Source organism: Rhinatrema bivittatum, chromosome 5 (genome assembly GCF_901001135.1).
Source record: "Rhinatrema bivittatum chromosome 5, aRhiBiv1.1, whole genome shotgun sequence".
NCBI classification, from domain to species: domain Eukaryota; kingdom Metazoa; phylum Chordata; class Amphibia; order Gymnophiona; family Rhinatrematidae; genus Rhinatrema; species Rhinatrema bivittatum.
This window is the reverse complement of record NC_042619.1, coordinates 360149275-360293453: the sequence shown is the minus strand read 5'-3', so window position 1 is coordinate 360293453 and position 144179 is coordinate 360149275. Positions and strand designations below refer to the sequence as shown.

General features: G+C 46.5%; 2 protein-coding genes across 4 annotated transcripts in view; both read right to left on the bottom strand.

The window, feature by feature from the left end:
- Nucleotides 1–31027, bottom strand: part of UGGT2 (UDP-glucose glycoprotein glucosyltransferase 2) — a 1031439-nt gene extending 1000412 nt beyond the window's left edge. For all 3 annotated transcript variants that reach the window (XM_029604715.1, XM_029604718.1, XM_029604716.1), the window contains exons 1-2: nt 30808–31027; nt 19493–19575 (exon numbers count right to left, since the gene is read on the bottom strand). In XM_029604715.1, coding sequence (XP_029460575.1) covers nt 19493–19575; nt 30808–30950 — 226 coding nt within the window. In that variant the 5' untranslated portion in view covers nt 30951–31027. The remainder of the gene's footprint in view (nt 1–19492; nt 19576–30807) is intronic.
- Nucleotides 31028–79935: 48908 nt separating this feature from the next.
- LOC115092469 (heparan-sulfate 6-O-sulfotransferase 3-like) lies at nt 79936–106822 on the bottom strand. Its single transcript, XM_029603308.1, has 2 exons — nt 106734–106822; nt 79936–80644 (listed from the first exon to the last, which is right to left on the bottom strand). The coding sequence occupies exons 1-2, from the start codon at nt 106820–106822 to the stop codon at nt 79936–79938; spliced, it is 798 nt and encodes a 265-aa protein (XP_029459168.1).
- Between the last annotated feature and the right edge of the window lie 37357 nt (nt 106823–144179).

The window sequence follows — 144179 nt, the reverse complement described above, 5'->3', positions numbered from 1 at the left end:
ACTGGAAGCAAGTTGCCAGAGAGAATGCTATGCTAGTGAATGAGCTGAGAAAAACTCCTAGCCTGCTGGAAGCAAGGCCAGAGATTGATGCTACAGGTGGTCCTGGTGAAGACCCTGTAGGGTGCCCAAACACTACTGGAAGTCCAGAAAAACCTCCTGCGATAAGCGCAGAGAACAGGGTAATGAAGAACCCTGAGAGAGAGGTCACAGAGAGCCCTAAGGAGAGCGAGACAGACTGCTCAGGAAGAAGCAATGTTGAGAAGTGGGAAGTTGGCGCTACAGGCAGCCCAGATAAAGACCCTGTAGGGTGCCCAAACACTACTGGGAGCCTCAAAACCACTATGAGAAGCCCAGAGAGAGAAGGCACAGTTAGGCAAGCAAGAGACACCATGGACAGCCCAGAGAGTGGCACTGGAGAGACTCCAGCATGAGGCAATGGAGGAGCTAGTGACCGGTGTGAGTGAGTGGCCAGAATGTACAGAAGAGGCAACCACTGACAGCCGAAAGGGAGGTGCTACGGAGAACCTGGAGGAAGAGTCCACTGAGAGCCCAGAGGGAGGCACTGTGGAGACTTCAGCAACTGAGGATATAGAGTAATAAGCACTAGTAGTTCCCTAGTTTGTCCATGAAGATCCATTGGGATGGAATTTGAACCCGGAGCCAACAAAGGACTTAAAAGGGCTGGAGATGTGCACACTGGGTGGTGATCGTGACGCAGTCAAGGGTAACCCTAAGAGAAGGAGACTGGGAGGTCTTGGACTCTCCTGGATGGGATCCAGGAGGGAGTAGGTTCACTTGGCCCAATGGGTCCAAGCTGAGGGGTATGTGAGGCAGTGCCCCCCTATTTATGCCTGGTCCACCTTAAATTCCATAAGGAGAGTATGCTCTATGGGCGGGATCCTGCGGGGCAGGTGGGGCTCAGAAGGCGCAACCAGAGACTGGGGAATAAGAGTTGAGATCTAGTTGGAGATAATCAGACCACACCAGGTCTCCAGGAGGAAGGCAGCTCCTGATACAACACTGTCCAAACACTGAGCTGAGACGAAGCAACACACTGTAAGTAAAGAGTGTACACTATCTGAGGAGAAGACAGTCTATGGATGTGCATGTGTAATGTTATAATAAAGAGCTACTATTTTAAGAAGGCTGGAGTCAATCTGTCTCTAAGCCTGTGGGAATCACCGCTCATTCCCACACACCAATAACGCTTTGCCCTCAACATGGAGTGGATTCACTGCTTAGCTTCACACAGTGATTCTACTCATTGGCTCCTTCCTTGGGGCCTCCATTTTCCAGGCGCAGTACAGCTGCATACTTGGTGACATGCAACCACGGCTACAGCAGTTTGAAGAGTCGTGATCAGGAGTCAAATGAATATCCGATGCAGACCCTGAACTCGCTCACTGAAGGCTTTTTTGCCTTTGACATCACAGTGCTTCCTGGCATCTTAACTTTTCTTCTTTTTTATTTTAAGAACTGAAAATTTATTTTTTACAGTAGGTTTTCCCAACCTTCTCAAGTACATCTACTTTAACAAACATGTGGTGTGGCACTCCAGCCTCCACAGTGCAGGCAATGCGGGCATAGAGAGGACTCGTATGGTCAACAGAAGAACTAGGGAAGCACTAAAAGCCCCACCACACTGCCAAATTTTAAAACACAGGGAGAGAGGGGACAGAAATACACATGAAACCATCATAATGGACCAGTTCCCTCTAAACCCACAAGTGCAGAATGGAGAAGTCAGCATGAAGTGGGCACCTAGCTCAGTTAGTTACTTTGGCTGCCACATGTGGTTGTCAGGCCTCCTCCACTGCTGCTGCTGCTCCCAGTATTCAGAATGAATCCCAACCAGTGCTCAGTGATTGCTTTCCCTGTCTCAGTCACTATGGGGAAAAAATGGAGGCTGGAAGGACTCAGAGGAAGACAAGGAAGTATTGTTCACACTGTGTGTCCCGCAAAAAAGTGGGACTTGGCTATCCATGCCCTGCATGCTGCCTATTAATTACCACACTATAAATGCCATAAACTATGCTATAAATTGGAAAATGAGGCATGCATGATTCTCAAAACGGAGATCTTACATGTTTTAAGAACCACTGCTGGTGTCTTTTGTTGCTGTGAAGTGCTGAGAGCAGAGTCTGGATGCTGGTCTACATCTGAGCATCAGGCAGTAGTGACTTTTCTGTGGCACACTGGTTGGGAAACACTGTCCTATAGAAACTGAACTGTTTCTTTTTCTTTTTTTTTTTTAAACACCTTTACTCCAAACAAACACTCATGGAATATTTAAAGGAAAAAAAAAAAAAATTGGGAGATCACATGATGTGGTGAGCTGGGAGGACGTGTCCCTCGCTAGCTCCGGGGCCCACTCCACACCATCCGCGGCATCCTACCGTAACATACCCTCGTAAACGGAACAAAATAGGGTGCAGGAGCAGAGCCTATGTCCATCATCACATACATGAATAAAATTTCACCATCGATGGCCTCTAAAAGGAGAAACCGAAGGCTGTATCCAAAATGGCGGCGGCAGGGGAGGAAAGGCCTGACCAAGCTACATCAGGGCTGACTATAATGGATATTAAGGAGGCGATACGGGAGGCCCTTGAGGATAAACTAGATCACATCACTCACCAAATCGGAGAGGTAAAAGAAGCTCTAAACGAGATCCTCCCCCGAATCGAACAGGTGGAAACCCGAATCTCCAGCGTGGAAGACGACGTGCTGCAAATAGAAAGGAAAATGGCAGCCACGGACAAACAGCTGAAACTCCTCCAAAACAAAATCGATGATCTGGAAAATAGAGCAACCTGCGTTTTCTGGGGTTTCCAGAAAGCATAGAGGAGAAATCTCTGTGTGGGGTCTTAGAAGATTGGATCCCGGAAGCGATGGACCTGCCGCATCTAAAAGGTAAACTTGTGGTCGAACGGGCCCACCGTCTGGGGGTACGGAGAGAGTCAAACCCCCGTTCGAGACTCGTCATCACGAAAATATTAAATTCCGCACATAAAACGGAAATATGGCGAACCTCTCGCATTAAACGGGACCTAAAATTCCAAAATCAGCCAATTCGACTATTCCAGGATTTCTCCGCGACGGTATCAGAGGCGCGGCGTGGTTTTTCAACTATTTGCACCACACTGCACAGCCAAGGAATTAAATTCTCGCTCCTCTTCCCGGCGCGCCTTCGAGTTTGGCAGGGGGAAACATCCCGCATTTCTGAGACACCAACAGTGGCGCAGGTATTCCTAGAGGGCTTAAATAAGAGCCCAAGTTAAAGAAAACAGCAAAAGACTGCCAAAAGAGACGGATTAGAAAAAAAAAAAAGAATCTAAATTAGCCCTCATGCATTTACCCCATACCGCCATGGAAAGCTCGGCCCTTGAGGCTCTATGGGGGATGGAACTGTACTAGGCAAACTACTCCGTTACAGCGGTTACCCTGTTGCTAGAAGCTGCGGGAACGGTCGAGGCCTAGTGAGCTCGGGTTGCGAGCTTTGGTCTTCCTGGCCCAAAAAAAAAAAAACCATATATAAATATATCTCTATACAAAAGACGCCGAGCCCCTGCTGAGACTAGAGGACCCGGCAACGTTTGGTCTGAGAACCCTGGGGAGACGGGACACCCGCACCGAGTTGGGAGACGCAGGGGCAGTGAGCTCCTCGATCCGGTAACCCTGTTCGGGAAAAAAAAAAAAAAAAAAAGAGCGATTTTGCCTTCGATGAAGATTTAAAGAACTGAGAGAGCAGACCCCCACGGAAGAGGGGAACCAAGTTCACACCTTCAATATGTAGACAGACCGCTGGACCGTATTACTCCCCGATGCGATTAGAGGGCCAGGGCCACACTGTATATGACGCCTAGGAAACAGAGACACTGCGATAGCGAGCTTCCGGACTGGCCGACAGAGAGCCCAAAAGTTACACGTGGCCCACACGGCCGGGGGGGGGGGGGGGGGGGGAACTCGTGTCTCCACGGGCGGTGTGGGGGCCCGATTTCTCCTACCTATGGGATCCTTGGACAAGGACAACAGGAACTTGGTTTTCCTTCAAATACCACCAAGGACATCCAGGTGCCCAAAAGGCGGGTTTACTAAAGTTGTTACCAACGCCAAGATTTATTTCTATAGGCGGTATACAGTAGGCTAGCCCAGTTTTGTATATAGTTGAAATGATGTACAAGAAATATGGTATGTTACATATGTGGAGTGGTTGTACCCGGACACATCATAAAGATCTCTAAACCTCTAGAGGTTGGTGGGGAAGGAGGTTTGGTTAAATTTTTGGGGTTGGGGTTAGGTCGGGGAGGGAGGGGGGGACATCAGAGGGAGGGAGGGGGGGACCGGATCACTGGATTTGTATGGATAATATCTAAAAAGGGGCACAGTCAGATCTTAGGAATGAAAGACCTATGGAGTACGGCATCCGGTGGCGGATTACGACTATTGGATAGGAGAACAATGTTTGAAGGGCTGGAACTGGGGAGGAGGCAAGGCTGGGTGTCTCCTCGAAACCGGGAGATAAGAGACATGGAAATGTTTTATGTTGCCTTGAAATTGATATGTGATGCCTAATTTAATATCCTGGAATGTCAATGGTCTGGGTACCCCAATGAAACGGAAAAAGGTCCTGTCCCATCTGAAACGATTACACACAGATGTAGCATGTATCCAAGAGACACATCTCACCGCTCTGGAAAGCCAAAAGCTACGGAGAGATTGGGTGGGGAACTGCATTTACGCGGCAGCGGCAAGCAGAGAAGGAGGGGTAGCTATTTTGATAAGCAAAAATGTAAACTTGCAAGTTAGCAAGACCTTCATCGACCCTGGAGGCCGCTATGTAATAGTGGTGGGAACCTGGGACACTAGACCGGTTACAATTTGTAATATCTATGCCCCGAATGTATATGCCCATACCTTCTTTGTAAATCTCTGTAATCTCCTGCAGGTTAATGGTCTGGGTACATTGTTTGTGTCCGGAGACTTTAACTGTGTCCATGAGGCCGCTTTGGACAAGAATACCCTACCAAAGCAGCCCACAGGCAGGCAACTACAGGGAGTGGCCTATCTCTGCCATCACTTATCATTAATTGATGTTTGGAGAACTCTCCATCCTAGTGAACGCGACTATACACACATCTTGAGATCCCACCATACAATGTCACGTATTGATTTATATACTTATTTCCCAACAGGACTTCTTTACTATAGCTCAGGCGCAGACAGAGGCACTAGCAGTTTCGGACCATACCCCAGTCTCCATACGTATACAAATCCCGGGGCAGGATCAACAGTCACGTTTGTGGAGATTTCCATCCTTCCTGAAAGACGAGGCTGCATTTCAAGTCTTTCTAAAGGAAAAATGGAAGAACTACATTCAAGACAACAAACAACATATGGATACGCCGCTTCTTTTCTGGGAAACGGCAAAAGTTATCCTCAGAGGAGAGATAATATCATATGTCCATACCCGAAATAAACGAATAAATCAAGCTATCTTAGAGTTAGAAGCAAAGCTGAAGTGTGCAAAACGTATCTTATCCTCCCAAAATACCAACCAAAGTAGAGAGGAGTTTTATACTATCTTAGGACGCTTGAACACACTTTTGGATATGAGAGCCCGATCTTACCTCTGGAAGGGCCAGCAATCCCTTTTTAAATTTGGCAACAAGCCTAGCCGGTTGCTTGCAAGCCTAACAAAAATTCAAAAGCCCGAACATTCATTGCGCAACTGCAAACACAGTCTGGACGACTGGCGACAAAAGAAAGGGAAATCTGTGCCGCTTTCCAAGACTATTACAGTAATCTTTATCGGTCTGAGATTTCGGAGGGCCAAGAGGAGGAGGAGGATTTTTTCCACACTTTAACTATACCCACTTTAATAGCCGCACAACGGGATTTTTTGAACCGGCCACTTCAGACGTACGAAATCACACAGATAATAGCAGCTGCCCAGCCAGCTAAATCCCCCGGGCCCGATGGGTTTACATATGACTTTTATAAAATTTTATCGCCTTATATCAGCGAGCCTCTGACAAACTACTACAAAACGGGCCTCGCCCATGAGAACTTCCCTACCTCTTTTAATGAAGCCCATATAATTGTGATCCCAAAACCAGGGAAGGACCACACTTCTCCAACTTCATACCGACCTATTACGTTGTTAAATTGTGACTTTAAAATCCTGGCCCGAGTCCTAGCGGAACGTCTAAAGATCTTCCTTCCCTCCCTGATTTCACCCTATCAACGAGCTCCGGCTCGGACCCATCGGGGTCCGAGCCGGAGCCCGAGGCCCAGCGATTCCTCAGGCGGCCCTCCTACCTCTCTGCCTGCACCCGACCCGAATCGCCGCGGAAGGACCGCCCACTCCTGGTGCCTCACATCCGGCACAGAAAGAGGCTTAAAAGAAGCAGGCAAGCCGAGATCTCTCCCTTCTGCGACTGATCGCCGACCGCGCCGACCTGCCGCCCGTGCGTCGCCAGCGGCCGCCCCTCGACCCGACGCACCCTCGCCCCCCGAGCTCGCTGCACCCGGTAGGGGAGACCCATCGGGGTCCGAGCCGGAGCCCGAGGCCCAGCGATTCCTCAGGCGGCCCTCCTACCTCTCTGCCTGCACCCGACCCGAATCGCCGCGGAAGGACCGCCCACTCCTGGTGCCTCACATCCGGCACAGAAAGACACTTAAAAGAAGCAGGCAAGCCCCTGGCGTCTCGCGCCGGGTGTCTCGCGCCGAAGGAGCGCGACTAAGGGGCCTGCATCTTACCCCTTAGTCGTGCTCCTTTGTGTGACAACTTTGTGACTCTATCCTCCCTGTCGCTCCCCCCTACCCTCTCCCTGCCCCCCACACCCCTGCACTAGATACCTCCCATTCACTAGACCTGCCCTCCCCCCTTTAACCTAACCGCTCTGCAACCAACGCATCATCTACTAAAATACTGCTGTATGATCCAAAAACTGTACATGCTTGATCCAGATATGTAGGTTTATAACAAATGCTATTTCTTTATTTCGTTCCTTCCTATCATTTGTATATTGAAAGCCTTGTGAGTGCATACTCCACCTATTTAATCCTTCAACTGTATAATCCCCCCTTAATGTTTCACTCTTGCAGTTTCCTATTTGTACAAGAAAGGGTCTACTGCAAGCACATACTCCAGTTAAACGCTATGTCACATGTAACTGCATAACTCCTCCACCCTGCCTCTAACTCCTACCTTCATCCCCTGTGTGGATTCACAGCAGCCCACCGCACTGTTTCTTCTCTCCCTGCCCCCTCTTACCTACAACCCGACATGTGTCACTCCACAATTCCCATTATTCACCACCCCACCCTACGCAAAACCACCCTTTCCCAAACCCACCCTCTCAACCACCAGAAATCCTTAATCCCCATCTTGATCTCACCCCTCACACAACTCCTAGGCCTAGCAACGCTAGCCATTTCATTATTCGACTCCCAATCGATCCTTAAAAAAGCGCCTATCCTCTACGACATCCTCTCTGACAACAGCCTGGACCTTTGTGCCATCACGGAAACCTGGTTAAGAGACACAGACCAGGTTTTCCTAAACCAACTCCCACAACAAACCTATGATATCTTCTCCATCCCAAGGCCCAAAAAAAGAGGCGGTGGTTTACTCCTAGCAGCTAAAAAATACCTTAACCTAAAACTCCAACCGTCCCAACCCCCCCCACAAACTAGAGATAGGACTCTTCAAATCTACCACCCTACAGGTATGTCTCATCTATGCCCCCCCCCCCCCCCCGGCATACTTGACCACGACCCATCCCCCCTCATAGAATTTATCGTCGACAACCTTAAGCCTGACCGCCCAGCCATCATACTTGGCGACTTCAATCTCCACGTAGACGCCAGCCCGATCACCTCGGCATGTGAAACCCTATTGATCACCCTTAAAGCCCTAGGTTATAGACAGCTCATCACTACACCCACACACAGAGCTGGTCATACCCTTGACCTTCTCTTCGTTAACTCCCACATCTCAGCATCCAACACCCCCTCCACCACCCCCATCCCTTGGTCAGACCACTTCATTGTCAATGCCTCCCCCTCTCTACCAACATCACTACCAACACATCACAATCACAGAACAAAACCATATCCTTTCGTAAAACATGCCCCTCAGAGGAACTTGCCCTTGCACTTGAAAACGCAACCAAGAACCTTGACCTCTCCAATCCAGATACAGCCTTACAATCATGGAATAACATCACAACCACTATAGCTGACGAACTCTGCCCAACTGTACACAAAGAAATCCCCCTTTCACCAAGAGAAAAACAACCCTGGTATACCAACCAGTTAAAGAAGGCAAAGCAGGACCTCAGATCCAAGGAACGCATCTGGCGCAGACAACCCTCTCCTACTCATAAAGCTATATACAAACAGACCCTGCACAACTACCGCCAAGCCACCCTCCAAGCCAAACGTGACTTCTATTCCTCCAAAATTCATTGCTACCAATTCAACCCCAAAGCCCTTTTCTCCTATGTTGCTGATCTCACTAAATCCCCCACCCCCATCACCCACGAAGGAAATACCGACACAAAATGTGAAGAAATCGCAAGGTATTTCCCAAAATCAATAGCATCCTCCAGCGCCTCCCCTCCAAACCCTCCCCCACACTTCCCCCCACCAGCAATACCAGGCACCTCCTCGAGTCCCTTGAACACACCTCCACCCTAGAGATAGAATCTATCCTAAAAAGATGAGACCGGCCTCTCACATAGCAGACTCAATCCCCTCCAAATTCCTCCTCTCCATACCCTCTACTATTGCCAAACCCATAGCAAACATAATTAACTGCTCATTAACCTCCAGCAAAGTCCCAGACCCCCTTAAACTAGCTGTAGTCAAACCCCTCCTAAAAAAAACCCACCCTTGATCCCACGACCCCAGCAAACTACAGACCTATTTCCAACCTCCCTCTCATCTCCAAGATCCTCGAGAAGGTAGTCAACATCCAACTCACTGACTTCCTTGAGGACCACAATATCCTACACCCCTCACAATTTGGCTTCCGTAAAGGTCGCAATACTGAAAATCTCCTTCTAGCTATCTCTGACACTCTCCTCATAGGCATGGACCAAGGGAAATCATACCTCCTGGCCATCCTAGACATCTCTGCCGCCTTTGACACTGTCAACCACCAAATCCTACTTTCCAGGCTGGCAGAAATAGGCGTCACTGGCACTGCTCTATCTTGGTTTTCCTCCTATCTTAACCACAGAGAATACGTTGTACAAATCGATAAAAGTACCTCTTCACATATCCCACTTACACAAGGCGTCCCCCAAGGATCCTTCCTCTCTTCCACACTCTTCAATATCTATCTTCTCCCCCTCTGCCAACTTCTCTCCGACCTAGGGCTGACTTTCTTCCTATATCCTGATGATGTCCAAATCATCATCCCCATTCAAACTACACTCAAGGCATCCCTACAATACTGGGAATCCTGCCTCTCCACCATCAACTCCCTATTGGCCAATCTCCACCTGGCACTCAATGCAGATAAAACTGAAATCCTCGTCATTTCCAACCAACCAGAGCATACCTCACGCCCCACTGCTCCCGCCCCCACTATAACCCACTCACCCACATCTAATGTAAGAGACCTAGGAATCCTACTTGATCAACACCTCAATTTCAAGCCACACATCAAGTCCCTAATAAAAGGAGGCTTCTAAAAATTTCACATACTTAAAAAACTGAAACCACTCCTCCATGCACATGATTTCCGTTTAGTCCTGCAGTCCACTATCCTTTCCAAACTAGATTACTGCAATTCCCTTCTGTTAGGCCTCCCTGCATCTACTATCAAACCCCTACAAATCCTTCAAAATGCGATGGCAAGAATTACCACCAATACCCGTAAGACTGAACAAATAACCCCCATACTAAAGGACCTGCACTGCCTTCCCATACCATACCGTATCAAATATAAAACCCTCACCATTCTGCACAACGCCCTCCACAAAAACAATCCCGCCTGGCTTAAAGACATGCCACACTTCCGTACCTCCAATCGACCCACCAGAAATGCCCTCGCAGGCACCCTGCACACCCCACCTCTCAAAACCGCACACCTCTCCAACACCAGAGAAAGAGCGTTTACCATAGCCGGCCCCACCCTTTGGAATTCACTTCCCCATTACCTTCGACTTGAGCCCTCCTTACAGTCTTTCAAAAAAGGCATCAAGACTTGGCTACTCAGGCAAGCCTACCCAGATACCAATCAAACCTAGCCCACTCCCCATCTTCTCCATCACCGCCCTCCTTCCTTTTTACCCCCCCCCCCCCAGCCACCCCTCTCCCCCCCAGCCCACATTCCCTGCCCCCTGAATTTCCCCCTCCCACTTCTACCCCTTGCACCCGCCTCCCTCCCGCCCCCCCCTTTTGAACTCATCTTTGCCAAAGCCTTAACCCTAACAAGTATTTACGCTATTGATTTAATGTAAATAAGTACCTCGCCTTAACTTATAGTTTTAGAACCCAGTTACAATTATGTTCCTTTTATTATATTGCTCAATTTGATTGTTCCTCTCTCTCCTTCTGCCCTTTCCTTTCTTGCTGCTCTTCCCCTGCCCCCCTCTCACCCTTTTCTTGCCTGCTCCCCCTCTCCCCCACCCCTGTTCATTGTATTTTCCACCTGCTTCAGTTTTTTGTAAACCGGCATGATATGCCCTATGAATGTCGGTATATTAAAAGTTTCATAAATAAAATAAATAAATAAATCAAATGGGGTTTGTCAAGGGTCGACACCCAAACGCGACGATTACAAAATTGCTTACGGCAATGACCATTTGCCAAACGCAGCGTATTCCAGCGATGGTCATAGGCTTTGACTCTGAGAAAGCCTTTGACCGAGTGGCATGGCCATACCTTTTTAGGGTATTGCAGAGGTTCGGCATCCAGGGAGAATTTCTCCACTACATTTCACTACTTTACAAGGACCCGATCTCACGCATTATAGCAAGTAGTTGCAGGTCTGAAGAGATCCTCATAAAACGGGGGGTGAGACAGGGATGCCCCATGTCCCCGTTATTGTACATCCTGGCTCTCGACCCCCTTTTGCGTAAGATTGCTGAGAGCAGGGAGGTGAAGGGATTTGGGGGGCCCAATCATATCTTTAAAATAGCTGCTTTTGCAGGCGATCTTTTAATTTATCTCACTCAGCCCTTGTACTCTCTCCCTGTGGTGCTTGAACTTTTGTCACAATATAGCCTTTTTACTGGTTTAAAAATAAACTATGAAAAATCCGAAGCCCTAGATGTCACAGGAACATTACGGAGAACATGGCCTGACACATTCCCTTTGAGATGGGCAACGGACTCTTTAAAATATCTAGGCATACGTATACCCCAAAAATTGAGAAATTTCTATAAAGCAAATATCCATCCTTTGCTTACATACACGCAAACTACCCTGAAACGGTGGACCTCATTGCCACTATCACTTTTTGGCCGTACCCACCTTTTCAAGATGATAGTACTACCAAAATGGTTGTATACTCTCCAACTAGCTCCTCTATGGATACTAAAGAAAGATCACTACCGCCTTCAAGGTGCCCTGCGCTCCTTTTTATGGAAGGGTAGATGAGCTAGAATACCATTGGCAGTGCTTATGAGACCGAGAGAGCAAGGGGGCCTGGGGTGCCCCAATCTGGAAGTCTACAATTTAGCCTGTGGAGTGAGACATATACGAGACTGGTTCTTTGGGCTTTCCACTCTGACCCCCCTGGCTCACATGTTGGAATGGTATGGTGTCCAAACCTTAAATCCGTTAATTCAACTACCCTCCCACATTACTTGAAAGACCAAATCCTACTACGGATGTGCCGGAAAGCCTGGCACATGCTTTGTAAAAGAGAGAAAAGTCCTAGTCTACAAACACCCTTTCTAACTATCATCGGCCATGAACTCTTTCCACCGGGCACCAGGGGGGGCATCTTTCAGAGATGGAAAACATTGGGCCTCCAGTATATATCTGACTTCTTTGATGGGGGGACGGGAACTCTCCTTTCCTTTCAGGCCCTTCAGAAATGCTTCTCACTTCCGGCGAGTGACCTATTCGCCTATATCCAGGTTACGCATTTCATAAGATCCAGGGGTACGGCCCTGGTGGGGAATCCAGCCATCCACAAATTAAGAGACCTTCTACAAGTGGGGGCCTGTAGTAAGACAAAAATTTCCAGAATCTACAGAGAGTTAAACGCTCAACCAGATACAGACACCCTCACCTCTCTATATTCTAAATGGCAGGAATGGTCCTTGTTTTCTTTAACTTATGGAGAATTTGTGAATTGTTTTAAAGATGTTCCTTTGTTGTCGGAGAATATGCTTTTGCAGGAGACACAGTACAGATTTCTTTGGCAAAGCTATATTACGCCAAAGCGAGCCTTTCAAATGAAGATAACACCTGTGTCTCAATGTCTTAAATGTGGAGACACAAATAGTGACTTTTTCCACTGTTTCTGGGACTGTAAAGCAGTCGCCCACTTCGGGAACCAAATATGCTGAATGTGCTCCCTTTTTATGGGAAAAGTGCTTCCACCGGACCCAAACCTTTGGTTATTCGGCTTAGTGGAATCTGTACATGAACAACTATCAGATCCAGAAAGATTATTTATAGGTCGAGTGGGACTGGTGGGAAAGCGGACAATACTCGCACACTGGTTAACTGCAGACAGGCCTAGTTATGATATATGGTTCCGGAAGATAATCCGATTATGTTCCATGGAGCACGCTATTATTTCCTCAGCGACGCCAAAGAAGTCTGTACGCACTAAGCAAATCTGGGCAGCGGTTACAAGACACGTGACTCCAAAAATTGCTACCCATCCAGACCCATGGAATACAGACCCGATGACACAATAGACAGAGAAAGAGCAACCTTCTACCTACTGGCAAGCAGTACTCCGGACTGTTGCGTGAACTACATACATTCCCGAGTTGGTCTGTTGAACTGAATATAATGCCTCTACCTACACTCTACAATGCTCCATGGAGGGGGGGGGAGGGAAAACATGGGGGGGGAGGGTAGGCTCGGGGGTGGGTTGCAGGGGAAGTTGTTGTATATTGCTCCAAGCAGTTCGGGTTGGTCGGACCCTTGTTGGACACTTTTTTGTTATTTGGTGAATGTTGTATTATTCTGAAACAAAAAACTGAATAAAGACAATTTAAAAAAAAAAAAAAAGGAAAAAAAATTACAAGTCACTAAGCACAACACAATAAATGTTTTAAAAATAAAAGACTGGCTAAGCTGGTACAAGGTGATCAAAGATATTTTGGAACTTTGTCTCATATTTTTTATTTATTTATTTATTTTTTAGCATAGGCACAAAGAAATTAAAGACATATATAATTGATTTTGATACAAGCTAAAAACATTAAGTAATATTATAACAGACTTACAATTCGCACAATGCACTTCTCCATGGAATATAGGTTTTACAATTGACCCTAACTGCTGGGTCAGCTGAGGTTCGGTGTAGCACGGGGAAAACATTCCAATGCTTCACACAATGTAAGGAATTACAAGATGTACACTTGGTGCCGACAGTGAGTCAGTACATTGGAGAAATTACTTACCTAATAATTTCGTTTTCCTTAGTGTAGACAGATGGACTCAGGATCAATGGGTATAGTGTACTCCTGAAGCAGTTGGAGACTGATCAGATTTCAATCTGACATCAGCCCTAGTATATATACTCCTGCAGTAAGTGCAGCTCTTCAATATTCTCCTCGAAAAGCATTGTGGATATATGTATGGCTGAATAATTTGAACAACTTGATTAACTTTATTAATTTGAACTGGTTGAATTGGCAATAGCTGGAGACTGCCAGTGCCCTCAACCGAGAAACATCGACACCCGGTAGGATGGGTGTCCTAGATGAAGGAAAGCATGGCTTACCCGTGAATCACTCGCTCCCGGGAATGTCCCCGGAGAATTCCATAGGTAATGGAAGCCGTGAGTGGGATGCTGAGTCCATCTGTCTACACTAAGGAAAACGAAATTATCAGGTAAGTAATTTCTCCATTTTCTAGCATATAGCAGATGGACTCAGGACCAATGGGATGTATAAAAGCTAGTCCTGAACCGGGTGGGAGGCTGCCCGTGACCCACTTAGTACTGCCCTTGTAAATGCTATGACCTCCCGAGTCTGAACATCCAGGCGGTAAAACCTGGAGGTGGTGTGGATGGAGGACCATGTCGCCGCCCTGCAGATCTCGGCGGGTGACAGCATCTTGGTTTCCGCCCAGGACACTGCCTGGGCTCTAGTAGAATGGGCCTTGACTTGTAAAGGCGGTGGCTTGCCTGCTTCTACGTAGGCCACCTTGATGACTTCTTTGATCCAGCGGGCTATGGTTGCTCGTGAGGGCGCTTCCCCTTGCTTCTTCCTGCTGTGAAGGACGAATATATGGTTTCGTACGGATCCCGACCTTTCCAGGTATCGGACCAGGAGTCTGCCGACGTTGAGATGGCGTAGACTTCGAGTCTCTTCCGAATTCTTATGCTCATTTGGCGATGGAAGCGAGATGAAAGTGAGACACCACTTTGGGGAGGAACGACGGAACTGTGCGTAACTGGATGGTTCCCGGGGTGAGTCTGAGGAACGGCTCTCGGTAGGACAGTGCTTGTAGCTCGGATATACTACAGGCCGAACAGACTGCCAGCAGGAAGGCTGTCTTCAATGTTAATAGTCGGAGAGACAGGCCGCGGAGCGGTCTGAAGGCGGTTCCTGCTAGGAAATCTAGGACCAGCTTGAGATTCCAAAGAGGCACTGGCCACTTCAGGGGTGGTCGAATCTGCTTGACTCCTTTCAGAAAGCGGAAGACATCCGGGTGAGAGGCTATGCTGCCACTCTCGCTCTAGGTTCCGTAGCATGACAATGCGGCCACCTGTACCTTCATGGAGTTGAGAGACAATCCCTTCTTTAGGCCATTCTGCAGGAATTACAAAATCGCAGGGATTTTGACCGAGCGTGGAACGATGTCGCAGTCCTCGCACCAGGCTTCGATAACTCTCCAAATCCTTATGTATGTTAGGGATGTTGAGAACTTGCGTGCTCGGAGTAGGGTGTCAATTACTGCCCCCAAGTATCCGCTCTTCCTTAGGCGAGTCCTCTCAATGGCCAGACCGTAAGAGAGAATCGAGTTGGATTCTCGTGGAGGATCGGTCCTTGTTGGAGTCTCTGTGAGGAAGTAGTGGCAGGGGGCTCCCTGTCAGCAGTCTTCGCATGTCTACGTACCACGGTCTTCTTGACCAGTCCGGGGCCACTAGAAGTACTCGTCCCCTGTAGTGTTCTATCTTGTGGATGATTGCGCCCAATAGGGGCCACAGCGGGAAGGCGTATGACAGAGTCTCCTGTGGCCAGTTCTGTACCAGGGTATCGATTCCCTGGGACTGAGGTTCCCGCCCGCGTCTAAAGAAACTGGGTACTTGGGCATTGGACCGGATTGCCAAGAGGTCCATGGTTGGTGTTCCCCAAAGGTTTGCTATCAATTGGAATGCTGTGGTCGACAGCCTCCATACTCCTGGATACAGACTTTCTCTGCTGAGGTAGTCCGCAGTGACATTATCTTTCCCGGCAACGTGGACGGCCGAGATTTCTTGAAGATTTACTTCCGCCCATGACATTAGGAGGTCTATTTCCAGAGGCATCTGTTGGCTTCTGGTTCCTCCCTGACAGTTGATGTAGGCCACTTTTGTGGCATTGTCCGACATTACTCTGACCGCTTTGTCTCTGAGTCTGTGAACGAACCTTGGGCAGGCTAGTCTGACTGCCCGGGCTTCTAGGCGATTGATGTTCTATCCCAACTCTTCTTCATTCCATTGCCCTTGGGCGGTTAGCTCCTGGCAGTGTGCTCCCCATCCTCATAGGCTGGCATCCGTGGTGAGCAGGATCCAGGTTGGTGAGGATAGTCTCGTTCCCTGGCTCAGATGGGTTTCTTGTAGCCACCATCGTAGTTGGGCTCGAACTCTGTCCGGGAGCTGAAGCCGTACAGTGTAGTTCTGGGACAGTGGATTCCATCGTGATAGTAGTGAGCATTGTAGGGGTCTCATGTGAGCTCGTGCCCATGGCACTACTTCCAGTGTGGATGCCATGAGACTCCCAAGTATTCTAGAGATTGGGAGGGCTGCAGGCAGCTCTTGTTTGTGTTGACCACCCAACTGAGGTTCTCCAGTAGAGTTTTGACTCTGATGGCTTTCCTCTGGGGATTTCGCTCTGCTCAGCCAATCACCTAGATAAGGGTGCACACGGATTCCTTCCTTCCTCAGTGTTGCTGCCACCACCACTATGATCTTGGTGAACGTCCGGGGTGCAGTGGCTAACCCCAAAGGTAATGCCCGGAACTGGTAGTGATGGTCCAGGATCAAGAAGTGTAGAAAATGCTGATGGTCTTGATGGATCGGAATGTGTAGGTAGGCTTCCGACAGATCCAGGGATGTAAAGAACTCTCCCGGTTGTATCGCCCTTATTACCGAATGTAGGGTTTCCATGCGGAAGCAAGGAATCTTCAGGTGACGGTTGACGGCCTTGAGGTCCAGGATGGGCCTGAACGTTCCTTCTCTCTTGGGAACGATAAAATAGATGGAATAATGTACAGTATTTATTTGTTGTGGAGGCACTGGTGTTATAGCCTCTAAGGCTAGCAATCTGGTCAGTGTAGCTTCCACTGCCATCCTCTTGGAAGGGTCGTGGCAGGGAGATTCCACAAGCTTGTCCAGAGGGAGGTGGTGAAAATCCAGGTAATATCCCTCCCGAATGATGGATAGGACCCACTTGTCCAAGGTTATCTCGACCCATCTTTGGTAGAATAGGGCAAGTCTGCCCCCTATGGCTTCTTCCTTTGGATGGGTCGGCTGATTTTCATTGTGGGGTGCGGATGGGGCCGGAGCCCAAGCTGGCTCCCCTTTTGTTGTGCTTGTTCCAAAAGGACTGGCTCCGGCCCACAGGAAGGGCTGCTTGATATGTGCTTCTATATGGGTTGAAGCGCTGTGATCCTCTGCCCCTGTAGGTTCGGGGGAAGGATCGCTGGTTTCTCTTATTCCTGTCCTCCAGTAGCTGCGGCAGTGGGGACTCGCCCCATTTGTTGGCTAGTTTCTCTAGTTCGCTTCCGAACAGGAGTGTTCCCTTGAAAGGAATCCTTGTGAGTCTCGTTTTGGAGGATATGTCGGCCGACCAGTTTCTGAGCCAGATTTGTCTTCTGGCTGCCACGACGGATGACACTCCTCTAGCTGTTGTGCGTACCAGATCAGAAGCGGCGTCCACGAGGAATGATACAGCTGGTTCCAGGGCCTCCCCGGGAGTGTTGTTCCTGGTCTGTGCTAAGCAGGCGCGTGTCACAACGGCACAGCAGGCCGTGATCTGTAAAGACATAGCAGAGACATCAAAGAACTGTTTGAGGATAGATTCCACCGGGATAGTAGTGTGCTTTGAGACCACACAGACCATGGCATCCACTTTCGGACATGCCAGGAGATCTTTGGCGGCTGGGTCCAGAGGGTACATGGCTGCCAGAGCCCGGCCCCCTTTGAATGTAATTTCTGGGGCATCCCATTCCAGGTTAATTAGTTGCTGGACGTCTTGTAATAGTGGGAAATGGCGGGAGGTCTGACGGAGTCCCTCTAATAATGGGTTCGTCTTAGGTTCCCCCGAGGCACTTGTGCCCGGGATAGCAAACTCTTTTAAGCTGTGAGTGACCAGGTCTGGAAGCTCGTCCTTGGTGAAGAAGCGTCTCATGGTTCGGTGGGGCTCTGTCTCCAGAGGGAGTTCCCCTTCCTCCAGGGGTTCTGAATCCTCATCTGAGTTGTCCGTGTCCCCGAAGGTGGGACTTCTGGGCGGTGGGATCACTTCCCTGGGCATAGAGGGTCCTGGCATGTTGAGGTCCTCTGGTGGAGCCTGTGGCCGTATTATAGGAGGCCCTGCTTGCATGTGGACGAAGGTATGCAGACCTTTGAAGAACTCCACCCAAGAGATAGATGCTGGGTCTAGACTAAGGGGCGCCGGGTCCCTGGGGAGCCCTGTTTGAAGGGGGGTCCCGCTGTGCAATGCTAGGTCCGGCGAACTGCTCAAGAGGCTGGAGCCCGGTACCGGCTGGGGCGGGGCCATGAGTAGGATCCCCTAGGGCCTCTTTGCACTGTATACTCATGCTGTGCAGCTCTAATGTGGCATGCTGGGCAAAGGCCCTGAGCTTTGAGTTTATTTTCCAGTGGTGCTAAGACTTGTGTGCGTAAAATACAGTTGTGCGCTCCGGTGTGTGCGTAGGTTTGGTGTGTGCTGTCATGCGCACAGGTCGAAGTTATGTGCCCAGCACAGTAAGCGCATGGCTATGCGTGTCGCTTGTGCGCCCGGTACTTGGGCGCGCGACGTTGTGCGCCCAAGGTATTTGTGAGCACGGCTCGCCTCTGTGTGCACGGATCGAAACGGCGGACAGGGAGGCAAACAGAGCAAAATGCTGACGGCGACCACGCGGACAATATGGCAACCACCTCGGAGGGTCTCCACTTGGGAGAACCCTCGGATCTGACCGGGGTCTAGCCCTGCTAGGGCAGATCAACCCAGTGGCACTGGTCCCGGCTGGTGACCTGTGCGGCTCCTTGAGCTTCGAAGACCAAAGGCTTTTAAATAGATTTCTACCTTACCTTGACTCGGCGCTTCCCGGTCTTGTTCTGGGCAGTCTCCGGCTGCAGGGGAAGAGGGAGAATACCTTCACCGCCGCGCTCGAGGTTGCACCCACTGCCTCTCAGCCTCACCCGATGTCGGGGGCTAGGTCCCCGCCGAGGGTCGGCCGTCTAACAGAGGCTTACCTCCGAGGGATCGCTGAAATCACCTCAGGAAATCTCAACTGGGGGAGGGACCCAAATGGGTGTCACCGCAGGAGAGCAGGGCTCGTCTGTAGAAGTAAGATTTCTTCTTATTTTGGTTTTCTTTGGTAAAATTACTCTAGCGCTGTGCGAGCGTGCATAGAGTCCCTAACTGCTATGGAGACGGAAAATACTGAAGAGCTGCACTTCCTGCAAGGGTATATGTACTAAGACTGACTTCAGATTGAAATCTGATCCGTCTCCAACTGCTATCAGGAGTACACTATACCCATTGGTCCTGAGTCCATCTGCTACATGCTAGGAAATGTACATCAGACCAATACTACTGCTTCCATAAGTCTTTAACACTTTCATTTCCAGAATGCCACCACAATACTTCTACAATTCTGGGAAAAAAAATATCTATGAAGGAACTCAAAGGTCTTCATTTCTAGTGTGTGATACAAGGCACGGATGGATGAAATGGAAGAATGCTATCAGATTGTGGATGCCTGAAATTAGGAAGCTAATGGACATTCTCAAAAGAAATGTCACAAATAGGCTTTTAACAGCAAACTCACCAATTACGCTTTAGCACAGCATACTATATCTTGCTTAATTGATCTATCCCAATATTCATGCACACTAACTTGTACTTACCACCTTCTTTATATATGGTTAATTCTCGGACAGTATCCAAGAACTGCCAAAACTTCTCATTGCCTTCTTCTGCAATAAATTCACTGTTAAAATAAAAATGCAATCACATTTTCAATTATTTTGTCACAAATTAAAAAAAAAAAAAAAAACTTTAAATCCTATAGCAGGCAGGTAGAATTAGTGCTTCAGTAAGGCGATTTAGGGGGGCTCAAGATCTTCAGGACATTTTGGGGCACTAACTAAGGTTGCATTTGCAATCCCAAAGATGAAGGCAAGCAGATTCTACTACTGAACACCAAACTCTGTTGACTAATTAGGTGACACAGAAACATGATGAAAGAAAGACCAAACAGCCAATCTTGTTTGCATATCCATAAAAACTGCTCAGTTCTACAATTCCTACCCCTCTCTCAGAGCTCCTCTGCGCTTGTCCCATGTGATCTTGAAATCAGATACTCTCCTTGTTTCCACCACATGCACCAGAAGGCTCTTCCATGCATACACCACTCTTCTCTGTAAAGAAATATTTCCTTAGATTACACCTCAGTCTACCCCTTTTAACCCTTATCCATGACCCCTTGTTCCAGAGCCTCCTTTCCTTTGAGAGGTCCAACAGATTGGCCAATTCATAGCCCAAGGCCTGGCTTTGGAAGATCCTCTGATCCCCACTATTGAGTTAGGTGGAGGAGCACCTGACTCAGTAGGGGAAGAGATTTCTCTCAGTCCTCTGGTTCAATGACCCCCACTGCAAAGGAGAAATATGTCGGGCCTCACAGCTGAAGAGGCACTAACCGATGATGTCAATGTCGCCACCGCAGGAGAGGAACCCATGACTCAGTGCTCCTTAGTTTCGATGGCGGAAGTGGCAGTGGCAGAGAGCCAAGTATTAGAACATCTGACTGATAGAGGAGTCAGGAGGGGAAGAGCAGAACGTCGGCAAGCCAGGAAGATCAGGGTTACTTGTCTCACAAACAGTTGGGAGTGGGTGAGACCCTTGCACTGTCTGTTAAGTCTACAGTTGTCACTTTAGACTCCCTTTGATCTGGCTCTTGTTAAGCTGGGCATGATCATAGTGAAATGTTCTTCTGATACAAACACTTTGGTCACAAAAGCGGAAGGAGTAGTTGGGAAGGACTGAAGTCTTAGAAAAGGAAGTTAAAGAGACTGAAAATGTGAATGCTACAATGATACAGAACAAGGGTAATAAACAGCAGAGATTGGAGAATTTTGAAAACAGGCTAGATATTAGCAAAGTGTTTCTAGGAATGCATAAGTGGGTTAGTGCCCTTGGCACTTCTTTTATTTTACATTATTCTTGTAAATGATTGGGTAACTATAATGCTATTAACAAAACATTTTTTTTTTTAATGGGAAGAAGTTTAGCTCTATTCTAGTAGTGGACAAAGAGGATGTTATTTTATCCATTGAATTCGGGGTTTCTCAACACAGATTCTCATTTCTTTGTTTTACCTCTGGCTCTCATTTTTACTCTGTACCCTAAATATTGAGAACTAACGATTAATGAGGTCTTGCAGTTTCTATCAACAACTTGTGGACAATGTATTTAATGTTTCCTACTCATATGTTTCTGCAACAAAGTTGCTTGCTTTGTGATTAATAATAAAGAGTAAATTAGAAAATTAAAAAAAAATGTCCATCATATCTCCTCTCCTGCCTTTCTTCAAGGGTATGTTTAGATCTAAGTCTGTCCCCATATGCTTTATAATACAGCCCACTGACCGTTTTAATAGGAAAACTCTGCATCAATTTCATCCAGTTTATATCGTTTTGAAGGTGCTTTCTCCAAAAGAGGTACACATATTCCAAATGAGGTCTCAACAGGGACTTATACAGGGGCAAAACAGGAAATTTGATTCTTACCTGCTAATTTGTGTTCCTGCAATACCACAGATCAGTCCAGACCAGTGGGTTATGCACTCCCACCAGCAGATGGAGTCAGAGAACAAAGCTTCGAGGCACTGGTATCCCAAGTGTGCCACCTGCAGCTCATCAGTATTTATCGATACCCAAGCAAAAAATAATTGACAAAAAAAACAATCTAATTCCCAAAACAAGGGCAAACAAGGACAAACTTCCTCAAGGGTCTGAAACAAACAACCCCAATTCCTGAAAATCAGGTTTAAACCACGGTTCATAACAAAAACCAAAAAATTATAGAATCATTCTGATAGATTCCCTATGTACAGTAGGTAACCATTAGGTAAATCAGTTGTTCGCCAGTAGCACCCGGCAGGTCCTGGACTGATCTGTGGTATTACAGGAACGAATATTAGCAGGTAAAAACCAATTTTCCTTTCCTGTACATCCCCAGATCAGTCCAGACCAGTGGGATGTACCAAAGACACATTACACCTGGCGGGAACCCGAAAGACCCGCTCGCAAGATGCTCTCCCCAAAAAGTGCTTGGTCCAGTTCCCTGACATCCAGACGATAATGCCTTGTGAAGGTATCCAGGGAAGACCACACTGCGGCTCTGCAAATCTCCTCAGGCGACAACAATTGACACTTCGCCCAAGAAGCCGCTTGCGCTCTCGTCGAGTGAGCTTTCAAACCAGTCGGGACGGGGCGACCCTTCCCGATGTAGGCCAAGCAAATTGTTTCCTTCAGCCAGTGAGCCAAGGATGCTTTAGATGCCTTTTCCCCCTTCGGACCCCCAAAGTGTTGCGTTCGTGCCTGTTCTTGCCCTCGCTTCACCCTCTCTACCTTAGTGGCGACTCCCTTCAGGTCTGACGGACAGATGCTGCCGCGGGGCTTCTCCTCACCACTTCTTCCCGGAATTCCCGGGCTGGCCTGACGCTGCGGATCCGCCATGTTCCTGATGACGTAAGGGCACGCACACGCGCTTCAGAGTTTGTACCGGCAAGGGCGCAAACCTCGGGGGCGTCCCCCCATAGTGATGTCATCCGCTTCCATCTTAAAAGGTCTTTGCTTGCAACTATGAATCGAGTTAGCAAGGGGAATTCTTTCTCCGCTGCTCTGCCTCCACAAACTTACCTAGGGGTACCCACTCCTCGGGGGCCCCGCTCTCTCTTCTTGATTTCAGATTGCTAAGACGGGATCCGGTACTCGCTCCTCGAGGGCCTACGTCCCTGAATGCTCAGAAGACTCCTTACTGCCTGGAAGCGATCGCAGACGTGAACACCGTGAGTTATTATTGCAGATTGCAGATGGGAACCAGTACTCGCTCCACAAGGGCCCATGTTCCTAAAACCCTTCACAGACTCAGAAGCTATCGCATACCTATATCTGGTACATTACAATTGCACATTACAGATAGGAACCGGTACTCGCTCCACGAGGGTCTATGTTCCTAATCCCTGAAGACTCCCTTCGGTCTAAGACGTTATCGCAGGTATGGAGATCGTGAGTTATTATTGCAGATTGCAGATAGGAACCGGTACCCGCTCCACGAGGGCCCATGTTTCTAAAACCCTTCACAGACTCTCTTCTCTTCCAGAAGCCATCTCATACACAGATACTGTGAGTTCTTATTCCAGACTGCATATAGGAATCAATACTAGCCTTCGGATCCTGAAAATCTGGCTCCTCTCCCTCCTGCAGCCCCAATTCCGAAGTTACACTGATTCCCAAAATATCCACCGTTCCTGCGGTTTGCCGAGCAGGGAATGGCCTGGCCATGCAGCAAGAAGTCCACCCCCAGGTCGCTGGCTTAAATGCTGCGTGGAGGGGCCCTCCCCACCTGGCAGGCACCCGGAGCAAAGCCCATCGCGGGAGAGCCGCGTAGCAAGCTAAACATAGATTTGAATGCGGCATGATCAAAAAGAGGAGTCGCCGCGAAGGTGAGAAACAGCTGAGCTGTGCTGCCCCGGTGAGCGAGTGCAGGCATTGAACCCTGCTCGCTACTGTCTGACTCAAACAGGGGTAAGAATAAGGCTGCCTTGTCCAAATATTCAAACTACTTATTCTGTGTGTTTCTATTTTTTTTTTTTTTTTTAAAGAGATTGCAGGGGAATGAAATTCCCTGTCAGAACACCCGAGGAATTAGACGTCCCGGGGCCAAGGCAGCCAGTTAAGGGAGTGAAAGAACCACCAGTATTGCCCCCAAAACACACAGGTCACCGGGTAAGGGAGCCTAGGCTGAGTAATCAAGGGGCAAGCCCCCCTAGGCCCCCCCCGAAGAGCAAGGAGACAGAGCTGTCTACTGAAAAACAGATTTCTGAAACTTTTTTTTTTTTTAATTTGCAAAGATACATAATACTTGCTTGATCTTGCCAAAAGAAAGAGAGAAAAACCCCACAGGGCAATGGCAAACTAAGAAGGAAAGGGAACCGCAGGGTGAGCTGCCTGCATCTGCAGGAGAGCCAAATACTGAAGGGATGCAGGGTAGGCTCTATCATGATATAGGATACCCTTTCAGTTTTGATCTGTCTCCATCTGCTGGACAGGAGAATCAACCTACGATCTGGACTGATCCAGGTAAGTACAGGGAATCAATAATTAAAATAAGGATAAAAAATATCCCACAATCCATAGCTGGGAACTTTTGATTTTCAGTCTTAGCTTGTCATGGATTAATGAGAGGGGCTGCGATACAAAGACTTTCTCCTCTCTCACATACACATGCTCCAACACAGGCATACTCGCTTACTCTCTCACATACACATGCTCCAACACAGGCATACTGAAGCCTTCCCTGCATCCCTTCAGTATTTGGCTCTCCTGCAGATGCAGGCAGCTCATCCTGCGGTTCCCTTTCCTTCTTAGTTTGCCATTGCCCTGTGGGGTTTTTCTCTCTTTCTTTTGGCAAGATCAAGCAAGTATTATGTATCTTTGCAAATTAAAAAAAAAAAAGTTTCAGAAATCTGTTTTTCAGTAGACAGCTCTGTCTCCTTGCTCTTCGGGGGGGGCCTAGGGGGGCTTGCCCCTTGATTACTCAGCCTAGGCTCCCTTACCCGGTGACCTGTGTGTTTTGGGGGCAATACTCACACACTCACTCCCTCCCCACATGCTCTGTCACACACACACACACAGGCTCTCTCCTCCATATGCTTTCACACACATATATACTTGCTCTCTTTCCCCTACATGTGTTGCGTCCATCGGTCGCAGACGACTGCTACCACTCTGCCTCACCTCTCTTTTACCTTTCCCCTCCTCCTTCGGGAAGATGGCTGCCTCCGCTGCTGTTTGCCGAACCCCTCTGCGTCTCCGAGCCAGCATGGGCGTCCCCGTCCGCCATGCTTCTTCCTGAGACCTCCTAGGGCGTGCACACGCACGCTGCTCACATTCTTAAGCACGTCATGGCGGGAACCTCAGGGGCGGCCCCACCGCATGACGTCAGTTCCTCCGTGTATTTAAACCTCCGCTCCACTCCAATTCAACGAGTTAGCAAGGGCTTCGGTTTTGCTACTCTGACTGCTTCTAAGCTGCTCGCTTGGATTCCTCACTACCCTCCGGGGTATTTCGCTACCTACTGAAGCGCTGGGTACCTGCTCCTCTGGGGCCCCTCGCTTCTACTCGCCCTCCAGGGTTATTCAGCTTAACCTTCAGGACACCTGCCCCTTAGGGGTCTTGTCTGCTTTATTCCAGGTACCCTTGGTGCTCCTTGGTACTCGCTCCTCGAAGGCCTATCCTGCTCTGGATATCCTGCACCTCGGACTACGGGTCCTTCTCTTCAGTCGACTACCAAAGAAAACTATCATCGCTGCTACCCTGTGAGTACTATTACGCTCCGAGCTCTCCGAGCTCCACCCTTCAGGTTCACGGCCTATCCCGCACTGCAGAACACTACCAGACCTTCGCTGCATCTGGGTGAGATCAGCAACTACATTACTACTGAGACTATCTGGAGCCTTACTGTGATATCGCTGGACTACAGCACTGTCCATACCTTGGACAAGTATCATCTTCATCACATCAGTATAATAAAGCTTTCTTTCCTCTGTGTCCGCTTGCTATTGAGGCTAGCCTATCCCTGTGGTTCCCCACGGGGCCCCTCCCCGTGGGAGGAGTCATTGCCACTTCGACCAAGAGCCCACATTATGCCACAAACCCAACACATGCTCTCTCACACACACACACACACACACACATGTTCTCTCTCCCCCTCATGCTCTCTCAAACATAAATGCTCTCTCTCCCCCCCACAGGCTCTCACCCCACACACTCGCTCTTCCTCACATGCTCTCTCTCCCCATATACTCTCATATACACATGCACTCACACATGCTCACACGCATATATATTTTTTACTCTCCATCCTAGGTGTAGGCAGCAGCAGCTTTCTTCTCGGACTTCCATGGCATCAGGAAGCCTCCACTGACTTCCTCGCTCAGCAGAGATGCTGCTTCTTTTTTGCAGCGTGCCCAGCCAATCCTGCCTTTCTCCTGCCATGCAGCCTAGCTGATTGGTGCCTCTCTCCTGCTGCGTGGCCTGGCCGATCGCTGTCTCTCTTCAGCCGCACAGCCTGACTGATCCTGCCTCTCTCCTACCGTGCGGCTGGTCGATGCTGCAATTGACCCTCTCAGTCTTTTCTTCTGGCCACTCCTTCCAGCTACGACGATTGGGCATCCTTCTTCCTGCCCATGCGGGCTCACAACACATTTCCTCTTCCGGTCCTTGAGGGCTAGAAGAAGGAAGTCCAATTGCCCAGGTCAGTGGTTCTCAACCTTTTTTCTGTCGGGGCACACCTGATAGATGTGAGACACACTGAACACATGACAGTCACAGGGCTAACCCCACCCCCGACCCTCAGTAATGGATATAAAGCAGAACTAGAACATTCCCCGTACAACTCATCATACAAAAAAGATATTCTGGTGTTATCTCAATAACAGCAACACAAACTCCCTCTACTACCAGGCGCAATAGCCCTACTTATAAAAAGGCAGCAGTTCACCACCAATGCATGTCCAATTGAGAAAACACAACAAATAAAATGAGGTATTTTATGTGCTTACGTGCTAGTTAAATATCTCACCTCGGTCATACACACAAGATCGACCTTCACCTAGTACAGAAAGACCACAAATTACAAATATGGAGACAAACTGGAATAAAAACCTGAAAAAAGCCACTCTGCATGCAGAGCAAACCTGGAGAAATGGAAACAGAAATATAGCACCAACAAAATCCCAGGATTTGCAATAATGCACACAAACTAATCCGCACAAAGTTACATCTGCATTATGGCATGCACTCAAATGGAACAACTCTACCTATAAAAAGTCAACACTACAAATATTAAACCAGGCCCTAAACACCAAAACACCTCCCATTAGGAAAACAGAAAAAGCCAAGCTGTTATAGATTCCCACACAGAAATAATTATAAAACTATATGAAAAAATGTTTCAAAACAGCTGATGAACAGAACATCTAACAATTAAAACCTCTTAAAAATTATTAAAAATTCTTCAAACACCAATAAAATATTTCAAAACAGCAGACACATCACATACTACCCAATAATTAAAACGGCAGTCAATCAAGAAAAATGAACTTAAAAAGCCACTTTTACTTATCCTCTCCAGCAGTTCTCCTACTCCTTTCCCTTGCAGGCCACGCCAGAAGCAGCAGTAGCTGCTGAAGCTGTCCTCACTGTCCTCTTCCTTAGGGACCACAACCAGTCTCTTCTCTCTCTCTCACACACACACCAGTCACACCCTCAGGTCCAGTTTCACACACACACACACACACACATACCAGTCATCTCCCTGATCAGACTTTTTCACACATACACACGTCACCTCTCTGGTCAGTCTCTCTCAAACAAACACATGCTCTACCTCACTTACACACAAGCTCTCAAACAAACACATGCTCTATCTCACTTACACACAAGCTCTCAAACAAACACATGCTCTATCTCACTTACACACAAGCTCTCAAACAAACACATGCTCTATCTCACTTACACACAAGCTCTCAAACAAACACATGCTCTATCTCACTTACACACAAGCTCTCAAACACATGCTCTATCTCACAAACAGACTCAATCACACACATGCCCCCTCTCTCTCACAGCCATAGCCAGACAAAAACATGCTCCATCTCTCTCTCGCACACATACACAAGCACCCTCCCTGACTCACATATACACCACACACATACAGAAGCACCGAAGCACCCTTGCTTTCTCACATACACACACACAAGCACCCTCCCTTTCTCACATACACACACACACAAGCACCCTCCCTTTCTCACATACACACACACACACAAGCACCCTCCCTTTCTCACATACACACACACACACACAAGCACCCTCCCTTTCTCACATACACACACACACACAAGCACCCTCCCTTTCTCACATACACACACACACACACAAGCACCCTCCCTTTCTCACATACACACACAAGCACCCTCCCTTTCTCACATACACACACACAGGAGCACCCTCCCTTTCTCACATATATACACACACACACAGGAGCACCCTCCCTTTCTCACATATATACACACACACACAGGAGCACCCTCCCTTTCTCACATATATACACACACACACAGGAGCACCCTCCCTTTCTCATATATATACACACACACACAGGAGCACCCTCCCTTTCTCATATATATACACACACACACAGGAGCACCCTCCCTTTCTCATATATATACACACACACACAGGAGCACCCTCCCTTTCTCATATATATACACACACACACAGGAGCACCCTCCCTTTCTCATATATATACACACACACAGGAGCACCCTCCCTTTCTCATATATATACACACACACACACAGGAGCACCCTCCCTTTCTCATATATATACACACACACACACAGGAGCACCCTCCCTTTCTCATATATATATACACACACACACACAGGAGCACCCTCCCTTTCTCATATATATATACACACACACACACAGGAGCACCCTCCCTTTCTCATATATATACACACACACACACACAGGAGCACCCTCCCTTTCTCATATATATACACACACACACACAGGAGCACCCCTCCCTTTCTCATATATATACACACACACACAGAAGCACCCACCCTTTCTCACATATATACACACACACACAGAAGCACCCACCCTTTCTCACATATATACACACACAAGCACCCTCCCTTTCTCACATATATACACACACACACACAAGCACCCTCCCTTTCTCACATATATACACACACACACACACAAGCACCCTCCCTTTCTCACATATATACACACACACACACAAGCACCCTCCCTTTCTCACATATATACACACACACACAAGCACCCTCCCTTTCTCACATATATACACACACACAAGCACCCTCCCTTTCTCACACATATACACACAGAAGCACCCTCCCTTTCTCACACATATACACACAGAAGCACCCTCCCTTTCTCACACACACCCAGAAGCACCCTCCCTTTCTCACACACACAAACACACACACAGAAGCACCCTCCCTTTCTCACACACACAAAAGCACCCTCCCTTTCTCACACACACAAAAGCACCCTCCCTTTCTCACACACACAAACACACACACAGAAGCACCCTCCCTTTCTCACATACTCACCACCCACACATAGAAGCACCCTTCCGATCTCAAATACACAAAGGCCCCCAGCTGAATAGCTCGTCTTCGGCCAGGTCTCCAGCGGTAGCTAGCAGCGCCAGTCTTCTTTTCTTCGGCCCTGTTGGCCTGGTCTCCGGCAGCAGCTGGCAGCACCAGTCTTCTTTTCTCCGGCCCCACCAGCCTGGTCTCCGCCAGCGGCTAGCAGCATGGGTCTATATTTCTTCGTCCCCCGCCAGCCTGGTCTCCGGCGACAGCTAGCAGCGCCGGTCTTCTTTTCTTCAGCCCCACCGGCCTGGTCTCCGCCAGCGGCTGGCAGCGCCAGTCTTTATTTCTTCGGCCCCCAGCTGAATAGCTCGTCTTCGGCCCCCCGGTCTCCGGCGGTGGCTAGCAGCGCCGTTCTTCTTTTCTCCTGCCCCACAGGTCTATATTTCTTCGGCCCCGCTGGCCTGGTCTCCGCCAGCGGCTGGCAGCGCCAGTCTTTATTTCTTCGGCCCCCAGCTGAATAGCTCGTCTTCGGCCCGGTCTCCGGCGGTGGCTAGCAGCGCCGTTCTTCTTTTCTCCGGTCCCACAGGTCTATATTTCTTCGGCCCCCACCGGCCTGGTCGGCGGTGGCTGGCAGCACAGGTCTATTTCTTCGGCCCCCACTGGCCTGGTCTCCAGTGGCGGCTAGCAGCACTGGTCTTTTCTTCAGCCCCGCCGGCCTGGTCTCTGGCAGCGGCGGCTAGCAGCTCCGGTCTTCTTTTCTTTGGCCCCGCTGGCTGCGAGTAGCACGCAACACACCGGTTGAGAATCGCTGGCCTAGGTCTTGCAGCTGCCACCAATGTCGGGAATCGGGACAAAATTTTTTCACAATTCTGAGCAGGTCCGATGGAAGCAGTAGGTGGCTGCTGGGCCACCCCTAAACCTGTGGCACCCTAAGCAATCGCCTAGTGCTTCCTCTGGCCCTGCTCAGGGGGCAAGCGGTGCTATGTATATATTTCCTTTTTGACTTTTTTTTTTTTTTTAACTCACAGGCATTCCCCCAAAGGGAAATGCAGGTCCACACCTGCTGGAGATGGAGAATACTGGTGGGCTGATGTCAGGGAAAGACTTCAGCTTTTCCTCCGTCTCCATCTGCTGGCAGAGGTGCATAACCCAATCTTTGGGACTGACCTACCCGAACGCTAAGGAAAACAAGATTAAAAGTAGTCAAATTTCCCTTAGTTGAAAGGCTAAGAATATACAGATGGTGACCTTCAGGAGACACGATCCAGCTATCCATCCTTCTGATCACTGAGCCATGTTTAAAAATGTGAACACCGCATGGTTATATTAAGCACCAGAATGCACATTCCCAGTGCAAAACATGCATGTTAAGTATAGAAATTACTGACACCTGATAAGGCTGTCCTCGCCCACCACCTTGTCCAATCACCACAATCTTAAAATTGTCTGCAATACTCTGAATTCACTTTCATACCTCCAATGAAACATGTTTCTGATTTCCAAATTACCTAAGGAAGACCTATTGTTCAATGTACCCTCAGCAGAATAAACAAAAGTACAAACAATACTTTATTTTCTTGTTTTCTTTTTGTAGGCTTTGCAGCCCAGAGCAGACTATCGAACCCTGTCTGCCTCTCATTCTGGCTTCTGCTATCTTTCTGCAGAACACATGGGTATTCTGCCCTCTCGCCTAGGGGCAGAAGACTGTGCTGGGCAGTGAGATAGGAAGAAGCTATTGCTAGCCCCCTTTTTCTACCTCCCTCCTTGATAGATAACGATGGCCCGCGGGTACCGCACCTCGCCTCCAACAGCTGCGGCGTTCGGGGCCATTTCGCTGCCAGGGTGGCGGTCACGCCCTTTGCTGCTGCGGACGACACTGCCGCCCGTGCACCTAGGGCGCTCAGTGCCAGGAAAAGCAGGAGCAGCGAACAAAAACACATTCTGCAAGAAGCCGGCTCGCACTGCCACGAAATAAAGCTGCTGCAGCTACACGCGCTTCCGGTCTCCCTGGATTTGATTGGCCAGGCTTTCTGCCACGTCACCACTCCTCTCTTCTCTCCTATAGGCGACGCAGGACCGCTATCTTGAACGCTATTTGGCACCAAATAACCAATCGGCGTCTCACAGCGAGCCCGAGGGGGGGGGAGTTCTACCTCTGTTCTCTAGGAGCGGAGAGAGTTGGTAATTTGACAGTGCCGGGTGGCGAGGAACGCCCGGGGCTCATGTGTATCAGCATACGTGACGCGGAGTTTGGCAGCGATAAGCTAGTCGCCCTTCTTGGCTTAATTTTATAGTTGGGCCAGGCTCAGCGACGTGCGGTTACCAATAACCCTAGTTCTAGCTGTTTTGTGCAGATGAAGTAACATTTCATGGAAGTTACCGGCACAAGTTTTATCGTCACTCTTTTGCATAGAACTGGATTTACTGTGCTGAGATTTCATTCATCTCCGTCCACTTCCAAAAACTGCAGCCTTGCGGAGCCTGAGCTCACCGCATAGAAGACCAGGGGCAGCAGAATGCCTTTTTTGATTGGGGGAGTGGGGTGCAAACCAACCAGTCAATCTCTACCCCCTCCACAATGTTTTCTCGCCCCCTCTCTGTCTCTCCTTCCCCCCACCCATCTCTCCCCCTTCCCTGTTTCTGAAACAGGGTAGATAGCCAAGAAAATGTGAAAAACATCTTGCGAGTGTGGTAGTTAAGATTTAATGCTAAAAATATGCAGTCGTGTATTTGGGCTGCAAAAACCCAAGGGAGTGGTACAGTATACGGGTGAAATTCTTAAGTACAAAAGAAGAGCAGGATCTCCGGCCGATCGTATCAGATGATCCCAAGGTGGATAAGGCAGGCGATGGCAAAAGCCAGAAAAATGCTTGGGTGTGTAGGAAGAGGAATAGTCAGAGGAAAAAAAATGGATGATTTTTTTTTTTTGCCCTGCATAAGACCCTGGTGAGACCTTATTTGAAATATTGTGTACAACTCTGGAGATCACACTTTCAAAAAAATGTAATCTGGTTGGAATCAGTCCTGAGGGTGGCAATTAAAATAGTGATCTTCATTCTAAAGAATATGGGGACAGACTTTAATATCTAAGCATGTAAACCTAGAAGAAAGGCAGAATAGGGAAGATATGATAAGAGATATTTAAATATCTCCAAGGTTTCCATGTGCAGAAGTCTGGCCTCTTTCAACAGAATGGAGGCTCTTGTAAGAGGCATCATAGAATGAAAGTGAAAAGGGGTAGATTCAGGAGTAATCTAAGGAAATATTTCTTTACAGAGAGGGTGGTGGATACATGGAATAGATTCCCTGTGGAGATAGTGGAGACAAGGACATTATCTGAATTCAATAAAGCATAGGATAAAAACAGGTTCTCTGAGGAAGTAGGGATTGTAGAGCTCAGTAGTTTATTTTTAAAAATCTATAACCCGCTCGATCTAAAATTTTCAGAAGTGGATAATAGGGATGTGAATCGTTTTTGAACGATTAAAATTATCGCCCGATAATTTTAAAATCGTTCTAAACCGTTAGAGTACACAATACAATACAAATGCCCACAATTTATCGTCAGGAGCATTTATATTGTATCGTTAAATAGGGCACGGGAATTATTTGGGGGAGGGCAGGAAAACCGGCACACCAAAACAACCCCTAAACCCACCCCGACCTTTTAAAAGAAATTCCTTACCCTCCCCCACCCTCCCGAACCCCCCCAAAATGTTAAGTTACCCGGTGGTCCAGTGGGGGGGGGGGGTTCCCCGGCGCGATCTCCCGCTCTCGGGAATTATTTGGGGGAGGGCGGGAAAACCGGCACACCAAAACAACCCCTAAACCCACCCCGACCTTTTTAAAAGAAATTCCTTACCCTCCCCCACCCTCCCGAACCCCCCCAAAAACCTTTTACATGTACCTGGTGGTCTAGCGGGGGGTCCGGGAGCCATCCATTCAATCGTGCCGTGAGGGTGCTGCGCTGGAGGTTTCATAATGGCGCCGATCTTCTTTGCCCTTAACTTATCACAGGGAGCGACCGTCGCTCCCTGTGACAAGTTAAGGGCAAAGGCGATCGACTGCCAGTATGGCGCCGATCTTCTTTGCCCTTAACTTGTCACAGGGAGCGACCTGCACTCGAATCGTGTTGCCATACAGCCGGCGCCATTTTGAAAATGGCGCCGGCCATATTGCCGTATGGCAACACGATTCGAGTGCAGGAGGTCGTTCCCGGACCCCCGCTGGACCCCCAGGGACTTTTGGCCAGCTTGGGGGGGCCTCCTGACCCCCACAAGACTTGCCAAAAGTCCAGCGGGGGTCCGGGAACGACCTGCATTCGAATCGTGTTGCCGTACGGCAATATGGCCATATGGCCGGCGCCATTTTCAAAATGGCGCCGGCCGTACGGCAACACGATTCGAGTGCAGGAGGTCGTTCCCGGACCCCCGCTGGACTATTGGCAAGTCTTGTGGGGGTCAGGAGGCCCCCCCAAGCTGGCCAAAAGTCCATGGGGGTCCGGGAGCGATCTACGCTCGCGACGTCTGGGGACAGGAACCAAAATGGCGCTGGCGCTACCTTTGCCCTGTCATATGACAGGGCAAAGGTAGCGCCGGCGCCATTTCTATCAAATGCACCCGTGGCCCGAGAGTGGAACATCACACCGGGACCCACCCACTGGACCCCAGGTAATTTAAGACATTTTGGGGGGGTTCGGGAGGGTGGGGGATTTATTTTAAAGGGTCAGGTGGGTTTTAGGGTTTTTTTAGTGTGCCCGAGAGTGGAAGATCACACCGGGACCCCCCCCCCCCCCCCCCCCACTGGACCCCAGGTAATTTAAGACATTTTGGGGGGGTTCGGGAGGGTGGGGGATTTATTTTAAAGGGTCGGGGTGGGTTTTAGGATTGTTTTAGTGTGCCGGTTTTCCCGCCCTCCCCCGATTTACGATTTACACAATATTTAACAAAACAAAACTGCGACGATCCGATTCCCTCCCCCCCCAGCCGAAATCGGTCGTTAAGACGATCGATCACACGATTCACATCTCTAGTGGATAATAAAACATTCATAATATAAAATATCAGATTACAAACTAAGCAGCATAAACACATAAATAACTTCTAGAAATAGCATTAGACGCCTTTTGAGTCATATAATAAATCAACATCTTTAATCACTGCCATGATTTATAGAACTTACCATTGGCTAATAATATGTAAATATTATTGATATCCTAACTTAGCTTGTAAGCTTCCTTAAATTTGGAATGCTTTCAGTTTTTTTCTAAAAGCTTGTATACATTTGATGCTTCTGATTTCATCTGGAAGGGCATTCCATAACTGGCCCCCTACCATGAATGCTCTTGACCATGTCTCATCGAGGCAAATAAAGTGCATCAAAGGGATGTCAATTAGATTTCAGCCAGCTGAACTTAGTACTCTTGAAGGTCTGCAAACTGAGTAGCATGCAACACAGACTGAATGTCTCCAGTATTTATGTATTTGCAGGATTTTATTTACTTCTCCAGCAGCTGGGTAGCCAATGTAATGAATATAGCTCCCTGATTCCCATCCATTTTAGCATTCTCGTAACCCCATTCTGAACTATCTGAAGAGCTTGCAGCGTTGATCCTAGAAGGCCTATATCTAAAGCATGCAGTAATCTAGGCCAGTGAGCACCAGGGACTGCAGAATCATATAAAAATCATCAGGGGGTAAATATGGCTTTAGTCTCCTAAGAATATGCAACTTATGGAAGCCATTTTTTAACTACTGCTTTTACTTGCAAGTTCATTGATAAATTAGATTTTATTAAGATAACAATATTCCTTACATGAAAGGAAAATGTATTTTTTGTTTAATTTTATTGTAAATTGCCCAGATACTTTTTTTACATGCAGTATAACAAATTCAATAAATAATAATAAAGGGTGGGTGGTAATCTGAAGAAAATGATAAAACCATAACTAGTGCCAGGCAGTGTTAGACCAAGGTCCATCAACCCAGCATTTTGTCTCTGACACTTGGACAGTCTGGGTCACAAGTACCCGGCAGATCTCAAATAGTTGATCTGTTTCACTCCCAGGGATAAGCACAGGCTTTCCCAAGTCTACCTGGCTAATAACTGTTCATGGACTTTTTCTTCAGGAATTTGTCCAACCCTCTTTTGATCCCCGCTATGTTAATTGCCTTGACCACATCCTCTGGCAACAGACTCCATAGCTTGATTGTGCATGGAGTGAAAAAAGATTTCCTATGGTTTGTTTTACATCTGCCAGTTACTAGTTTCATGGAGTATCCCCTAGTGTTGTTCTCTATTTGCCCGTACCATTCCACTCATGATTTTATAAATCTCAATCATTTACCTTCTCATTCACCTATTCTCCAAGCTAAAGAGCACTATTCTGTTTAGCCTTTCTTTAAGGGATCTTTTCCATCCCCTTTATCATTTTTGTTGCCCTACCCTATCTTTTCTATGTCCTCTTGTCTTTTTTGAGATGGGACAACCAAACTGCACACAGTACTCAAGCTGCAGTTGCACCATGAATCTATACAAAAGCATTATGGTATTCTCAGTTTTGTTCTCCGTTCCTTTCAATGACTGAGATCCTTTTCCTGGCTAGTGATTGCTAACACAGAGCCTAGGTGGGATTATTTTCTCTACATGCATTATTTTTCAGTTGACCACATTAAGTTGCATCTGCCATTTAGATGCCCAGTCTTCTGTTTTTACAAGGTCCTTCTCCAATTCCTCACAATTCATTGTTTTAGCGACTCAAAACAATTTTGTGTCATCTGCATTTCCATTTTCCACATCATTTATGAATATGCTAAATAGTACAGGGCATAGTACAGATCACTGAGCTATTCCACTAATTGCCTTTCTCCATTTGGAAAACTGATCATTTAGTCATACCCTCTGTTTCCTGGGGAAGAGGAAGAGAAAGGTGGGACAGAGAGAGGGGAGGTGTGGGGATAGGGAAACAAGGAGGGGCAGAGCTTGAATGGCTTGGTCCCCTCAACCAAAAAAGCATCCACTGCCCTTGCCTACTGTGCTGTGCAAAATGCAAAGATATCAGAGATTCACATTTCACAAAGCTGACAGAGAAAATCAACGATTTCCCACAAAAGAATAAGCAAGAAATGCTGAATAATCCTGGAGGATGAGGAGAAAAAGCAGCTATAGCAGCAAAATATGTGGTGTCCTGCCATCAGGCAAGAAATGAAACCTGAGCAGGAACAATACAGACCATCTTTTTTCAGTGCCTGTGTTGGAGATACAGGCCATTGTTCATGACATTTTCATGTATATAAAATTATTTTACATACAACCAAAGAATAATGTGTGGCAACAATCTACTGGTCAATATATCTTAGCAAAATAGATTTTTAATAGTGCATACAATCACAGATGTGGTACATATTTTTTGAATATACAGTCACAAAGTGATTGTATGCACTATTAAAAATCTATTTTGCTAAGATATATTGACCAGTAGATTGTTGCCACACATTATTCTTTTGTTGTATAAAATTATTTTTACAGTGATATCATTTTGATTTTGTTGTTTTTTTTGTTGTTTTTTTTTTAATGACAGTTGGCAGACCTGGGCTGCACCCAACCTCTGGCTGTCTGTTAGCCACTCATAATAGGCTGATAGACAAATGCTTAGGGCCCCTAGTCTCACAATTCTGCGATTACAAAATCCAACCCTTCCCATGGAATTTACAGGGCCCTTTGGAATACCCAGAAGCTGATGTGAACAGAGAACACCCTCCCCTGGCTCATTCCATCTCCCTTGCTGATCAGGCATTAGGAGGAGAAGAGCAGCGATGATAACTCAGTCCATGTTTTCTTCCCCCATGGCTGAATGATGTCCTTCACAGTTCAAAGCAGCAAATGGGAAGGACGTGTTACGAGACACCATGTTTCTCCTCCTGCCCAATCAGCATGGGAGTGAGAAGGATGGGAAAGCTAAAATGTATGGGTGGGGATGGGGGGGTGGAAGTTGTGTGACTAGAGTATCAAGGTATGTTTGAAGCAGGAGCTGGGGGAGGGTTTGAGTGTATGTTTTGTCACGTCAGAGAGAGCACTTGGGATGTGGAGAGGAAGGGAGAAATAATAACAACCTCCCTCCTCTGGATACCATGCCCCCCAAGATCCTAGAATATCCCTTCCTCTCCTTTCCCTATGCCAAACTTACCTCTTTCTCCTCCCTGATCCTGTTGGATTAGTGGACCCTTGGGCCGATCGGAACCAGAGGAAGAGCTGCTGAAGATGATTGCAGCAGTGGCCCCGACCGGGAGGCGGCACGGACAGGCTTGTGGCTGGCCGAAGGAAGAACTCTGGAAACCCTATGCGACCAAGGGCTTTGACGAGGAAGAAGGAGTCGATGAAACCGGCACTGTGGTGGGAAGGTCTTCGCCCTGGAAGCCGATCCTCCCCCGAGAGGAGCTCGTAGGAGTTCGGCCGCTGGGACTTAGGAGATTCACCCTGGAAGCCGGAGTCCCCCCAGGAGGAGCCTGTAGGAACCCGGCCGCTGGGACTTAGGAGGACCCGCGGGGGCCGAGTCTGATGGAGTCCAAGGTTGAGTGCCGGGAGGTCGTCGTTCGCCAGTCCAGAGTCAGGAACCAATGGATCACCGTAAGCCAGTCCGAGGTCGAGAGCCGAGGAGTCTACGTAAGCCGGTCCGGGGTCAGAAGCCAGAGAATCAACATAAGCCGGTCCGGGGTCAGAAGCCAGGGAATCAACGTAAGCCGGTCCGGGGTCAGAAGCCAGAGGATCACCATAAGCCAGTCCGGGGTCAGAAGACAAGCAGGAGCCAAAGGACACTGGAACGCAGCAACTGGAGACAGGAATACCTGGGAACCTCGTTGCAAGGCACTGGAGAAGAGCAACTGCAGGGCTTAAGTAGCCCTGCAGCGTCTGACGTCACCGGAGGCAGTCTTCTGGGTTTCCCGCGCTGGCCCCTTTAAATTGGAAGCAGAGACGCGCATGCGCGTCTAGGGGGCGGGACCAGCCGCCGAAGAACGCCGGCTGCTCCGGCGGGGCAGAAACGAGGCGGAGGAGGACGCTGCAGGCCCAGGCGAAGCCACCCGACGTCGGGGCCGTGGCGGAGGAGGTCCCCGGAGGCCTGGGGAACGCGGACCGACGCCGGAGCCGCGATCGGGTAGGCGGCGATCCCGGGGCCGACCCGGGATCGCAACAGATCCTCCTCTTCCCAGCTCCTTATCCTTGATCCTTCTTCCTTTTCCTCTTTCCTCCAGTAGAAAGATATGATTTAATGGAACACAGTCAAATGGATTTACCCAAGGGAAGTCTTGCCTAATAAATCTGCTTCATTTTTTTGAAGGGGTTAATAAACATGTGGATAAAGGTGAATCGGTAGATGTAGTGTATTTGGATTTTCAGAAGACATTTGACAAAGTCCCTCATGAGAGGCTTCTAAGAAAACTAAAAAGTCATGGGATAGGAGTCGATGTCCTTTCGTGGTTTACAAACTGGCTAAAAGACAGGAAACAGAGAGTAGGATTAAATGGTCAATTTTCTCAGTGGAAAAGGGTAACAGCGGAGTGCCTCAGGGATCTGTACTTGGACCAGTGCTTTTCAATATATATATATAAATGATTTGGAAAGGAATACGACGAGTGAGGTTATCAAATTTGTGGATGATACAAAATTATTCAGAGTAGTTAAATCACAAGTGGATTGTGATACATTACAGGAGGACCTTGCAAGACTGGAAGATTGGGCATCCGAATGGCAGATGAAATTTAATGTGGACAAGTGCAAGGTGTTGCATATAGGGAAAAATAATCCTTGCTGTAGTTACACGATGTTAGGTTCCATATTAGGAGCTACCACCCAGGAAAAAGATCTAGGCATCATAGTGGATAATACTTTAAAATCGTTGGCTCAGTGTGCTGCAGCAGTCAAAAAAGCAAATAGAATGTTAGGAATTATTAGGAAGGGAATGGTTAATAAAACGAAAAATGTCATAATGCCTCTATATCCCTCCATGGTGAGACCACACCTTGAATACTGTGTACAATTCTGGTCGCCGCATCTAAAAAAAGATATAGTTGCGATGGAGAAGGTACAGAGAAGGGCAACCAAAATGATAAATGATGAAGAAAGACTAAAGAGGTTAGGACTTTTCAGCTTGGAAAAGAGACGGCTGAGGGGGGATATGATAGAGGTCTTTAAGATCATGAGAGATGGCAGGGAAGATCTAGGACACTGAATTATGAGAGATGGCACACTTGTTGTAAAAGATAAATTTGTTTTATTGGATATTTTTCCTCACAGGCACACTTTAGTTGAGTTCTGCATCTGCAGACTTGAGTCAAGAGATTTCCAAACTGGCCAGGCAGATTCAACCATACCCTGGTTAGAGATATGTAACACAGCTTGAACTCCATGACTGGAAAGGCATGCCACAAATAGACGATGATAATAATATTTTTCTTCTTTGTTTAGTGTGTTTAAAATGCTAGGATACTTTGAGGTTCTTAGAAATGTCCATACATTATGAGGGCAATTTCTAAAGCCAATTATCTGGATAAATTGGCCAGCCTGAAAATTGCTGCCCCTTGCCCAGTTACAGATAACATGTGAGCTTGTGTACTTTTAACTGGGTTAAAAGTGGCATTCCTGAGGGGGAAGAGATGTTTAGGTTAGCAGAGGAAACAGCATGCATACATGAGATTTCCAGAACTACATGTGTTAACTTACCCCCACAGCCACATCCACACATAGCAAATGCAAGGTATCAGTGTGCTTTTAGAGCATGCACTTTATGCTAGCTAATTTTCAGAGGCTTAACTAACTGGATAAATTCTCTTTTAAAATTATCCCCAAGTACATGCAGTAAAAGTAAGTGCATACTTTGCAACTACTTGGGCAAAAAATTGATGATATTACAATGAATGGGAGGTACATGTATCATGGACTTAGAGAGCTTATTCATTTCCCCTCCAGTCTTACCTTTTTCATAATATACCTGCTTGATGCTACTAGCTAGTTATGACTGGATCTGGACCTGTGGCATTTGCATTTGAAGAGTTTTGTCCTAACATGTCTTCCAACCTTGCAATCTTTGTTCCTACCCTCACATACCTATATACAGTGGGCCCATTATTTAAAGCGCGTTCAGTGCTACTTAGCCAGATAAGTAGGACTTATGTGGTTAAGTAGCAGCCACTGAATAAGTGTTTATGTTCAGCGGCCACCACTTAGTCACATAAGTTGTGGATGGGCTGTGGGTGGATCGGGGCAGAGCAACTTAGCTGCTTAACTTATGCAGCTAAGTAGCGATATTCATTCTTAGCTGCATAAGTTAACTGGCTATATTAGTCCTGCCATAGAGCAGATCTAATTTAGCTGGTTATAACATATACAGCTCTTATGTTCAGCGACATAGCCATGACACTGAATATACCCTGTAACTTAACCGGATTAGTTATATCTAGCCAAGTTACTTAAATGGCCAGCTTTCAATACTGAACCCAATATAAATAAAGCTGGCTATTGCACATCTTCCCTTTTAATTGCATAGTCACTGCTGACCCCTGAATGCACCTCCAGTGGGAACGTATTGTATCCCATTGCAAGCATAAGACATCATGTCCTGCACAGCCCTATTAGCAGTCCACTATTGTTAACAGCATGCTTATATATTGGGCCCTATATCTAATTTAAAAAAAAATAGATTGTAGTATTGATTAAAAAAGAAAAGCTGATCAGTCATTCAAATGTGTAAAAATCTGTAGTTAACACTGTTTTCAGTGAAACAGGTCTTGTCAAACTAAACTATTCTGTTATTTCGATGATTTAATTAAAATGCAGACAAAGGAAATGAATCCGATAAAATTTATTTAGACTTTACACAGGCATTTGATAAAGTACCATATTAAAAGCTACTTTATAAAATTGGAAAAATGGGCACCGAAGTTAACATTTACAAGTGGGGGAATAATTAAAAGGACAGTTCTAGACTGTAATAATCAATAGCTGTAATTCTACCTGTTTCAGTTTAAGTAGCACTGCCTTGCAGATGACCTGGGTTTAATTTTTGGGCTGGGTTTCTGCTCTCTGGGCCTGCCAGGGGTGAGGATGCTGCAAAGGCAGCTTTCACTAGGGATGTGCATTCGTTTTCAACGCATTGGCAATCTGCAACGCATAAGTCCCTATTCGTTGTATTCATGGGTTCACGAAACGCATCGCAATCCCCCACGAATACAACATATCGTTTTAGTTTCATTCTTTTGGCTCGCAGTGATTTCTTAGCGGCCGTTTGAAATAGGAGATAGCAAAAACTGCCCCGCCCCGGACCGCCCCCCCCCCCCCTTTTTTTTAAGCCCCGGGACATACGAGCGTCCTGGGGCTTGCGCTCGTCGCCGGGCCTATGCAAAATAGGCTCGGTGCGAGCAGGAGAGGGTTTAAAAGGGTTACGTGTGTATATTACGCACGTAACCCTTTAAAAATCTGCCCCCTTATGTTTACTCCTTGGGCAGTGCGCCAATGGCAGTACACTGTAGACTTACAGGTCTTTACAGGCACCAGGCGCGATGATAGTGGTGTCAGCTGGGAGGTGTCGGCAACGTTCCTTCCACCTACCCGAGTTCAGTGATCTGATGGCCAGCAGAGGTCTCACCTCCTCAGTACTCCCAAGGGCTTCTCCAACCTACAGGTCTGTATAGGCACCAGGTGCAATGATAGTGACGTCAGCAGGGAGAAGTTGGCAATGTTCCTCCACCTGCCCGAGTTCAGCAATCTGATGGCCAGCAGCAGTCTCACCTTCTTGGGACTCCCTGGAAAATTTTTTTTATTAGAAACAGTTCACTCTTTCAACAAAACATCACTTCTTTGAAATAACTCTTTTATGCTCTTTCCGAGATAATCTGTGGTCCCAGATATCCCACTACACAATCTCTTCTCACAATTTCTTTTCTCAAATTCAGTACTCACAACATCAGGAGTGGCTCCAGGACAACTTATCCCCTGGTCCTTAGGTGGATGCAGCTTTCCTAGCCCTGCACTCCATACAGGCTAGGCTATTCTCCTGGTCCTGCAGACCTCCAGGACAATTTGTTTTCCTTATCTCACAACTTCAACTTCTTCAATCTCTTCACTTTCTCAGCTTCCTGACAGCTAGTGGAAGTGCCCTGGAGCCTCAATCATCCTCACAAACCTCCTCCAATACTATCTCCATTCCTCCCTTGACTTTGTGGGAGGCATGCATATTTTATACCATCCTTTAACCCAGTCTCTCTTTTGGGGATAAACCAAACTGTCACTCAACATAATAGCTCTCATACCTCCTGTCCACCCAGAAAACGTATTTTCCAGAATGTCTTCAATTTAAAGAATAATAGACCCTTTCAGAACACCTCTGCACTCCATTTGACCTTCCCTTGAGGAAGTTTCCCAATCTTCCCATACCCACTATGCCATCTAGTGGCCAGTAGGGCCACATTCTCTTCTGCCAGCCAAAATAAATAAATAAATAAATGAAGTTAGCATGTGGCACATTTAAAACTAATCGGAGAAAGTTCTTCTTCACTCAACGCACAATTAAACTCTGGAATTTGTTGCCAGAGGACGTGGTTAGTTCAGTTAGTATAGCTGTGTTTAAAAAAGGATTGGATAAGTTCTTGGAGGAGAAGTCCATTACCTGCTATTAATTAAGTTGTCTTAGAAAATAGCCACTGCTATTACTAGCAACGGTAACATGAAATAGACTTAGTTTTTGGGTACTTGCCAGGTTCTTATGGCCTGGATTGGCCACTGTTGGAAACAGTATGCTGGGCTTGATGGACCCTTGGTCTGACCCAGTATGGCATGTTCTTATGTTCTTAAAGGAAAATTGTGGCTTAAAGTGAACATTTTTTTCCAGGAAACTTCTCAAAATACATGCACATACCACAAAATATCCTTGGAGGCAAACATTCTGATTAGATTGGAACTCCCGGGAATATCAAATAGCCATCTTGAGCCCTGTCCTTGTGTCCAGCACAGGAGAAACACTTGAGAAAAGCAAAGATGATGCCACCTGCTGACAAAATATGTTAACACATGACATGACATTTCAGCACCATATAGTGTTTTCTTTAGCAAAGAATACAGCACATTTCACCAGTATCATTATTTATTTATTTATTTATTTATTTATTTATTTAAATTTTTTTCTATACCGGCATTCGTGAAATTGTCACATCAAGCCGGTTTACAATAAACAATGGGGTGATAACCGTAACAGAGAACGAGATAATATGTATTAAACATAGTATAGATGCAGTTACAATAAAACAAGGAGTTGTACAACTAGGAGCAAGAAGAAGAAAAGATAGTAACTTTAACATAGTATATTAACCCGTAAAATGGTAGACTTTCCAAAAAGGGAAGTGTGTGATTTACAATGAATTGATCAATTCAAATAAATGTAGTTTTTAACAATAAGGAAGAGATCAGAAATAATGAAAATTCTGGATGTTGATAATGCTTAGGGTAGGTTGCCAGGATGGTTGTAAAAAGAAAATTGTTGCTTGGAGGTTGAATGTTGGAGAGAATTGGGTTTAACCTGAGTCTGGGAAGGCTTGTTTGAAAAGCCATGTTTTGAGTCTTTTTCTGAATGTCAGTAAGCAGGGTTCCTGTCTTAGTTCCGTTGGTATGGAGTTCCAAAGAGTGGGTCCTGCTGTGGAGAAAGCCCTATCTCTGTAAGTTATGTGGAGGGAAGTTTTGGAAGGCGGTACCTGCAGAGACTCTTTGTAGTACTCTCTTATGGGTCTGGAGGATGTATGCTTTATGAAAGGGATTTGTAGGTTGAGAGGAGCGATTTGTTGGATAGTTTTGTAGATTATTGTGATTGACTTATAAAGAATTCTGAAATGGATTGGCAGCCAGTGTAAATCTTTAAGGATTGGGGAGATGTGCTCTCTTCTCCTTGTGTTTGTTAGAATTCTGGCTGCCGTATTTTGAACCATTTGTAGCTGTTTAGTATGTGCTGATGGGATACCTAATAATAAAGAATTGCAATAGTCTAACTTGGAGAAGATTATTGCTTGTAGGATAGTCCTGTAGTCATGGTTGTGGAACAGTGGTCTTATTCTTTTTAGAACATGCAGTTTATCATCATCCTCTGGGAGATCCTGTGGGGGTATCTGATTTTAGTTCACTTTACCATTTTCATAACTCTATTACTATTTTCTCAAACATTTTCTCTCCAATATCAGACCAGTTTCACATCTGCCTGGTCACAACAGTAAACCATCATATAAGTTAAACACTAGACTCCTCCTACATGGTTCTCCGTGAGGGGAAAATGCAGATCAGTCCATGGTAGGCACTCTGGGCTAGAGTGGACACCCGGCTTAGTAGATTCTGTATGAAGAGAAAATATCATTAATTACAGAATTCCTCTTCCTCTCTATTTCTGTGTTCCAGGTCAGATTCTGAAAAGCAAGTCAGCCTTCATTTTGGCCACTTCTCCATAGAAACATCTCACTTTCAGGCCGATTCAGTAAAGTCCCGGGAGAGCAGATGAATGCCTGCTCTCCCGGCACGCGCACCGGCCACTCGCCGGTGCACACGATACAGTATGCAAATTAGGTGGTGCAGTAGAAATAGGCAAAAGGAGGCGCTAGGGACACTAGCGCGTCCATAGCGCCTCCTTTTAGCCTGGAGCGGCAGCTGTCAACGGGTTTGACAGCCGATGCTCAATTTTGCCAGTGTCGGTTCTCGAGCCCGCTGACAGCCACGGGCTTGGAAACCGGACACCGGCAAAATTGAGCGTCCGGTTTTCAGCCTGACAGCCGCCGGCCCATTTAAAAATTTTTTTTCTTTTTTACTTTTTTTTAACCTTTGGGACCTCCGACTTAATATCGCCATGATATTAAGTCGGAGGGTGTACAGAAAAGCAGTTTTTACTGCTTTTCTGTGCACTTTTCCGGTGCCAGCAGAAACAAGTGCCTACCTTTGGGTAGGCGCTAATTTTTTAAAGTAAAATGTGTGGCTTGGCTGCACATTTTACTTTCTGTATCGCAGGGAATACCTAATAGGGCCATCAACATGCATTTGCATGTTGAGGGCGCTATTAGGTGCTGCGGGTTGGACGCACATTTTCTGCCCCTTACTGAATAAGGGGTAAGGGAAAACGCGCGTCCAAGAGCAGGTTACTGTATCGGCCTGTTTAATAGGAAAAAATAATCACAGAGAGAAACAGAGACACAGAAAGATGTTTGGAGCATTTTTCAGTTTTTTAGATTTATTTTTGGATTTGTTTTAAAGACCTTTTGTATATTTTTTCCACCTTTTCAAAATTTTCCACCTTAAAACACTGTATCATATTCAAACAAGTAAATCAGTAATTTAAGAATGCCCATATAAATTCCTGGGTTTTTAGCTCTTAGGTATCTTAAGCAGCAGTAAACTCCATTCCTGACAGAAATGTATTTTCTTCTATCCCTCTTCTAGGAGCTGGTCATCATCGTCAGAGATCTGGTTCCCCACAATTCTAATAAAGTCCATTTTAAAGTCCAACCAAAGGTCAACCATAATGGTATAACTTCAATCACGGGTAGTGGATGCATCTTCCCACCTGTAATAAATAACATTCAAACCAGGCAACAAAACAACAAATAAAAGAAAAATGTCCTCTCTTTGCTTTTTTTCTCTTCTTTACCACATTCTTGCAACAGGCAAGCTATCAATAGAAGTTTAACTCATGGTAACTGTTCATAGCAGGATTCTTGACCAGATCCAGGTGAGTCCAAGCTGGATCTGGAATTTGAATTTCCTCATGGCAGGATCCGAGTTTTAGAATATCTATGATGTCTGCCATCTGTATCCACACTGATAATTGTGTGTTTCTCCATACCTGCAATTGGACATATTGGTTGTCGATAGTGGCAGTTACTATCAGATGATGATCCTTGGCAAGCTTCTTGTAGGCCACATCCCTTTTCCTGCAGTTGTAGATTTTCTGACACACCCACAATTCTCTCCTGAGTTCAATGATGCACATGGCAGGTAGAGACCCATAAGAAGAGTAGTAATCCCACAACTCGTATACCATTGCCCCACAAACCTCTCATCCCTGGATTAAGCAAATAGTTTTTTTTTCTGAGACACCAGTTTCAACCCATAATGCAGTCAACAAGTCCTCAGAAATGGAGATAGCAGAGAAGTCCACATCATTTATTTATTTGTGAGTTTTTTCTACACCGAGGTTTGGTACAAGCCTTCACTCCGGTTTACATTTGTAACAACTTTTACAGTATGATGTTAATAGCAGAGATACCAGAATAACAGTCATAATAGTGTAGGCAAATAAACAGTATAGCGTTAGTAACATAGCAGTCATAATAGTGTAAGCAAGTAAACAGCAAGTAATAGTGTAAGCAAGTAAACAGCAAGTCCCTCCAATGATCCCATGGAAGAACCCCAGCATTCTCCTTCACCAGGATGTAGTGCTACTTACTCTAGACCTGATCTCAATCTCAGGTGATACATTTACGATAATGCATAATTCAATTTTGGAATTCATTGCTGGAGAATGTGGTAAAAGCTATTAGTATAGTTGGATTTAAAAAAGGTTTGGACAAGTTCCTGGAGGAAAAGTCCATAATTCATTATTATAGTGGACTTGGAGAAATCCACTGCTTATCCTTGGAATAAGCAACATGGAATCTATCAACCTTTTGGGATCCTGCCAAGTACTTGTGACCTGGATCGGTCACTGTTGGAAACAGGATACTGGGCTTGATGGACCTTTTTCTGACCCAGTATGGCAAATCTTATGTTCATCTAGGATGTGCAAAGGGCTGCCTCTTCTTCCCCCTTATGCCCACCTGGAGTATAGTGATGGCTGAGAATTCAAGGGTTAAATTAGAAACAATATTTATTTATTTATTTATTTAAAATTTTTATATACCGACATTCATCCAGGATATCATATCGGTTCACATTGTAACATAAACTGGCGCTAGGCATGGCGCTTTACATTGAACGATTAAAACATAAAGAATTTGAGTTTAATTGTAAAGTTTACTCCTGGTGAAGATGAATAACTATGCTTTTAATGTGGTGATGGATGTCACTGGAGTACAGTATGATGGCTTGCTTACTGTAAGGAGAAGAGCAACAAACTCCTATCCCGGCAGGATATTAAGCGAGTCACCACTAAGCAGTGGTCCAACTATACCAAGGGGAAACAGCAGGCGGCGTTGAGACGCCCAGTATGGACTACAATACCCAGAATTCCAGAGCGGCCGTGGAAGGCTCCTGACCAGAAGGAGGCTGAGGTGAATGCTGAAGGTAATCTGAGAGAATTAGATTCAGCTGAGTCCATGCTGTGGGAAGGAGAGGGTGTGTCCCTGAGTGAGGAAGAAAACTCAGAGAGCAGTTTCTCTGAGGAGGAGGAGGAGATGGACTGGGAGATGTCTCCAGAGGATTCAGCTGTGTCTGACATGGAGACGGAGTAAGTGGGGCAAGCAGCGGTTGTCTTACCTGGTTTCCCTACATACCTTAAATAAGGACAAGGCCGATTACCTCAGGAGATAGAGGTGAGACAGGACTGAAAGCACAACTATTAGGGGAGAAGGGGTGAGTTTGTGCTGGATCCCCAAGCTGGGTAGTCAGTGCTAGGTCGGAAGCCTGACTGCAGACATTTTGGTTTCAGTGCAGAGGTAATAGAGAAGTACAATTTCTGCACAACCCTAAGAAAGGGAGAAAAGCCTGGATTGTGATAAACTGTTCTGTGTTTGTTTTTGAATCCTTGCTCTGTGGAGGAGGGGAAGAACTGATAAATTGCGTCTCGGTGGGAGCTTTGGAAAAAGACCTGGCTGGGAGGGGGCCAGTCAGAGACAATATTAAAACCTAGTTCAAAAGGTTGGCTCCTAACTGTTTTAAAGAATTGCCAGAGTGTCTGAGATTGCAGCAGAGATCAGCAGTTTCAGCCGTGCTACGATGCCTGGACGGTTGACAGAGAGGTGAGAGAAGGAACTACGTCCAGCTGGTGAGAGATCCGGAGGGGCCCGTGACATAAAATGGTGGCAGGAGTGGGATCCTGAAGTTCGCTTACCACAGAGGATTGGACGTGAAATTGCACCTAAATGCTCAAAGAAACTGTTACAAGGTAAAGGTGCAAAGGGAGCCCGTAAGCGGCGGGGATAAGAGAGAAAAAAAAAAAAAAAAAGGCGCTGTTTAAAAGGAATATTCGACATGGCATCAGAGGAGATCCTAACATGGCTGGCAGGCCAAATGCAAAAGTAGCAAGAAGGCATGCAGCAGATGCTTCATCAATTCATGGACCTTCAGCTGCAGCAACAGCGACCCTTATTGCAGTTATTAGAGGAGCAACAGAAAGCTTTGCAACTTCTAAAGGGACAGGCTACTATGGAAGCCACAGGTACCACAGAAAGGGGTGTACATACGGCAGGACAAAGCCGGCCTGACTGGGGTCCGAATCTGCATTTGGAAAAGATGGGACCTGGGGACGATCCTGAGGCCTTCTTAGTAACTTTTGAAAGGGTAGCTAGCGTGGCCAGCTGGCCACGGGAGCAATGGACAGCGCGTCTAGCGCCATGTTTAACAGGTGAAGCACAAGCTGCTTATAGAGCCCTGACACCAGAACAGGCATTGAACTATACAGCAGTTAAAGCAGCTATCTTAGATAGATTAGGAATAACGCAAGACTCTTATAGACGGCGTTTTAGAGAAACTTGCCTTAAACCTAATGAGCGCCCGAGGGCAGTAGCCCAACGGCTGAAAGATTTAGCTCATCGCTGGCTAGAACCAGAGGGCAAATCTGTTTCCAAGATAATAGAAATGGTGGTACTAGAACAATATATTGAGGCGCTACCTTTGCCAATGAGAACCTGGGTGGTGCGGCAAGGGGCTGGAGTGTTGGAAAGGGCCATTATCAATACGGAAAGGTATCTTGAATCCGAATCGACGATGAAAGCTTCAGCCCATAAAGGGAGGTTAGAGGAGCCCAAAGGAGCTAAAGCCTCGGGTAATGGGGGGCAAGAAGGTTTAGGTGTTCCTCGAGTTAACACTGCTGGGGTCAGGCGGGAGGGTCCTCCCGATAAGGAGAAAGGAAAAGGGCCAGTAAGGAGTGGTATGGCTGGACCCCGGAGATGTTATCATTGTGGGGCTGTAGGGCATTACCGTAGGGAATGTCCGCACTATACGGCGGCCTACACTTACCCTCCACAAGCAGAAAAGGAGGGGAATAACTCTATCAGCAATCCCTACTTACATAGGGTGCAAGTGAATGGACATGAGGTTCAGGCCTTACTAGATACTGGTACCAACCAGTCTTTGATCTCTGAACAAACAGCGCAGGAAATAGGGTTATATGACACCCGAGAGCAGGGAAATTACGTAACAGTTAGATGTGTACACGGGCATGCGATCCGACACCCGGTGCAGAAGGTATGGATTCAATGCCGAGGGTACGAGGATTTCCTAGAAGTAGCTATGGTGAAAGGGCTACCAGTGCCACTCATTCTGGGGAGAGAATGGAGGCGCCTTAGAGAAGTAATGGAGGATAGGCACACTTTTGTAACCACGCGAGCCCAAGAGCAAGCATCCTTAACCAGAGGTCAGACTCTGGGGGATGTGTTTCCCTTTGAAGGAGAGGAGGTAATAGCACCTCCGGGGAAGGATCGCAAGTTCCTGGCTCAGCGGAAGAAAGCCAAGCAGCACTTTAATGAGCAGCTAGAGGAAGGGGCAGAGGGGGTGGAAGCACCAAACTTGTTAAGGGAAATATTAGTTCAAGTTCCAAATTTGAGGGAAGAACAAAGGAGGGATCCCGCATTGAAAATAGCTTGGGAAAAGGCTAAGGTGGATAGCTTGAACGTGACTAATAAAGATATAAGAATTTATCCTTATTTTGTTATACAACAAGGTTTATTATACCGAGTGGAGGAAGGGCTAACCAAAGAGGAACCTCATCATCAATTACTGATACCTAGTAGTTGCCAGGAGAGGGTTTTGTCGTTAGCCCATGAGCATCCCCTAGCGGGCCATTTAGGGGTTCATAGTACATTAGCTCGAGTTAAAAGACGTTTTTTTTTGGCCAGGGATATATGCGGCGGTCAAGAAATTTTGTAGGTCATGTGGGGACTGTCAATTGGTAGCTCCCCGAGGACCTCCAAAAGCACCTTTAGTACCCTTACCTGTGGTGCAAGAACCAATGGATCGGATAGCGATGGATATTATCGGTCCCTTGGAAAAAAGCAAGAGAGGCCACCAATATATACTAGTAGTAATTGATTATGCTACTAGATTCCCCTGGGCAATTCCCCTACGGTCTACGGGAGCCAAAGTAATAGGACAGGAGTTAATTAAAATTTTCTGCCAATTCGGGTTCCCAAGAGCAGTGCTAACCGATAGAGGGTCTAACTTCAGGTCCAGGGAGTTGGCCAGAATGTGGAAACAGTTCGGTATTAAACACTTGCTTACGGCTGCTTACCATCCGCAAACAGACGGGTTGGTGGAAAGATACAATCAAACCTTAAAGGCTATGCTCAGGAGCTGTTTGAAGCAAGACTCTAGTGACTGGGACCAGTTGGTGCCGTTTTTATTATTCGCTACTAGGGGAAGTGCCCCAAGCGTCTACAGGATTTTCCCCTTTCGAACTGACCTTTGGACGTCAGCCACGAGGTTTATTAGATGTTCTCAGTGAACAATGGAGGGGGGAGGAGCCGGAGCAGCAAGATATAGTGAGTTATATGCAAAACCTAAAACAGCATGCCGAAAAAGCGCTCAGTATGGCTAAAGAAAATTTAAGAAAAGCCCAGGATAAACAGAGAACCTATTACGATAAGGAAGCCAGAGAAAGAGAATTTAGGGAAGGTGATTGGGTATTAATTCTGGTTCCTACTTCCCCTAACCGATTAGTGGCTAAGTGGAAGGGTCCCGGCAAAGTGGTACGGAGATTAGGACCTGTAGACTATGAAGTGCAGGTAGAGGCCAAAAGACCCCAAGTATATCATGTTAATCTCCTCAAACCCTGGGTAGAAAGGCAGGGATTAGGGGCGGAGGTAAGACCTGAAGAGGAGGTAGAATTGGGCCCCCAGATAAGAGACATAAAACTAGGAGGGAACGTACTTATAGGAAGCGAACTAACGGAGATGCAGAAAAGACAAGTAGAGAGGTTAATAGACCAAGCTCGGGATGTATTTTCCCCGTTACCAGGGCACACTAAGTTAGTGACACACACAATTAGTACCCCTCCAGGTCAAGTGGTGAGAAGAAGACCTTACCGCTTGCCTGAGACCATGCAGAAAGAGATGGATCAGCAGGTAGCAGAAATGCTACAATTGGGGGTTATTGAGGAGTCCAACAGCGCTTGGTGTAGTCCTGTGGTATTAGTACCGAAGCCGGATGGGACCATGCGTTTTTGCATTGATTTCAGAATGGTTAATGCCATTTCTACCTTTGATGCCTATCCGATGCCTCGGGTAGATGAACTGGTGGAGAAATTAGGTACAGCCCAGTATCTCACGACTTTAGATCTAACCAAAGGATATTGGCAAATCCCCTTAGAGCAGTGCTCAAAGGAGAAGATGGCCTTCGCTACACCTAGGGGATTGTACCAATTTGTAAGAATGCCTTTTGGCTTACAAGGGGCAGCCGCAAGTTGTCAGCGCCTGCTGAATAGAGTGCTACGGCCCCATCTAAAGTACGCCTCTGCATATATGGATGACATTGTTATTTATTCTAGAGAATGGAAAACCCATCTGGGCCAAGTCAAGGCGGTACTGCAGTCATTGAGAGAGGCAGGGTTGACTGCCAATCCCACAAAATGTAAGGTGGCCCAAAGGGAAGTGAAATATTTAGGACACATAGTGGGGAGGGGAGTAGTGAGACCATTACTGGATAAAGTGCAAAGTATAAGAGACTATGTGCTGCCCCAAACGCAGAAGCAACTAAGAGCTTTCTTGGGTTTAGTAGGGTATTACAGGAGGTTCATTCCCCATTTCGCAGAATTGGCCTGTTCCCTGAATGATATGTTAAAAAAAGGAGCTCCTAATAAGTTAATATGGGAAAAGGAGTCAACCCAGGATTTCAAGAAGCTTCGGCAGGCTTTATGCCAAGAGCCCCTACTAAAAGCAGTAGACTTTGCTTTGCCTTTCGGGTTACAAACCGACGCCTCCGGAAGAGGGTTAGGAGCGGTATTATCCCAGCTCGAAGGGGGGGAGGAACACCCAGTTATGTATTTAAGCAGGAAATTACACCCCCATGAAGAGAATTATGCTACAATAGAGAAAGAATGTTTAGCTGTGAAATGGGCTGTGGAATCTCTAAAGTATTACTTGGGAGGTAGACAATTTGTTCTAGTTACCGACCATGCCCCCTTGAAGTGGTTACACCAAATGAAAGATTCTAATGCCCGGTTAACCCGATGGTATTTAGCCCTACAGGCCTATGCATTTGAAGTGCGCCATAGAGCAGGCAAAGAGCATATAAATGCAGATTTCTTATCTCGCTTAGAGGAGAACACTGCAACTCCCAACCCGCGGAGTTCCAGAGTTTTCAAAAGGGGGGGGATATGTAAGGAGAAGAGCAACAAACTCCTATCCCGGCAGGATATTAAGCGAGTCACCACTAAGCAGTGGTCCAACTATACCAAGGGGAAACAGCAGGGGGCGTTGAGACGCCCAGTATGGACTACAATACCCAGAATTCCAGAGCGGCCGTGGAAGGCTCCTGACCAGAAGGAGGCTGAGGTGAATGCTGAAGGTAATCTGAGAGAATTAGATTCAGCTGAGTCCATGCTGTGGGAAGGAGAGGGTGTGTCCCTGAGTGAGGAAGAAAACTCAGAGAGCAGTTTCTCTGAGGAGGAGGAGATGCCTCCAGAGGATTCAGCTGTGTCTGACATGGAGACGGAGTAAGTGGGGCAAGCAGCGGTTGTCTTACCTGGTTTCCCTACATACCTTAAATAAGGACAAGGCCGATTACCTCAGGAGATAGAGGTGAGACAGGACTGAAAGCACAACTATTAGGGGAGAAGGGGTGAGTTTGTGCTGGATCCCCAAGCTGGGTAGTCAGTGCTAGGTCGGAAGCCTGACTGCAGATATTTTGGTTTCAGTGCAGAGGTAATAGAGAAGTACAATTTCTGCACAACCCTAAGAAAGGGAGAAAAGCCTGGATTGTGATAAACTGTTCTGTGTTTGTTTTTGAATCCTTGCTCTGTGGAGGAGGGGAAGAACTGATAAATTGCGTCTCGGTGGGAGCTTTGGAAAAAGACCTGGCTGGGAGGGGGCCAGTCAGAGACAATATTAAAACCTAGTTCAAAAGGTTGGCTCCTAACTGTTTTAAAGAATTGCCAGAGTGTCTGAGATTGCAGCAGAGATCAGCAGTTTCAGCCGTGCTACGATGCCTGGACGGTTGACAGAGAGGTGAGAGAAGGAACTACGTCCAGCAGGTGAGAGATCCGGAGGGGCCCGCGACACTTACACACATGCACACGTACACCCACAGGCTTCCTTACTCTCTCACTCATTCTCATGCAGGCCTCTTCCTGTCTTCTTCAGTCACTAGTAGAGCTCCACTGGCAGCCTCATCTATTCTTTGGCCACTGGAATAAGCTCTATCGGCAGTCTCTTCCAGTCTTTGGCCCCTAGTGGAATGGGCTCTGCCACAGGCCTCATGGGGCTCTTCCCCTCTTTGGCCACTGGTGGAGTGGACTCCACTAATAGCCCAGGGCTACTTTCAGACTTCAGCTACTAGCAGGATGAGCCCTGGCAGTTTCCTCTTCTAGTTTTCAGCAACCAGCCCTGGGGCCTTGTCCAGTCTGTAGCCATTGGTGGGATGGGCTCTGCTGGCAGCCTCTTCCATTCTTCAGCCCCAGTGGGGCTCCAGCCTTTAGCTGCCAGTGGTATGGGCTTCCACTCTTCAGCTGCTGGGCATTCTCTTTTCCAACCCCATCCCCTATGTGTGCTGCTCTGTGCAATTGCATGGTTTGCAATCCCATTAGCACCTGACCTGGCCTGGGGCTCAGCGTGTGCAAAGGTACACAAGCACTTTTATACAATTTGGAGAGAGGCATTCCAGGGGGTGGAGTTGGAACTTACGCATATACTTTTTGATTTCTAAAAGTATGTGCATATGTTTACCTATGCACGTCACTTTCTCCAAAGAGGAGGTGTAACTTTGAGTGCATACCGGGCCAATTATCTGCACATTTTCAGAGCAAACTTATGTACGTAAGTTCACTTTAAAAATTCAGGATAAAGTCTGCATGTAAAAGGAGCACACAGATTTTACTTGACCATGCACAGTTATAAAATTACCTTCCCTGTGACAGAAATGTACTTTTTTTTAAATATATATTCTTTATTTTTCAGTTTTTCAAACCATAATTCTTTACATTAATCTTCATGACAATATGTAATTCGCTCATCGTACCCTCCCCAGTCTCAAATCCTGTCGTTGTCCTAGGAGAAGCCTGGCTCACCTTGTTCTTGTGAGGCAGGCATCACATCTTGGAACCAAACATCCATAGGCCATCTTATAAATCGAACAGTCTGCTCCACGCCTTGGCGTTCAGAGACATAATTCTGGTTTGGGAGCATAAGCAGGTATTTTATAGGAAGCCTTTATATATGCTATAAATGCCTCTACCTGCAAGCAAATTTGCTATTTTAAAAAATTCATTTTAATAATGCTTTGCCTGACATCAGCAGTTAATTATTTAGAACCCTGAGTAACCATGGAAAATAGCTGAGGATCCATTTGGACTGATGATGGTTCACCTGGGACACTCATTTCAGAAAATGTGAAAAGATAGAAGAGATAAAAGGCTGATTGTATACACAGTAAGGGGCATTTTAATATTCTTTTTCATCCTGATACCCACATTCCCAAATAGGAAAAACACATATAGAGGCTGATGTATAGAAGTTTTTTTTGTCATAGACACAACATAAATCAGCTGTATAGGGATGTGGTTATACACATTGCAGAAAGAACACTAATCTGATTTTAAGTTTTAGGATGTCACTGAATGTTTTGAATGCTTCCTCCAAATCAGGAAGGCACCCAGATGCTATTGTATACTGAGAAAAGCAGAAGGGAAACAACAGCAGTGAATATTAGGCATTTGTTATAAGTAAGTACTGTAGGAATTCTTTATATCCTTAACAATTTCTGTCTGTCCATGTACATGATAAGCATGTAACTTTCCTGGCAATATATAGTTACAAATGTAAGTTAAAAAGACATAGTCGGTTGGAAATCACAGAATATGGTGAAGGAATGCCACTTCTTCAGTTTGTGAGTCGGCATTTGTCTCTCCAATGCCAGACATTGCCTGAGAGGAAGAGATGGTGGAATCTTTGGTCCCAGTCAGGGTCTTGGAGAAGATGGCTGAATTTTCAACACCAGCTGGGGTGTGGGAGCATGCAAAGGGCTACAGCAATCATGGTGGGGGAGAAGAGGGCAGGGAGTAGAGGAGAAGAATGGGAAGGTATATAAATCAGAAGGTGAGTGAAAGGGCTGGTGAGAGAGTGAGAGAGAGTGTGGGACAGGAAGTGGGAGTACTTGCTGAGTGCATTTTGTTGCTGGTGTAAGTCCTGGAGGCCTTTTTCAAACTTTGGTGGACTGGGAAAATGGCATGGCTGCCAGTTACCACTGCTCCAATGCTTATGACTTGGTGTCCTGGACAACACACCCACCAGTAAAGGGTAAGGAGGCCCCGCATTATCTCCGCTCTTTTGTATGGACCAATTTTCCTCTGATCTGCTTTATAATGCTATTCCATATTATTGTCATTGTGAGATGGATGGAATTTGTGTTAATAATGTAAGAGAAAATAGAATAGCATAATTTTATGGTAAATGATGGCAGATAAACACCAAATAGTCCATCCAATCTACCCAAATTGAGACTCTTTCTTTCTGGTTTCTACCTCTTGAACTACCAAATTCCCACTGTAACACCAGCTTCCGCCCTGCTCCCATCACCAGTCTCGACAACCTTAAAAACAGCCAGAGCAAAAGTGAAAGCCCTCTAAGGTACCAAGAATGACTTGGTGTTGCAGCAGCAGCTATGGCCCTGGCAATTAAAATCACAAATGGTAGGAGCAAAGCAATGAATCAAGAGTGGCATCAAGGTCCCAAAGTATACCATGAGGGCTGAAGCAAGAGGAAGAATGGCATCAAAAGACCAACAGGTACAAAATGATACCAGGAGTGTCATAAAAAGCCTCTGGTTCCACGAGTGTTGCAGCAAGTGTGCAAAGCATAGGATTACCAGGGTAAGAGCAAAAGTCAGCAAGTACCAAAAAAGAAGGTCATTTGGAAAGAACCTCGAAGACAACTGGAACAGGCAGAATGTTACACTCGCTGGCCACGAGTTGTCACAGCCGGCCTCCCATACCCACCAGGGTCCCAGAACCAAGTCGCCCTCTCTCACGGTGGCAGGAAGACACCGTCATGATCCCTCATGGCCACTGAGAATGCCGCCAGTCCTCCGAGCCCGACCTCAGCCTAGGTGCATGCATGCACCCCATGTCGAATCTTAAGGGACTGAAGTGGGGAAAGTTCCCATGGTTCCCAGCTGACATCATCAAGCAGGGACTATTTTAACCCAGACCCTGCTCTTCAGCCTTGCCTCTGCAACAGATGTCCTGGAGCTGCTGGCTGCACTGATTCTGCTCCTCGTCCCTGGTTCCTGTTCCTCTCCGTACCTGTCCTGCTCCTCGCCTTCTGGACTGTTTCTTGGTCTCGACCCCTGGATTGTTGCTGGATTCTGCTGTTAGCTGCCTGTCTCGACCTTGGACTGATTCATGGATTTGCCTATTGCTGCCCATCTTGACCCTTGGATTGTTTGCTGGATTCTGCTGTTAGCTGCCTGTCTCGACCTTGGACTGTTTCCTGGATTCGCCTGTCTGCTGCCTGTCTCTGCCTGTCTCGACCCTTGGACTGTTGCTGGATTCCGCTGCTAGCCGCCTGTCTCGACCCTGGACTGATATTTGGATTCGCCTGTCTGCTGCTGACCGCTAACCCAGACTGGTACTGAGATCCGCCTCCCGACGATGAGAGCCTTGGAAGTCTTCTCTCAGGTAGGACCATATTCATCTTGGCTCAAGGGTCCACTGTTGCAATACAGAACCACCCTAAGGTAACAAGAATGGCTTGGAGTAGCATCAGCAACAGTGGCACTGGAGATTTAAAATCATAAACCATAGGAGCAGAGCAATGCAGCAAGAAGTGGCAGCAAAACCAGCTAGGTTGCAGCATCAGAAGCATGGCAGCAAGACCACCAAACTGTCAGGAATTTTTCACCTCGGGTGCACTAATCAGAATAGGAGCTAAGACTCTGAAAGCAGGCAAATATCCTCTTTATTATTAAATGAATCATCAGGAGAAGGTTGACTCGAGGAAATTCTAGCAGTGTTCTAACATCCATTACAAAGATTCAAACCTATATACTGTTCTTACACAGAAAAGGCCCTTTGCCAAATTTTGATTACACAAATTTCCTCAAGCCTTAAGTTTTGGTTATTTCTGAAAATATGCAATAAGGGGTAGATTTTCAGAGGGTTACGCGTGTACGTTACACGCATAACCCCCGAAAACCTACCCCAAACTCCCCTGCGCACGCCAAGCCTATCTTGCATAGGCTTCTGACGTGCGCAAAGCCCTGGGATACACAAGTCCCAGGGCTTTCCTGGAGGGGCGTGTCAGGGGGTGTGTCGCGACGACGCGCCATTGGGGGCGTGTCGAGGCGTGACGCGGCCGGCACGTCATCCGAGGGTGGGGCTGTGGGCGTGGTTCAGGCCCGGGGGCATTCTGGGGGCGTGGAAATGGCCTCTGGCCCAGCCCCCGGACTGTAACATGGCGCGCCGGCAGCCAGCCCGGAACGCGCAAGTTACTCCTGCCTCGAGCAGGCGTAACTTTCGCAACAAAGGTAGAGGGGGTGTAGATAGGGCAGGGGGTGGGTAAGGTAGGGGAAGGGAGGGGAAAATGGGGGGAGGCCGAAGGAAATTTCCCTCTGAGGCCGCTCCGATTTCAGAGCGGCCTCGGAGGGAACAGAGGCAGGCTGCGCACTCAGCGCGCGCAGGCTGCAGATTTTGGGCAGCCTTGCACGCGCCAACCCCGGATTTTAATGGATACGCGCAGCTTCGTGCTTATCTATTGAAATCCCGCGTACTCTTGTTCGCGCCTGGTGCGCGAACAAAAGTACGCGTGTGCGCAACTTTAGAAAATCTACCCCTAAATGTTTCATCTCAGTACATCTGCAGAGAAAATAGAGACCACACATTCTTTACTTGTCTCAGGCTTCTTCTCATGGCCTATTAGTATTAGTTCTCATAAATATATTTATCAAGCAGTCTGGTAATATAGGATTTTAGAACATGTTGATGTTCTACTATAAGCAGAATTTGACAGAAGGGTGCAACCACTGTCCCCTATTTTGCACTGTCTGTAGAATTCAGATTAGAATCTAGAGAAATTATCATAAATAACTTACACCAAGTCTTCCTTATATAATTCATAGCTCCCATCAGAAGTTTCCTTGGTGAGCCAAACAGGATTATCAATGCAAATCTATCTGCATGAATTGTGAATCTTCCTAATCTAGGGAAATTTCATCCAGTCACTTGAACCGGGGCTAGGGAAGTAAACACAGCCATTTCAATGGTCTTAATTGTAGTTTATCCACATAAAGAGATCATGTTTTGACAACCCAAACATAAAGCAATGCTAAACACTAAACAAACTGCTATCATAACAACAAAGTACCTTATCGTTTTACTTAAGTCACCAAACCAGGATCCGATACCCAAATATCCCAGTTTTTTCTTTGGGCAGGGATGTGGCTTGGGCAGAAATGTCACACAGTGAAGAAGAAACTTTTTGCAATTCCCCAGATTTATATATGAATGCACAGCAAGAAATATTAATGAATTTATAAACCCCTTCTTTCTCTGCAAGAAACAATCTAGTGCCTATCAATTTTGCATGAGCACCTCTGCCAGTGATTTTTATTTCAAATTTGCCATCTAAACCACTATTCTTAGAAGGAGAGGACTGATGAGATGGAAATTATGTGAGCCCAGTACTGAGCTGGACAGCAATAGTTGAGCTGGGATGCCCCAGCATGCAACATGGTCCTCATCCTCCTTCCTTCTTTTTTTTTCTCTTACTGCCATCATAAAGCACTTGGCAGCATGAACGGAGATGGAGACAGTTAAGGGCGGCCAGCCAGTTGGAGTGGGCAGGGGCAGGATACGGTGATGTAGGTGGGACCTCTACTTAAGGCCCTGATACCAAAGCTAGGACCTTTTTCCCAGTAGTCAGCCAGCTTCCCATCCACTCACCCTGTGTTGAGCTTGTGATCTTGGGATGTTATGGTCTGGAAGGTTTGCAGAGGAGAGGGGACTATTGTAGCTTGGCAGGAGCCTCTTTATACTTCATCTAAGTCTGGCAGAAGGGCAAGTTGCCCATGACATTAGCTCAGAAAGCAAGACATCTGGGATATTGGCAGAGTCTACTAGGTCCAACTGGGACCCCGTTATGAATATTACCACTGTAGGGTCAGCCCATGGGTCAGAGGATGGGCATAAGAGTGAAAGGCACAGCGGTGCTCTCTGAAGCCAAATCCCCAGTGGGCCTCTTTTGTAGTTACAAGCTTGGTGGTACATACAGCGGTCCCAGTTTTAGTGTACATCCAGGCTCAGCCTCGTGGGCCTGACTCATGTATATTGGGACAGTGGTACTCTCTGAAGCCAAATCCCCAGTGGGCCTCTTTTGGAAATAATTCTTTTAATTGAAATCCCTAGTAGGCAGTGAGATTAAATCCATAATGTCAGGGAAAGCTAGACGTGGTCGAATGATTGGGACTGGCATAGGAGGCACTTCAAAAGGCAGTGCCAGTCCCCCATTAAAGTTAAAAAGGGACCTATTCCAATCTAAAATCTCTGGAGGGGTAGACAGTTCCATCCAGAAAAAAACAAAATTTAAAGATGACGCATCGCCACCACCTGTTTCCAGGGCCGGTGCAAGGGGATTTGGTGCCCTAGGTGAGCCTTCTCCAATGCACTCCCCCCCCCCCCCCCCCCCCCCGGTCACGCCACCACCCCCGGTCTTGGCCCCGACTCCTACCTCATTCTCGATCACGCCCGCCGACTGTGTGGTTTTCTGGGTCATGAGCAGGTTGGGCACTGCTCGAGGCCCGCCAAATCTCCACCCCTCTTTGCCACCGCTTGCGGCCCCATATGGCTCGCACCCAGTGGTGCACCAAGGGTCTCTGACGCCCGGGGACAATGCATTTGTGTGCCTCTCCAGCATCTCTAGTTAGAAGAATTGTTGGGGGGGAGCCAAAATGACATTTCTTCATCACACCCACCTCTATAGCATGCATCCTGCTTTAAAATTGGTTATAAAAAAAAAGTGTTAATAAAAAATTCCAAAGGGTCTTCTACATAATTTTAAAAAGCTGGCCAATTTCACACTATAAAATTATATGATAGCCTCATTCAATTAATTCTATATGGCTATGAGAGTGAAGTCTGGAATATATAGGACAGGACAGAATGTCAATACAAATCCTGCACCTCCAGTTCTGTAACTCTGTGCATCCACTGAAATTTCCACAAACAATGGAGCTTAGATGTTTCCCTTACAGCTCATCATACTAAAAGATATTTTCAAATTCTGGTGTCACCTCACAGTAACAGCAGCACAAACACCTTCCACTGCCAGGCACATTGTGAACTAACAGAAAACCCCGCAAAAAAGACACTCAAAATCTATACTGCAATCCCATCGTAACATAACAGTAATAACACCAAGGACTCAAACAACAATAACCCTACCTCTGAAAAAGCAAGGGTAAATATTACACTGGGTCCTAGAATACCAATACACCACCTACTGAGGAAACAAAACAAACCCGATTGCTATAGATCCCTATACAGACACTATATGCTAGCAGAATCTCTCATCATGGTCACACACACAGAGCAGAGACAGACCCTCACCAAATACATAATAAAGCCACATAAAGTATAAATAGAAATGTGCAGACAAAAACTGAACTGTAAAACACATCACGCCAATGTAACAATGGAAAAACAAAAATTTCACCATTCCTCATGAAACAAATCAATAAAATCAAGATATATAAATCATTAATCATAATTATAAAATCATACAAATAAAATAATTTCAAAACAGCTGATGAATAGAATATCCAATAATTAAAGACTCATGAAAATTTTGAAAGCTTTACCAAACACCAATAAAATATTTCAAACAGCAGACACATCACATACTACTCAATAATTAAAATGGTAGTCAATGAAGAAAAATAAACTTAAAAAGCCACTTTTACTTACCCTCTCCAGCAGTTCTCCTACTCCTTTCCCTTGCAGGCCACACCAGAAGCAGCAGTAGCTGCTGAAGCTGTCCTCACAATCCTCTTCCTTAGGGACCACAACCAGTCTCTTCTCTCTCTCTCTCTCTCTCTCTCTCTCTCTCTCTCACACACACCAGTCACACCCTCAGGACCAGTTTCTGTCTCTCACACACAAATCATCTCCACAACCAGTCTCTCTCTCTCTCTCACACACACATACCAGTCATCTCCCTGATCAGTCTCTCTCACACATACACACGCCACCTCTCTAGCCAGTCTCTCTCAATCACATAATGCTCTCACTCTCTCTTATTTACACACAGGCTTTCAATCACACACATGCTCTCTCTATTTCACTTATACATGTTCTATCTCACTTACAAACAGGCTCAATCACACACATGCCCTCTCTCACAGCCACAAGCGAGCCAAAAACATGCTCCATCTCTCTTGCACACACACAAGCACCCTCCCTGACTCACATATACACCACACACATACAGAAGCATCCTTCCTGTCTCACACACATTACATTCTCACAGAAGCACCTTGCTTTTAGACTTGCAGCATTTTTCACTTTTACTAAAAGTGAAAGTGATGCTCCCAACCATTAAATAAGAAAACCACATTCCTATCAGAAGGCAAAATGACACCCTTCCTTCAGGTTCTGTCCTCCCAAGGGACAGCCACCCACACCGTATAGATTCTCTTGTTTTACGCTTTCAGGCAATAAAGCTAGTGTCTTTCTTCAAACTATCAGTCATATTATTCATGTGGGAGATATGGAACAGAAAGACATCCTTAGTCAACTTCCCCTTTAAATGGGAAGATTCCAGTCTTAGTCATTTAAAAATATACATTTTCTAAAGGCTTAAATAAAAAAAAAAAAAGCAAAACTGTTTCAGATTGGAATTATTCTAGTCTTCATGCTTAAATTATGCTTAAAAAAAAACAAAAAACCAAACCCCACCTGGCATCAGTATCTTAAATTTGTGATTTTGCTGAGATGAACATTTTAAATTTAATTTTTTTTGCTTTAGTATTTGTCTCTACCCACTTTGTTAAATTTTATTTTCCAGAAGAGGGATGCTTAAAATTCAGTAATTTCATCTTTCATCCAACTTTTCAAAAGTTACGCTACCAGCACAAAAGTTGAGGTATATGTATTATCAAATATCAGATTTTTTAAACTGGCAGATTCCTTTCTCACATACATATCGCATACACACACACAGAAGCACCATTCCTTTCTCACATATACATCACACACACACACGGAAAGAAGATCGGCGCAACTGGTCTAGCTGATCACATGGCCAAAGAAAGGAAGATCGGCGCAGCTGGAGACCAGGCGCCAAGACTTAGGGGGCACCGCAGCAGGCAGCCAGCCCCCAACTCGCCCTGCCTCCCCCCAAGTGCCACCCTCCCGATGCCCCTGTGGTGGTCCAGTGGAGGGCCCGGGAGCGATCTGCCGCTCCCAGGACCTCGACTGCCACTAACCAAAATGGCGCCGGTGGCCTTCAGCCCCTGCCATGTGACAGGGGATATCAATGCCATTGGTTGTCCCCTGTCACATGGTAGGGGCTAAAGGTCACCGGTGCCATTTTGCTTAGTGGTAGTCAAGGCCCCGGGAGCGGCAGATTGCTCCCGGGCCCTTCGCTGGACCACCAGGGGGTGTGTCAGGAGGGTGGCACTGGGGGGGAGGCAGGCTGAGTCGGGGGCTGGCTGCCTGCTGTGGCGCTGGCAGAATTTTGAAAGGGCACTTTTTATCCTTTCAAAATTCTGTTGCTTGCCGCAGGGCGCCCCCTAAGTCTCGGCACCCTAGGCACAGGCCTAGCTTGCCTAGTGGTTCCTCCAGCCCTGCCTGTTTCTGACCCTGTTGTTTTGGAGGTGAGGGAAGGAGAGGCTGAGTCATGCCAGACAAAATGGCGACACCCAAAAGCAGTAGTGCGACAGCAGACTCAACTTAGAATTGTCAATGTAGCGCAGGCACTGTTTGCTTCTGATTCCGATGAAGAATCATCTTGTATGAGATTCTCATCATCAGAAATGGAAGAAGTAATAGCTGAAGAAGGTTTAGGAGGATTAGTTAGTCCTGTCTTAGCCTCCACTTCAGTGCAGCAGGGGAGAGATTAAACTGATGAGGAGGAGGAGGAAGAGCAGTCAGCGTAGACACAGAGTGTGACTGATGCCCCTGGCATTGCTTCTCAGGGTGCACCCACTACTTCAGCTCCAGTGCCAGCATCTACCCCGAAGGCTATAGAGAAGGGATCATGAAAGAAATCTGCGATCTGGAGCCACTTTAAAGTGATGGAGGACCCGCATTTTGCTCAGTGTAATTACTGTGGCAGGGCTATTAGCAGAGGCAAGCAAATGGACATCTATCTAATTTTGGCATGATGCATCATATGACGAGGCAACACCCAACAACAGTACTGCCATCTGGGGATGGTGGCAGTACCAGTCAGGGGACCCCTTTTTCAAAGGCAGCGTAAAGTGGTTGAAAAGGAGCAGAGTCACCCCATGCCTTCTAGCAGTCAGGTGGCAGGCCAGCAGCCCCTTGCCATGTGGCAGAAGAGGCAACCCACCATGGAGGAAATGGGATGGTATGCGGTAACACTATCCTGGGGTAGGAGGCAGGAAGCCTCAAAAGTTGTAACCAGGAGAATTGGGGAAATGATTGCCCTTGAATACCAGCCCTTGCAGATAGTAGAGAATGTGGGTTTCAAGCATTTGCTGAAGGTCATAGTTCCAAGTTACAAAGCCCCCTCCAGAACCACATTTAGCAGAAAGGTCATCCCCATCCTATACAACCAGTGTCGCAGTCGCATCCAAGCACTGCTAGCTAAAGCACAGGGGAGTGTGCATTTCACCTGTGATATCTGGACCGCCATGAATGCTGCACACTCTTACCTCTCCCTGACAGCACAATGGTGGGACCTGGCTGAGGCAGGGGCAGGCAGTAGCTCTATAAGTGAAAAAGTATCAGAGTGAATGTGGGCTTTTACTGCACACCCACCTGACAGATGAGGCCCATACCTCAGCAAATATTCTAGCATGCATCAGACAGATGCTGGAGGGCTGGCAGCTACACCAGCAAGACAGGAATCCTCAGGCAGGGTTCTTTGTCACAGACAATGATGGAAACATAGTAAAGGCAATAACTGTGGGGCGCTTTCAGAACATCTGATGTTTTGTACACACTCTGCACCTGGTAGAGAAGTCAGCTCTGGGGTTGGAGTCCAATCACCAAGAGAATGAATACCTGCATACATTAATACAGAAGTGCAGGAACATAGGAGCGCACTTCCACAGAAGTGTGAAGGCAGGGCAGGTTCTCTGCCAAAAGCAGACTGATTTGGAGATGCCTCACAAGCGTCTCATTCAAGACATTGCCACCCGGTGGAATTCCACCTTTATGATGCTGCAGAGGTTAGTGGAGCTGCAGACACCCCTTCATTATTTATTTATTTATTTAAAGTTTTTTATATACCGACCTTCGTTAAGAAAACATCACATCGGTTTCCATAGAACAAAATGAACTCTCTGGTTCAATGGACCCATTGCATAATCCCCTAGGGCATCATGATTGGTTAGTCATGACTCAGCTGGTAAAAATCCTGCAGCCCTTCAAGGATGTCATGGAGGAGCTGAGTTCCTGTTATGACCCTCGGCGGCGGCAAGCCGCAACCGAGGTCAGTTACTCACCGAGGTGGCAGACCATCCCGTTCCCGTTGACGGCACCGGCATCTGCGGGTTCCGTGGCTGTTCGCCGCTTCAACATGGCCGCAGCGTCGGCCGTTCTCCTGGTAGCACCTAGCTCCGCCCCCTTTACTGCCACATGCGTGGCAGTAGTTGATTTGTTAAAGGAGCCACGCCAGGTTGGGATTGGCTCCTTCCTGTGGACTCCAGCCTCTGGGGACTATTTAAAGGCAAGGTCTGCACCTCAGACCTCACCTTGACTTCTGGGCTCCTGTTGGTGTTGTTCCTGAGTTCTGTTCCTGTTTCGTTGGGTGACTTCCGTGCTTGACTCCTGGACTGGCTGCTGAGTTCCTCCTGGTATTGACTTCTGGATTGGATGCTGACTTCTCTTGGTTTATTCTCTGGACTGGCTGCAGATCACTCTCTGGCTTTGACCCCTGGACCGGCTGCAGATCACTCTCTGGCTTTGACCCCTGGACCGGCTGCGGAATACTCTCTGGATGTGATCCCTGGACTGTCAGCGGCATACTCTCTGATCTCGACCTGCTGGAGGCGCCAGCCACCTGAACCATACGACCTGCTGGAGGCGCCAGCCACCTGAACCATACGACCTGCTGGAGGCGCCAGCTATCTGGATCCCACAACCTGCAGGAGGCACCTGCATCCAGATTTCCTTCATCAAACTACATCATACTTACTGAGTGTGCCTCACCTTCCGACAGTGGAACGTTGGTTACTACCTCAGATCAAGGGTCCACCTCCCGGTGCATAACAGTAAGTCAAGGCCATGGACCCGGCAGAGGCATCTGCACTACGTGCTATTCCCAGCTCGGCCCAGAAGATAATCGAACAACAGAATATGTTGGAATCCTTGGCCGCCTCCATCGAACGACTCAATGCCCGGTTAGACGCAGTGGTCACTATACACACTAATACTCCACCTGCAAATCCGCTGCCCGCACCTGTTCTGCCAGCCCCACAAGGCTGTCCTCGTCCAGTTCTTCCTTTACCTGCTCTACCACGTTATGCCGGAGATCCTCGCTTATGCTTGGGGTTTCTAGACCAGTGCAGCATGCATTTTCGTCTGCAAACTTCACTCTTTCCAGACGACATAACCAAGACTACCTACATCTTATCTTTATTGGAAGGCAAAGCTCTGGCGTGGGCTTCTCCGCTGTGGCAACGTGCAGACCTGGTGTTACAGGACTTTCCACGATTCCTGGAATTGTTTCGGACTGTGTTTGAAAAACCCGGGAAACAAGCAGCCGCTGGGTCTAATCTTCTTCACCTCTGTCAAGGAGGGCGCTCTCTCACGGATTATAATATTGAATTTCGAGCCTTAGCTATGGAACTTCAGTGGGAAGAATCAGCACTCTGAACAATTTACCTGGAAGGACTATCAGCTAGGATCAAAGACGAACTGGCGGCAAGGGAACTTCCAACCTCCTTAAATTCCCTTATTGAGCTAGCCACCAGAATCGATCGGCGACTTCAAGAAAGGGCTCGTGAAAGCCTGGGATCAAGAAGATGCCCGGCCACCTCTTATGCTCAATCTCCCCTCTCCGTAAGCCCCCAAGAAGCTTCTACCAATGAAACAACCATCGAAAAACCCATGCAGCTTGGCAGAGGTCCTCTATCTCCAGCAGAATGACAGAGACGGCGTAAAGAGGGACTTTGTCTATACTGTGGAGGTTCCGGCCATCGTATCGCAGTCTGTCCAATCCGGCCAGGAAACTACAAAGCCTAGGGTCCATGGGGGGAGTAACCCTAGGTCTCACATCTCCAGCTCCCCCACTTGTGCTACCAGTTACCCTCACGATTGAAGGGCTTAAATTTACTACATTGGCTTTAGTGGACTCCGGTGCCGGCGGAGAATTTATCCTTCAAGAGTTAGTAGTTCAATTACAGATTCCTAGCCATCTCTGCCCAAAGCCATTAATTGTTTCATCCATTCACGGTGATCCATTACCAGGAACTATAACGCATCATACAGAACCTCTGGATTGTCACATCGCACCCGATCACTCAGAACAGATTACTTTTTACGTGCTCAGAAAAGCCATTCACCTGGTTGCAACGCCATAACACACAATTTGATTGGACTACTTTAAAACTTACTCACTGGGGGTCCGAATGCCATGGAACTTGTTTAAGAGAAGCGATTCCCATGCATAGTTTCATCTGTACCTCTGGCCTGGGAAATTTACCCTCTCAATACGAACAATTTGCGGACGTATTCTCCAAGGAGGCCGCTGACACATTGCCTCCGCACCGGGAGTTTGACTGTGCTATCAATTTGATTCCAGGATCTATGCCACCTCGAGGGAGAACATACCCCTTATCAGCCTCAGAGACTCGGGCTATGTCTGAATATATCCGGGACAGTCTACAGAAGGGTTTTATCCGAAGATCTACCTCTCCTGCGGGGGCTGGATTTTTTTTTGTCGAGAAAAAAAATGGGACATTACGACCTTGTATCGACTTTAGGGGACTCAACGCTATTACTATCAAGGACAGATATCCGTTACCTCTTATTGCGGAATTATTTGATTGACTACAAGGAGCTCGAATTTTCTCTAAACTTGACTTATGAGGAGCGTATAATCTAGTCAGGATTCGTGAAGGTGATGAATGGAAGACGGCCTTTAACATCAGGGACGGACATTATGAATATCTGGTTATGCCGTTCGGCTTAACTAACGCTCCGGCCGTCTTCCAGCATTTCATTAATGAAATCTTTAGAGACCTACTCTATATCTGTGTGGTGGTCTATTCAGACGATATTTTAATTTTTTCCAAGGACTTACAAACACATCGTCAACATGTTATACAAATTCTGCAACGTTTGCGAGATCACCGACTATATGCCAAACTAGAGAAATGTATTTTCGAGACCGAATCCTTACCTTTTTTGGGATATATTATCTCTAAGCAAGGTTTCCAAATGGATAATGCAAAATTGAAATGCATACAAGACTGGCCTCAACCTACTGGTCTACGTGCACTTCAACGGTTTCTCGGATTTGCCAATTATTATTGTAGTTTTATCAAAAATTTCTCCAAGCTGGCCGCACCACTTACCACACTTACACGTAAAGGAGCTAATATCAAAAACTGGCCAGTAGAAGCTGCAGAAGCATTCCAAACTCTTAAGAATTCCTTCTTACAACAACCTTGTCTTCATCATCCCGACCCCAGACGTCCTTTTACGGTTGAGGTTGATGCTTACACAGGAGTCAGCGCGGTCCTGAGCCAAAATACAGTAACTGGAACATCTCATCCGTGCTCCTATTTTTCTAGAAAATTCTCTCCTGCGGAGCGCAACTATTCTGTTGGCGACAAAGAATTATTAGCCATTAAACTCGCATTTGAAGAATGGCGGCAGTGGTTGGAGGGGGCTCAACATCGTATTACAGTTTTTAAGGACCATAAAAATTTAGTTTACCTACAGCAAGCTCAACGTCTAAATCAATGTCAGGCCCGCTGGGCATTTTTTTTTACCCGTTTTGATTTTGAAATCAGATATCGACCAGCTAACAAGAATATCAAGGCTGATGCGTTATCACGATCCTTTGTCAGCGAAGACGTGATAGAGCCCATACAGAAGATCATTGACCCAGCTCACATCATTCTTTCTGCAACCTTCGCGGTTCCCGTTGGTAAAACAGTGGTACCCGGGAGACTTTGTAATAAGGTGCTGAAATGGGGGCATGATTCCCAAGTAGCTGGGCATCCAGGACGGAGACGAACGCAAGCCCTTCTTGTTATGCTCCTGCCCGCAAGAAGCGTGGGCAGGCTCTTACCTTCTCACAGACAGCCAGTCGGGCTGCTGATGCTGCTGCTTGCTTTCTCCCTGAATCAGCTGGGGCTGTCCCCGCAGCTGTTCCCATGCAGCCGGCCCCTCTGTTCCTGCCTTCCCCCGACGTGCTGCTGCGATCCCGGGCCCTTCAGTCAGCAGGCCGTCTCTGCTGGTGCCTGCTACAGCCCGGGTCCTTGCCTGGCTGGGAAGCCGTCCCTGCCAGTGCCTGCAGCCTGCTACAGCTCTCTACTCTGCCTGCAGTCTTACCTCTCCTCCTGGGGCTGTCTTCACGGCATGGAGCCGTTCCTGCAGTCAGCCCTTCTCCTGCTTCAGTCCTTGCAGCTCTCTGTTCTCTCTGCCGGTGCCTGCAGCCAGCCTTACCTCTCTCTGCTTCTTCCTGCTTCTGTCCTTGCAGCTGGGAGCTGCTCCACTGACCTGCCTTCACCCAGCTCCAGCCCAGGGCTGCTCCACTGCTTCCCTGGCCTTCCACGTGGCTGAGGACACCACCAGCTTCCAGCTCTTCTCTCCAGCTCCCTAGGGCGCGGGCGCGCGCCTCTCTGCTCCTCTTCAAGGGCCAGCCAGGTGTGGCCCCCTGCTGACCCCTCCCTGGGCATTGTCCACTTCAGCCCTACTAAAGGGCTCAGCTTTCAGTCTGTATTTGCCTTCGCAAGGAGTTGGTCACTCCTGAGATCCTTCGCTCCAGGAAGTCGTCCGTGTTCCAGCACTTCTGCAAGGTCCTGTGTTTCTTGTTACCTGTTGGAGCTCCTCGTCCAGTCCTGATGTCTGCTTGCCGTTCCAGTCCCAAGGTCTGTCTCTTGATCCAGTCCTGATGTTCCTGCTGTTCCAGATGTCCATGTTCCAGCCCTGAGGTGTGTCTCCTGTTCCAGTCCTGATGTTCCTGCTGTTCCAGATGTCCTTGTTCCAGCCCTGAGGTCTGTCTTTATCCTTGTTCCTGATCCTGATGCTTTAACCTGCCTCGAATCTGCCAGGAGTGCAGCATATCCTTGCCTCGAAGCTGCCAGGAGTGTAGCAACCTGCTCGTTCCTGTGCTCTCCCACTCACAGGGTGGTCCGCGACTCAGTCCCGCGGGTGGTCTGAGTAGGGCGCCCTGAGGGACAGTGCCCATGTCTTCCTTCAGCCCTCGTTCCTGACTCCACGTCTGTGCATCCAGCACCTCGTCCTGAGTCCACGTCTGTGCATCCAGCACCTCGTCCTGAGTCCACGTTTGTGCATCCTGCACCTCGTCCTGAGTCCACGTCTATGCCTGAGTCTACGTCGTTCCTGAGTCTCGTCTGAATCCATGTTCCAGTCTTCGCTGCCCTGGCCTCCATCCGGCCTGCCGCTTCGTGCCGAACCCTGCGGCAGGTCCGAAAGGGCTGGGAACGGTCGGAAGACTGTTCACAAGACCAACATTGCGTTGTTGGGTCTTCCGAAGCATGCAGGTCCGGAGGAGGGCCTGTCTTCCAGTCTTCACTCCAGCTTGCTTCCGTCCAGCCCATGCTCGGGCATGCCACGCCTCCCGCGGCACCTCTTCAGACCTCTCTGGCGTCGAGCCGCGGCCCAAGGGCACACACATCTCCCAGGAGTGGGATCGCTCTCCTAGCGCTCCCCAACACTTCTGCAACAACATTATTGGTGGCCTGGGATGCGCCAGGACATTTGCGCTTATGTAGACTCCTGTCCCGTTTGCGCTCAGCATAAGAATCCTACGGGGAAGACTTGGGGGCTGTTACAACCACTTCCGGCGCCTACTAGACCATGGACTCACATCTCTACCGATTTCATTGTCGATCTTCCATCCTCAGAGGGACATACGGTAATATGGGTTGTGGTGGATTGATTTTCCAAAATGGCTCACTTTACACCACTACCCGCCCTCCCATCTGCTCCCCGTCTGGCTCAACTATTCATGTTGCATATCTTTCGTCTTCATGGAATTCCCCAGCACATCACCTCTGACCGCGGATCGCAGTTCACAGCTCGATACTGGCAGAGCCTTTGCACCAAGTTTCACATTACTCTTGATTTCACCACTGCCTTTCATCCCCAAGCCAACGGGCAGGCAGAAAGGACTAATCGGGCCTTAAAGCAATTCTTGCGTTCTTATGTTAATGCTCGACAGGACAACTGGGCAGCATTGCTGCCTTGGGCAGAGTTTTCCCATAATTTTCATGCCTGTACTTCAACTGGGACTTCTCCATTCCAAATTGTTTTCGGACAACAACCTGCTCCACCGGTGACGCTGCCTGTGCCGGTCTCCTCTCCGGCGGCCCAGCTTACTGCTATACAACTGAAACGACTTTGGAAGCATACGCAGCAAATGCTACAGAAGGCAGCGAATACTGCAAAAACAATTCGCAGATCGACATAGACGACCTGCACCACGATTTCTTCCAGGAGACAGAGTGTGGCTGAGTACCAGGAATATACGTTTAAGAGTTCCCTCTGAGATTGGCCCCTCGTTACATTGGTCCATTTCCATTGACAAGACAATTAGGTCCCGTGACTTACCAACTATGCCTACCCACCACACACTACGTATCCACAATTCATTTCATGTATCTCTTTTAAAACCATTGCTCCTCACCTGGCCTTCTCGGAAGGTACCCGTTCCTCCATCATTGAGGGCTGAGGAAGATGCTATTTATCAAGTTCGGGAGGTCCTTGATATACGCAGATGAGGTCGTAAGTGGGAATATCTCCTAGCTTGGGAAGGATTTGGGCCTGAGGAGAATTCCTGAGAGCCAGCTACTAACATCCTAGATAAGGATCTTCTCAAGAACTTCCATACCAGTCATCCCGATAAGCCCAAGCCTTCTAGGGGGAGGCCTAAAGGAGGGGGTACTGTTATGACTCTCGGCGGCGGCAAGCCGTGACCGAGGTCAGTTACTCACTGAGGTGGCAGACCATCCTGTTCCCATTGACGGCACCGGCATCTGTAGGTTCGCTCCGCGGCTGTTCGCCACTTCAACATGGCCGCAGCATCGGCCGTTCTCCTGGTCACACCTAGTTCCGCCCCCTTTACTGCCACATGCGAGGCAGTAGTTGATTCGTTAAAGGAGCCACGCCAGGTTGGGATTGGCTCCTTCTTGTGGACTCCAGCCTCTGGGGACTATTTAAAGGCAAGGTCTGCACCTCAGACCTCGCCTTGACTTCTGGGCTCCTGTTGGTGTTGTTCCTGAGTTCTGTTCCTGTTTCGTTGGGTGACTTCCGTGCTTGACTCCCGGACTGGCTGCTGAGTTCCTCCTGGTATTGACTTCTGGATTGGATGCTGACTTCTCTTGGTTAATTCTCTGGACCGACTGCAAATCACTCTCTGGCTTTGACCCCTGGACCGACTGCAAATCACTCTCTGGCTTTGACCCCTGGACCGGCTGCGGAACACTCTCTGGCTTTGACCCCTGGACCGGCTGCGGAATACTCTCTGGCTGTGATCCCTGGACTGTCGGCGGCATACTCTCTGATCTCGAACTCCTGGAGGCGCCAGCCATCTGAACCATATGACCTGCTGGAGGCATCAGCCATCCGAGCCATATGACCTGCTGGAGGCGCCAGCCTTCTGTACCATACGACCTGCTGGAGGCGCTAGCTATGTGGATCCCACGACCTGCAGGAGGCGCCTGCATCCAGATTTCCTTCACCAAACTACATCATACTTACTGAGTGTGCCTCGCCTTCCAACGGTGGAACATTGGTTACTACCTCGGATCAAGGGTCCACCTCCCGGTGCATAACAGTTCCAGAAGTGCCACCTTGGCTGACTTCATCCCTATAGTTAATTTTCTGCAGGAAATTTGGAGGGCTTTAAACAGGAAGAGGGAATGACAGCTGAGGTGCTGCATTGTCTGGATATTTTGCAGGAGCAGGTGCAAGAGAGATTAGGGCCTTTAACAGAAGAGCACACATACATGCTCGCCACAGTCTGTGATCCCTGTGTGAAAGGGAAACTCGCCCTACAGTCCAATTGCCTCTCATTTGTGAAGGAACTGCTGTTAGCAAAAGTCCGTGATCAGGAGCGCCATAGGCAGAGACAGATTAGGCATGAAGCAGAGGAGGAAACTACGGTGGGCACTTCAGAGAGTTGTGCTAGCCCAAGCAGCACTGTCAGTGACAGCTAGTACCTCCTCCTCCTCTACTTCAGTATGCCAAAGGCATGTTGCCCATAAAGAATTATCTGTTATGCTATGGGCTAGAGAGAAAGCAGCTGGCACGAATGAGTCTCAGCCCACCCAAGCAAAGGAGACACCAGCACAATTGTCAGTGACATGGTATCTCTCAGAGCCCACAGAGGACATGCACACAGATCCACTGGCATATTGGGCACACAAGTCCACTGTCTGACAGCACCTAACCAAAGTGGCTCAGCGATATCTGTCATGTCCACCAACCAGTGTGCCCAGTGAACGTGTATTTTCAATGACAGGGGATATCATGAGCCCTCACCGCTCAAGGCTGGCACCAGATTTGATGGAAATGCTAGTGTTTTTGAAAATAAACCTGCCTTTGCTTGGGTTTCCAAATTTTCCCTATAATTGCAAGATGAAGAAAAGCAATTGAAAGCCATGCAGCAGCTCCAACTGCCTCCTATGCTCCAGATAATATCAGCACATGTACCTGACCTGAAACACTGTGCCTGTCCATCCACTGTCTAGGCCATACGTCCCTACAAGGGCCTGACCTGAAACGCTGTGCCTGTCTGTCCACTGTCCAGGCCATACGTCCCTACAAGGGCCTGACCTCAAATGCTGTGCCTGTTCTAATATTTCTAATTTCAATTTCATGTATTTGTGCATCACTTCTTTCCAGAATATTCTTTTCCTGTTTTGCAACATTTGGAATGTAAGAACATAAAAAGCTAACTTCAGATGTTTGGAGCTTGCATAGTTCATATGCTCAATAATTTTCATGACTTTCATAATATGGGCCATGTTCCTGAAATCTTTCTTAGGTGTCAACAGTAATGTTTCTGGTACTATAGAAAACTGGTTGTAGTTGGACTCTAGTTCATCCTCTGTCTTCCCATAGTTTATAGAGGCACTGTGTAAACTACAAAGTCAATATAGGTTGATATTGTAGATTTGGACTTGAGTAGCGTTCTTCTTATTTCTGAGAGCTCTTCATGTTCCTTTATCATCAGCTGAAGTGCAGAAGTACAGTTAATAGCTTCTGGGTATTCACAAATAATCTCCAGCTCAGTTCTTGCTTCACAAATGGCAGTCTCTATTGCTCTAAAAGCATCCTCTCTTGAATTATCTTTTGAAATGAAAAAGATGCCATTTTCTTCTGGCAGTGAACCAGTTCAAGAAGAAATCATAGATCAAACCACAATATACCTGCACAAAGGAAATCCTCTAATGCTGTGCCTGTCCATCCAGGCCTTATGTACCGACAAGGGCTTGACCTCGAATGCTGTGCTGCCTGTCCAGGCCTTATGTCCCTTAAAGGGATTGATCTCAAAAGCTGTGCCTGTCCGTCCAGGCTTTATGCCCTTATGAGGGCTTGACCTCTATCTTCGAATGCTGTGCCTGCTGCCTGTCCATCCAGGCGTTCTGTCTCTACGAGGGCTTAACTTCTATCCTCGAATGCTGTGCCTGCTGCCTGTCCATCCAGGCGTTCTGTCTCTACGAGGGCTTAACTTCTATCCTCGAATGCTGTGCCTGCTGCCTGTCCATCCAGGCGTTCTGTCTCTACGAGGGCTTAACTTCTATCCTCGAATGCTGTGCCTGCTGCCTGTCCATCCAGGCCTTTTGTCCCTACAAGGACTTGACTCCTATCCTCTAATGCTGTGGCTGTCCGTCCAGGCTTTACGTCCCTACAAGGGCTTGACCTCGAATGCTGTGCCTGTCTGTCCAGGCCTTACGTTCCTAAAAGAGCTTGACCTCGAAAGCTGTGCTTGTCCGTCCAGGCCTTACATCCCTACAAGGGCTTGACTTCTATCCTCGAATGCTGTGCTTTCCTGTCCGTCCAGGCTTTACGCCCCTACGAGGGCTTGACTTCTATCCTCGAATGCTGTGCCTGCTGCCTGTCCGTCCAGGCTTTATGTCCCTATGGGGGCTTGACTTCTATCCTCGAATGCTGTGCCTGCCTGTCCAGGCCTTACGTCCCTAAAAGGGCTTGACCTCGAAAGCTGTGCTTGTCCGTCCAGGCCTTACATCTCTACAAGGGCTTGACTTCTATCCTCGAATTCTGTGCTTTCCTGTCCGTCCAGGCTTTACGCCCCTATGAGGGCTTGACTTCTATCCTCGAATGCTGTGCCTGCTGCCTGTCCGTCCATGCTTTATGTCCCTATGGGGGCTTGACTTCTATCCTCGAATGCTGTGCCTGCCTGTCCAGGCCTTATGTTCCTACAAGGGCTTGACCTCTAACGCTGTGCCTGTCCGTCCACATTTTGAATGTAAGAACATGAAAAGCTGACTAAAGATGTTTGGAGCTTGCATATTTCATATGCTTTATAGTTTTCCTGACCTTCATAATATGGGCCATGTTCTCTAAATCTTTCTTAGGTGCCAACAGTAATGTTTCTAGTACTATAGAAAACTGGTGGTAGATGCACTCTAGTTCATCCTCTGTCTTCCCATAGTTTACAGATGAACTCTGTAAACTACAAAGTCAACATAGGTTGATATTGTAGATTTGGGTGGGAGATGATGTCAGTGCTTCTTTTGGTCCTAACAGCTGAACCCTTGTTGCAAAGGGAACCCTCAGTCTCTGGCAATTCAAAATATTAATCCTTCACAGCATGGATCCTTAATTAAAAGAAACACGCTTTGAAAGCTCATGCTCCACTCTAGGGGCCAATCTATTCCAGGAAGCCCTTTCCTGCTCAAAGGAAAGTAAACTCTCCCCAGGGTAGCCAGCCAGCCTATCTCTTAGTACCTGTTGACCAATGTTGAAACGCTGTTCACATGGCACCCTCCTCCACCTCGGCCTTGAAAATTCTCGTTTGTATATCTGCTAACTCCACCAGATTTTAAAAGCCAGCGAGAGCTCAATAGACACCAATGGAAACACCCCACTCTAGGGGCGAACCCATTCTAGGAAGCCCTTTCCTGAACAAAGGAAAGGGAACTCTTCCCGGGGCCAGCCTGTCTTGCCCCTATCAAAACCACAGGGACCAGACTACCTCCGCTCTGCCAGCCTGTCTTGCCCCTATCAGCTTTCTGCCACTCTGCCTTGCTGACATACAATAGATGACTCACTCAACTCATTGTGGTGTTCTTGCCACTATCATGGTTCCTCAGTGTGTTGGTGCTAGTCTTTCTGCTTGCTATGTTCCCCCTCATTGTGCTGTAGGATGTTGATGCCACTTTGCCTGTCGTGCTGCCTTTGAGGGTTCATGCATCTGTTATTGGTGCTCTCTTTTGAAGCTGTGGTGTGTTTTTGACACTCCTGCTGCTGCTTTGCACCTCTGTTAAAGCACTCTTGCTACTCCTGGTACCCCTTTGTCCCTTTAAAGTGCCTTTGGCTATTCATGCCACTTTGGTGCCACTTTGCCACAGTCTAAATACCTTGGAGCTCTTTTCTCATTCTGATGATTGCTCCCCAGATGTTTCATCAGAATTGATAAGAAAACTCCAGTTCTGTAGCCAAAAATATGCTGCAAATACTTCCCCCTTTGACTTTAATGGGAAATAGGAAAACGAATAAAACTAATCAACGAATTGGTTTTCCCCCTGTGAAATGAATGCAACGGATTTGGGTCCCGGAGAAATGAACACCGAATTGAAACAAATTTTTTCCTTCTGCACATCCCTACTACTAAACTGCTAAGTTTATACTATTTTGTAGTTGACTTTTCAGGCTGAAGCTGATATCAAAAGTTGTATGAACATGAGGCATAAAGTGTAACAATATAAGAAGCAGAAATAAATGATCCAAAATACCCTTCTTGGATTTACATTATTTTGATTTATTGTATGATTTCTGTATAATATGCCTAACTAAAACCCCATTTCCATGGATAACATGCCCCTTCAAAGGCGTTTCCATGGATAAAATGTGCTTTATTGGCAGAAATGGCTTGTTATAAAATTTCCTGCCCAGTATGCTGGTAAACTCGTATGTCTTGTATGTGTCTAAATTTACCTGGACTGAGTGACAATATTTCCTGGGGGGGAGGGGAGGGGGATCTGGGGAAGGGTTTGAACTTATATGCATAGTTTCAAAAGTATGTGTATAAGTTTTCTGAAAAAAATGTCCTGCACACAAACTAGCAGGTGTAATTATGTGTGGGTAGTTTTGGTGGGATAATATTCAAAGTGAATATATGCACATGAGTTTGCTTTGAAAATTTGTGTAATTTATGTGCATATTTGCCAACTTTCTTATGCAGGCTGTTTCAAAATTACCCCCACAGTGTTTACTAGTATAGCATTTTTTTGGCTTGTTTTTCATATTCCAGTAATTACCATAGATGTTTTAAAGGGACTTCTGTGTGTGAATAGAGGAAAGGATTTTATAAGCCTTTGCTTTAGTGGTATTTGTTTTATTTTCAGTGCATTATTCTATACTGGTTCTTGGTTGGTAAAATGTCTATCAAGTAATTTAAGTGATAAAGAGGGAAATGTATAAAACAATATTATGTTTTAAAAAATAAACACCATTTTATACCCCAAATGACTTTTGCAATTTTATTATAATAGCACACAATGCATTACCAACTAGCATTGATAGTAAAAGTTTAAACATTATAGATGGGAAAAATTAATCATGCTTATTTTTGGCTATCGTTAATATTTTAAAGACAACTTTGCTGCCACTCGCTTAGAGGTAGATCTTAAAAATGTATGCGCGCGCGTACTTTTGTTCGTTCCACCAGCGCAAACAAAAGTACGCCGGATTTTATAAGATACGTGCGGAGCCGCGCGTATCTTATAAAATCCGGGGTCGGCGCACACAAGGCTGCACAAAATCGGCACCCTGCGCATGCCGAGCCACGCAGCCTGCCTCCGTTCCCTCCGAGGCCGCTCCGAAATCGGAGCGGCCTCGGAGGGAACTTTCATTCCATGTCCCCCCACCTTCCCCTCCCTTCCCCTATCTAACCCACCCCCCAGCCCTACCTAAATCCCCCCCTACCTTTGTTGTGCAAGTTACGCCTGCTTCAGGCAGGCGTAACTTGCACGCGCCGCCTTGGCATCCCCCAGCACAGGCCGCAGTGCCGGGGGACGCGGGACCGCCCTCCCGGCCCGCCCCCCAAACCGTCACCATGCCTCTGGACCCGCCCCTTTTACGAAGCCCTGGGACTTACGTACATCCCGGGGCTTTGCGCGCGCCGGTGGCCTATGCAAAATAGGCGCACTGGCGCTCAGGGCTTTTAAAATCTACCCCTTAGGTTTTAACACTCATCAAATGAAAACTAATAGCATTTCAGTCAGTATGGTAGCCAGCAGCACTTGATGAACATTAATGCACATAAGCCTTCAACTGCAAAAGGTTTCCACTGCTGGTCATTTAAAAAGTAGAAGCCACAAATTGTGATAGGTTATAACAACTCTGTTATTTTACTTGTGCCTGAAGTCCCCCTTCAAGCAAGTAAACCTAGATGTCCGTAAATTAAAACCTTGCATGCCTAGTATTCAAACAACTTAATCTGAAATAAATGTTATTACTAAGGATGAATTATTTTTATTTGATTTTTCCTTTTCTTTTTTCAAACTATACATAGGGAGAATAATTTTCAAAGGCATTTCTTTGGGTAAAACAGTGTTTACACTTAGAAATGTTTTTTTTTTCTAATTGCCCATCCTATATGTGAGTTAACTTACGCACGTATATCTACTTTACATGTAAATTTCCCCAAACAGAGTGGTGGCATTTTTAGCAGAATTGGGGAAAGTCTGGAATTACATGCATACATTTGGATTTTCAAAAGTATACACATGAATATTTAGTACACATAACAGCAGATGTATTTATGCAATGGTTAAATTTGGTGGAATAATTTTCAAAGCAGACATGTGCATATAGGGGCGGATTTTAAAAGGGCCGCGCGCGTAAATCCTTCAGGATTTACGCGCGCGCTGCCCTCGGCGTGCGCAGGTTGCACAAATGTGCACCCCTTTGTGCGCGCCGACCCCGGATTTTATAAGATACGCGGCTACGCGCGTATCTTATAAAATCCAGCGTAAGGCGCGAACAAAAGTACGCGCTCGCGCAAGGTTTTAAAATCTGCCCCATACTGTGTCTGCTTTGAGAATTTGTATAACATGTGTTTTTGACTCCTAATTAGGTAGGTGGTTTTAAAATTACCCCAAACTTCGTAATTTTTTTCCTATTTACTACTTCTGTATTACTTTGGTAACATGTAGAAATTGGCATGTCAATAAAGTTTCTTCAATCTTGGAAACAAATGCTTATATGGTTACTTTCTTCTCTCCCTCCATAAACATATCATGCAATTAACAGTATTCATCTCTCTTACAAAGAAATCAGGGACATAGATTTGAAAGCAGGAGCTACAATGAACAATCAAAATTAGAACCAAATTTTACCAGTCATGCTCTAGATGCTAAAAGATGAAAATATAAATAGCTTATATATTATTAAAGATTGGATAAATTCTCATTCTCGTTCTGAGGGGCAATCTCAGAAATTCATTTTAAAATCATAAACTTTTAAGAGGTATTATTTCAAAGAACAGCATGTCAGATAAAAGAGACCCCCTTAAACAGTCCTGTTAAACTGGGAATGGTTTTAGTTTTAAATCCATTTTTTTTCAAACTTCATTTTTTCCAACTGAATAGGCTGTAAACGTCCATGGGAAAAGCCAAAGAATGTTCTTTCTGAGTGTCCAATATAGCACACAGTAGTAGTAAATATGTAAAATACTATTCTGGCAAGTTGAAACATACTGAAAACTCAAAAATTGCAGTTTCTTCTACTAGCTCTGTCCCATACAGGAAATGTTTTAGACAAAGAAAGTCATTAAAAGAAAGTCAATGGTCCTTTACTGTAACATTGTTCTTTTTTCTTAATCCTTAAAAGTAAGCTTCACAAAATGTCAATCTGTTTTTATTCTGTTCAATTATTTACTTTTTTTTTTTTTTTTTAAATGGGAATAATGAATGTCACCATCTTGCCACCTGACTGTTATAGTCTTCAGTAGCAGTTAATTCTGATGTCTCTTCTCCTTTGTGCCCCTGATGGCCTCTATGCTCTCGCAGCATTCGTCGCTCTTCCCGTCTCTTCTGCCTTTTCTTCTGATGCTCTTGCTGTCTGGTGTATTGAAAGCGCTGTAGAAAGAGGTCTTTAGCATACTCATACAACTGCATGTCCAGGTAGTTCAGCTCCTCTATGTGCCTACGCGCCCACTCATCAATATCCACATTAGATGCCCGCGTAGTATTGAATTGAGTAAAAGGAGAGATGAACTTCAGATTGAATGTTTTCTCAAATAGGTACTGTGTTTTTCTCTGAAACTCTGTGAGCCCAAAAAAGGCCATATTTTTCAGGTTATTCTTGGCACTCATTAAAAGAATCTCATTCCTTTCACTTTCATTCATAAAAGTCAAATTGTAACATCCAACAAGGCTGAGGTCTGCAAGCATGCGGACCTGGCGATTGTTGGCTAGGTTGTAGCCACAGTCCATGAACTCACGCAAGCTGACTCCAGACCAGTCATCCCCAAGGTAGCACGTGGGCAACTCATCTGGTGTTGGACTCCTTCCATCACAGACATGGAGTGAGGCTTTCCACGTTGCACCCCTCTGGACATGTTTCCATTCGCTCAAGTAACGTGATACTGGATCCCTCAGCATTGTGATATAATAGAAGTTTCTGAAATAGAAAAATAAATATATTTAGAATTCATTGGCTTCCTTTTTCTCTTTTTTTCCCCTACCAATTGACATCTTATTAATGTTGCTGGAAGTCCTTACAGTAGAAATGAAAAGAATTACATTTCCAAAAAATTAATCTGGATCAATTTTACTATAGAAAGATATTTCACTTGTTACACACAATAATCTGAAGTATATACAGAAGCAATGATATTCATATTATCTCACTTTTCTGATTTCTAGGCATCATTTCTAAAACAAAAAAAAAAAGACTTATGACAAAATCTAGTTTATAATATACAGTGTTCACCATCAGGAACCCTTTTAAGTTTTGACAAACATGCAACCTGCCCTGTATACAATACTGAGTAAAAAATGAAAATTACCCTGTTGTCAGCTTAACTGACTAGGAGTTTTTAGAAGTGAAAAGGTCAATATATCCAAATTTGGAAGTACATTTTTTAAATTTAAAAATATTAATTTTAAGTCATCTATTAAAAATTTCCTCTTTTCTTTTGTTTTAAGCAATTATGTCCAAAATTAACAACCGAGCCATGGTGAACCGCTACGTTCTGACAGCTCCAATAATTATGCACTAGATATCCTGTTCATATCTGAGAAATACAGAAATACTAATTAAGCATTGTGGAGGTACACAGACAGCATGATTTCTAGCAGGGATAAGAAACCACTACTAGAGTAAAAATATAAATACAAAAATAGATGAGTATGTGTGTGTCTATAAGAAGAGATTCTGGACAGATGGGAAATCCTTTTCCTTTCTTTTCGGTTCCAAAAATTGGTAACAGAACCAGACTCATTTATTGCACTTTCACTCAAAGCTTCTGGGAGTACACCATGGGCCTGAAGCACCTAAAACCTTTTAATTTGTTCTACGCCTATGGTAAAAACCTTAGGGCAGATTTTCAAAGATGCACACGGACATCCATGTGCATACGGTTCCTGGCACACACACATGGACGCGGCAATTTTATAACATGCGGGCGGCTCCATGCGCATGTTATAAAATGCAATTACTGCATGCACATGTGTGCTGGATTTTAATATCCACGCATGCATGTGCAGGTGGGTGGCCTCTCACGCACGCAAAGGGTGGATTTTAATAAATAATGCACGACAACGCAAGAAGGCCTCCCAGTCCTCTTGAATTGAGTGGATTGTGAGGGAACTTTCCTATCCCTCTACCTAGCCTTCCTTTCTTTTCCCCTCTCCTCTCCTCTCCTCTCCTCCCCGACACCTAAACCTATCCTAACTACCCTAGATTATTTATTTTATTACTTCTATGCTCTAAGGAGCAGTCGTAAGTTGCGCGCGTCGGCCGGCTGCCGGTGCTTGCTTCCCCAGGTCAGCACAAAATGGCTCTGTCCCAGCCAGCCCCGCCCTGCACCCGCCCCTGGCCTGTCCCTTTTTGATGGCCCGGCACTTCTGCGTGTACCGAGAGCTATGCGCATGGCTGGGCCTTTTCTAAAATGCACTCGGTGCACACATGACCTAGCCACGTGCATATCTTCCAGTTTTTGCATCTGCCACCTTTTGAAAAAGTGGGCCTTTTGTGGTTTATAAATCACTAGAGTTTGAAAGTCAGCAGAATTGTTAGTCAATGCAAATTGCTTCCCTTTGCAGAAACAAAATGTTAATTATCATTATAAAACACGACTGCCTATAATGCCAAGAGTGAACATTAATATCTAATTATTGAAATAACTTAGAGATTATTTGTGTTTTTGGCTGATATATTTAACATTTTTTCTGTATTCTATAGTTTTATGTCTTTATTCTGAAACTGTAGTACGTGGAACTATATTCTCTTTTTAGAACAGTGTAAATTTATCATAAACAGTCCAATTATATCACCCGTGCTCTCTCGCGGCAGGAGCCGCTGCCACCGTTCTTATCTCTGTGGCCCAGAGGCCGCCATCTTGCTGGCGCGGCAGTAGCTGTGTCGGGGTTCTCCATGATGGAGGCCGCCGCTGATGTCCTCTTCACCGCGGCAGGGAGCCACGGACTTCCACATGCTCTTCATGGCCCGGAGGCTGCCACTGGTGTTTCCTGGTGGCTGGAGCTGCCCCCGGACCTCCTCTTCATGGCAGGAAGCCGCCTCCCTCATCAGGGCCTGCCTGTGGCCTGTTCTTCCTGCTTCAGCATCTTCAGCGGCAGCATGGCCGCTATCCATGGTCCTGCAGTATTCCTGCTTCCTCTTCCTTAGGCGCGGGGCTGCGCCTCTCTCCTTGTCTTAAAGGGCCAGTAGGGAGTGGTCCCTCTGGCTCCACCTGGAACTTCTCCCTGGGCGTCTTCCTTCTCCAGCCCTACAAAAGGGCTCAGTCTAATGTTGCCTTTGCTAGGAGCTGGTCTTCTCTTGGACTCCTGCTCTCAGATCCTGCCAGGCTTCCTTGTTCTTCATGTATCTTCGTGGGATCCCTCGACGTTGCCTATCCTCGTCTCTGCTGAAGTCTTGTCTGTCCTGATGTCTCCATTGTCCCAGTCCTGATGTACTTCAGTCTAGTCTTGATGTCCTGATGTCCGTCCTGTCCAGATGTCCAAGGCTTCGCTTGATCCATCCTAGCATGGTCCGCGACCAGCCCAGCTGGGTTGTAGGGAGTGCTGCGGCCCACTGGTCCGCGACCACCCCCGCTGGGGTGTGTAGGGTGCTGGTGGGTCTTCTCCATTTTCAGAGCCGAGGATCTCCATGTTCCTTTCTGTCACTTCCTGGGTCTGGAGTCTTCTGGATGTCTGCTTCGTCCGTCCCGGCTGCCTTTCACTGAGTGTCCAGAGAGTCCATCCCAGATGTCCTGGATCCTTGCCTTGGAGGCTCATGTCTTAATCCTTCCTCCGATGCTCTGGACTCCGGCAATGCCTAGCCTCCGGTGGGCAGTTCTCCAGTAGATAGCCTGAGGGCTGTTCTGGCCACTGCAGCCTCCTCCTCGGCTGTGGGTATTACAGTCTTATCTGGAGTCTTCTCCATCCTGAGTTTTATCCTGATTTTAACTTGTCTCATCCTCACTTCGTCTGAGTCTGATCTTCTCTGAGTCCGTCTTCAACCTTGTCTGACTCCTATCTTCATCAGCACCTGAGTTTCAACTTCAGTTCCACGTTCAAGTCCTCATCCACCTTTGCCTCATGTCCAGCCTGCCACCTCTGCCGTTACCCAGCGGCAGGTCTGAAAGGGCTTGGAGTGGTCGGAGGACTACTCAGAGGCCAACCTTGCGTGGTTAGCCTCACTGAGGCTGTGCAGGTCCCAGATGAGGCTACATCTCACCGCAAGGGCACACACATCTCGTCCCACAATGGGGAGTGCCCCCTAGCGTCCCCTTCCATCACATTGCAACACATGGGGGGTTGTTATAATGGTCCAAGCCTGTTTTTATGTGGACTTTTGAGTTGGATTTTGAGAGAATAAGAGTTTTTACCTCCTGTTCTTCTCTTTGACTTGCAGGCCCAAAGCCTTGATATTCTAGGTAGTAGGTAAAATATTTGCAGCTAGTTCACATCCTGTGGTTGAGCTGTTTCTCCTGTTTGTGATTTTGTTTTGGAAGGACATTTTTGTCTATCCTTCCTTTCCAAGAAAGGGATAGAGGTCGCTCAAGTCCTAGATGAAAGCCTCTGGTCCTCTTGGGTTCTGGTCCAATGCAGAACAGGGCTTGGGAGTAATTTTTGTAAGTTTTGTTGAAGATTGCCTCATGTTTTTGGGAAACCTATCAGTTCAACTCTGCATTGCTCAGCATGAAAGACAGTGCCAACATAGCAGAAAGTGTTTGAAGGAGCGAGTCTCAATCTAATGCCATATTGGGAGAAGAAGAGAACTGTCAAGTTACACCCAGTAAAGGCAGCAGAGTGGGTATCCATAAGGTACAACAAAGAGGAAAGGAGTGGAGTTTCAAGATCATGCAGAGGAAACCTTAATAAAGAGAAGAACCTTGCTAGCTACCATAGGGGTGACACTAAAATCCATGAGGGTCCAGAAGGGACCCCAAATACAGAGAAACAAGGGAACACACAATTGTATTTGATAACTCAGTTATATAATATGAATGCAACCAGAAAGAAATGAATAAAGTGCCAAATGGTTTCTGTTGCAGAATTGAATCAATAAAGTTGTATGTTGGAATACCAGCAAAGAGTACTGATTATTTGTTGGCATACTACAGATAAAATACACAGCCAACACCTTGGGTCTTGGAGGTTAATCCTTCTCCCCATCAGAGAATCCACATCCTGGTACTGAGTGTGGATTCCCTATCCATAGGTGAGGCCATGGAAGATGTTAACATACATTTGAATTGGGAAACAGGCTAATCTGTATATTTTGATTGTCCAGAAAATCATATATTTTTCTAGCCTTCAAAGGATCATGCTGCCTACACCCATAGCCCCTGGTTTCCTGTGGCAGATTTTTCAAGGTTCCTGGACAAACGTTGACAAATGCTGTGGGAGACTTCTCAAAGGTTTATGGAAATTGTGTGGCAAATTTGCATAATTTTGTATTTATTTGCAATTTATTTTTCTTTATAAAAATTAAGTCTTTTTATGATATTTATTTAACTGGTTAATTTTTTTTTAGTGGAAAAGGGATCTTATTGATTCGGCTTGGGGAAGAAGGAGAGGAAGGGATCTAGGAACTGGAAGAGAGAAAATCTTGAAATAGGGAACAGAAGAGGAAAATGAAGAAGGAATCTTAGGCAGGAAGGATAGAGGGTTAAGAGACAGAGGAGGAGAAAGAGAAGAGAATGGAGGATTCAGGGAATAAGAGGAGAGGAGGGGAAGGAAGAGGGATCAGGAATGGGGAGAAGGAGGAGATGGGAAAATCAGGAATGGAGAGGTGGGAATTAACTATTGGAGAAGAGGCTCAAAGAGAGAGGATATGCAGAAGTCAGTATATTTTACAATTTATTCATGTAATTGAAATCACCAGTTTGGCACTTCACGCATTCCTTCTTCAGGCTGTTTAAACCCTTCTAGTACTTCTACCTGAAATCCTCCCAATTCACCCAGACCTGACAGCCAACCAATAGCAGACAACACGCGAGTTCATGTTGGGGGAGTGGATCCTTGGGCTGACGGGGGTGGAACCACTAGTGGGGAGGAGCCCTCAGGTGCCCGCCATCGGCAGGGGAGGCTAGAGAGACCTGAGACCCTGCTGGGGCTTCACAAATACCAGCCCTCGTTCCCCTCAGGTTGAGCCCTTGAGTACCGGGGCCTGCTGGATTTACATGAGGCCTCAGGCAGGTGGTGAATTTCGTAGTCAGGCAGGCAAGGGTCTTGGTAGGTGGCGTATCTCATAGTCAGGCAGGCAAGGGTCTTGGCAGGCGGCGTATCTCATAGTCAGGCAGGCAAGGGTCTTGGTCCGAAGCAGGCAGAAAACAGGAACTGGAAAACAGGCGTACGGAGAGTCCAAGGACTAGCAGGAGACAAGAGTAGCCAAGGCAAGGCCTGAGGAGCAGGCCTTGCCTTAAATAGCTGGAGGCCTGGAAGGATGAGTCCTGAACCCTCCCGTGGTGACCCCTGAAAAGGGGTCATGTGGCAAGTGCTTGCGCCTGGGAAACCGGGGGTCAGGAGGAAGGCCTGAGCAGGGCCCTACAGCGTGCTGTCCTGCACGTGGCATCTGCGTGGCAGCCTGGGAGAGAGGCCGTGGCAGAACGCATTGACCGTAGCTCCTGGCCGCGGCAAGACTTCCGGGGCCGAGGAGGCAGAGCCGGCCGCACGGGTAGGACAGGGAGACCGGTTGCGGGTCTCCGCGGCCAGTTCTCAAAACAGTTCAAGCTACTTATGTGAATATATGATAACTTTATGCAGGTAACTCCTTCGAAAATTCATTCCTAAGGGCTTTGCGCTCTGCAGCATTGGCGCTAAACATTAGTGCGCACTAAACCCGAAAATGAATTTTTACCGAAATTTCGGGAAAAACTCATTCAGGTTTTGGGCTCCCCGAACCAGGACGAATGCACGTCCCTATTATTTTCACTTCCACGTGCACATATATGCGCATAAAAAAGGCACAGTCTAGGAGTGTTTCAGTGTGGGACCAACACTTATGCATGTAAGGTGCTATTATAAAAGACATACATTATGCAATTTACATGCATATTTTACACATGCTAATTTTCTGACATAAGTGACATCAAATGTGTAGTACTGACAGGGGAGGGCACCATTAAGCCTTATGCTCACCTTTGATGCAACTCCAACATTACTCTCTGCATCAATGACAGGGGAGGGCAGGAAATTTGAATCAAACAATTACCAACAAGGGCCCTGAACTTGGTGGTTGATGAAACAGATAAGTATGGGAAAATAAGTGTGGGAGCTTGCTGGGCAGACTGGATGGGCCGATTGGTCTTTTTCTGCCATCATTTTTATGTTTCTATGTTTCTATATGTACTGACTGGGTAGGAGATCTGAGTGCTAGGGGGAGATCAGGCTGAAGAACCAGGAAATTCTCAATGACCTGGAGAAAGACTGGTTGAACTGGTAGACTAATAAAATTGGTAATTTCCTTAACGCGTGCATGTTTTACAATTGGTCCACTTACATGCGTAAATTGGGACTTACACAATTAAGTCTTACTTTACTTTTATGCATAAAATATATGCGTGTAATTTTAACAATAGGTAGGAAAAGTATGAATGTTCAATGCATTGCATATATTCGCATGTAAGTCTATGGGGGTAAGTCTATGCATATTTTATAAAACATGAATATATCATTCACACTGCTTATAAAATAGAAATAGAAACAAGCATGGCAGCAGAAAAAGTCCATATGCCCATCTAGTCTGCCAATCCACCCAACTAATTTAGCTTCACAATTCCCATCACTCCCTCAGTATTTATCCCATCCTTTCTTGAACTGAGATGATGTTTTGTGCACTGGGAGGCCATTCCACACATCCACCACCCTTTCACTGAAGAAATATTTCCTAAGATTACTCCTGAGACTCCCCCTTTCACTCTCATCCCATTAACCTTCGTTCGAGAGCCTCCTTTCTGTTGAAAATACTATGGTAAAACAAAGCAGGGCCATGTACATGTATATATGCCACCGCACGCAGTTATTGGAAAGTTATTCTCCTTATTTGGATATACTTCTTTTACAGCGATGATGTTCTGCCCATGTCATAACCCAGACTACAACCAAAGCATGCTGAGAGAACCAATTACATATTAGGAAGACAAAAAAAATGTCAATATTGTTACGGTTCTGGCTGCGAGCGCCGTGACCAGACCCTTACCTCCGTGTTCCTGGACCTGTTCCCGCTTCTGTTGGCCTAGTTCGCGGCCTGTTCGGTGGTGTCCCTGCGAGGGCTGCACCGCCGGGAAGCCTCCCATGGACGCCCTGCCTCTAGGCGTGCGCGTGTGCCACTTGGGTGCTTTTCTAGGCCGTTTCCCGCCAGTGGTGACTCCGCCCAGTTCCTGATGTCAGACGCCGTGGCCTTGATAAGCCGGCCGCGGACACTCAGTCTTTGCCTTGCAACGGGCTTACCTACTGGTTCCCTGTTGCTCCGTGCCCCGGAGTGAGCTGCCTTTGGAACTCGCTCCGTTCCTGCTTGCCTGCTACAGTACTTGCTTGGTTCCTGCTTGCCAGCTACAGTACCTGCTTGGTTCCTGCTTGCCTGCCACAGTTCCTGCCTGGTTCCAGTACCCGAGTCTTGCTACAGTTCCTGCCTGGTTCCAGTACCCGAGTCCTGCTACAGTTCCTGTCTACTGTTCTAGTCTGGTTCCAGTTCTCAGTCCTGCTCATCAGCCTGCTCGCTTCAGTCTCAAGATCATCCACCCGCCTAAGTCCCAGCGACCGGGCTCCTACGGGCTCCTCCCAGGGGGGCTTCGGCTTCCAAGGGTGAAGCCTCACCTAAGTCCCAGCGGCTGGGCTCCTCCGGGCTCCTCCAGGGAGAGCACCAGCTTCCAGGGTGAAGAGCACCTCTACGTCCTGCCTGAACATCTGCCTCCCGGCCTGCAGTGTACCAGAGACATTGAATACCTTTCCCAATCTCTTGCAGGTCGGCCCAAGGGTCCACTAAATTGAGACTCCATAACAGATTGCAAGGCCATGGACTCGGCGGATGCGCCTGTCCCCTTGGACTTGCCAGGGTTGGCCCAGCAGCTGCAGTATCAACAACAGTACCTCGAGGTCCTTACTGGTTCGGTAGGGGAATTATCAGCCCATTGGATGCCAGGGCCCTGTCCGCCTCAGAACCAGCACCCGAGGGTCAAGACTCTTCGGTGACTCAGCTGCCGGCACCCTCTCGTTACGCTGGAGATTTAAGGACCTGCTGCGGCTTTCTGAACCAATGTTTCATACGGTTCTCCCTGTTGCCTTGGCAGTTCCCCTCAGACGAAGTGAAAGTAGTCTATATCCTGTCCCTGTCTCCCCTTTGGGAACACAATGATCCCTCGCTAATGGACTTACAACAGTTCATCTCGAACTTCCGACAGGCTTTTGATGAGCCAGCTCGAGTAGCTACGGCTACATCTGAACTACTACAGCTCTGTCAGGGGGCTCGCTCCTTGGCAGATTATGCTATGGAATTCCGGACTTTAGCCCAAGAAGTAGGTTGGCAGGATGGTAGTCTTAAGGCCATCTTCTTGGAGGGTCTATCCGGGCGCATAAAGGATGAGATTGCTGCCCGAGATCTGCCGGAGGACCTCAACACTTTGATAGAGATGGCTGCCTGCATTGACCGCTGCCTACGACAATGGGCCAAGGAGCAGCACTCCTCCCGCCACAGTCCTGCTTCTATGTCAGCGAGATCCGCGTCTTCTCCTAAGACTTCTCGTCCAGACGCTCCCACCTGCGAACCCATGCAACTGGGATGGGCCCCGCTCTCTGCTGAAGAGAGGCAACGTCGCCGTTCATTGAAATTGTGCTTGTATTGTGGCCAGAAGGGCCATTTCTTGGCACGATGCCAGGAGCATGCGGAAAACGCCAAAGCCTAGGAGGTCGGGAGGAGCTGCTCCTATGCTGTGCTACAGCTCCTCAATGTACCGTGCCTGTTACCCTGGAGGATCCATCGAGACGATCGCGTTCCTGGATTCTGGAGCCGAGGGAAATTTCATCCTGCATGACTAAGTCTCCCAATTGCGAATTCCTACGCATAGACAGGAGGTCCCGTTACGAATTACCTCCATCCAGGGGACACTCCTTCCAGGACCTATCGTGGTATCCACGGCACCCATTACTGTCCGCACCGGGGCGATCCATTCGGAGGAGATAGCCTTCCTAGTGTTGGATAAGGCTGTCCACCCTGTGGTGCTAGGGTTGCTGTGGTTACAGAAGCACTCGCCCGCGATTCAGTGGGATACTCTACAGATTGTCAAGTGGAGCCCTTTCTGTCTAGCCAACTGTATGAAGGTGCCAAAGCCTCCCGGACTTCCATTGATGCACTCTGCCCTAGGTCCTCCGGCACCTTATGAGGACTTCATGGATGTTTTTTCCAAGTCCAAGGCGGAGATTCTTCCTCAGCATCGCCCGTATGACTGCGCTATAGACCTGCTACCTGGAACTATGCCCCTACCCCCCGAGGAAGGGTATATCCCTTATCATTACCTGAAACCCGGGCCATGTCTGAGTAGATTTCAGAGAATCTGGCCAAGGGGTTTATTCGCCAGTCCAAGTCAGCTGCAGGGGCAGGCTTCTTCTTTGTCAGCAAGAAGGACGGCTTGCTGAGACCGTGTATAGACTATCGAGGCCTAAATTCTATTACCAAGGGGGATCGTTACCCGCTCCCACTAATCCCGGAGCTCCTCGATAGGCTCCAGGGAGCGAAGATTTTTACAAAGTTGGACCTATGAGGTGCTTACAACTTAGTCAGAATTTGTCCCGGAGATGAGTGGAAAACCGCTTTTAATACCAGAGACAGGCATTACGAATAACTTGTGATGCCTTTTGGCTTATGTAATGCTCCGGCGGTGTTCCAGCACCTTATGAATGAGATGTTACGGGACCTTCTGAACACCTGTGTAATTGTCTACCTCGACGATGTGCTAGTCTACTCTCAGGACCTGCCTTCACACCGTCAGCATGTCCGTCAAGTGCTCCAAATACTTAGAAAGCATAGTCTGTACGCGAAACTTGAAAAATGTAGTTTCGAGAAGACGTCCCTGCCGTTCCTGGGCTACATAATCTCTGCAACAGGCTTCCAAATGGATCCTGAGAAAGTGGTGGCTATTAAGAATTGGCCCCGGCCGAGGGGTCTCAAAGTGTTGCAATGCTTCCTCGGCTTTTCCAATTTCTACCGTCACTTTATTCCCAACTATTCCCGTATTGTGGCCCTGTTAACTGCCCTCAACCGAAAGGGAGCCAATGCGGTGGATTGGCCTGTTTCCGGTTGCCAAGTCTTCGAAGTCCTCAAGGAAGCGTTCTTGTTGGACACCTGCCTTCGTCATCCTGACCCTAGTCGGCACTTTGTGGTGGAAGTCGATGCCTCCAATGTGGCCGTGGGGGTTGTGCTGAGCCAGTACTCCGATTCTAGACAATTGCTACCCTGTTCATATTTCTCGAAGAAATTCTCGCCGGCAGAAAGCAACTACTGTATTGGCGATAAAGAGTTGCTAGCCGTGAAACTTGCTCTAGAGGAATGGAGACAGTGGTTGGAGGGGGCCAACCATCCACAAAAACTTAGCATTCTTGAAGCAAGCCCAGTGCCTGAACCCAAGGCAAGCCCGGTGGTCGCTGTTTTTTGATCAGTTTAACTTTACCCTACGCTACCGACCCGGCTCTAAGAACTCTCTCGTGCTCCTCTGAGGTTGAAGAAACTTCTGACATTCCCCAGTACATCTTGGATCCCGTGAAAGTGAGCCTTGCAGCAACCTTGGTGTCCTCCCGAGGAAAGACCGTCATTCCATGTCGCTCCCGGAGAGCAGTCCTCACTTGGGCCCATGACTCCCTCACCGGGGTCCATTCTGGCTGTAAAGGGACCTTAGACCTGTTGAATCGATTCTACTGGTGGCCGACGGTGAGGCAGGATGTCCAAGCCTTTGTGGGCTCTTGCCCTACCTGCGCCATACAGAAGCCGCTCATCAGGAGGCCTAGGGGCCTGTTGCAACCATTACCCATCCTGGTGGAGCCTTGGACACACATCTCCACCGACTTTGTCGTGGACCTTCCCATCTCTGAAGGTAATTTGGTCATTTGGGTGACCGTAGACCGATTCTCCAAGATGGCGCACTTTGTCCCCTTGCCAAAGTTGCCTTCTGCACCTGACTTAGCTAATCTCTTTGCTCAACATATCTTTAGACTTCACGGACTTCCACAGGATTTAGTCTCAGATCGTGTTCCTGGACCTGTTCCCGCTTCTGTTGGCCTAGTTCGTGGCCTGTTTGGTGGTGTCCCCGCAAGGGCTGCGCCACCGGGAAGCCTCCCATGGATGCCCTGCCTCTAGGCACGCACGCGTGCGCCATTTTGGCGCTTTTCTAAGCCGTTTCTCACCAGTGGTGACTCCGCCAGTTCCTGATGTCAGACGCCGCGGCCTTGATAAGCCGGCCGTGGACACTCAGTCTTTGCCTTGCAAGGGGCTTACCTACTGGTTCCCTGATGCTCCGTGCCCCGGAGTGAGCTGCCTTTGGAACTCGCTCCGTTCCTGCTTGCCAGCTACAGTACCTGCTTGGTTCCTGCTTGCCTGCCACAGTTCCTGCCTGGTTCCAGTTCCCGAGTCTTGCTACAGTTCCTGCCTGGTTCCAGTATCCGAGTCTTGCTACAGTTCCTGTCTACTGTTCTAGTCTGGTTCCAGTTCTCAGTCCTGCTCATCAGCCTGCTCGCTTCAGTCTCAAGATCATTCACCCACCTAAGTCCCAGCAGCCAGGCTCCTACGGGCTCCTCCCGGGGGAGCACCAGCTTCCAGGGTGAAGAGCACCTCTACATCCTGCCTGAACATCTGCCTCCCAGCCTGCGGTGTACCAGAGACATTGAATACCTTTCCCAGTCTCTTGCAGGTTGGCCCAAGGGTCCACTAAATTGAGACTCCATAACAAAAATCTTAAAATTAAGTTACATTTTGATTTTTTTTATAACTTGAAATACTGTGAGACATTTAAAAAGAAACAGCAATACTATTTGATACTTGATAGTAAAAGAATAACCCTTAAAATGAGGAAACCAATGGTTTGCACGTAGTATTCAGCCTAATCTTTTATTTTGCAGTGATGTGCTGTTGGATTATAGTTTGTAGCCTTCTGCTTAATCTCACAACTGAATTATTTTCTGTCTTTGGGATCAACTATTTATTCTTATGTTTGCCTATTCAGTCTTCATTTCAATGATCCTCTGTTTCTATTTCAATTACCACCTGGATATAACAATAGCACTTCAACAGTGTCAGCCCTGACACATTTCACAGTTTATTCCATGCTTTGACATATTAATGAACAGGCATTTTATTCATGCCTTCAAATGTGAACTAAAGAAATGAATAATGATGTACTAACTAAAGGGTATCTTGGTTTTTAAATCCCCTTTGCTCATGAAAGTACAACACATTACTCTAATTGTGTTCCTGACAATATAATTTGCTCTGAATAAAGATACTATTATCATGAAAGGATAACCTGAAAATGTGGAAGTTCTCACTTTCAGGCAAACAATAATCTTCCATTGCCATTCATAAATTCATCAGTCTTGCTTCTTTTTTTCCCCTTTCAAAATGATCTTAATATTCTTTCTATTGTTAACCCTGAGGTAGTAACATTAACAATAGCTTAGGAGTCAATTTTCAAATAGACATAGATGGCTAATTGAGGCTTCAATCAGATAGGGCTATTGTAATGCAAATTTTGCCTCACAGAGCAGCTAAATATAGCTACACAGTGAGTGGGCATTCCAGGAGGCATGGTTAAGTGAGGGAGATGGGTATTTTGCCATCTACCCCTGGATCTGATGTAATAAAACATGAGTAAAAAGTGTGAGCCATATTTTAGCTTACATTATCTTTACTTAAGTGGTGAAATTTGAGTTAACTCCAGATATGATATATTAATGCAGCAGCACTTTAACAACTGTGTCAACTAAAAAATGTACACCAAAGACATGCTTAGTGCACATAAAAATATTAATTTATGCACAAAAAAAAATGTTTTCTGCACAGAAGACATATTCAGGTCAATTTTAAAAGCCCGGCATGTGCCAAAGCTGGGAGATATGTGAGTATGTTTGGCCTGCGAGCGCATCATGGATTTTAAAGGCGCCCATGCACGCACATATCTCCCGGTATGCGCACATGTGAGAGAGCCCAAAAAAGCAGTGGGTGTAGGGGTGGTCTAGGTGGGAAAAAGGTGGGAAGTGGGCATTCTGGGACTTTAACATGAAATTTGTATGCAAGTATTTCCATGCACAAGTGCACGCCAGGGTCCCCTGCTGCGTAACTTTGCTACTGCTATGGATGGCGTGTAAGTAATAAAATATAAAATTCTAGGCTAGTCAGCGGGGATTTAAGGGTCTGGCTAACAGGGAGAAAGGGAGGCTATTAAACTAGGGATTTGGGAAGTCCTTGTTGCGTCCGTTGGTCTCAGAAGGCTTCCTTCTCTCTCCTCATGCCTTGGGAAGATGGCTGCTGCCGCATCTTCATGCCGCTCTCTCCGGCATCTCCGGAACGGCAATGGCGACCGTGATCACCATGATTATCCTGAGGGTCTCCTAGCACGTGCGCACGCCACCCACGTCTTTATCCATGTCATGGCGGGAACCTCGGGGGCGTCCCCTCCGAGTGACGTCATCACATCCTAGTATTTAGCCTTAGTTTGCTAACAAACTTTGGGCCTTATTTACCAAGGCTATTGCAGGCTTGCGCTGTTAGCGGAAGCCTGCGATAGCCTGCGAGGGTAGCACACGCCTGTGCTACCTAAATCGGGGTGGAGTCGGCCCCAGAAGAGGAGGAGTCGGGGCATCACCGGGGCCGACTCTGCGAAGATGCCGCAGACGACGAAAAGGTAAGGGCCTTTTCGCGTCCTACTTCGCACCCAATAGCTACACCTTCTATGGTGGCGCTATTGGGTGCGAAACCGGCAGCGGCGGCGGTGCGATTGCTGCCGGCTAGCACAGGACCGCCCCCCATTAGCGCAGTTTTCTAAAGTATCACAGGCCTGCGATACTTTAGGAAATGAGGCCCACAGTTAGCAAGGATTGGAATGCCTCCAGTCTAAGCTGCTCTGCCGCTTCCTAGCTGCCGCAGGAAGCTCTCTCTCTGTCCTTCGGAGTAATTCATTGCTAACCTGGGTACCCGCTCCTCGGGGGCCCTTATGCTCTCTTTCAGGTACCTATCTGGGATACCGGGTACTCGCTCCTCGAGGGCCTGCTCTCCCTACTCTGGTGCCTGCATCTATACTACTTCTGCCTGCCAGGAGCTTCATCAATACAGTTATCTACTTCAGTGAGTACTAACCCTTTCAGTCTGTCTCACCTTCAGCTTCAGCACTCAGAGTCTGCATCCGGGACCTTCCTCTGCTACCCTGCGCTGCCTATTATCTATTCGAGTGTGGAACTGGTCTCCTCTGCTGAGGAGCCCTGGACTACTGCTTCTGGTTACCTCACTGCTGCCCGCTCTCCGGGCAGTACCAACAAGCTGTATAATAAATACAAATTCTCTGTGTCTGAGTGGATAGAGTCTAGCCTAGTACTGCGTTTCCTCACGGGGCTCCTCTCTGTGGGAGTGGCCATCACCGCAGTGCCAAAAAATCCACTCTAACACCTCAAAACCATAACAGTCCTATCTTTTGACTGGGTGAGCTAGGAACTAACTTTTGCACCTAAATGAGGGCCGAGGTACAGTGCGTGTAAGTTTACTTCTGCTATGGAAGAAGTGTAACTTTTTAAAAAAACAGCCATTTCTGAGGGTTTAAAGGGTCTGGGGTAAACGGGAGCAGTGCGGGCTATAAAACTGGGGGGGGGGGGGGGGGGATTAGAGGACATAGCTCTTCATGGGGCGAACTGGTGGACGAACTGGTGAAACTGTTTATGGTGTGGCTGTGCACTGGTTATAATAGTCTCCCACTTACATGGCTCAGACCTGGCTGTGCACAGCTCTGCGTGTCCAGTTGCAGGGTGCACACATATGCACGTCTATGATATTTTATAACATATGCACATTAATGTGTCTGTGCACCCATTTGAAAGTTTCTGTCCCTGAGTGCACAAATGTCTTCTGTGCGTAAACCAAGATTTATGCACACAAAGCACAATTTGTGCATTTAAAAATGTGTATAATGCATATTCTTTGTGCTAAAACATGTTTATATGCAGAAAACTTGATTCGTGCACAAACTGTGTCATATGTACATAAATTCTGAATATAGGACCTGCAGCATGAACTTTGGGTTCAGTGCACTAGCCCAAGTAACTTTACTGTAGCCCAGATTAGGAGTTAAATTTCCAGCAGTAAAAAAACCATGAATTAAGCCTATGCACCTCTTTGCCATAGGGAGCAATAGCTAATGCCTTTATTATATTAGATTTAAATGGGAGAGCGCTAATTTGTGCTCACAGTTTTGCAATGGTTTATGGGTAAATGATTTGTTCATAAAACTTGCTGCATTAAGGGTAAAGTCTGCATCCAAAAAAATGTGCAATGGGATCAATTTTCAAAGGAGCGCATGCGCGCACATGGACACAGTTATTTTATAATCCACGCGGGTTGGAGTGCACGTGTTATGAAATACGATATCCGCACACACATGCAAAATCCGCACACACATGTGCAGGTAGCGCGCACTGTGGGGGGAATCAAAATTTTGATTAAGACACATGGTGATGCAATTGGGCCTCCTCTAGTTCCCTAGCCCCCACATAATCTTCCTCCCTCTTCCCCTAACCACTTCCTATCTACTTACTTTTATTTGTTTAATTACTTTACTGCTCCTCTGCTCGCACACGCTTCTCTGGAACAGCATAGAATGGTGCTGTCCTGGCCTGCACCCCACCCTGCCCCTCTCAGCCCAGACCCCGCCCCTGGCCTGCCCCTTTAGAGAGGCCCGGCACTTGTGAGCGTAAATCCCACTTTTTACATGTTTGGGCCTTTGAAAATTAACCCGATATTGAATGATAAAGCTGTGTTCACAGCCCAGCACATCTCATTACATCGGAGCCCTTGGAATCAGAGAGCGCTAGATTTAAGACACCTATGTTATAGCTGATTAGGTTTGGGAAAACATAAAGCTTCGTCTTAGCTGGCTAGGTTATGGGTAAATGTTTTGTGCACAAAACTTGCTGCATTAAGTGTAAAGTCTGCATCCAAAAAAATATGCTCATGGGGTCAATTTTCAAAGGAGCGCATGCGCGCACATGGATGCAGCTATTTTATAACCCATGCGCGTCAGTGTGCACGTGTTATTAAATACGATATCCACGTGCACATGCGAAATCCGCGCATGCATGTGCTTGTACCACGCACTGGGGGAGCCAAAGTTTTGATTAAGACGCATGGTGATACAATTGGGCCTCCTCTAGTTCCCTACCTCTCCCCCTGCCGACATAATCTTCCTCCCTCTTCCCCTCTCCTCCCTGACCCCTAACCCCTTCTTATCTACTTATTTTTTTTTGTTTCATTTCTTACTGACAATCCAGTGGGAGCACTGAGAGGAGAGGATCACTGAAAGGAATTTGTAAGTTTTGCTTGGGAATTTTTTTTTTTTTAAGTATTCGGGCGAAGTTAACTATTGGGGAATATTATTTAGTGTGTTTGCGTATTTGTGCTTTTAATAGTCAATAAGGCAGCAAATAAACAGAAGTTAGAGTGTTTGTATTTTCTAATCATCCCACCCCTCACCCACCCACCCCCTTAGCTCATCCTTTAATTTATAGGCAGGTGCCACTTTCACAATTAAAAAAAACCAAAAAACAAAAACAAATCAGCCTTTTAACTTCACTTCACGAATTCCCCACACCATATTGAGAGTATGATCATTCCCTAGTAGGCCACTACATATAGTGAATTCACTAATACGATTAAAGGATGCTAATTAGACACATTCCTACTCCCATAGCAACCTAAAACTTAACTAGGAACTGATCAAATTTGAGATGAAGGCAGCAGTCCAGCAGCAAGAGGGGGGCTTCCCAGTCTTTTGCATCGAGTTTCACATGTATGATATTTTACCCATTGGTGAGAAATTGTACATGTGCATGCAATGCAAAGAGTTCAATCTCTGGAGGCTAGAGTGGCAGACCTGGAGGAGCTGAGGCAGACAGAGAGGTATATAGATGAGACCTTCAGGGACATAGTAGTCAAGTCCCAACTTCAGACTGGCAGCCCTGGTGCTGCCTTGGAGGAAGAAGGTCTCATGAGTGGAGAGCATCAACCTAGTGCAGCAGGAAAGGATCCTGTAGCAAAGACCTGCTCTCCAGGTGGTGCATTGTCCTTTCACAGAGAGGATGTGTCTCCATGGGCTACTGCCCAGGAGGGAAGGGTTAGGTCAGCCATCATAGTTGTTGATTTGATTATTAGAAATGTAGACAGCCGGGTGGCTGGTGGCACTGGGCATGAGGATCACCTGGTAACATGCCTACCTGGTGTGAAGGTGGCAGATCTCATGCGTCACCTAAATAGGATTTTAGACAGTGCTGGGGAGGAGCCAGCTGTTGTGGTACATGTGGGCACCAACGACATAGGAAAATGTGGGAGGGAGGTTCTGGAAGCCAAATTTAGGCTCTTAGGTAGAAAGCTTAAATCCAGAACTCCAGGGTAGCATTCTCTGAAATTCTCCCTGTTCCACGTGCAGGTCCCCAGAGGCAGGCAGAGCTTCGGAGTCTCAATGCGTGGATGAGACGATGGTGCAAGGAAGAGGGATTCAGGTTTGTAAGGAACTGGGGAACCTTTTGGGGAAGGGGGCGTCTCTACCGAAGGGATGGGCTCCACCTTAACCAGGGTGGAATCAGACTGCTGGCACTAAGCTTTAAAAAGGAGATAGAGCAGCTTTTAAACTAGAACAAAGGGGAAAGCCGACAGTCGCTCAGCAGCATATGGTTCAGAGGGAGGTATCTTCAAAGGATACTAATGACACATTAGAATTAGGGTATCCCGACAGTGAGGTTCCAATAATAAGAAAAGTAGTCCACGTGCCTATAAGTAAAAGCTCACCTTAGCTAAAAAATTCTAATGTATCCTTATCAATTAAAAAGCAGAATGAAAATACAAACAAAAAACATACTTTGACTTGTTTGTATGCTAATGCCAGAAGTCTAAGAAGTAAGATGGGAGAATTAGAATGTATATTTATTTATCTATTTATTTAGCAGTTTTTATATACCGATGAACGTTGGGAACATCTCATCGGTTCACATTCAAACAGAAATCAGCAACAAGTGCTTTACATTGTAACAAAGAACATTAGATATGCTTTACATTGTAACAAAGAACATTAGATAATACAGATTAGGTAAAATAGGAACATTTCACAACTTATGAAAAAAATACAAGGCTTATAAATAGAGATGTGAATTGTGTGCCCGATCGTCTTAACGATCGGGTTCGGCTGGGGGGAGAAAAAAATCTGATTGCTGGAGATGTGAATCGGAATCGGTTCCGATTCACATCGTAAATTTTTTTTTAGTGAGGCCTGACCCTTTAAAATTGACCCCTTACCTTCCCCCACCCCCCGAACCCCCCCCAAACTTTTTACATGTGACAGGGTATCCGTGCCATTGGCCGGCCCCTGTCACATGGTAGGAGCACTGGATGGCCGGCGCCATCTTTAAAGATGGCGCCGGCCATCTTTACGATGGCACTGTACCGATTTTTGATTTAAAAAATATCGGACGATTTTTTTAAATTGTCAAAAAATGATTCACATCCCTACTTATACATGATTTAACAAGAGTAATACTATTTACAGTAGTGTCGCGAAGGCCAGGGGGGAAAGAAATCGTGGGAGGAGGGAGGCGTTAGGGGAAGGAGGAGAGTTGTTCAGAGTATGCTTGTATATGCTTGTATATAGTATAGCAGTGAATGATGACATAGACTTAATTGGCATCTCAGAGACATGGTGGAAGGAGGATAACCAATGGGACAGTGCTATACCGGGGAACAAATTATATCGCAAAGACAGAGAGAAGCATCTGGAAGGCGGTGTGGCACTTTATGTCCGGGATGGCTAGAGTCCACAGGATAAACATCCTGCATGAGACTAAATGCACAATCATATCATTATGGGTAGAAATCCCTTGTGTGTTGGGGAAGAGTATAGTGATAGGAGTATACTACTATCCACCTGGCAAGGATGGTGAGACAGACAGTGAAATGCTAAAAGAAATTAAGGAAGCTAACCAAATTGGTAGTGCAGTAATAATGGGAGATTTCAATTACCTTAGTATAGAAAAACGTGGTATTTGATAGTTTTAGCCAATCACAACGCTATATAAATCTTTGTCAATATTTATACTATGTGTTTGAAGACAAAATCTTTGTCAATGTTTATACTATATATTTAAGGACCATCATACCACCCCCAGTGCTTACAAGTTATACTTGCACTTTCTGCACTTTCACAGGGTCATGTTTAATCAATTGGTCCGACCAATATCAATGTTCAATTTTTTCTTTTCTTTTTGCTATATAGTAAAAAAGGCAACTTTCCTTATTCTCGGGGTTATTAGTCCCAGGGCTGTCGGAGGCACTTGTCCGACGCGCGCGTTTCGCCAAAGCTGCTTCAGAGACATCTGTTTCCGGCTCTCCAGGTCCAGCACTTCCCCTCACTTAACGGGGTATCTAAACAGCATTTGTTTCTTCCCAAATGCTGCAAAGGTCCATGAATTTTTCTGAGATAAAAAAGGTCATGGTTAAGAAATCTTTTAAATTGAAGCGATATATTATTCAAACAACATTTAACGATGTGCTTTTGCAAGTGGAAAAAAGAACAGAATAATCTAACTCACCGGACACCGACGCCTTCTCCCTGCTCAAAAATTTCAGCAGTGAGGCGGCTCGGGCCGGTCTGGTTTTTAAATGCAGTGGTGGTTTGCCTTCACCTGATAGTCAATTCGTTTCTGATTTCGGCGGGCAATCACCAAAAATGGAACCACTCAATGTCCTTATTCAGGCCACCAGGGATGACTGATTTCAATAAAAAAATCCACTTTTGCTCACATTGTCTTAATGTTTGAATACGATTCCCGCCCCGCCAGTGTTGATTAACAATTTCAAGCACAGTCCATTTTATATCATCGAACTCGTGTTTACATTCCTTAAAATGGGAAACCAAAGGTTCCTCCACCCGGTTAGTGTTAATGCAACATTTATGTTCGGTAAGGCGAACATTCATGTTTGAAGGTGATTTTTATTTACAAATTAGTGGCACAGCCATGGGAGCTGCCATGGCTCCAGACGTGGCCAACATTTTTGTGGCCAGATTTGAAGCTTTATATATAGACAATTGTTATTGGACACCCCACTTGAAGTGTTGGAAACGCTACATTGATGACGTTTTCGTTATATGGGAAGGCTCTTTAGCTTTATTGAAGGAATTTCATCAATGGTTAAATAATCTGGAATCGTGTCTAAAATTTACTATGGAGTTTCATCGGGATCGCATAGCTTACTTGGACATATTGATCCAGCGAAATGATCACACTCTAGCCACATCCATATACCGGAAACCGAATGATCGCAATAATTTGCTTCGTTTTGATAGTTTCCACCCAACTAGTTTCAAAACTAATCTTCCTGTGGGCCAGTTCCTCAGATTAAGGAGATTATGCACGGATCGTGATGACTTTAAGATCCAAGCGAAGGAAATGGCTGACCGTTTCCTACAACGTGGCTATCCAACTCAGTGTGTTAAGAAGGCATATCGGCGTGCACTTTATTCCAACAGAGAATATTTGTTTTTACCAAAAAATTCAGAGCTGGGATTGAACCCACAGACTGTGGTCTTGAAGCACACAGTGCTCTCAGCCCCTATCAGTAGAGCCATGAGAGTTCATTGGAGGATTATTCAGCAAATCCACCCCTTATTCAATCAACCCTTACGAATTGCATACTCTCGAGGCAAAAACATCCGAGACCACGTTGTACGTTCAAACTGCTCAAAACCTGCAATAAATGTTGATTTACTTCAAGTTTGCGCTAAATGCAAATTCTGTCCATTGAAATCATCCCAGACTCACATCACCACAGCATCGGGAAAATCAATTATGCTGCCTGAATTTTCCTGCCATTCGACCCACGCTGTTTATGCAATTTTCTGCCCATGTTCCTTAATTTACGTGGGCATGACTAAAAGGAAAATCAAGACTCGCCTTACCGAACATAAATGTTGCATTAACACTAACCGGGTGGAGGAACCTTTGGTTTCCCATTTTAAGGAATGTAAACACGAGTTCGATGATATAAAATGGACTGTGCTTGAAATTGTTAATCAACACTGGCGGGGCGGGAATCGTATTCAAACATTAAGACAATGTGAGCAAAAGTGGATTTTTTTATTGAAATCAGTCATCCCTGGTGGCCTGAATAAGGACATTGAGTGGTTCCATTTTTGGTGATTGCCCGCCGAAATCAGAAACGAATTGACTATCAGGTGAAGGCAAACCACCACTGCATTTAAAAACCAGACCGGCCCGAGCCGCCTCACTGCTGAAATTTTTGAGCAGGGAGAAGGCGTCGGTGTCCGGTGAGTTAGATTATTCTGTTCTTTTTTCCACTTGCAAAAGCACATCGTTAAATGTTGTTTGAATAATATATCGCTTCAATTTAAAAGATTTCTTAACCATGACCTTTTTTATCTCAGAAAAATTCATGGACCTTTGCAGCATTTGGGAAGAAACAAATGCTGTTTAGATACCCCGTTAAGTGAGGGGAAGTGCTGGACCTGGAGAGCCGGAAACAGATGTCTCTGAAGCAGCTTTGGCGAAACGCGCGCGTCGGACAAGTGCCTCCGACAGCCCTGGGACTAATAACCCCGAGAATAAGGAAAGTTGCCTTTTTTACTATATAGCAAAAAGAAAAGAAAAAATTGAACATTGATATTGGTCGGACCAATTGATTAAACATGACCCTGTGAAAGTGCAGAAAGTGCAAGTATAACTTGTAAGCACTGGGGGTGGTATGATGGTCCTTAAATATATAGTATAAACATTGACAAAGATTTTGTCTTCAAACACATAGTATAAATATTGACAAAGATTTATATAGCGTTGTGATTGGCTAAAACTATCAAATACCACGTTTTTCTATACTAAGTTATTCCAATCGTGGGATTGTTCATTAAGAGATTTTTTGTGTTTAGATTTCAATTACCCCAATATTGACTGGGTAGAGAGAGATAAAGTTCCTGGATGGAATAAATGACAGTTTTATGGAGCAATTGGTTCAGGAACCAACGAGAGAGGGAGCAATTTTAGATCTAATTTAAATCAGTGGAGCACAGGATTTGGTGAGAGAGGTAATAGTGGTGGGGCATCTTGGCAATAGTGATCATAATATGATCAAATTTGAATTAATGACTGGAAGGGGGACAGTATGGAAATCCATGGCTCTCATGCTAAACTTTCAAAAGGGAAACTTTGATAAAATGAGAAAAATAGAAAAAAACTGAAAGGAGCAGCTACAAAGGTAAAAAGTGTGCAAGAGGCATCAACATTGTTAAAAAATACCATCCTAGAAGCACAGTCCAGATGTATTCCACACATTAAGGAAGGTGGAAGGAAGGCAAAATGATTACCGGCATGGTTAAAAGGTGAGGTGAAAGAGGTTATTTTAGCTAAAAGATCTTTTATCAAAAATTGGAAGGATCCAACAGAAGAAAATAGGATAAAGCATAAGAGTTGGCAAGTTAAATGTAAGACATTGATAAGACAGGCTAAGAGAAAATTTGAAAAGAAGTTAGCCATAGAGGCAGAAACTCACAGTAAAAACGTTTTAAAATATATCCGAAGCAGAAAGCCTGTGAGGGAGTCACTTGGACCGTTAGATGATCGAGAGGTTAAAGGGGCACTTAACATAAGAACATGAGAACATAAGAAAATGCCATACTGGGTCAGACCAAGGGTCCATCAAGCCCAGCATCCTGTTTCCAACAGTGGCCAATCCAGGCCATAAGAATCTGGCAAGTACCCAAAAACTGAGTCTATTCCATGTTACCATTGCTAATGGCAGTGGCTATTCTCTAAGAGGTAGATCTTCAAAAGTACGCTGGATTATATAAGATACGTGCGTAGCTGCGCGTATCTTATAAAATCGGGGTCGGTGCGCACGCGGGGGTGCACATTTGTGCAACCTGCGCGCGCCGAGCCCAGCACGGCCTGCCTGTTCCCTCCGAGGCCGCTCCGATTTCGGAGTGGCCTCGGAGGGAACTTTTCTTCGCCCTCCCCCCACATTCCCCTCCCTTCCCCTACCTAACCCACCCACCGGCCCTATCTAAACCCCCCCCCAACTTTGCGCGCATTGGCCGGCAGCCCCGCTCCGTCCTCCGGTCCCGGGGGCTGGTCCGGAGGCCTCGACCACGCCCCCGGGCCGGCACCATGCCCCCGGGCCCGCCCCCGAAACGCCACGGCACGCCCCCGAAACGCTGCGTCGTTTCGGGAATGCCCCCGGACACGCCCCCTCCCTCCCCTTTTCGAAAGCCCCGGGACTTATGCGCGTCCCGGGGCTTTACGCGCACCGGCGGCCATTGCATTGCATTGCAAAATGGCGCCGGCCGTATGGCCATATTGCTGTATTGCAAAATGGCGCCGGCCGTATGGCCGGCGCCATTTTTCATTACGGCAACACGATTCAAGTGCAGGAGGTCGTTACCGGACCCCCGCTGGACTTTTGGCAAGTCTTGTGGGGGTCAGGAGGCCCCCCAAGCTGGCCAAAAGTCCTTGGGGGTCCAGCGGGGGTCCGGGAGCGATCTCCTACGCTCGTGACGTCAGGGGACAGGAACCAAAATGGCGCCGGCGCTACCTTTGCCCTGTCACCATTTCTATCAACGCACCCGTGGCCCGAGAGTGGAAGATCACACCGGGACCCCCCACTGGACCCCAGGTAATTTAAGACATTTTGGGGGGTTCGGGAGGGTGGGGGATTTATTTTAAAGGGTCGGGGTGGGTTTCAGGTTTGTTTTAGTGTGCTGGTTTTCCCGCCCTCCCCTTTCCCCTCCCCCTTCCCCCCGATTTACGATTTTTGACGATAAATCGGGGGAATTCCTATTATATATCGCCTCTAACGATTTTTGACGATTTAAAATATATTGGACGATATTTTAAATCGTCAAAAAACGATTCACATCCCTACTGCAGACTGTTTGCAAGGGGAGAAGCTGGAGCAGGAGCAGAGAGGGAGTAGAGACTGAAGGCAGGCAAGCATCCTGCAATTTTGATAAAAATATTGAATAGAGAGGTGTGAAAGCTTTCAGGAATGTTGATTAACTTACTTGCTCTGCATTCTGTGGCAGATTGTGAATTAGGAGGCTAATTATGCGGTTTCTTACATGGTGGCTCAGTTGCAGAAGGCTAGGGGCACTGATTGCAAGGTACTTGCCCCATGAGGAGATCTCTCTATCAATAATGCCATTTTAAAAGTGAATGCAGTCAATGTTGTCACGTTTACCTTTTCTGAACATTCAGAATCTTGAATCTCGAGTTTTAAGGAAAATTTTCAAAATTATTTATGCAGGTAAAGTGATTGCTCCCCTTCAGGATGTGCTCACGGCCTGGCCACACGTGTATCCCCTGGTTTTTGCATGCGACAGGCTTTGAAAATTTGGGCTTATATTTTCAAGTCTATGTACACTTTTTCCATAGAAAATTTACCAGCACAGAAAACAGATGCAAAAGTCCATGAAAGGTTTTACCCATGACAAGTTCAAAGGGTAAATATACTGTATATACAGGTTAGGGATGTGCAGCCAATAATTTTTTGTTTGGAATTGTTTTCCTTTTTTTTCCCATTTTGTTTTAATGTTTATTTCAGTTTGGCATGTTTGCTGAACCAAAATAAACTTTAAACAAACAAACATACCCCCTTAACAAAAGAATAAATCAAAACAGGGCCCATTAATCCCCCATCACCCGGTTCCTTCACAGAGCCTCCCTTAGCTTCCCACCCCTTCCAAGACACCAGTCTTGGGCATACCTGGCTGGGTTTCCCTGTGCCTCTCTAACCACCACTCTCGACCCCTGCAGATCTCTGCCTGGGTTGGGTACCTCCCTGGTCCTTACTTCCCCCTTTCATGGGAATCCTGGCACAAAAAAAAAGGGGCAGGATCAATCCCCACTTAATCCTGTCCTGTCAGAATCCTTTTAAAATGGTACCGGCCAGCCCTCAGAATGGTGCTGAGTATGATGTCAATACAGTGCCAGAGTCAGAATTGGCCGGCACCATTTTCTTGCACGGTCATATATTTATACAGCTTACAAGAAAATGTTGCTGGTTGGCACTGAAAGTGGCACATTTTGACATCAGGACTAGTCAGCACCATTTTTAAAAGGAGTCTGGCAGGTAGGAGTGAGTGAGTTTTGCCTCTGTCTTGTACCTGAACCCATACAGAAGGGATAAGTATGTGCTGGGGAAGTACCCAGCCATGGCAGATTTCTAGGGTACAGAATTCTAGGGTGGAGGGGCCTGGAGAGATCCTGCTGGACTTGGTTCAGCCCAGTCAGATCAGCCCCAGTTTGTTAGCAGCAGTTGCTGCATTTTTTTTTTTCTGGGGAAATAGTGCACACTGTTTTCTAATACCATACACTATTTCCTGAAATGAAAACACTCAATATTTTTTAGATTTTCATAGGGTTGGCACATTTGTTTCAGGTAATTCCAACCTAAAAAGAAAATGTATCATTTTAGTTTAGATTACTTATTTGTTTGAAATAGATGCAATCTCTTGTTGCGATCCCGGTCACTGCCTCAGTGACCGGGCTTTTACCTGCTCCTAAAGCGCAGCAGTCCCTCGGGTCCCGGGCCTCTCAAACCCGCAAGAATCAACGTTGTTTTAGCCGGCAGGATCGATACAAGGACACGCCCCCTGATGACATCAGAGGCTGGTAGGAGGGACACGCCCCCTGATGACATCAGAGGCTGGTAGGAGTTTTAAAACAAGTTCCAGGAACTGTACGTTGCCTTGCAACAAGAATCTTTGACTGAATAGCTTGTTGCCGTTTGTCGTCTGGTTTCTGACCTTTGCTGTCTGTCATCAGATTTCTGCCTGCCTGCCTGCTTGGTTCTGATTACTGCCTGATATCTGGGTCTTGAGTTCCTGCTAGTCATTTTGATTCTTCATCTGTCTGATTGCTATCTGTTCCCACTCCGGTCCGTGACTCCATCTTCAGCCTGCTTGCCTCCTGTCCTGACTCCGGTTCGTATTCCTGACTGGGTTCTTGTTTTTTTTCGCCTAAGTCCCAGCGGCCCGGGTCTCTACGGGTTCCTCCTGGGGGGACCTCGGGCTTCCAGGGTGAAGACTCCTAAGTCCTGGCGATCCGGGCTCCCACAGCTCCTCTGGAGGGGTCGCAGGATTCCAGGTGAAGCCCATCCGCCCAGTGTGATTCTGCCTCCTGGCCGTTTCTCCGAGTCGGTCGGCCTAAGGATCCACTTCTGGATTTGGACAGTCATAACAGTTTTGCAAGGCCATGGATCCGGCAGATCTCGCTGGTCTCCAGGCCATTCCGGGGCTCGCCCAACGACTGGTGCAACAGCAGCAGGTACTGGACTCTTTGGTCGCTACTGTAGAACGCATGGCAACACGCATGGATGCCGAGCCCCCAGCTTTGGCTCCCGTTCCTGTGACCGCACCGGTCGTCACTCTTCAGACGCCTACCCAGCTTCCTGCTCCTTCTCGATATGCGGGGGGATTCTAAGGCGTGTCGTGGTTTTCTAAACCAATGTTTTGTGCGGTTTGCCTTACTCCCGAATCAATTTCCTAATGACTCTGTCAAAGTAGCTTACATTTTCTCCTTACTGGATGGTAAGGCTCTGAACTGGGCGTCACTGATGTGGGAGAAAAATGATGATACCCTTGCTAACTTGGATCTGTTTGTGACGAACTTCAGAGCAGCCTTTGATGAGCCAGCTCGTCAGACTTCGGCAACTTCAGAGTTACTGCAACTCAGGCAAGGAGCGCGTACCTTGGCTGAATATGCTTTGGAATTCCGCACGCTGGCTCTGGAAGTGGGTTGGCGGGATGATGCCCTCCGGGGAATTTTCCTAGAAGGTCTGGCGGGTCGGATCAAGGACGTCCTGGCTGCCAGAGATATTCCCGAGGAACTTAACGCTCTCATTGAACTCGCCGGACGCATTGATCAACGTCTGCAACAGAGGGCCAAGGAGGTACGTCCTCCACGACGCTTGAACCCTCTGGCGCCTGCCTTTTCGAGACCGCTTATGCCGAGTTCTCGATCTCCGGGGACGTCTGCTGAATCTTCTTCCGAGGAGCCTATGCAGATAGGAAGAACCGCTTTGTCAGAAGAGGAGAAACGACGTCGCCGGTCTCTGGGACTCTGCTTGTATTGTGGTGGGAAGGGTCACTTCCTGTCACAATGTAAGGAACGGGCGGGAAACGCTCACACCTAGGGGATTTGGAGGAGTGTCTCCTGGGCTGTCTAAAAGCAACTCCTCAATTGACAGTTCCTATAACTTTAAAGTTTCCTGGGGGTTCCTTCAAAACACAGGCTCTTATTGACTCCGGAGCCGGAGGGAACTTCATCACTCAGACACTTGTTCAACAATTTCAATTAGCCACGCGACCCCGTGAGCCACCACTACGGGTTACTTCCATCCAAGGTACTCCCTTGCCTGGGAGTATTTCTGTTTCCACCACGCCGCTTATACTTCAAACCGGGCTGTTACATCAGGAAACAATCTCGTTCCTGGTCTTGGAGAGGTCAGTGTACCCGGTAGTCCTTGGCTTGCCTTGGTTGCGACTACATTCACCGGTGATTAGCTGGGAAGATCTTCAAATTACCCAGTGGAGTTTTCACTGTTTTCAGTCATGCATTACTACCACTGTGATTCCTCCTATTCCCTTGGCTCACGTTGGGGTTTTACTTCCAGCACCCTACGCAGACTTTGCTGACGTTTTTTTCCAAAGAAAAGGCGGAGATTCTACCTCAACATCATCCTTTTGACTGTGCCATAGACTTGCTTCCAGGGACAACCCCTCCACGGGGTAGAGTGTATCCGCTCTCTCTACCAGAAACTAGAGCTATGTCGGAGTATATCAAGGAGAACCTTGCCAAAGGGTTCATATGTCAGTCTAAGTCTCCTGCGAGGGCAGGATTCTTTTTTGTGTCTAAAAAAGATGGATCCCTGAGGCCATGCATTGATTACAGGGGTTTGAATACCATTACAAAGAAGAATCGATACCCATTGCCCTTAATCCCAGAACTATTAGACAAACTCCAAGGGGCACGAGTATTCACTAAACTGGACTTAAGGGGCGCTTACAACTTGGTCCGTATCCGTCCTGGAGATGAATGGAAGACCGCATTTAATACCCGGGACGGGCATTATGAGTACCTAGTCATGCCATTTGGCTTATGCAACGCTCCAGCCGTTTTCCAACATCTCATGAATGAGATACTTAGAGAATTATTGTACTCTTGTGTCATTGTATATCTTGACGATGTTCTAATATTTTCACAGGACTTAGAGTCTCATCGACGCCAGGTACGACAAGTACTCCAGATCCTCCGGGATCATCATCTTTATGCGAAACTAGAAAAGTGTTTATTTAAACAGGACTCTGTGCCTTTCTTGGGATATGTTATTTCTGCTACGGGGTTCAACATGGATCCCGAAAAGGTGTCCGCTATCCAGAAGTGGCCACAACCTTTGGGGCTAAAGGCGTTACAACGCTTCCTAGGGTTCGCAAATTTTTACAGACATTTCATTCCTGGATATTCGCGCTTAGTAGCACCACTGTCTGCTCTAACTAAAAAAGGGGCAGATACTCGACATTGGAATTCTGAAGCATGTGAAGCATTCCAAAACTTAAAGAAGGCGTTTCTGTTGGAAACCTGCTTACGTCATCCGGATCCACTGCGACCGTTTGTAGTGGAAGTCGACGCTTCAAGTGTGGCTGTGGGAGCGGTATTGTCTCAGTATTCTAGTTCCGGAAAATTGCTACCGTGCTCCTATTTTTCTAAAAAATTCACGCCTGCCGAAAGCAACTACGGTATAGGCGATAAGGAACTATTAGCCATCAAGTTGGCTTTCGAGGAGTGGCGACAATGGTTGGAGGTCACTGTTTTTACTGATCATAAGAATCTCGAGTTTCTGTCACATGCTCAACGCCTTAATCCCAGGCAGGCTCGATGGTCACTTTTCTTTAGTCGGTTTGATTTTGTTCTGAAATATCGGCCTGCCTCAAGGAATGTTCGGGCTGATGCCTTATCCCGGAACTCCATTTTTGAGGAAAAAGATGATCCTCCTCAGTGCATCATCGATCCAGCTCGGATTCTACTCGCCAGCACTACTGTTTCCCCGCAAGGTCGAGTGGTGGTGTCCCGGCGTGACCGCAGGAAGGTGTTAGAGTGGGCCCATGATTCCCTCACGGGAGGTCACACCGGTCGGGAAAGAACTTTAATTCTATTGAACCGGTATTACTGGTGGCCACGAGTACGGCGAGATGTACAGGAATACGTTGATGCATGTCCAACTTGTGCCAGACAGAAGCCTCGTCCTGGACGTCCCTGGGGATTGCTATGTCCTTTGCCGATACCCACCGAACCTTGGACTCACATAGCCACGGATTTCGTGGTGGATTTACCCCCGTCTGAAGGTAACACGGTAATTTGGGTCACCGTGGACCGGTTCTCGAAAATGGTCCATTTGGTTCCTCTGCCCAAGCTTCCTTCGGCTCCTGAGATGGTGGGGCTCTTCATTCAGCATATTTTTCGGGCTCATGGTCTCCCGCAGAGTATTGTCTCCGATTGTGGTCCACAATTTACAGCTCGCTACTGGCGCACTCTCTGTAAGAAATTTGGAGTACAATTGAATTTATTCACTGCATTCCACCCACAGAGCAATGGACAGACTGAACGGATGAATCGCTCTCTCAAGACATTTCTTCGTAGTTTCATTTCTGAGCGAAAATATAACTGGGTTTCTCTGTTGCCTTGGGCCGAATTCACTTACAATAATCACACACATTCGATTACAGGACAGTCTCCGTTCCAATCTGTCTTTGGACGTCATCTCAGACCTCCAGTTCCAGTTCCTGTAGAGATTCAGTCTCCTGCGGCTCAGACCGTGGCTATGCGGTTACATCAACTATGGGAAGTACTACAAAAACGACTTTCTTTCGCCGCTCAGAGAGCACAGAAAACCACAAATCGTCATCGTCGCCCAGCTCCTGTATTGTTGCCGGGATCCAAGGTATGGTTAAGCACCAAGAACCTTCACTTCCCAGGTCGTTCTCGCAAGTTGGCTCCCAGGTTTTGTGGTCCATTTCCCGTGGTCGAACGGATAGGACTGGTTTCTTACAGGCTTCGTCTACCTTCAACCCTACGCATCCATAATGTGTTTCACGTATCTCTCTTGAAACCTGTAATGTACTCTCGTTTTCATCGACTTACTCAAGATGCAATTTCAGCCACATCATCTGAAGAACCTATTTATCAAGTACAAGAGATAAAGGATGTGCGCTTCAGTAATCGCCGATGGGAATACTTACTAGCCTGGGAGGGTTGTGGTCCTGAAGAAGACTCCTGGGAACCGGCACGGAATATCCTAGACAAGTCTCTGCTAGTCCAATACCATCTGGATAATCCTGGAAAACCCGGTCCTCTACGGAGGGGGCGTAAAAGGGGGGGTACTGTTGCGATCCCGGTCACTGCCTCAGTGACCGGGCTTTTACCTGCTCCTAAAGCGCAGCAGTCCCTCGGGTCCCGGGCCTCTCAAACCCGCAAGAATCAACGTTGTTTTAGCCGGCAGGATCGATGCAAGGACACGCCCCCTGATGACATCAGAGGCTGGTAGGAGGGACACGCCCCCTGATGACATCAGAGGCTGGTAGGAGTTTTAAAACAAGTTCCAGGAGGGAACTTGTTTTAAAACAACGTACAGTTTAAAACTGTACGTTGCCTTGCAACAAGAATCTTTGACTGAATAGCTTGTTGCCGTTTGTCGTCTGGTTTCTGACCTTTGCTGTCTGTCATCAGATTTCTGCCTGCCTGCCTGCTTGGTTCTGATTACTGCCTGATATCTGGGTCTTGAGTTCCTGCTAGTCATTTTGATTCTTCATCTGTCTGATTGCTATCTGTTCCCACTCCGGTCCGTGACTCCATCTTCAGCCTGCTTGCCTCCTGTCCTGACTCCGGTTCGTATTCCTGACTGGGTTCTTGTTTTTTTTCGCCTAAGTCCCAGCGGCCCGGGTCTCTACGGGTTCCTCCTGGGGGGACCTCGGGCTTCCAGGGTGAAGACTCCTAAGTCCTGGCGATCCGGGCTCCCACAGCTCCTCTGGAGGGGTCGCAGGATTCCAGGTGAAGCCCATCCGCCGAGTGTGATTCTGCCTCCCGGCCGTTTCTCCGAGTCGGTCGGCCTAAGGATCCACTTCTGGATTTGGACAGTCATAACATCTCTAACATGCTTTCTCTTTGAAACTTGGTGCAAAATCCACAGGTAAAAAGCATCCTCAGATTTTGTCCCAAAGCAAAAAGTCTGAAGTTTGCCTCTGCCTTCTACATGATCAATTGAACATGCATTGATAGGGGATTACATTTTTCTAAGCATGAAAGAAGAACCAGATCTGGGAGTGATCGTATCTGATGATCTTTAGATGGTCAAACAGGTGAATAAGACAAAAACTAAAGCCTGAAAGATGCTTGGCTGCATTGGAAGAGAATTGATCAGCAGAAAAAAAAAGTGATATTGCCTCTTTATAAGTTCCTGGTGACACCTCATTCTGAATGAGGTCTGGAGACCACATCTTCAAAGTATTACAAACAGGAGGGTGGCTTCTAAAAAAATGGTCAGTGGTCTTCATTCTATTTATATATAGGGACAGACTTAAAGATCTGTACATGTATATCCTAGAGAAAAGGTGAGAGAGAAAAATTTAAATACCTCCAAGGTTTCCAAGCAGAGAAGGTGGGCCTATTTCAAAAGAAAGGAGGCACTAGAGCAGGGCTTTCCAAACCTTTCTTGGGGACCCCACAGTCAGTTGAATTTTCAGGGTTTCCACAATGAATATACATGTGATAAATTTACATATCATGGAGACTACTTAATGAATGAGTGTCCCCATGGCCACTCCTCAACAGGGGATACCTACGATCCACCTTGGCCTTAGACACCTTCCAATGAATCACGCCACCAATTGGGGCCCACCCATGCCACAATCCAGCAGGGCAAGCTCATTGAGGAATGATCATCAATGACCATCCCTTGGCCTCCTATGAAACATACAGCCCCAAGACACAAAGCAGCATCTCAAGCCCCTAATTTATTACATTGACATCACAATTATGCCATGAATCACACAAACCAATAACTTGGCTCGGGTCACCCCCCCAAACTGTGACAAACAATAACATCTGTACCCCACAGACAATGAACCCCACAACAGGGGGTGCTGGGTGGGAAACCTTGTGACTGTTGAACCAGGCAAAGAGGAGATGACCAAATACAGACCACTCTTTATATCAGATTATTCAAAATCTGCACACATTCCCTCCATGGGCTCTCCACCAATTACCAGCTTCCACCTGTCCAGAGCAATATCCAGTAGGAATGTGAATCGTTTTTTGACGATTTAAAAAAATTGTCAGATAATTTTTAAATCGTCAAAAATCGTTAGAGTCGCGATACAATAGAAATTCCCCCGATTTATCGTGAAAAATCGTAAATCGGGGGAGGGGGAGAGGGCGGGAAAACCGGCACACCAAAACAACCCCTAAACCCACCCCGACCCTTTAAAACAAATCCCCCACCCTCCCGAACCCCCCCAAAATGTTTTAAATTACCTGGTGGTCCAGTGGGGGGGTCCCGGCGCGATCTCCCGCTCTCAGGCCATCGGCGCCATGTTGGCTGCCACTAATATAAATGACGCCGATGGCCCGATAAAAAAAACCCCCCACCCGACCCTTTAAAATTACACCCTTAGCCTCCCCCACTCTCCCGACCCCCCCCAAAAACTTTTTACACATACCTGGTGGTCCAGGGGGGCCGCAGGGAGCGATCTCCCATTCCCACGCTATCAGCTGCGCTAAAAAAAATGGCGCCGATGGCCTTTTGCCCTTACCATGTGACTGGGCAAAGGTAGCGCCGGCGCCATTTTGAATATTGGCAATACGGCCTGCGTGCAGGAGATCGCTCCCGGGCCCCCGCTGGACCCCCAGGGACTTTTGGCCAGCTTGGGGGGGGGGGCCTCCTGACCCCCACAAGACTTGCCAAAAGTCCAGCGGGGGTCCGGGAGCGACCTCCTGCACTCCGGCCGTATTGCCAGTATTCAAAATGGCGCCGGTGCTACCTTTGCCCTCACAATGTCACAGGGGCCGACCATCGGCCCCTGTGACATTGTCACTAGACCCTGTGACAATATAAAAAAATTCTTTGTAGGAAAAGAAAAGGAAAAGGAGAATGGACCGAAAAGCATGTTAGAGGCTATGGGGTAGATTTTTAAAAACTGCGCGTTCGCGTACTTTTGTTTGCGCACCAGGCGCAAACAAAAGTACGCTGGATTTTATAAGATACGCGCGTAGCCGCGTGTATTTTCTAAAATCCTGGATTGGCGCGCGCAAGGCTGCCGATTTTGGGCAGCCGGCGCGCGCCAAGCCGCGCAGCCTATCTCCGTTCCCTCCGAGGCCGCTCCGAAATCGGAGCGGCCTCGGAGGGAACTCTCTTTCGCCCTCCCCTCACCTTCCCCTCCCTTCCTCTACCTAACCCACCCCCCCCGGCCCTATCTAAACCCCCCCTTACCTTTGTCCGTAGATTTACGCCTGCGAGAAGCAGACGTAAATCTATGTGCGCCAGCGGAGTGCTGGCGCGCTGTGCTCCGACCTGGGGGCTGGTCCGAAGGTCTGGACCATGCCCCCGGGCCGGCGCCATGCCCCCGGTCCCGACCCCAAAACTCCGCGCCCTGCCCCCGAAACGCCGCGTCATCGGGCCCCGCCCCCGACACGCCCCCTTCCGAAAACCCTGGGACCTATGCGCGTCCCAGGGCTCTGCGCGTGCCGGCGGCCTATGGAAAATAGGCGCGCAAGGCCCTGCTCGTGTACATCTGGGCGGATTTACGCGAGCAGGGCTTTTAAAATCCGCCCATATGTGTAAAGACTGAGAAATTTATGAAAATGAAAAGGAAGGATACATAATTGAAAGGATAGAGGAATCAAATTTTGTTGTATTTATATTTTTCTGACTTATGTTGTTGAATCTGTTGTATTTGAGATATCTTCAGAAGCTGGCGAGATAGTGGACCCTTGGGCCGGCCTACCTAGAGTGACAGGGTAGGCCGGGAGGCGGAGCCACAGGCAGGAGGTGTTCACCCGGGAACCAGGAGCCCCCCGGGAGGAGCCCGTAGGGCACTGGGACCTTGGGACTTGGAAATACAGGCAGAAAGTCCAGGGACTGAGAGAGGCTAGACCGGGACCAGAGCAAACAGGTGGGAGTGGAATTCCAAAGGTACCCGGGAAGCAGAGGACCGGCAGTACAGGGCCGAGGGCCAGCTGAAGACAGGGCAGCGGGCGGCAGCGGAGTCTGTAGCAAACCGGAGGCTGAAGCAGGCTGTAGGCTGAAGCGGAGTCGGTAGCAAACCGGAGGCTGAAGCAGGCTGTAAGCTGAAGCGGAAGCAAGCCGGGGTCAGAGGCTGGCTGCAGGCTGAAGCGGAGTCGGAGGCAAACCGGAGTCAGAGGCGGGCAGCAGGCTGAAGCGGAGTCGGAAGCAGACTGGAGTCAAAAGCAGGAAACGAGGAGATCACCAGGAACGCAACTAAGAACAACTATGGAGTTGTGAACCTCGTTGCAAGTCGATGAGAGAGAGTTTGAGCGCCGGTTATATCGGGGCTTGGGCGTGACGTCAGCAGCACGGGCGGGGCCAGGCTTCCGGGAGTTGAGCACTCAAGACGGGCGTCCTCGCGCGCGCGCGCGAGACTGACGAGAAGCAGGCACATAATGGCGGCCGCCACGTGGAGTGAGAGAAGCCCCCGGGGTCCAGAGAGGGCAGAATGCGGCGATTCCTAAGGCAGAGGTAGGCAGGTTTGAGTCGTAGGTGGAGGGAAGCGGTGGCGACCGCAACACCCCTTACATTAAACAGCCAGTTTAGCGACTACTCTAGCGGGGACTTGGGGTGTGAGTTGTTTCCCAGGGGGCGGGGTTTACATAAGACCCCATATCTATTTGAATAGCCAGGTTTTCTGTTTCTTGCAAAAGGCTGGGTAATTAAGATCAATTTTCAGCTTGAGAGGTTGGATATTCTATAACTTTGGTGCCTTGCCTGAAAAAGATGATGAAACAGATCTACTTTCTGGGATTCATCTGAACTGTCCATATTTTGGAAAGAGGATGCTGGGCTCAATGGACCTTGGTCTGATCCAGCACAGCATATAAGATATAGTTGCGATGGAGAAGGTACAGAGAAGGGCAACCAAAATGATAAAGGGGATGGAACAGCTCCCCTATGAGGAAAGGCTGAAGAGGTTAGGGTTGTTCAGCTTGGAGAAGAGACGGCTGAGGGGGGATATGATAGAGGTCTTTAAGATCATGAGAGGTCTTGAATGAGTACATGTGAATTGGTTATTTACACTTTCGAATAATAGAAGGACTAGGGGGCATTCCATGAAGTTAGCAAGTAGCACATTTAAGACTAATCGGAGAAATTCTTTTTCACTCAATGCACAAAAAAGCTCTGGAACAGCTCTATGCCTGTAGCTCACCCAAACGGAGGAAATTATTTCTTCACACCTGGGAGCCCTATATCCAAGCTTTGCCCCACAGAGCTAGAAGTTTGGTTCTTAATGCTTGTCATTGAGTATTCGGAGAGTAAATGGAGATTATCCGTGGTTTATTTAGGTCTCCTTGGGGAGGGAGGGGGGAAGGGGCATCAGAGGTACTTGGGGTGGGGAGATGGATAGAACTGCTTATTGTTAAAAGGGTGTGACAGTTACTTAGTCAGCATTCTGATCATTTTGGATATATCTATGTTTATATACCCTTGACTATATGCTGAGTTTGTTCCTGTATATATTTTGTGATTCACCCAATAAAAATCTTTTACAAATAAAGCTCTGGAATTTGTTGCCAGAGGGTGTGGTTAGTGCAGTTAGTGTAGCTGGGTTCAAAAAAGGTTTGGATAAGTTCTTGGAGGAGAAGTCCATTAATGGCTATTAATCAAATTTACTTAGGGAATAGCCACTAGGGATGTGAATCGTGTCCTCGATCGTCTTAACGATCGATTTCGGCTGGGAGGGGGAGGGAATCGTATTGTTGCCGTTTGGGGGGGTAAAATATCGTGAAAAATCGTTAAAAATCGTTAAAAATCGAAAAATCGAAAAACCGGCACATTAAAACCCCCTAAAACCCACCCCCGACCCTTTAAATTAAATCCCCCACCCTCCCGAACCCCCCCCCAAATAACTTAAATAACCTGCGGGTCCAGCGGCGGTCCGGAACGGCAGCGGTCCGGAACGGGCTCCTGCTCCTGAATCTTGTCGTCTTCAGCCAGCGCCATTTTCCAAAATGGCGCCGAAAAATGGCGGCGGCCATAGACGAAAAAGATTGGACGGCAGGAGGTCCTTCCGGACCCCCGCTGGACTTTTGGCAAGTCTCGTGGGGGTCAGGAGGCCCCCCACAAGCTGGCCAAAAGTTCCTGGAGGTCCAGCGGGGGTCAGGGAGCGATTTCCCGCCGCGAATCGTTTTCGTACGGAAAATGGCGCCGGCAGGAGATCGACTGCAGGAGGTCGTTCAGCGAGGCGCCGGAACCCTCGCTGAACGACCTCCTGCAGTCGATCTCCTGCCGGCGCCATTTTCCGTACGAAAACGATTCGCGGCGGGAAATCGCTCCCTGACCCCCGCTGGACCTCCAGGAACTTTTGGCCAGCTTGTGGGGGGCCTCCTGACCCCCACGAGACTTGCCAAAAGTCCAGCGGGGGTCCGGAAGGACCTCCTGCCGTCCAATCTTTTTCGTCTATGGCCGCCGCCATTTTTCGGCGCCATTTTGGAAAATGGCGCCGGCTGAAGACGACAAGATTCAGGAGCAGGAGCCCGTTCCGGACCGCTGCCGTTCCGGACCGCCGCTGGACCCGCAGGTTATTTAAGTTATTGGGGGGGGGGTTCGGGAGGGTGGGGGATTTAATTTAAAGGGTCGGGGGTGGGTTTTAGGGGGTTTTAGTGTGCCGGCTCACGATTCTAACGATTTATAACGATAAATCGTTAGAATCTGTATTGTATTGTGTTCCATAACGGTTTAAGACGATATTAAAATTATCGGACGATAATTTTAATCGTCCTAAAACGATTCACATCCCTAATAGCCACTGCTATTAATTGCATCAGTGGCATGGGATGATCTTAGTGTTTGGGTAATTGCCAGGTTCTTGTGGCCTGGTTTAGCCTCTGTTGGAAACAGGATGCTGGGCTTGACCCTTGGTCTGACCCAGCATGGCAATTTCTTATGTTCTTAGCATATTTCAATGTTATGTTCTTATGATCTGTCTTGGGTGTTAGATAATCTCAAGCCCTGAACAGAGGATAACAATAGGTGAAAGACATGACTAGAATTTCTTTCTTTCTTTCTATGTTACACAATGTGAACCATTGTGAAGGCCAGGCCGATGTGACGGTATATAAAAACAATAAACCATAAACCATAGAATGTAGGAAGCAAGAAGGCACTATTGATCAAACCAAAGCAATAAATAACTCAGGCCTGATCCCCTCAATTCTCTAAAAGTGACACGAATTTTAAACCGCACATACAGGTAAAAAGGGTATAAATATAGTGCCAGAAATAAGAGTATAGCCCTGTCCTATCTCCTTTGTCCACTGATGATGTTAGCAGTGATATTTTGAACAAACTGCAATAAGAATGTTGACTTCTTGGGGATCCCCAGGCATTGCAGTAGATAAGATGAGACAGGACCACTGCTTGCATCACTCATTTTTCTCATTTCTGACTGGTGTGAAAAAGGACACAGTCATCTAACTAGACACGGGTTTGGAAAAAGCTTACTAACTATAGAAGTTACCTGCTCCTCCAAAGACAGAGAGAAATCAATAATGATCCCTGAACTGTGAATCTTCTGAATGGGGGAGAATATAATATCCCAAACTTTGAGTAGGGACTGTATACGGGCATGGTAGACCTACCTACCCATAGTAATTCTGTCTTTTCAGGATTTAATTTTAGTCTACTTGCCTGCAACCAGTCACTAATCAATGAAAAGCAATCGTTCAGAATGCCTTAAGTCATTTTAAGGAGACTTTGGATTTCATTCAAATAAATGTAATGGACAAAACCTGCCTCTTTTATGATGGAACCTTGAGGCAGTAGGAAGACATTGAAAAGAACGGGAGATAAAGGCGAATCTTGATGGACATCACAAGGTAAAATCTATATAATTTTTAAATTCTTGGAGGTCTCATCCAAGGAACTAAAATCCTTGGTAATAAAATTCAGCAAAGATACTTGTGATTTCAATACGTGTCTAAAAGGGACTTCTTTCAGATGCTAATTAAATGTTTTACTGCCTCCTTGAACTGAGGACTTTATCCCAATTATCTGAATTCATACTTGCTCCCATTTTGAAAACAATGTCATTGGATGTGATGCAATGTCTTAGTTATAGGGCATTTTCAAACTATAGTCTTAGCCAAATTAGTTCAAAATATGTCAACTACACAACTTCAAGACCACTTAGATAACCCATTTTCTCTCTAATGTCTGTCAAAGAGGGATGTGGCAAATCACTCAGCTGCCATACCCTTTACACCTAAATGACCTAGTCTCTTTAGAAGAAGAGTTTGATTGATTATGTCAATTGTGAATGATAAATAAAGCCGCACAAGATAACTAGAGCCTCCCTTGCCCGTTAATAACAAGATCATCCGGTAAGGCTACAGCCTAATTGGGAAGGTTATAATAGATCACTCAAAAGCCCTTTTGGGCTCGCCACTTGGGAATGACGAGTGCGTGAGGCCAGATGGAGGCTGGGGGCAGGAACAAGATGAAGACTTGGAGCTTGGAAGGACTCAGACGAGGACTCAGGTTACTCGGAAGACTCAGATGAAGACTTGGAACTTGGGACGACTCGGACCAGGATTCAGGTTACTCAGAAGGTCTCAGGCAAGGTTTCAGGACTCAGGCGAAAGTAGGGATGTGAATCGTTTTTTGACGATTTAAAACAATCGTCAGATATATTTTAAATCGTCAAAAATCGTTAAGAGTCACGATACAATAGAAATTCCCCCGATTTATCCTCAAAAATCGTAAATCGGGGGAGGGCGGGGAAAACTGGCACACCAAAAAAGCCCCTAAACCCACCCCGACCCTATAAAACGAATCCCTTAACTTCCCCCACCCTCCCGAACTCCCCCAAAGCTTTTTACGAGTACCTGGTGGTCCAGTGGGGGCGCGGGGACCAATCTCCCGCTCTCGGTTCATCGGCACCATTTTGGCTGCCACTCAAAAATGGCGCCGATGGCCCGATAAAAAAAAAAACCCCACCCGACCCTTTAAAAACGACCCCTTAGCTTCCCCCACCCTCCCGAGCCCCCCAAAACATTTTAAAATTACCTGGTGGTCTAGTGGTGGTCCCGGGAGCGATCTCCCGTTCTCGGGCCGTCGGCTGCCACTCATAAAGATGGCACCGATGGCCCTTTGCCCTTACCATATGACAGGGTATCCATGCCATTGGCCGGCCCCTGTCACATGGTAGGAGCACTGGCTGGCCGCCGCCATCTTTAAAGATGGCCACCGCCATCGTAAAGATGGCCACCGCCATCTTTAAAGATGGCTGCCGCCGTCGTAAAAATGGCCGCCGCCATCTTTAACGATGGCGCTGGCCATCCAGTGCTCCTACCATGTGACAGGAGCCGGCCAATGGCACGGATACCCTGTCACATGGTAAGGGCAAAGGGCCATCGGCGCCATCTTTATGATGGCGCCGATGGCCCTTTAGTAAAGACGGTTTAAAGAAACCGTCTTTACTAAAAGACGGTTTCTTTAAACTCCACTCCTTAAAAAAAACTGAAACCCCTATTACATCCCCCCGACTTCCGTACAGTCCTACAAACCACCATCTTTGCCAAAACTGATTACTGTAATGCTCTTCTCCTCGGCCTTCCGAACAACTCCATCCACCCCATTCAAATACTGCAAAACACAACAGCCCGGATCTTGACTAACTCACGCAGAAATGATCATATCACACCTGTATTAAAAGATTTACACTGGCTCCCTATTACATCCCGCATCCAATATAAGGCTCTCTCTCTTGTCCACAAGGCCTTATACAATCCCGAAATGAACTGGTTTAATGAATCCTTCCGCCTCCACCAATTTAACAGGCCCACCAGACACCAACATCTCGCCACCATGCCTACCCCCTCTCCCAAACTCTATAAACTTACCTCCACGAGAGCCCGAGCGCTCTCGATCGCCGGGCCGACCCTTTGGAACACAATGCCAGTTGAATTACGGCAAGAAGAATGCTCAAAAACCTTTAAACGGAAGCTGAAGACTTGGCTCTTTACTAAAGCCTACACCTAATTTCTCAATCTTTCTCTCCATTCTCTTTTCCCACCCTCTCCTCTCTCTCCTTACTGTTCAGTTCGATTATATTCCCTATTTCCTCAATTCTCTCTTTCCCCACCTTCCACTACACTCCACCCTCCCTTCCTTCCCCCCCCCCCCACCCCGTCCCTCTACCCCTACGTCTCATTCAATCCCTACACATTCTACCTCCCTTCCCTCTCCCCCCCCCTAGGTTCCTCTGCCCCCTTCTCTTTTCAAACTCTACTCAAATTTATTTAATATGTCATCGCCTCATATTGGATATGTATATACTGTTATAATATTATTTTATTTTATATATATTAGTAAAGCTTATTCTTAACATTTAACATTCAATGTTACTTTCCCTCCTTATATCCCCCCACTTACCCCCCCCCAATTGTTCTTTTGTTAACTTGTTATAAATTGTCGATATAACTCTGTTCGATGTAAAACGCCTCCCCAGGCGTCTGTTTGCGTTACAATGTGAACCGATGTGATATCCCTGATGAATGTCGGTCTATAAAAATTTTAAATAAATAAATAAATAAATAAATGAGTGGCAGCCGACGGCCCGAGAATGGGAGATCGCTCCCGGGACCACCACTAGACCACCAGGTAATTTTAAAATGTTTTGGGGGGCTCGGGAGGGTGGGGGAAGCTAAGGGGTCATTTTTAAAGGGTCGGGTGGGGTTTTTTTTTTATCGGGCCATCGGCGCCATATTTGAGTGGCAGCCAAAAATAGCGCCGATGGCCCGAGAGCGGGAGATCGGTCCCCACGCCCCCATTGGACCACCAGGTAATCGTAAAAAGTTTTGGGGGGGTTCGGGAGGGTGGGGGAAGGTAAGGGGTTAATTTTAAAGGGTCGGGCCTCACTAAAAAAAAGAAATAACGATGTGAATTGGAACCAATTCCGATTCACATCACCCACATCACCCACGATCAGATTTTTCCCCCCCCTCTAGCCGAACCCGATCGTTAAGATGATCGGGCACACGATTCACATCTCTAGGCGAAAGTACTGGGTGCGAACTGCATCGCAGCGTGCCCTACACAGCCGCCCATGGCTGGTCGTGAACCACGCTGAAGTGGAGCAGGTTCTGGCAGAGTCTTGGGCATGGATGGAAGCAGGCTAGGAACTCTGAAGCCTGGGACAGGATTCAAGAATCAGGATTCAAGACTCGGAACTCAGAACATTAAAAACAAGGGTCTTCCAGAGACTTGCGCTGCAGACAAGAAGGCCTTGTACCACGAAGCGCCCTACAGAGCCCCCCATGAGCTGGTCACGGACCACGACGGTGGTATGCCAGGAAAGGTGAATGCAAGAAACTGGGAACTGGTTGCAGAGGCAAAGTCGAAGGCATCAGGACCAAAACATCAGGAACACAGAACATCTGGAACATCAGGACTCAGGAACGGAACCACAGAACATCAGGACATGGAACAGGTGATGAAGGAGCTCCGACAAAGGACGAGACCAGGAACATCCAGACGAGGAGACCAGGAACACGGAACGAAGAGCCATCTAGACAAGTGAAGACCACAGAGGACCTTGCCCCAAAGAGGAACACAGACAACTGTGAATTCTGGGAACGAACGCTCCGAGGAACTGAAAGTGAGCCCTTTTATAGGGCTGAAACAGAAAATGAAGAAAGACTGGCTTCCAGTGGGGCCGTGGGCTTTTCCCGCCACTGGCCCTTTAAATCTTGAAAGGAAGCATGGCCGCAAGCCTAGAGGGCCTGAGAGCATAGACCTATAGCGGCGTCCTGCCGCAATGGGAGGCAGGCTTGAAGGCAGCTCCCACACCACGTAGGAGGTCCTGGTAGAGATGTACAGGCCGCGAAGTTGGGGACCGTAGCAGCGACAGTCTCCTGCAGTGGCTGGAATCCAGCAGTGTCAGCACGAAGCCGCACAAGAGTGGAGTCAGTGGCAACGGCGGCAGCTACAGGGCCGCATAGAAGCGGAGGAGCAGGGAGCCACAAAGATGAAATCCCGGTGGCGGTCGGGGCGGTGATGGCGGCCTGGCCGCAGCAATGGTGGAGGTAAGATGAAGGGCCTGCTCGCGGGATAGGCTCTGTGAGCAGGATTGTAACACATTGATTGAAATGAATAGCTGTAAAGCCTAAAACAATGCCTCATTGCTTCCAAACAGAATGACTAAGAATTCAATCACATGTAAAGAACCAACATTTTGATCCAGCAGTTTTTTTTTTTAATTGTTCTAGTTAATTCATTTTTATTTAAAAAGAAAATACTAATATACCATATACTGTAGCTTTAGAAAAAGTTTTTTTTTATTAATTAACTGTCCCAGCTTTCAGAAAAGATATGTTTTTATAGTTAATTTTATGAATTTTACCCTTCTTTGCAACAAAAACCCCCTATTTGTATAGATTAATAATTTTAAAGACTTTGGCTACATGGTGAATGCCATAATGAATTATATTACTGGCACACAGTAGGTAAAGTCAATCAAAATTCTATTAGAATTCTATCAAGTTGTAATATTATCCTATCTGCCATCAATTGCACCCTGGTGATTTTGCAAGAACACATTTCAAATGAGGTATATTTTATAGCACAGGTCACATTTTTTTTTGTCTTGTAAACCTCATTTCAAGAGTGTAGCATTAGGCCTAACTTTGAGAAAGACCTGTGATGGTGTGAATAATTCATCATCTTCATGAATATTTATCTCAGTAGCACTCTGCTGTGCCCCCTAATGGCTAGGAACAATGAGAGTCCCACTGAAATCCTCCAAGGATCTAATTTATGTACACAAGTAGACAGCGAACCCAGGGCAGCTCCCATACTGACAATGATCAGGTACTCTTGCAGCTCTAATCCCAAAATGCCAGTCTAATTTGTGGAAAGGATGATATTTCACACTCTGAATATATACTTGTGACCCTGACCTTTCCAATCCAGTACTAAGATTGACATATACTGTGGGACTTGTCTATCAAAGCATGCAAAACAATGCAAAGTAACTTGAAGACAGGTGAAGATCTACTAATGGAATGTATCAAAGTAGTTTCTGCCTGTTAAAAGTCATTTAGTTCTGTTTCTGATAGACACAGTGTGCTCTGCATGTTTATTACAGGGCATACTAATGTTTGCAGTACATAATTGGGAGAAGTTTGTATTTAACAGCAGCGTGTGGGCTACATTTGCTCACATTATATTAGTACAAGCCGTTAAGCCCGTTAAAACGGGCTACATTACATTTTTTTTTCAGTCCATTTTCTAACACAGCACCCTTCTACACTTTTTCTCCCTCTCTCCCCCTTCCCCTCGTTCACTCCTCCCCTTCCCTCCACTCAGTCTTACTCACCCTCTGTCTCCCACTGCCTCCTTCCCCTCACTCTCACCTCCCTCCCCTTCCCTCAGTCACTCCCACCTCTCTCCCCTTCCCTCAGCCACTCCCCACCCTCTCTCAATCCCATCCCCTCTTACCCTTCCACTTACAACCCTGTCTCTCACCTCTCCCTCATTCTCCCTCTCCCCTCACTCTTCCCCACCCCCTACCTCCCTCCCACACACTCACCCACTCCTCCCTCCCTCTCACTCAGTCCCTCCCCCTCCCTCCCTCTCACTCAGTCCCTCCCTCCCCCTCCCTCAGTCCCTCCCTCCCACTCAGTCCCTCCCCCTCACTCAATCCCTCCCTCTCTCTCACTTAGTCCCTCCCTCCCTCTCACTCAGTCACTCCCTCCCTCCCTCCGTCCCTCCCACTCCCTCCCTCCCTCTCACTCAGTCCGTCCCTCCCTCTCTCTCTCTCCTCCCTCCCTCTCTCTCTCTCCTCCCTCCCTCGCTACTGGCCGCCGCTGCCGCCGCTCACTGCCGCTGCCGCCGCCGCTGCCACCCGACGACGCCGCCGCTGCCACCCGACACCGCCGCTGCCGCTGCCGCTGCCACTCGACGCCGCCATGTTGGGTTTTTTTTCTGACGCTGGCTGAGACCGACGTGCTCGCCCGCACATGCGCGGTAGAGCTGCTCTCTACTGCGCATTTGCGGCACGTCGGTCAACCTTCATTTATTAGGTTGATAGAATTTATCAGTACAAAGAAGAAGCAATCCTCACTTCACTAATGTGCAAGCAAGTTGCAATTAGGGAGGAGCTAAAAGTGATGGGTAAAACATTAAATAGAAGTGCTAATGTTGTTAAGCAATAGAAAAGGAGGAGCAATAACATGAATATATACAACTCTATAACTATGAGTTCTCTATGTGGATACATTAATTTTGAGATTCTTTATAGAAATATATTAGTATTCTGTATCAGCGCAAGCTGCAATTGTAGGCAGTTCCGGTCACCCTTTCCTGCTCTTACCTCAAATGAGGTACTGCAGGTTCTCTGAAATTGGATCCAGAAAACAACAAGGATCTATCAAAGCCGTGAGGTAAACAAAAGAAGGAGATAGATCTGAAATCCTGCAGATGATCTTTATTGTAAAAGTACCAATTTATTAACAAAAGCCCGACTCAGGTCGAGTTTCACCAAGAACGGCTGCTTCAGGGGCTGTGATGACAATAACACTTTCATATGGTATAGTGCAGGTATGAGCAATAGGTATAGTGCAGTACACTCACGTAGAGCTTGCCAGTGAGGTCTCTTTCAAAAAACAAATAGAAGAGATAGGATCCTGGACATCAAAACTTGTACCATTCCATTCTATTTGTTTTTTTAAAGTAGAAGCGCTCTTACTGATTAATTTTGCATGAACCGCTCATACCGCCATATCAGCAAGATTGACTGAAAGACTGGTTCTGGTTACTCCGCCTTCTCGGTATTTAATTGTTGGCGCCAACTTCAGTGTTTCAATTCGCTGGTAATGAAGGGACATCTATTTAAAAATAATTTATATTTTTCTTGGAGTCAATAACACAGTGAAAAAGACCTCACTGGCAAGCTCTATGTGAGTGTACTAGGATATCACCGGATGTTTGCTCATACCTGCAGTATACCATATGAAAGTGTTATTGTCATCACAACCCCTGAAGCAGCCGTTCTTGGCGAAACTTGGCCTGAGTCGGGTTTTTGTTAATAAATTGGTATTTTTACAATAAAGATCATCTGCAGGGAGAGATCACGTGATGTGGTGAGCTTGGCAGCAGCTAGGTGACTGAGCTCCAGCCACCACCCGCGCTAAATCCCCTGCCATCGTGCCCCCCTGGGTTCCTAGCATACTATTCCAGACAGCTGTCACTCAGCACCGAAAACCATCACGGAATAAATTTTGGACTCTTATGGCGTCCTGAACAGCGAATAAAGACAAAGAAAAAGTAAAGGCCCCAGACACAAAAATGGCCGCCACACCACCTGAGGCAGATCAGCAGTTAGAAGAATCCCTGGAAGAAAAAATATCCCAAGTGGTGATAACAGTTCTCGACATGCGTTTGCATCAAATATCGGAGCAAATCGCTGAGGTCAGAGCCTCACTATCAGATTTTGACTCCCGGATCGAAAGAGTGGAGGGCCGAGTTGTGTTAGTGAAAGACGACACAGGGGCCCTAGAAAGAAGAGTTGCTGAGATGGAAAAAGCGGTGAAACTCACTGATGAAAAGATTGATAACTTGGAGAACCGCTCCCGCTGCAATAACCTGCGGTTTGTGGGGTTTTCTGAGGCAATCGCGGAAGCTGACCTTCCTCACCTCTTAAAAGCATGACTGCTGGGACTGGTTCCCTCACTTGCGTCTCTGTTGGGAGGGCTGCTAGAAAGGGCGCATCGAGTAGACTGCAAAAATGAAGGAGAGCAGAATCGCCGCCCACAAGTTATTGTCACACGATTCCTGGTTTTACAACATTATCGAAAGAATCGGGAGTTCCTCTACGAAAATACAAAAATATTGGTGTTCCAGGATTTCTCTCCGCGTGTAACTGCAAAGAACAAGGAATTTACTGGTATCTGTACAGATCTCATTACTAAATAAATTCGATTTGCACTTATGTACCCGGCTCAACTCCACATTTCGCATCAAGGCTTAACAAAAACTTTTACTTCTGCCACCAAAGCCCGTGCATATGTCAAAGGCCTGCCAGGAAGCGACCGGGTGGAAGAGCCCTGACATATGGAGAAGCCAAACTCTGGCGGAGAATGCTGATTGTTATATGGCTTAAGACCCTTATTTTTTAGGTCGGGTGAGTTAAGCAATTAAAAGTTAGGAATCTCATAAGCTGAAGAGAAGCTTACAATGAGGGCACACAGTGAACTCATACTAGTCATGAGCCCAGAGACTTCCAGTTTTCTTTCTTGGTGTTTTTTTTTTTACAGACATATACAGTTCCTTAGACTCTTTTACAGTCAGTATTTAGATGTTCATTGGTTAAACAAGTTAACTTTACTGACGAGCCACAGTAAGTGGGCTATCCTGTTAATAGTGCAGGGGTGGCAGCGGGCAGATGGCCGCACACATTAGGTTCTTTCGTGATTTCAATCCCTATCCAGGGAGTGTTCCTATATATGGGGGTATGTGTGAACTATCATCGTTCCCAGCTCAATGACATGCCTATTTGGTACGAGGTATTTTTGAACTTAGTTGGTGATGGGAGGGGAAGGGGCATACAGAGAATCTCAGCAATGTCCAGAAAATATGTATGTATTTGTGGTTTGTACCTTTTTCTTCCTACTCGGTGAGCTAGTACATCCTCCCTGGGGACCAAGTTATATATTTCTTTGCAAGTGTCATGACTCCTCTTTCTCAGCAACATAACCTTATTCGACATTCCTAATGGTAATGGAAGTGATCACATGTAATGTGGCTGGGCTGGGTACCCTGGTAAAAAGGGAGAAAATATTGTCTCAACTTAATAAGCTACATGCAAAAGTGGCTTTCCTCCAAGAGACACATTTATCACCAGAAGAAGTGGTAAAGTTAAAAAAGAAGTGGGTCTCCCAGGTCTTTTTCGCGTCTGGTACCACAAAAAGCAGGGGAGTAGCAATTCTTACTCATAAATCTATCGCTTTTAAGGCCCAAGAGACTGTAACGGATACCCAAGGAAGATATGTTATTGTTAAAGGCATCCTGATGGGTACCCCTAACCTGCTAGCCTCCGTCTATGCCCCTAATTCATACGACCACTCATTCTTTACCAACCTCCTCGATCAACTTTCCAAACTGGGGGATTACCCCATTTATCTTGGGGGCGATTTAAATTTTGTGGTGGATCCTTTATTAGATAGACAGCCTCCTAGGGGGGGACATCAAATTAGCGACAAGAAAGGCCCGCATTTTTTATGTAAGCATCTCCAATTATAGGATTGTGGAGAACCCTGCACCCCGGGAAATGCAAATTCATGCACATAGCATGGGCACATCCGACCAGATCTCGAATAAGAAACATAAGAAACATAAGAAATTGCCAAGGGTCCATCAAGTCCAGCATCCTGTTTCCAACAGAGGCCAGAGGCCAAACCAGGCCACAAGAACCTGGCAAATACCCGAACACCAAGAAGAACCCATGCTACCAATGCAATTAATAGCAGTGGCTATTTCCTAAGTAAACTTGATTAATAGCCGTTAATGGACTTCTCCTCCAAGAACGTATCCAAACCTTTTTTGAACCCAGCTACACTAACTGCACTAACCACATCCTCTGGCAACAAATTCCAGAGCTTTATTGTGCATTGAGTGAAAAAGATTTTTTTCCGATTACTCTTATATGTGCTACTTGCTAACTTCATGGAATGCCCCCTAGTCCTTCTATTATTCGAAAGTGTAAATAACCGAGTCAAATCTACTCATTCAAGACCTCTCATGATCTTAAAGACCTCTATCATATCCACCCTCAGCCGTCTCTTCTCCAAGCTGAACAGCCCTAACCTCTTCAGTCTTTCCTCATAGGGGAGCTGTTCCGTCCCCTTTATCATTTTGGTTGCCCTTCTCTGTACCTTCTCCATCACAACTATATCTTTTTTGAGATGCGGCGACCAGAATTGTACACAGTATTCAAGGTGCGGTCTCACTATGGAGCGATATAGAGGCATTATGACATTTTCCGCTTTATTAACCAATCCCTTCCTAATAATTCCTAACATTCTGAACATAAGAACATAAGAAATTGCCATGTTGGGTCAGACCAAGGGTCCATCAAGCCCAGCATCCTGTTTCCAACAGAGGCCAAAACCAGGCCACAAGAACCTGGAAATTACCCAAACACTAAGAAGAACCCATGCTACTGATGCAATTAATAGCAGTGGCTATTCCCTAAGTATAATTGATTAATAGTCATTAATGGACTTCTCCTCCAAGAACTTATCCAAACCTTTTTTGATCCTAGCTACACTAACTGCACTAACCACATCCTCTGGCAACAAATTCCAGGGCTTTATTGTGCGTGAGTGAAAAAGAATTTTCTCCGATTAGTCTTAAATGTGCTACTTGCTAACTTCATGGAATGCCCCCTAGTCCTTCTATTATTCGAAAGTGTAAATAACCAAGTCACATCTACTCATTCAAGACCTCTCATGATCTTAAAGACTGCTGCAGCACACTGAGCCGATGATTTTAAAGTATTTACCAATATGATGCCTCGGTCTTTTTCCTGGGTGGTAGCTCCTAATATGGAACCTAACATCGTGTAACTACAGCAAGGGTTATTTTTCCCTATATGCAACACCTTGCACTTGTCCACATTAAATTTCATCTGCCATTTGGATGCCCAGTCTTCCAGTCTTGCAAGGTCCTCCTATAATGTATCACAGTCCGCTTGTGATTTAACTACTCTGAATAATTTTGTATCATTCGCAAATTTGATAACCTCAATCGTCGTATTCCTTTCCAAATCATTTATATATATATCTATTGAAAAGCACCGGTCCAAGTACAGATCCCTGAGGCCCTCCACTGTTTACCGTTTTCCACTGAGAAAATTGACCATTTAATCCTACTCTCTGTTTCCTGTCTTTTAACCAGTTTGTAATCCACGAAAGGACATCGCCTCCTATCCCATGACTTTTTAGTTTTCATAGAAGCCTCTCATGAGGGACTTTGTCAAATGCCTTCTGAAAATTCAAATACACATCTACCAGTTCACCTTTATCCACATGTTTATTAACCCCTTCAAAAAAATGAAGCAGATTTGTTAGGTAAGACTTCCCTTGGGTAAATCCATGTTGACTGTGTTCCATTAAACCATGTCTTTCTATATGCTCTACGATTTTGATCTTGAGAATAGTTTCCACTATTTTTCCCGGCACTGAAGTCAAACTCACTGGTTGCCCCTGGAGCCTTTTTTAAATATTGGGGTTACATTGGCCACCCTCCAGTCTTCAGGTACAATCGATGATTTTAATGATAGGTTAAACATTTTAACTAATAGATCAGAAATCTCATTTTTGAGTTTCTTCGGTACCCTAGGATGCATACCATCCGGTCCAGGTGATTTGCTACTCTTTAGTTTGTCAATCTGGCCTACTACATCTTCCAGGTTCACAGTGATTTCGTTCAGTTCGACTGACTCAACACCCCTGAAAACCATCTCTGGAACTGGTATCTCCCCAACATCCTCATTAGTAAACACAGAAGCAAAGAATTCATTTAGTCTTTCTTCAATGGCCTTATCTTCCCTAAGAGCCCCTTTAACCCCTCGGTCATCTAATGGTCCAACCACAGGTTTTTTGCTTCGGATATATTTTAAAACGTTTTTATTATGAGTTTTTGCCTCTATGGCCAACTTCATTTCAAATTCTCTCTTTGCCTGTCTTATCAATGTTTTACACTTAACTTGACAGTGCTTATTTGTTATCCTATTTTCTTCAGATGGATCCTTCTTCCAATTTTTGAAGGATTTTTTTTGGCTAAAATAGCTTCTTTCACCTCACCTTTTAACCATGACGGTAATCATTTTGCCTTCTTTCCACCTTTCTTAATGTATGGAATACATATGGACTGCACCTCCAGGATTGTATTTTTAAACAATGTCCAAGCCAGTTGAACACTTTTAACCTTTGCAGCTGCACCTTTCAGTTTTTTTCTAACTATTTTCCTCATTTTATCAAAGTTTCCCTTTTGAAAGTTTAGTGTTAGAGCTGCAGATTTACTTATTGTCCTCCTTCCAGTTATTAGTTTAAATTTGATCATGTTATGATCACTGTTGCCAAGTGGCCCCACCACCGTTACCTCTCTCACCAAATCTTGCGTTCCACTAAGAATTAAATCTAAAATAGCTCCCTCTTTTGTTGGTTCCTGAACCAATTGCTCCATGAAGCAATCATTTATTACATCCAGGAACTTTATGTCTCTAGCAAGTCCTGATGTTATATTTACCCAGTCAATATTGGGGTAATTGAAATCTCCCATTATTATTGCACTGCCAAATTGGTTTGCTTCCCTGATTTCTCTTAGCATTTCATCATCTGTCTGACCATTTTGTCCAGGAGGACGGTAGTATATTCCTATCACTATACTCTTACCCAACAGACATGGGATTTCTACCCATATAGATTCTACTGAGCATTTAGTCTCTTGTATGATCTTTATCCTGTTGGACTCTATACCCTCCCGGACATAGTGCCACACCCTCACCAAGTTGATCCTCCCTATCATTGAGATATAATTTGTACCCTGATATAACACTGTCCCATCACCAAGTCTCTGTGATGCCAACTTTGTCAATCTCATCATTTGCTGCTATACAATCTAACTCTCCCATCTTACTTCTTAGACTTCTGGTATTGGCATACAGACATTTCAAAGTGTGTTTTTTGTTTGTTTTAACAACCTGCTTTTCAGTTGTTTGGGATAATTTGGAAATCACTAGCTTTTGTGATTTTTTACATATAGGCATATGGACTACGTTTGCTTTTAATGGAACCTCTCTGTTGAGATGCCCTAACTCTCCTGTTTCATTAGTATCCTTTAAGGATACATTTCTCCGAACCATGCACTGCTGAGTGATTGTCGGCTTTCCACCATGTTCTAGTTTAAAAGCTGCTCTATCTCCTTTTTGAAAGTAAGTGCCAGCAGCTTGGGTCCACTCTGGTTAAGGTGGAGCCCATCCTTTCGGAAAAGTCTCCCTTTTCCCCAAAAGTTTCCCCAGTTCCTTACAAAGCTGAATCCCTCTTCCCTGCACCATTGCTTCATCCACACATTGAAACTCTGGAGCTCTGCCTGCCTCTGGGGACCTGCATGTGGAACAGGAAGCATTTCAGAGAATGCCACCCTGGAGGTTCTAGATTTCAGTTTCCTACCTAAAATCCTAAATTTGGCTTCCAGAACCTCTTTTCCACATTTTCCTATGTCAGTGGTGCCCACATGTACCACGACAGATGGCTCCTCCCCAGCACTGTCTATAATCCTATCTAGGTGATGCGTGAGGTCTGCCACCTTCGCACCAGGCAGGCAAGTTACCAGGCGGAACTCATGTCTACTAGCCACCCTGCTATCTACATTTCAAATAATCGAATCACCAACTATGATGGCCGGCCTAACCCTTCCCTCCTGGGCAGTAGCCCTGGGAGACTTGTCCTCAATGCGAGAGGACAATACATCACCTGGAGAACAGGTCCTTGCTCTACAGGATCACTTCCTGCTACACCAGGGTGATGTTCTCCTACTGGGAGACCTTTCTGATCCAAGGCAGCACTGGGGCTGCCAGGCTGGATTTGGGACTTGGCTTCTATGTCCCTGAAGATCTCATCAATGTACCTCTCTGTCTCCCTCAGCTCCTCCAAGTCTGCTACTCTAGCCTCCAGAGATCGGACTCGTTCCCTGAGAGCCAGGAGCTCTTTGCACTGAGTGCACACATACAATCTCTCACCGGTGGGTAAGCCCCCCTCTTGCTGCTGGACTGCTGCCTTCATCTTAGTTTTATTGAGTTCCTAGTTAACTTTAGGATACTAAGGGAGTTGGAATGAGAGTACTTTAAATTTACAGATGAATTTACTAATTAATCAGCTAGTGTCCTACAAGGGGATGATTAAACTTTCAATCAGGGCTGGTACAATAGTATGATTTAGATAAGACCCTGATTGATTTTTAATGAGAAAAATCAAGGGTTGAGTGGGTGGGAAAGACAGACACTAGAATTAGCTATCTCTGGCTTGCTTATTACCTCAGACACACACAAACTCTAAAGAATATATCCCTTAATTTCACCTTTCACCAAAAATTTCTGAAAGCTATACTTACCAATACTCTTTAACTACCGTTAAATTAATCTTCACTCAGTTAATGGAAGGGTTTGAGATTCGGCGTGCGCTTCCAGTCCTCCTCTATTGCAAAGGGTGCAAGGCCTCTGGAAGCTGGGGCTGTAGAAGTCAATCCCTGGATCGCTTGTGGTGACCTCTGGACTCCTCTCCCGGGGGATGCTGGGAGCAGTATGCAGATGAGCCTTCCGGTCCTCCTCTACTGATTTCTGACGTGCTATTCTCCCTGTTCTCAAAAGTCCTACATTGGCAATTTAGTGCTATCTGACTACTACCCAGTGGTGGGAGAATTTGCTCCCCGAGATCCTCAACTTCAGGGTCAATGGAGACTACCGTCTCATCTGTCCACAGACCCGGACTTTCCAGTATTTTTATGGTGGAAATGGCAAGACTTTATGTAATTCAATGCACAACGTGCTAACCAACCCATGCTATTGTGGGAAATGGCAAAAACTGTCCTTAGGGGGATATCATTAGTTATGCTAGTCACAAAAGAAAGAAAGTTGATGCAGACATTATTGCCCTAAAAAAACAAATGAAAATTCTCAAATGTATAATCAACATTAATTGTGATTATACATAATCATTCCTCAATACAAGGTGGCCCAAGTGGCTCTCAACGATCTTTTACATGTGAGGGCTATGCGAGCCTTACGATATAAATAATTTAACTTTTTTCATTTCGGTAATAAGGCGGGACGCCTATTGGCGCACCTCTTAATAACACAAGATCCTCTGAAATTTATAGCCAATCTCAAGACTCCACAGGGAGAAATTAAATCTACCTCTCAAGAAATTGCGCAAATTTTCTCTGAGTATTACCATGCCTTGTATTCTGAGGAAGATGTTGATGAGAGGGTCATAGATGACTTTTTGCTTTCCATCTCCCTATCTACTCTGACGGAGGTGCAGCAGGCACGCCTAAATAGTCCCATTGAAGTCAATGAGGTTTTAGAAGCTATTTGCTTGTTGCGGGATAACAAGGCCCCAGGGCCTGATGGCATGACAGCCATATTTTACAAATCCTTAGCCACAGATTTGGTCCCAATACTCCTTGTTAAATCTTGTCGTCAAACTATACGCCAAAATTATAGCCAATAGACTAAGTCTATAATGCCCCTGATCATATCTCTGGATCAGGTGGGCTTTGTGGCTGGGAGGCGATCCACGGTTAATTTACATAAAGTTTAAGCCGCTTTGGAAAATTGTGTTATTCTCTCTCTCCTGGACCCACTGTTTCTAATGTGTGATGCAGAAAAGGCTTTTGATAAGGTTGCTTGGCCTTTTCTAAAAAAGGTACTTCTCAAAATGGGATTTACTGGGAAAATATACGATTACATTACTCTCCTATATTCAAACTCCATGGCTAGGATATTGGTTAATGGCTTACTTTCTGCAGAATTTAAATTGGGAAGAGGATCCTGGCAAGGATGTCCTCTCTCACCCTTGTTATTTATCATGACTGTGGAGCCTTTTGTCCAGAAATTGAATAGTATACCAGAAGTGGTAGGGATTTCAGTGGGCCACCAAACTTATAAATCACTCCTTTTTGCAGATGATATTCTGCTCCTCTTGACCCATAGCCATACTGCGCTCCCGGAGGCATTAAAAATTTTTTCTATCTACCAATCTCTTTCTGGGTTTAAATTAAACTTAGACAAAACAGGGACATTGCAAAATAACTGGCCATCATTCCTGGTGAAATGGGTGGGTACTACCATTAAATATTTGGGCATAAAGATACATCCTGACCCAAGAAAATGGTACACTTTAAATATCCCTCCCGCCATTGAAAAAGTGACTTGCACCTTATTGAGTTGGCAAACATTACCATTGTCACTTCAGGGACGCATTGCAGTAATAAAGATGGTAACTGCCCTGAAACTGATTTATTTACTTTTAAAGATTCCCTGCCTTTTGTTAACAAAAGACAATCACCTGCTTCAAAAAGCAGTGGGGAAGTTTGTCTGGAGGGGAAAGAAGGCTCGGCTTGCATATGCCACTTTAGCTACCCCAAAAGCGCAGGGAGGGTTTGGTCTTCCGGACTTTATGGTTTACTCCCAGGCAGCTAATCTCCATTTCTTAGGGGATTGGGATCTCGGTACTTCAACTCATACTGATGCTCAGTTGGTTCAAGCTATTTGTGCACCTATGGATCCCAGCTTGGTTCTTCTCACTAAACCCAGTGACTTACCACCATTTCAGTTAAGATTTTGTCTAGTAAGGACTATTAGGAAAATCTGGACTTATACCCGCACTTTGTTGAACGTACCTGTTCACGTTTTCCCCCACTGTCCTTTGTGAGGTACCTCTCGGGACTCTCTGTCCTATTTACCTAGGGTGCACAATTTCAAAGTCTCTTCCAATTGGCCACTCAAGGAATATTTAGATCCTAACACGGGCTGCCTTTATACATTCACTCAATGTCAAGATAACTTGGGGATGCAACCCTGCCATTTCTTATTGTATGGGTACCTAAGAGCATCATACTCTGCTTTGATGAAAGGGGTTACAAGAAACATTGACAATTCCTTATACTCTTGTCACAAGTTTTAAAGCACAGACTGCCAATCTCTCTTGTATGTCCACATTTTATAACACAGCGCAGGTGTCTCATGTGTTTTCTTCCCTGCTTCCCAAGTGGACTTGCGACTGTGCTGAAGACTTGGATGAGACCATGCTTAAACACTCTTACTCCTCTATATCAACGATGACGAACAATATCAGCCTTCACGAGCTCCAACAACACATTTTCCACAGGACTATTTTCTCATCAGCTAGAGCGAAAAAGATGGGCCATATTGCCACTGATTCATGTCTCAAATGTGCTCAACCACAGGCTTCACTGATTCACTGCTATGGGAATGCCCGGTAATTCAATCCTTTTGGGAAAGCATTCGACAACACATCTCTGGACTTATGGTGCGCTGAGAATGTTCATTTTGTCTACTGAATATTGAATAATGAGATGGGGAATTCTAGTCTTAACATTGATAATGTGATGCTCATGTCAAAAGTTTGTCTTATTGGGAGAAATTGCATCCTGTTACACTGGCTAGAGACCCCCAACAAGGAACCAATGGGATACTCAAATGACTGAGCTATATCAGTTGGAATATGGTTCCATGTACAAACGCTTCTCCTCAAATAAAAAATGCCTTTTCCGAGACATCTGCATGGTTTACTACAAATCCTTAGTACCTTCCATTCAGGCTCTTTTCCCACTTGGTGGTCAGTGAGACTTAAAGATGGCCAGTTCTTACGTTGTACCAAACCGGGCCACGCAAGTGTCATTATAATTGTTGTTTATTCTTCTGTTTTTGCATGTTTCCAGGTTGCCTTTTGGATTATACAAGCTAGAGATTCTCTGTACTGGGGGAGGGGGGGGGGAAGGGACGGGAGGGAGGAAGGGGTGTCAAGTTTCAAATGGGAGATAACATCTAAAAATCTGTTGAGGTAAAGTTCTGTACAGATTGTGTTGTTCAGGTTTATATATCTTTACTGTAAATGCCTCAATAAAAGATAATTTACAAAAAAAGATCATCTGCAGATCTATCTCCTTCTTTTGGTTCTCTGAAATTGACACTATTTTCCCAGTTCATGTGAAACAAAAGCAGAGGGTGTTCAGATATTTCCCAAGTGTAACATCAGAATGATATTAAAGAGGGCAATTTTCAAACTGTCCACATCGGGACAAAGTCTGTGGGGTACTTTTGGTCTCACAGACTCAGCACCCCTTTTTAATGAGTGCACAGATTCTCGCTTTGAAACTTGCTGTAGGTAAAAAGTTCCCATGGAAATTTGTAGTCTAGCACATTTTTTTTCCTTTCCCAACGTAACCATGCCTCCAGGAAGACCTTCTCTACATGCGGCTGAAAGAATACACATTATAGAACAATTCGCTTACTTTTACACATAGGGGTAGATTTTAAAAAGCATTTACTCGAACAAAACTGGTTTTTGCTCGAGTAAATACACTTTACTCAAGTAAGTGGGCTTTTCAAAATTGCTACAATATATGCCATTGAATTGTCCATAGGATTTACTCAAGTAAGTGCACTTTACTCGAGTAAATAGCTTTTGAAAATTGCTACGATAGTATGTCACATTTACATGCATAACTCCTTTGAAAATGACCCCCATATTGAAGGAAAACAATTTTCAGACAGACAATTAACAAGCAGAAATCGTTATTTTCCTCCATAAATGGCTTTTAAAATTTCCTTCACAGTGTGTACACAAGTAATTTTACACATGTATCAGAAGCACAGTTTTCTAAAGGGCCATTTCTTTTGGTAAAGCACTACTATACCCACATAAGTCCTTTTGAACATAAGAATATAAGAACATAAGAATTGCCATACTGGGTGAGATGTATTTAATGTTTGGAAAAAATCAAAATATCATCTAAATATACCACCACACAAACATAGAGAATATCCTGAAAAATTTCATTCATTAAATTTTGAAAAACAGCTGGAGCACTGCAAAGTTCAAACGGCATAACCAAATACTCATAATGGCCATCCCTGGTATTAAATGCTGTTTTCCATTCATCCCCTTCATGTATCCGAATAATGGGTAGACACCTCCTCGAGGTCAGGTCTACCCATTGTCTCTTTCAGAAACTCGTGCTATGTCAGATTATATTAAGGAAAATCTTCAGAAAGGATTTATTTGACAGTCTTCCTCTCCAGCAGAAACGGGTTTTTTCTTTGTAAGCAAAAAGGATGGTACCCTTTGACCATGTATTGATTATCAGGGTCTAAATGCAATCACCTTAAAAGATCGTTATCAGTTACCGGTCATAGCGGAATTATTTGATCGCTTACAAGGAGCTAAAATAGTCACTAAGATAGACCTTCGTGGAGCTTATAATTTAATTCGTATACGTGAAGGAGATGAATGGAAAACAGCATTTAATATCAGGGATGGCCATTATGAGTATTTGGTTATGCCGTTTGAACAGCTCCAGCTCCAGCTGTTTTTCAAAATTTAATGAATGAAATTTTTCAAGACATTCTCCATGTTTGTGTGGTGGTATATTTAGATCATATTTTGATTTTTTCCAAATATTAAATACATCTCAACCTACTATTGCTTATTGATTAATAGCAGTTTATGGACTTCTCCTCTAGGAACTTATCCAAACCTTTTTTAAACCCAGTTACACTAACTGCTGTAACCACATCCTCTGGCAATGAATTCCAGAGCTTAATTATGTGCTGAGTGAAAAATAATTTTCTCTGATTTGTTTTAAATGAGCCATTTGCCATCTTCATGGAGTGACTCCTAGTCCTTCTATTATCTGAGAGAGTAAATAACAAATTTACATTAACCTGTTCAAGTCCTTTCATGATTTTGTAGACCTCTATCATATCCTCCCTCAGTCATCTCTTCTCCAAACTGAACAGCCCCAACTTCTTTAGCTTTTCCTCTTAGGGGAGCCATTCCATGCCATACAAAATGGCGCCGGCCATACAGCGTATGGCCGGCGCCATTTTGTACGGCAAAACAACGTCAGGAGCGTATGGCCGCCGTATGGTCGGCGTCATTTTGTACGGCAAAACGATTCGAGTGCAGGAGGTCGTTCCCAGACCCCCGCTGGACTTTTGGCAAGTCTTGTGGGGGTCAGGAGGCCCCCCAAGCTGGCCAAAAGTCCCTGGGGGTCCAGCGGGGGTCCGGGAGTGATCTCCTATGCTCCTGATGTCGGGGGACAAAAAACAAAATGGCGCCGGCGCTACCTTTGCCCTGTCATATGACAGGGCAAAGGTAGCGCCGGCGCCATTTCTACAATGCACCGGAGGCCCGAGAGTAAAAGATCACACCGGGACCCCCCCCCCACTGGACCCCAGGTAATTTAAGGCATTTTGGGGGGGGTTCGGGAGGGTGGGGGATTTATTTTAAAGGGTCGGGGTGGGTTTTAGGGTTGTTTTAGTGTGCTGGTTTTCCCGCCCTCCCCTTCCCCTCCCCCTTCCCCCGATTTATGATTTTTGACGATAAATCGGGGGAATTCCTATTAAATATCGCCTCTAACGATTTTTGACGATTTAAAATATATCGAACAATATTTTAAATCGTCAAAAAACGATTCACATCCTAGAAAACAGCATTTAATACCAGGGATGGCCATTATGAGTATTTGGTTATGCTGTTTGAACTTTGCAGTGCTCCAGCTGTTTTTCAAAATTTAATGAATGAAATTTTTCAAGATCTTCTTTATGTTTGTGTGGTGGTATATTTTGATTTTTTGATTTTGATTTTTTCCAAAGATCTTCAATCCCATCAACAGGATGTCACCAAAGTATTACAATGACTGAGGGAGAACTGTTTATATGCAAAATTAGAAAAATGCATTTTTGAAAAGGAGGCTCTTCCTTTCCCTAGATTATATAGTGTCTAGTCAAGGCTTCAGTATGGATCCAGCAAAACTTAAGAGTATCCAAGATTGGCCTCAACACAATGGATTATGGGCTCTCCAAAGATTCCTAGGGTTCACAAATTATCGTAACTTCATTCATTTATTCTAAATTGGCAGCACCACTTACTGCATTAACACGCAAAGGAGCTAATGTCAAACAATGGCCCATTGAAGCTGATGTAGCCTTTAGAACTCTTAAGGAGGCTTTTCTTCAAAAACCATGTCCTCGACACCCAGTTCCAAGACTTCCTTTTGTGGTGGAAGTAGCTGCTTCATTCGATGGAGTTGGAGCAATGCTCGGTCAGCATGAGCTTTCAGGTACTTTACATCTATGCTCTTTTTTCTCTAAGATATTTTCCTCCGCCGAACGAAATTATGCTATTGGTGATAAAGAACTTTTAGCAATTAAACTGGCATTCGAGGAGTGGCATCAATGGCTAGAAAGAGCCCAACATCAGATTACAATATATACGGATCACAAAAATCTTGAACATCTTCAACAAGCACAACGCCTTAATCCACGTCAAGCTCATTGGGCTCTTTTCTTTACACGTTTCGACTTCGATCTGCGTTATAGACCCGCAGTTAAGAATTTTCATGCGGATGCTCTCTCCCGTTCTTTTTGTTCAGAGGAACCTGATGAATCTTTCCGTCACTGAAATGGTACCTCAGGGGAAAACAGTGGTTTCTAAGAGACTTTGAAACCAGGTATTATCATGGTCTCAGAATTCCCATATTGTGGGACATCCTGGACGTGCAACAATTTTACTGGTGGCCAAATATGTGTAAAGATGTTCGCTCATATTTATTTATTTATTTATTTATTTATTTATTTAAAATTTTTATATACCGGGATTCATGCAAAATGTGCATATCGTCTCGGTTTACATTGTAACTGAAAAACAAGCATGAGAGAATGCTAATTACATAGAACAGGGCATGAAACTTGGGACAGAATACATGGGGAAAAAACTTGGAACATAATAGAAGAAAAAGCGAAAATTTATCTTATTATAATATGTGATATTATAAGCTTGGTTTGAAAGTCTTTATATAGCCTGTTGGCTAGTGTGGTGGTGTTGAGGTATATTATTATCATAATTGGAACGCTTGCTCGAATAGCCAGGTTTTTAGTCTCTTTTTGAAGTTGATTGGGCATTGTTCTGTCCGGAGTACTGTCGGTAGGGAGTTCCATAGTGTTGGACCTGCTGCAGACATGGTACGTTTGCTTAGAGAAGTTTTGAAGTGAGTTGTTAGGAGAGTGTTTTTGTAGGCTGTTCTCGTTGGTCTCGTTGGTCTGGTCATATGTGGATTCATGTCCAGTTTGTGCCCAACAGAAAACTTTGGTAGGTCGTCCATGGGGGAAATTACAACCATTACCTGTTCCAGAGGAACCTTGGATACAGATATCAACTGATTTAATCATAGATCTTCCAATTTCACAAGATAAGACTGTCATTTGGGTGGTAATCGATTGTTTTTCTAAAATGTCTCATTTCATTGCATTAGCTAGTCTTCCTTCGGCTCCTCAATTGGCTCAACTTTTTGTGCAACATATTTTTCGTTTACATGGACTTCCTAGACACATTACTTCTGATCGTGGTACTCAATTCACTGCAAAATTTGGTGAAATCTCTTTAAAAAATGTGATAGAACTCTAGATTTCATGACTGCATGTCATCCCCAAGCTAATGGCCAGGCAGAACGCACTAATCATTCCTTAAAACAATTTCTCAGAACCTATGTCAATGTTCAACAGGATAATTGAGTTGATCTTCTACCTTGGGTGGAATTTTCTCATAATTCACATTCATTCACAGCCACAGGAGCCTCACCATTCCAAATTGTTTATGGCAAACAACCCCTTCCACCCTTGCCTTTGCCTGTTGTGTTCCGCGGCCGTGGCGCCCCACGACCGTGGCCCCCTACCTCGTCCGCGGTGCCCCTCACTGCGGGAGCCACGGGGGAGGGCTCTGAACCAGGCCGCCACTCCCGTGCGGCCTCCGGTGCCGCTTGCTGCAGGGGGAGCCATCCTGCTCCCCCCTCGTGGCATTCAGCGCTGTCTCTCCAGTGTCTCTCCTCCGCAGGGGAAAATTCAAGATGGCCACCGCCATCCTTAGGCATGAGGCCGCCCCTCCTCCACTAATTTAAAGGGACCTGATCCCTTTAACCATCCTTACCTGTTCCTCAGCAGCCTAAGCAGGGGAAGTATAAAAGGAGACTTCCTCTGCTTATCCAGTGACTTGGCAACGTCCTCCAACGTGATCTAGTCTGCTTGCTTCGGTGAGTTCCTTGAGCTTGGATTCTGCATGCTGTTTTGTCTTGGTGTTCCTGGTTCCTGACTTCGGATTGGCTTATGGTAATTCTCTGGTTCCTGACTTCGGATTGGCTTACAGTGATTCTCTGGTTCCTGACTTCGGATTAGCAAGTGGTGATTCTCTGGTGCACGACTTCGGAGTGGTGAGCGACGACCCTCTGGCACTCGACCTAGGACTCCTTCAAGACTACCGTCTCCAAGGGCCCACCTAAGTCCCAGTGGCCCGGGTCCCTACAGGCTCCTCCCGGGGGGACCGCGGGCTTCCAGGGCGAAGCTCCAGTCAGCCCTTGCACCGGCGCCTGACCTCTCAAAGGTCCACCTAAGTCCCAACGGTCTGGGTCCCTACGGGCTCCTCCTGGGGGGAATCACAGACTTTCAGGGGTGAAGACTCAGCTCCTCTTCTCGTCCCTTCATCTGTCTCCGCCACCACCTCAGTCTCCAGTGCCAAGGGTCAGCTTGTCCCGTCTTCTGCTCTGCCTCGCCTCCCGAGTGAACCTACAGATCCTCCGAAAGGTATACCATCCTCCCATCGGCCAAGGGTTCACAAACCTGAGCGTTACATTGCCTTTATCTATTCCATCCCCAGCGGCTCAAATGACAACTGAGAAATTGAAAAAATTGTGGAATCATACTCAACAGATGATTAAACGAGCAGGTTTAACAGCCAAGAGATTTTTTGATCACCATCTAGACTGGCACCCCTAATTTTGCGAGGAGACAGAGTTTGGCTTAGTACTTGTAATATCCATTTAAAGGTGCCTTCCATGTGTCTGGCTCCCCGATACATTGGTCCTTTCACTGTGCTCAAACAATTGGGAACAGTGACATATCAACTTCGATTACCTCCTTCTTTGAAGATTCACAATTCTTTCCATGTTTCACTTCTCAAACCACTCATACTCTATCGGTCCACTTGAGGAATTCCTGATTCTTCACCGTTTTTGGCGGAGAGTGATATTACCTATCAAGTCCATGAAATCCTGGATGTTCGAAGACGTGGACGAAGATGTATCTTCTGTCCTGGGAAGGAAATGGTCCAGAAGAGAATTCTTGGGAACTGGCTTCAAACATTTTAGATAAGAATTTAATTAAACAATTCTATACAGATCATCCAGGAAAACCCAAACCTTCTAGAGGAGGTCCTAGAGGGAGGGGTACTGTTGTGCTTCCACTTTCTTTTTTTTACTTACTGGTGGCGGTAGGGTTGAGGGGCCTAGTCGCAGCATTTTCATTCTGGCTGCGCTTGCCAGTGAACGCTGCGTGGGACTCTCTGATCGCGGCGTTTTCATTCCGGCTGCGCTTGCCGGTGGAGCGCCACATGGGACTCTCTGATTTTGTTTTCAGCGTGACCTTGTTTCCAAGTTTGTATTTGTGTGGGGGCTTTGCTTTGCACGCAACCGAGGCGGTGGTGTGCTAGGCTCGATTGTTTTTCCTGCTCAAGTTTTCTCTGACATCGACAGGGTTTTTTTTTTCCTCAAGGCTAGATAGTCTCTCCACTGCACTGGTGCCTTGGCAATGTTATTTTTTAAAAGCTGCCAGTCTCCTGTGATCCCTAAGGTCTTGGTTTTCCTAAGATTTCTTTGTTTTTATTGGGATTTCTGTTATTTTCCTGAATTTAATCAGTCAAGTTGTTAAGATATTAATGATTTTTCAATAATAAACCTTTTGAATTACTGACATCCTTTGAACTTCACTGATTTTCAAGAAATCCATCATCCGTTTGAGCTGAGTTCAGATCTCGATCTGATACAAGTAAATCGAGCTGACCACAGCACGCGAGGGCTCAACCTAAGGGGAACGTGGGTTAGTGTTGGTGAAGTTAGCAGGGTTCAATTAGTTCAGTCTCGCCTTCTAAAGGAAGGATTCTTTTACAAAGTATAATCACCTTTCTTCAGACCAAGGGTCCACGCAAGTACAGCTCAGAACAATTATCCACTATGATGCTGTAATGAAACCGCTATCTGCTGGGAGGAGCAATCAGATAGGAGTTAGCAATCTATAGTATTTAGGAGAGTTGTGGGTGGATCTTTGGACCAGTGG

What these genes read in the sequence shown, in the direction of transcription:
- LOC115092469 (XM_029603308.1), bottom strand. Translation starts at nt 106,822, where the DNA reads ATGACTAGCAGGAACTCAAGACCCAGATATCAGGCAGTAATCAGAACC. An exon ending in TCTGATGACAGACAGCAAAG is followed by an intron (nt 80,645 to 106,733) that starts GTCAGAAACCAG and finishes TTTCTATTTCAG; the next exon opens with AAACTTCTATTATATCACAA.